The sequence below is a fragment of the Mustela putorius genome, unplaced genomic scaffold, assembly GCF_011764305.1.
Source record: "Mustela putorius furo isolate JIRA1106 unplaced genomic scaffold, ASM1176430v1.1 tig00537248_pilon_pilon_pilon, whole genome shotgun sequence".
In the NCBI taxonomy this organism is placed as follows: Eukaryota; Metazoa; Chordata; class Mammalia; order Carnivora; family Mustelidae; genus Mustela; species Mustela putorius.
The window spans coordinates 9,238,896-9,380,591 of record NW_025422387.1 but is presented as its reverse complement, the minus strand read 5'-3'; the positions used below and the strand labels follow the sequence as shown (position 1 = coordinate 9,380,591).

Sequence of the window (141,696 nt, the reverse complement as noted above, 5' to 3'; positions counted from 1 at the left end):
TGCAGAAACAGGGAGGGAGCCAGGAAGACAGCTGGCCTTTCACCAAATGCTACCAAGTGAAATATCGTTGTCACGGACAGGGTCTTCCCAAGCGCTATCCAGGAAGGAAAGAGCATGCATTTTTCTCTTTCTCTTATGTTTCCCTATTCGACACCCATCCCCACCTCCTCTTAAGCCTCGGATACGTCCTTCTCCCCCTCCAAGAAAATTTGCCATCGTGCATCTATAGCATAAATGTTTGCTTCTCAACGAGACTTCATTTAAACACTCTCTCTGTGGGAAAGGAATCTTGGCACTTCTATAGAAACATGGTTCTGGGTGATCCCGGCACCCCACCCACCAGCCTCTAAGAGGTAGTCACATCGTCAAGCCACGGATAAGGTCAGAAACGTCCAAAAGGCTCTCAAAAGTGAAATCCTTCCTCAGCCAGAAGCAGAAACAGAGAGGACGTGATGCCACTCACTCCTTACACACGTGTCTGCTAAGAGTCTTGTTGGTGCCAAGCCCTGACCTGCGTGGGTCCTGGAGCCGCAGAAGGCAAATGAGAGCCTCCTGGTTCACTGGGAGTCCGTGTTCCAGCTGGTACCTACACACGCAAGACCTTGCTTTGATGGCATTTTCAAAGCACAAGGGAATCACAGACACAATGACTTGCCATCATGACGTTGCCCCAGCTTGGGAGTGGGAGTGCAGCATACACAAAAGAAAGGCTGCCCAGGCAGTGGGAACAGCAAGTATAAATGTACAGAGAGGGGAGGGCCAAGCATGCCTGACAACTACCACAAGAGAAATATCGTTGCCACAGACCGGGTCTTCCCAAGCGCGATCCAGGGAGGAAAGCGGCACACCCATGTTTTTCTCTTTACATGGCTGGTAGACCAGCGCTCCAGAGCCAGGGGCCATGTATGCTCCCATACTATGAGACCAGAAAATCCCTGAGGCTAAGGTTCCTCTGGTTTTGTTCATGACTGTAGGGTCTGACCCATAGCAGCAACTCAATAAATATTTGTTAAGTGAATGTATCCAAATATCTCCGGAGAACTTTCCAGATCAGATGTGCAGCTAGGGAATTAGCTCAGCTCTTCAGGTGCTCACAGATGGGAAGGAGTTATAGGTCAGAAAATGGATAACCATGATGCACCGCGATCAGCATTAAGTTATGGGAGCTGCTAGTGTGGATGTCTTGGTGAGTCGAGTGAGAACCCTGGAGACAGTTGCATCTCAGCTGAGACCCGAACGGCCAAGCAGAGTTAACCAAGAGGAAGTGGGGGTTGGGAATAGACATTCAAGGTGATGGGAACAGCATGTGCAAAGGCTCAGAGGCAAGAAGCAGCATGATAGGATGAGCTCACAGGAGACAGACAGCCAACGACGTGTCACAGAGGAAGGTTGCCTGTCAAGCTAGAACACAGAAAATAAATACAGTAGACTCCCCCACCCATGGTGGAAATGTTCCAAGACTCCCCAGGGGATGCTTCAAACCAAGGGGAGAGAGTACCAAACCCTCTAGACACTATTATTTTCCTATCCTAGATATGGATACATTTTCATTTAGAAATTAGGCACATTAAAAAATTAGCAACAACTAGTGCTAATAAAATGGAACGATTATAACAACACACTATAATTCAAGTTGGGTGAATATGGTCTCTTTCTCCCTCTCTCTCTCTCTCTCTCTCTCTCTCAGAGTATCTTCTTGTGCTGTACTCTACTCATCCTTCTTCTTCTGGTGATGACGCGAGATGATAAAATACCCACGTGATGAGAGAAAGTGAGGTGGACAATGTCGCATGAGACAGAGCATCCGGCTGCTGTTGACCTTCTAAGAACGGTCAGAAGGAGGGTCATCTGCTTCCAGACTATGGTTGACAACAGCTACTGAACTGCAGAAAGTAACACTTTGGATCGGGGTGGTGGGGGAGGCTTGGTATTAGTAGAGAGACCGAGATGACAGACAGTCCGAGAACAGTGCAAGTTCAATCACTCTTGAGCGGCCAACCCCAATCACCAAGTCTACGGCGTTCTCCTTCAATAAAGATGCATCGCCTTTATGAGCTACTTATAGGCCAGGCACTGTGCTTTGAAGGTGTTTGGTTTTCAGTCCTAAGAGAACCCAGGCTGATAGGAGCAATGGAGGCACCTTGTCGCCAGGGAGGGCTGGTAGATAACGAAACTGACGTCATTGATGAGCATATCTTCCTGGCTCACCTAGGCAAACGGAAGCCTGGGACAGAACCAGACCGAATGGGCACAGGTAATTAAGGTGGAATGAAGGTGGGGAGGCTGGGACAATGGGGAGCATTCTCCACCGCGTGGGGCATGGCGGTTGCCATGGAGACCAATCAAAGGGATGGCCCCAGAGATCAAAGGCTTCCCCGTGAATTTCTCCTGTTCTCCTCTGTTGGAGTTGGAGGACCAACTGTTGTAGATCCTGGTGAGCCCAAGGACACAGCCGGCTGCCCCAGTTGGAGAAGAAACAGTCCTTAGCATCTGCTTCTGATGCTGGGACATAAGACACAGAGGAAGGAAAGTCTCTATGGCCTTTAATCATTTTTTTTATTGCCTATCGCCTTTAATTTTCTTAACACCAAGCTTGCTGTCAAAAACTCAGACAATAGGTCAAACAAGGTACCCATCCGAAGGAAAATTCTGCCCATCCTAACTGAAGCCCCTGATATTTGACTCTCTGAAAAGACACGCAAGAAGTTGAAAGCCTTGGTTGTTCCCTGGGAGAAGTGGGTGCCATGCACAGGGCAAGAAGGGAATCTTTACTGCATATCCTTTTATATGTCCTGATTTATCTTTTAGTTTAAAGAAATATGAACCTTAGGGGCACCTGGGTGGCTCAGTGGGTTAAGCTTCTGCCTTCAGCTCAGGTCATGATCTCAGGGTACTGGGATGGAGCCCTGCATTGGGCTCTCTGCTCAGCAGGAAGCCTGCTTCCCCCTCTCTCTCTACCTGCCTCTCTGCCTACTTGTGATCTCTGTCGAATAAATAAAAAAAATTGTTTTAAAATAAAAATAAAAAATAAATAAAAATATGAACTTTATATAAACTTTAAATGAAAGTAACAAGTAGAGTTACAAACTAAAATGACAGTCCTAAAATTTAACTATCTCTTAAATATGTGGCTGTGTCTCTTGTAGACTTTTTCTCTTTGTATTTAGAAATACAGAGCTGGGATGAATGTAATTGTTCAACGATGATGAAATCACTGGAGGATATTGCAAAGGTCTACCTTTCCTTTGAAAAGGTGTCGAGGAATTCCTTATGAGCTTGGTCTATGGAATCTGTTGAAGGACATAGTCTACGTATGTAATGCATTGTCTTTCTTTAAAGGAGAAAGCTGTTCCCACTTCATGTACACACTCCCCACCCCCGCTCCCCGACCTGTATCATCCCAAACTGCAAGGGGGCAGGCTGGCTCCCTGGGGACTTATGAAGCCAACTCAAAGTGTGGATGTTTGAACAACTGAGTCAGGCAGGCCTACAACCTGGTGGGAAGGGGCAAGAACTCTTTCCATAGGTTCCCTGGGCCCAAGCCCAGGCTCTTCTCTTCACCAGCATGGTCTCGGGCTAAATCTCAGTATTCTTATCTCTCAAAAGGGCTTTGTAGTGTCTACCTCACAGAGTATTCTGGGAGGAGCAGATGGAAAAGTTCACAAGTTCTAGCCTGCTGCCTGGCATAGAGTTCTTAAACACTCAGAAAATAGTCAGTAGCAATGTCATTACCATTATCGTGTTATTGCATCCTCTAGGATGGTGACTCATTAAGTCCCATAGCTAGCCACTCAGTCAACACGTGTTAACTGAGTACCAACTATGTGCCCAGCTGAAGTCCACCCTGGGCCAAGAGGAAGGCACACGTCCAAGAAAAAACTTCAGCTAGCTTCGGCTCTAGAGCTGAAGACTTCACTTTAAACCCCTGATCTGAGTCTGCCCCTAATCAGCATGGGTCCTTGCAAAAAGAAAAGGAAAAAAAATTACCTAGAGTTCAAAGTCACTGGTGTGGCTCCCAAATATTAGGCCATAATGTTTGTTACCAGGGCTCGAGGAGATGTGCCCAATGGGGACATTTCAAGAGAAACTTTAAGGTGAGGCCAGGGAGGACTTCTGGAAGGCATTTTGTTCATACTTCTTTTTTTTTTTTTTAAGATTTTATTTATTCATTTGACAGAGATCACAAGTAGACAGAGAGACAGAGAGAGAGAGAAGGAAGCAGGCTCCGGGCTGAGCAGAGAGCCTGATGCGGAGCTCCATCCCAGGACCCTGGGATCATGACCTGAGCTGAAGGCAGAGGCTTTAACACACTGAGCCACCCAGATGCCCCCACACTTCTTTAAAAACCAACAGACCACCATGGGAAAATCAAAATCACCATGGGTCCAGATTTAGGTTAAATTATTATAACAGTAGTAGCATAACAGAAATGATACTAGCTACTATTTATCAAGGATTTCCTATCTGCCAGACTCTATGCTAACAGCTTTGCATGTAGCGTCTCATTTCAACTTCACAATAACCCAAGAGATATGAAGTATTAAGATCTACAGTATCTAGATGAGCCATCAGAGGCTCAGAGACATCAATGGGCTTGCCCAAGGTCACACAGCCTTGTCAATGGCCAGACCAGGATTCCGACTTTAAAGCTCATTGTTCCAGAGCTCTGCTATCACCCACGAGCAAAAAGCAAAGATTCTTCAAATGTGGAGATGATTTAGGCTTCCCCAAGAAAGACTCAAACCTGGGGCTCCTTTCTCGGTGCGCCTACAAAGGCCACTACAAAGAACATCTACAGAAACAGCAGAAGACCCAAAAGCCAACAGAGACAGCTGAGTGGTCACATTCCCTCTGCGCGTGCTCGGGGGTTGTGCACAAGGCTGGGGGCGGAGGGGGGTGGGTGGCGGGGAATGCAGAAACCTGAATCATTTAGCACACAGCCCAGAAGACAATGAATGACATTGTAGGCTGGGGCAGCTGAACCTGAGAAGCCTGGGGACCCAGGCACATCTCTCTAATCGGATCTGAAAACCACATTCCTTCAGCTCCTTCAGGTTGCTGTGAATTCCTCTGGCTTATTAAGCAGGTACGACCCATCTTTTTGATATAAAAACACTAGGCTCTGTGCCGGGCCAGGCGGAGAACGAGCAGAAAATTAAAAGTCAGCAGCACGAAGCCTAGCACCTCTATTGAACACACATCTGGAAAGCATTTTCTATTGATAGGGAAATGGACGTGTGGATAATACATTTATGAATTTATGAATCTGGTGGATTCATCACAAAGGCCACAGCGAGAAAGGGTCATTCTTATTCCCAAGCCAGCCCCCATGACGAGATTTTGGATGACTTTGGGGTTGACTGATCCCAAGCTGGGTTTCTTAAAAAACCACATTCTGGGAAGAGAACTGGTTGGTTTGTGTGGCTTCATTAAAACCATAATTAGCATGAGCTGAGAGTGACAAGACTCAAAGTTGCAGGTACAACATAATCATTGTGAGTCTCCTGCATATGGGATCCGGGGAAATGGTGATTAACGGAGGTTTGTAAAGTCAGGTCTCCCACCCCACCATTCTGTTTAAATAGTATTACATCCCATTCATTGGACAACTAGAGTTTCAGCTGAAAAATGGAGAGACGTCTGGGATGGTCTGAAACTACTGCATAATGCCTGAGAAATTCTGTTAGGGTCATGCAGGGTAGCCTGCGGAACTGCTTTAAGCTTTCAAATACAAGGATGCTGCCCGGCATATGTAAGTAGCAGGCTCTGGGGTTGAAAGCAAGACGGTTAATATGACAATCGTGAAGACACCTGAAATTGACTTTGGGGAGGTGGTGCGGGTAAAGGGATAGGCAGCCATTCTTCAGAGTGATAATACCAATCTACATGGAGGCCACGTGACCGGCCACACACATTAAGATACTATGAACAGGGGCATCAGGGTGGCTCTGCCGCTTTAAGCATCTGCCTTCAGCTCAGGTCATGATCTCCAGATCCTGGGATCCAGCCGCATCAGGATCCCTGCTCAGTGGGAAGCCTGCTTCTCCCTCTCCAAGCTTCCCCACAACCCTCAACTGTGTGCTCGTTCTCTTTTTCTCTGAAATAAATAATTAAAATCTTAGAGAGAAAAAAAAAAAGATACCACAGACAAAGCGAACTCACGCTCACAAAGACAAACGTGGATTTTTTTCATCAAACCACTTCTCCCACGTTCATGGGTGTGTTTTCGGGTGATGAGCAGAAAGGAGCTGATCATCTGGGGGAGGCTGATTACCGTATCAGTCAGGATGGGCCAGATTATATAACACCTGGTCCCCAAACCCCTGAGGAGGAAATCATCAATGGTTTGTTTCTTGCATTCTCTGTGTTTTCTCTGGGAATCTGGTTGGGATCATCCACATTCAGGGACCCGAGCTGAGACAGGAAGTAAGAAGAAAGAAATCACTTCCAAATACACTGCGGGTCACCCTGGCAGGGGGAATGGAGAGAGTCTTCACGCACGCCCGCTCGCCAAGCATCCACCCCCAGGTGACACACATCCCATCCACTTGCTTTTCAACGGCCAAGCCAAGTCCTGTGACTACTTGTAGAGACTGGGATTCCATCCCACCACATGCCCAACAAGGGAGAGAATGAGAAATGATGGGCAGAAAACACGAATTCCAAAAAGTATTTTCCAAGGAGATGAACTGGTAAGACCATATAGTACAAATAGAGCTTAGCCCTTAAGGAATGTTCCACAGTTCACAAACCACTTTCACTGACATTTCATTTTATACCTCAAAGCAATGTTTCCACGTGGCATGTTGCTCCTTTAAAGGAACAAAACTTCACTCAACTAGCTCAGTTAAGATAAGTTTCCTTTATTCATTCAAGAAATATATTTTAAGCACCTACTATGTATCTGTGACTGTCCCAGGTGCTGGGGCTACAGCCATGAATAAGACCGAATAAAGTTCCATATCCTGGAGGTTATGGTCTAGTAAGGGAGGCACTAGATAAATCAGCCAATAAAGAAATACAGAATGTAAGTGTGATGGACAGACTCTAAGCTACCCTCCCTGATTCTGGCCTCCCGCTGTTCACAGCTTCGTGCCATCCACCCCCCTACTTTAGTGTGAGTGGGACCCATGACTTGGTTGGTATTGGTTAGCCAATACAATATGGCAGCTGTGGTGGAATGTCATTTCTGTGGCCTTAGGAAGACTCCATCTTGCTGGCCAGCTCTCTCTAAAGACCCTCCTTGATGGACTGATGAAGTAAGCAGCCACATGGGGCAACCACAAGCAGCCTCTAAGAATCTAAGAACTGAGAGTGACCTCCAGTTGACACTGAGCAAGAAGCCAGGGCCCTCACTCCAATGACTACAAGGAAATGGATTATTCCAATGACCCTGGTGAGCTTGGAAGTGGATCCTTACCCAGTCGAGCCACCAGGTGAGAACACAGCCCAGTCAACACCCAAACTGCAACCATTTAGACTCTAAGCAGAGGACCCAGCTAAGTGATGCCCAGACTCATGACTCACTGACGCTATGAGACAATAAATGCGTGTTCTTTTAAGCCACTAAGTTAGTGGTACTATTTTACACAGCAATAGAAAAGTAATGGAATAACTATAGTTAGTAATAAATGCTATGAAGAAAATTAAGGTAGAGAAACAGAGGTAGGCGGAAGGTGATTTTATGGGGGTGTCCAAAGATCACCTCTCTGGGGAGGTGACAGCTAAGCAGAAACCATTAAGAAGCCACATGCAAATCCTTAAGGAAATGTTTTAGAAAGAACAAGAATGGTAAGCACATGGTTTCATTAAGGAAGAGAGTCTGGCATATTTGAGAAACAGGAAGGAGACAAGTGTGGCTGGAACCAGTGGTCAAGGAAAGAGTGGAAGGAGCCAAGGAGCCAGTGGTCAAATTACTCGGTGCCTTGAGGTTCATGGTAAGGACTTCAGACTTTATGTTAAGTCTATTGGAAAGCAATTGGATTTTATGTTAAGTCTATTGGAAACAAGAGCTGGATTGGATCTGTTTTTAAAGAGACTCCTCTGGCCACTGTGTGGAGAAAGGAACGGAGGGGAGGAAAGATGGAAGGGCATGCAGACCCGAGAGGAGGCTGTGGTCATTGTCTTTGTGAGATGCCAGTGACTTGGACTAGAGTTAGGGTCCAAGATGGAAATGGAGAGGAACAGCCAGATGCAGGATTTTTCTCAGGGATTCAATGCAGAGTGAAGCCTAAGGAGATGGGTTTTCTAGGACATCTCATGGAAACTGTGGGAAAAATATTTAGCAGGCCCTGGGGCATCCTGGGGACTCCATGACCAGTTAGTGATGTAATAAGGCTGCTATGAACACCTGCGTACAAGCCTTTGTCTGCACAGATGGCTTCCTCTCTCTTGGGTAAATACTTAGGAGCAGAATGACTGGATCATAATACAGGTGTATGTTTCACTCTTCCAGAAGCTGCCCACTTGTTTTGCAAAGAGGTTGTACTGCTTCCCATTCCTTACAGCAGTGTATGAGAGTTCCGGTTCCTCCCCACTTTCACCAACCTCTGACCTGGTCAGCATTTTTACTCACTCAAATGTAAAGAGTCAAAATACAGCTGATGAAGCCAGAGGGACAAGGGGGAGGCACTTGAACTGCCACTGCAGAGGCCCAGAGTCTCAGTGAGCAGGAAGGCTGAGCATCTGTTGAATTGAAGGGTACCCAACCTGGTAAATCAGGCCGACACCAGCTGCTGTAACGAAAAAAAACAAAACATTCTAGTAGATTAACACGATGGAAATTTATTTTTTATGTTTACATAAAGGTTCAGTAGGCAGTCCCGCTGCGTGATGACTCAGAGACCCCGACACGTTACATCCTGCAGGTCTACCTCCCCATCCCCCGAGGACCTCAGAGTCCTTTGCAGCCAGTCACCCCACAGGGAGAGAGAACACAACCAAGTCCCACAGCTTTTTAAAAATCTCTGGCCCAGGAGGGACACATCTATTCATATTGCATTGGCGGGACCTATTACCCGGTCTGGACCAGGGTGGGAAGAGGAACAACTGTCCCTCCTCGTGCAGTCCCCTCCACGTGACAATTCCCCACTGAGAGAATGTGAGAGGTCATGAATGTTTGCTAGACCATCTGTTTTCTGGCCATCTATGCCACACCCAGGCTTGTGTAACAGTTAGAAGCACAGAGGCAGACCCAGCCCCTAACGGGTCGAAGAACCATTCACCTTCACCTCCTGATTCCCCAGAAGCCCAGCCCACCAAGATCCAGCTGGGTGCTGGGTGCTGCAAATCGCTGGCCCAGCTTTCCTGTTGCTCCATTCTGAGGTCTGCCCGGCCACTCCCCAGTGGCTCTGCCCAAAGACCTCTCAGTCCTCCCAAACAATTCTAGGGGCTTGGCCACAACAATCTTACCACGCTTGACAGAACCAGCTCCCAGGGCCAGAACATTGTGTTAGCGTTTTCTGTTCACAGGAGAAGGGGTGGGTTTATATCAAGTCCCTGCAAGGCTGGGAATGGATGTAGGCTGTGGTAAGAGCACATGGGCGGTGGGGAGGCTTTCCAGAGGCAGGGATTCCCAGATCCCTGAACACGCAAAGTTGACTAATAATAAAAATATGGCCCCATGCTCTGCTAAGCACTCAGTGTGCATCTTTGCTATTTCTCACAATGGCACTGCCTTGTTAACCCAATTTCATGATGGGGAAAACTGGCAGCAGGATGCTGACTTACCAACTGTCACTTGGTCATGAGCAGAGCCAGGACCAGACCCAAAGCCACCTCCCGCTCATCTAGACTAGGATTTTTTCCTCTAAGGAACCCAAGCATCAGGGCATTATTTCCACCTTTTGCTCGAGGACACGACCAAACTCTTGGTTTGCCAACACATTTGCCAAAACCCTTGGGAAACTGTGACACCATGCTTCTGTCTCTTGGGTCAACATTCCACCCGTAAGGTGGAAAGTAAAATTGTGAATGGCCACAGCACAAGCAGTTGAAGTAGGCATGGTATAGACAGGGATAGGAATGAACTGAACCTGAAATTGGGTTATCTTGGGTGATAACCCAATGGGTTTCAGGCGGGAAGCATCCTTCTAGATCCCGGAAGAGCCACTAGGGCATTCTGGATGAAAGAAGCTTGGAACACGTGTGGCTACTGCTGGCCTGATCCAACATGTCCCCAGGGGAGGATATCTGAAACTCACTGGAGGAAAATGCAGTTCCTGAGAATGTCTCTCCCCAGGATGTGCCACTGACTCTTTAGAAACTCCAGATGTCAAAGGAAAACATTCTCTGATGCCTCATCCAATCATTCTCAAAGCCTATTCGATGGTAAAAACTACGCATCAAGACCCGTATCTGTTTTGTGGTCCTGACCACCTGACGCATTTCCTTCAACAAAGTAGGAGCTTAACAATTGTTGATGAAGTGAGGGGAAAAAAATGTTCCTTGTATCAGTCCACAGCTGGGGACTCATAGCCCCTGTGTAGAAAATAGGAGTAGTAGCTACTGGTTTTAAGGACCTACAGTGTTTCAGAAACTATTGTTCTATGCTTTCCAATCATTCATTTGTTCAAAACTCCAACAACAGTGTGAATTAAGCACTGTTATTGAACCTACTTTACAGCTGAAGAAACCTAGGCTCTTGGAGGTAACGGGACAGCCTCAAGGTCACACAGCCAGTAAGTAACAGAATTTACTAGGATACGAATTGAAAGGGGTCTATAACCCAGACTTCTGCTTCTTGGGTTTACAACTGAGTAGCTGGAATCTTATTTAAATCTCTGTATTCAAGGCGCCTGGGTGGCTAGTCAATTAAGCATCTGCCTTCAGCTCAGGTCATGGTCCCTGGGTCCTGGGATCAAACCCCGCATCAGGCTCCCTGCTCAGCCAGGAGTCTGCTTCTCCGTTTCCCTCTCCCTGCTGCCCTGCCTACCTGTGCTCTCTCTCTCTCTCTATCTCCATGTCAGATAAATAAATAAAATCTTCAAAAAAATGACTATGAATGAATGAATGGATAAATAAATAAATAAATAAATAAAATCTCTGTATTCCTCCCAATACCAGAAAAGTGATTTGTAACGAGCAGGCACTCTGTGATCACCCAGGGGAAAGAATTCTCAACAGACACCCAAGCCAAAGCCAGCAGGTGGCAAGGGTACAGCCACTCCTCCCTTTCAAGCACACAGGAGACATCACTAATCTATCAGCACGCGCTTTTTGGACGAGCTCAGTCTGAGCCTGGCATCTTTGGCAATGCATCGATGAGAATCCCCACTAAAATATGATCAGGACCAGCTTTGGTGTCCTTGAAAGGTCAGCCGTGAGCCACACTGCTGCTCCTTCCAAGGTAATATGTCTTTTATTTCCTGCCTCTTTTTTTTTTTTTTTTTTTTTTAACTATGGTATATCTAATGTGGTTTCTTGTATTTAATGAGCTCTGGCTTTTCAGTTTTGGAAAACGCAGTATTCTTTCAAATGTCTGCCCCATCCCGTCTCTTTTCTGGGATTCCAAATGCACATATCTTAGATCTGTTCACTGTGTCCCTAGGTGTCTCATGCATTTTTTGTTGTTGTTGTTCTTCATCGCTATTTCTCTTGGCTCTGATCGTGCATATTCTTTTCCACTGAGCTTCTGCTCAGTTCACTAATCTTCTCTCCTGCTGCATCTAATCAGCTGTGAGAACCATTTATGCAATTATTACTTCAGGGATTCTTTTTTCAGGTCTGTGATTTCCCTTTGATTGTCTTTAAATTGGGCATATTCTATTATTTTATCAAATATATTAACTACATTAAGTCCCTGCTGCATGATTTCCCCAGGTTAAGTATCCGCCTTTGTTTGTCGGTCTGATCACTACTGCTGGGTTTGTGTGTATCATGGGGGTGTCTTTTCCTCTTGGTTAGGATCATTTCATCCTTTTTTTTTTTAGCATACATCTCAATTTGGGATCATATGTCGGACACAGTCTGTGAAATATGATTGAGGCTCTGGCTGGTATTTACCCCCTTCAGAGAGGGTTGAAGGCAGAGGGACCACAAGTGTAAGACCTTGAATCTGGGGAGAGCCGGTCTTGGGTCTCATCGGGTTGTCTCATGCAGCCTTCTGCTCTCACTTCATTTTTTTTTTTAAGATTTTATTTATTTATTTGACAGACAGAGATCACAAGTTGGCAGAGAGGCAGGCAGAGAGAGAGCGGAGGAAGCAGGGTCCCTGCCGAGCAGAGAGCCTGATGCGGGACTCAATCCCAGGACTCTGAGATCATGACCAGAGCCAAAGGCAGAGGCTTAACCCACTGAGCCACCCAGGCACCCCTGCTCTCACTCTTAAGATGTGGTACTCACTCTGATGTCACGAAGGTCCCTTTCAATGGCAGACACTGAACTCCAAACCACTGCAGCCCCAAAACCCAACACCTGATGCTCCTCAATGCTCAGTCCTTCAGCCTCCCATGTGCTTCTGCCTTCTGAGTTTCTGGAAGTCTTGCTCCACACTCAGCAACCATCTCAAGGCGGAACTGCACCCTGTATTTCTGGGCTCCCATCTCTGCGGTTCCCTCCTTTCCACAACATGCCTCTTAAATCCCAGCCACTTTGGAAGCCCCAAAGCCCAAACTCTTACCACCCCGGACAAGACATTTTGCACTCATCTTCTGTTCCCTGGCACCACGGATCAGGCTAAGTCCTTAGAGAAAAGGCTACAAAAAAGGTGAGGGTCTCAGGGTGCTTCCCTTCTTTGTATCATATGCCCCCCAAATTCTGTGTTGGTGCATTCTGATTCCTATAAATAGCTGTTTTGTGGTTTTCTATCCAGATTTTATCACTGTTTCTGGAGAAAGGGTTATTTCTAATACAAATGACACTGGAATCTACTTTTGCACTGAAGTCTGTTCCCACACCTGCTTCAAGACAATCCCTCCCCTCCAGCGGTTATGAGCCCAGACTCTGGAGCCAAACTGCCTCGATTCTGACACCTCTGTCCCTGCCAGCTCTGGGTCTCAGACCAATCACTTAATATCTCTGTGCTCAGTTTCCCACCTATAAAATTGGAAGAAAAATAGTTCCTGCCTCACAAAAGCGTGAGGTTCAAAGAAGACCATAGAGTTATAGCACGTAGAGCACTGTCTGATTCCTGGTAAGTATTAATAAGTGCTGTTGTTATTATTTTTAGTCAACAAATAGGAAAACCAAAGACCCAAATTGGTACATGGCCAGTGAGTAGCAGAACTTAAGACTCAGTCTTCTGACTTTCAGGGCAAAGCCTATAAAGAAATACTGGCATGAAGCTAATTAGCTGGTAAGAATGTTAATTCTTTGGAGCAACCCTCAATATCATTAATATAAAGTAGTTATCCTCTCTGCTGGCCTTTCTCCAAGGGAGTAGAGCACTGACAGTACGGGAGATCAGATAAAGGAGTTTTGCTGGAGAAGGAATAAAGGAACAGCGTGGAGAGCAGAGAGTGAGGACCAAGGCAGAACTCCGATTAGCCAGGCATAACGCAAGCCAGTCCGTTACTTAGTTCCTATTTTGCCATGGCCTGCATTGGGTTGTGTTAAGTTTACACCTAAGTCTCAGCTTAGACCTGAGACATTAGAAAGAAAGAACGCCCAAGAGCGTTTCCATGTTTTTGTAGCGCCCTGAGTGCCCAGTCCCCAAAGTCCTCCGAAAATGGAAGAATGCCATCTGCCAAGATGGCTGCACCACCACTTCCTGACTGCCCCCACTCGCTCCCCTGCCCACTGGCTGGGAAGGAGGAGGCCTCCGGGCCAGAAACTCAAAGCATGCCAACGCAATTCTGGCACCACTCACGGCTCACTCCACGGGCCTGGGAAAATGATGGAACTTCTCAGCACACTAATTTCCCCACTGCCAGAACCGAGACAATAAAATCCACTTCCCAGAGAGCCAGGGGAATTAATTACTTGAGCATTTATTAAGTGCTTTGAAGATGAAATGTGTGAAGTGTTCATTTTTTCCCTCCCCTGCCCTCGGGTTTTCCTAAGCAGGACAAGAAGTCACCGAGAGCCAAGTCCAAGGCTTGTATGGAAAGTTCAGGATGTTTCCTAAAGGCATGTACAGCATATTAACTCTTACACGGGAGTTCCAGCCTGGGCAACACTAGGGATGAAATAAGTGTGCACAAATTCTCACAGCTGGGCTGAATTCCCCTCCCAGGGCAGGTTGAAAACTCTCAAGTTGCTGCTTCCACAATTTCATGTATCAATTAAACAAATATGTAACTGACACCTTCTATGTGCCAGGGGTTCTTTGGAGCACTAAGAACACACAAGTAAACAAAAGAGCAAAAATCCCTACATTCTGGAATTGTGGATGTGAGAGAGTGAAAAGTACCACTGAGGAAAATAAGGGGCAGTGGTAGACAAGTTGCCATTTGATGAACAGTGGACAGAGAAGAAGACATTTGAGTAAAAACTTGGAGGGAGGGAGCCAAGTGGATATGCAAGTGTTCCAAGGAGAGGGAACATCACACATAAAGGTCCTGAGGCAGGAGTTTATCTAGAGTGGAGCATGGAGGCCAATGTGGCTGGAGTGGAGAAAACTAAGAGAAGAGAAGGGGAGATAAAGACAGGTGGGTAATGTTGGTGGGGATGCAAGTCATGAAAGGCCTGGTAGGTCAGGAATAATGTGGCTTTTAGTTGAGTGTAGTATAAATCCACTGGAGATGGATGGATGTTTGGATGGATGGGTGGATGTTTGAATGGGTAGATGGGATGGATGGATGGACGATGGGTGGATGGGTGGGTGGATGGATGGGTGGGTGGGTGGATGGATGGATGGATGGGTGGATGGATGGATGGATGGGTGGGTGGGTGGGTGGGTGGATGGGTGGATGGGTGGGTGGATGGGTGGATGGATGGATGGATGGGTGGGTGGGTGGATGGATGGATGGATGGATGGATGGGTGGGTGGGTGGATGGATGGATGGTTGAGTGTATGGAATGGATGGATGGATGGATGGATGGACAGATGGATGAATGGAAAGATGATGGATGCATGAATGGATGGGATGGATGGGTATGGATGGATGTTTGAATGGGTACACAGATGGATGGATGTGTTTGCCAGAGCAGTCAAGATTCTTAGTTGCAAACACTGACCCTAGCAGAGGCAGAACATAAATGTTGGGGATACTGGGTAACTCATAGACTCCACAAGAAAGATTTCAACAGAGAAGTGATATGACCCTTCTCTTCACCCTTCTCCATCTTGCTCTAAGACTGGGAGGCTGGCCTATATAAGCTAACTTAATATTTTCTCTTGCACTGGCAGGAGATCAGAGGGAGGGAGGAGTGTGCTGACAAGGTATTCATCCTCCTGTCCCCTCCCTGCCAGGTCACCACAGGTTGACTGTGTCCCTCTACCTAAGCCCGCAGCTGCTAGCAGGAGGCCTCACCACCCAGTCTCTAGATTCTGACAACTGCTCCCTCCCCTCTTCCCTCGAGCCTCATGGTGGTAATATCTCCAGTCCTGGCGTTCTGTACCATTCCTCTTCCTCAACAGCGACCATACTTCTATTCACTGTTCCTTTCTGAAACTCCCCTCAGATTCCCCAATTTGAATATGACATCTGGTTTTGCTGTTCCCTGCTGCTTTGCATATGCCTTGTGCCTAACTCAGTGCTGTATCAGAGGGATGGACGGATGGGTAAGTGATGGATAGACAGAGGTGCTTAATGGATGGGTGGATATGTAGATGGATACAAGGGTTTGACAGAGCGGTCAGTATTCTTGCTTCCAAACAACTGACTCCAACTGGAGCAGAAAACGTATGTCTGGAAATGCTGGATCGCTCAGAATATCCACAAAGACAGTGGGTAAAATGCAAGGGAGGCTGGGAAGCTAAAACCCTGAGCAGTGCTTCCCTGGAGCAAGAGCTAAGCCAGAATGTTGCAACACTCACCATCGCCACCACTGCCTTCTGCACCTAGAATAAGTACTCAGTAGTGTCAGTATTGTTCCAAAACTCCTGTCCTGGGCAGGAATGGCTAGTGTGCACAATAGTAATCACTTCACCGAATCCTAGCTTCTCAGGAATGGGGAGAAGGAATCTGCCCCACTCCCTTGACTTGTGTAGAGGTTGATGGGGACCGTGTCCCTCCTATTCTGGAATTTCTCCCAAATAAGAAAGGTATTTATTTTTTTATAAAGATTTTTATTTATTTATTAGAGAGATGGAGAGAGAGCACAAGTAGGCAGAGCAGCAGGCAGAGGGGGAGGGAGAAGCAGGCTTCCTGCTGAACAGGCAGCCAGATACGGGGCTTGATCCCAGGACTTCAGGATCGTGACCAGAGCTGAAGGCTGGCACTTAACCCACTGAGCCAGCCAGGTGTCCCAAGAAAGATATTTAGATGTGGAAGATAAAAGAAAAGAAAAGAAAAAAAAGAAATGTACAACGTAGTGAAGAAATAGTCGTGAACATGGCCCACCGAAAGCACCCTTAATAAGGGGCTTTGTGAACAAACATAACAGGATTATAAAGCTAATCTTTACTCTCAACAGATTTTCTTACTGGTGGATGAGGATGTGTAAAGACACAAAAAGAAGGCATTAGAGACCTAAATAATCCTGGAAAGGCAGAGTTTCCAAGAAGGGACATCCAGTTAACTAGCACCTTCTGATACTTTGTTAAGGAGGAAAATGCTACATGATTAACTATGCATTCTTACACCCCCCTTTGTAGAGATTCATATTAAACATTAGTACATCAAAGGCTCTGAAAAGGTCTGCAGGGAGGAAAAAAAAAACTGTTGGATTTTCTTTAATTCCAAAGTTGATCACTGCAAAATCATTTTTCAAATAACAGCCCCCATTCTTAGTGATTTGTGAAAGTAAAGTAATCATCAGATGTTGGGAGAATATGGGAAAAATACGGACAGGGCAAAGCCCTATTGGAGATAACTTCATATTGGAACACAATCTTTCATTTTTATCCTGAAAAGATCTGGGTTGATAAGAACACTCATTGTTGAGATAGCAAGAAAGATACCAAGAGATTCTGGAATGGCGATATATGAAGTAACCTCACTTTCCTCCTTGGCCCTAGATGTTCATCGAATAAGCCTAGTGACTAGCTCAGTGTTATGTTAGAGGAATGGGTGGGGAAGTGATGGATAGATAGATGTTGTAAATGGACAGATGGATATGTGGATGGTTGGTGGTAAATTTGGGGGGCTTGGGGAGAGATAGATCCTCAAGGCCAGTCTGTTCCCTACAGAAAACTCAGGCAAAAGAGAACCCAGAGGAGTTCTGTCCACCTTCTCATGGAATCCCAGCTTGTTCAAACTGAAAGAGCATTCTAGATACAACCAGAGCCTCTCAAAACCAGAGCCCGGTAGGATTTCAGAGTTCTGTCCTCGCCGAGGTCTGTCCCACTGCCAGGGAAACAGTGACTTAAACAAAAATTTAACAGGGTTCCTTGACTATAGGATCTCTGGGAGCCTCTAATATACCAATGATCTTTGACAATCTTCAGTGGGAAAACAGAGATGCACTTTGTCCCCAACACAGACCAACAACCCTCTTCCTTTCTTTTTAATGGAGTAGCTATCAGAATAATCATTCCACAGAATATACTTTAGAGAATGAGTGATGGCCCATTAGAAATAGAGAAACTGAGACCCAGGGAGGGGATGCGAACCTGCGAGCATCAGGCAGAGGCAAAGCCAGAATTCTGGAATCCCGTTTCTTTCCAGCCCATGGTGAGAATACTACTGTCCTATGGCCTTGGAGCTCAACTCTGAAAAAAGAAAGATAAAGAAGGAATCTTCTTTTTCACTCAATGCTAATAGATGCAGTGCCTGACAAGAACACACACACACAAAAGATCTTTTTTTAAAAGGCAATGGAGGGCGCCTGGGTGGCTCAGTGGGTTAAGCCGCTGCCTTCGGCTCAGGTCATGATCTCAGGGTCCTGGGATAGAGTCCCGCATCGGGCTCTCTGCTCAGCAGGGGGCCTGCTTCCTCCTCTCTCTCTCTCTCTGCCTGCCTCCCTCCCTACTTGTGATCTCTCTCTGTCAAATAAATAAATAAAATATTTAAATAAATAAAGGCAATGGAATGTGGAAAAGCCACCCACCATGGTTTCCAATCCCATACAGCAGGGAAACGAGACGGTTACAAGCAGGTCGATTCTGAGATCACACCACGGTGGGTCCCTGCTTGCATGAACCCATTAGGGTTTTGCAAAGGTTGGAGAAAACTAGTGGGTACTGTCATAGATCCACCTCTATCCCCAGCCCACCAACCCCCTTCCCAAGGCACCACAGTGCCTTTGGCTCAGATCCCCAGCATCTCTCTCCTGGGCCACTGCTGGGGGCCCCAAGGCACCAACACCAGCCAAACCCAGGAGGTGTTGCCGAAATGAAGGGGATGCCCTTCCAGGTCACCGCCAAAGCAAATACCAAGCTCCCACTAAAGAATCAGGGCCTTACAGAGATTGCCAGCCACATCCCCATCCTGTCCAATGCTCAGAACCTCTCATATCTGCTAAACTCCACCTGCTTTCGGCTCTTCCTCCATGTCTGTGGATTTGTCCTCTGCTCCACCCAGGACGCATGCTTCGGGCTGAGAATCCCTCATCCTTCCAACCCCATCTCTGATGCTTTCTGCACCTTTAAGGCTCCCCATGGTCAATGGCTTGGCCCCTACTAAGGTGTATATTGCTTTTATTCCTTCCTGAATCCAGGGACTCATTAATACCTGCTGTGTGCTGGTCCAGTTCCAGGGGTGAGTGAGACGAGGTCCCCAATCCCACAGAAATTAAATCTACAGGAGGAAAGAGGACGCATCACCAGGTAAGCAATCAAATCAACTATTTCAATCTCAAAAAAAAAAAAAAAAAATCCAACAAAAACACTCAGGAATCATGCATACGTGTAAAATCGTGTTATGTATACAAGCATGAGCCATCACCCCTTCTCCACCTTCTAGGGGGCACCCATGAAACCAAAAAGCAGGCAGGGTATCTGAAGGAGTTGATTAGGGGGGCTAGACTCTGGCTCTGGCCTGTGGCAGAGTCTAGGACAGGTCCCTGGGCTCCGCTGGTGCCCTCGGTCATCCTGTAGCATTGGAAACATCAAGGTTAATAATGCGGCCACTAAACCTTAAGCAGGGGTGTGGCCAGGGGCAGAGATCATGATTATTAAGCTCTGCCTGATGCCGGGATGAAAGGTAGCCTATAAAAGAAGGAGCACTATTAGGGCACAGGTGGGTCAGGTCCCGGCCTTAGCCAGTGGCTGAAGAAGGCCTGGGGATCCCTCTACATGAAAGCAGGGCTGGAAAGCCAAGCTGTGATTCATCAGCACTATCATTATTCTCGGATTACCAACTCGCTAGGCCTTCACCGGGAGGACTACTCATAAAAGTGCCCTCCACCGCACTCGGAGGAAAATCTCATGGTCATAACCCCAAATGGCCCCAGCTCCTGGCCAGCATTCAGACCCCTCTGAACCAGCAGGACGTGTACACCTCCTATGTGCCAGGCACTTCTCTGGTATGCGATGAAGGTTTGATGCTATTGTCTCAGTCTTGACCAGGAGGGCAAGGAAGGAAGGCCTGGGGAATTAGGAGCTGGTGGGATGTGCAGTGATGGGGATTTTCTTCTAGCTCTGCCCACCCTCTGCCCCACATGCATCTGTCCCTTGTCTCAAGGCTGTGCCGAGTCTACTGGGAGCATCCCACGTCAAGAGTTGTGTTACCTCGGATTTTTGTGTAAACCACCCAGCGATGGAGACCCGTAACTCAGTTTCCCCATCTGTAGGATGGGCACAGCTAACTTCCTTAAGATTCAGAGCATGAAAAAAGCGCTTTCTTTCTCTTTATCTTCTAATTACCCTTGTTAAAATCACATCGAGCTAGAGTTCTTTTGCCACGGCTTTAGCAATTCATTCGCTCATTCATTCATTCATTCATTCATTATTTTCTGAGCATCTACAGCATGCCCCATGCTGCTTTTGGCCCCAGAGATAAAGTCAAGGGCAAGATGTATCTGGCTGCCGAGAAACCCCGGCTTCCTTCAGTTTCTCCCAGACTCCTGTAGAAAGCAAAGCTGCAGGACTATGATATTATGTTACAAGGTAGAAAAATGCTTCTACATCTTGAAGTATGTTTTAAGAGCAATGTTTTTGTTGCTCTTTCCTTTTTAAGATTTTATTTATTTATTTATTTGACAGAGAGAGATCACAAGTAGGCAGAGAGGCAGGCAGAGAGAGAGCAGGCTCCCTGCTGAGCAGAGAGCCAGACATAGGGCTCGATCCCAGGACCCTGAGATCATGACCTGAGCCCAAGGCAGAGGCTTAACCCACTGAGCCACCCAGGCACCCCTTTTGTTGTTCTTTTCACCTGACTGAATGCAGCTAATAGTTCCTGTGTCCCATGCACTCAGCGGTGTGTTTAAGCATGGCCACAAAATTTCCTTTTGACACACACAGGTATTTTGGGTCCCCGAGCCACGCTCCTCCTGGCTCTATTTCTCCATCTATAAAATGGGATAATGAAAACTGCCCCTCCCCAAGGAGAGCATCAGACTAATGAGATGAAGAGATGAAGGGGCTCTGAGCTTCCTGAATAAGGTGAGGCCACGAGCTGCAGGGCTGGGATGTGGCTGCTGCCCGCCAGCATGTGGCTTTCCTTCCTGATTCCTGAATCCCAGGAAGCCTAAAAGGACACTGGGGTCCCCTGGGGTGAAGCCTGAATGGGCGTTGGAAAAGGGGCAAGGTCCCAGGGTTACAGACCGAAGGGGAGAAGGGGCGATGCACACACGTTTGCCTCCGGGTCACTGGTTCCAACGCAGCCTGGCAGATCTCAACTGAAAGTTCGGGCCATCTGCTCCATGACCTCAATGCACTTGCTACCGTGCACATTGCAACTGGCAGCCCCAGCGGGCAGCCTGGCAGTGACCGAGGCTGAAAATGGGTCATTCCCAAGAGCCTCGAGGGCTGGCCTGGGCCCTGGGCTGGGGCAGGGGGCGAACAGGGAGGGGCCTGGAAGTTTCCTTCTAAAGGACTAGCTGTGAGAGTAGTGTGGGTGGCGAACGTCCCATTTCATTCATCAGGAAATCCTGCAGACTCCCCGCCATCCCTCCACCCTGGATCCCAGCAAGCCATACTATGGGACACCCCCATTCATAGGAGCTGGGCGTCAGATAAATCCGAGCAGAGCATAAAAAGCCACATGGTCAATTTCCCATGATAATAAAGGCTGCTATTAAGAATCTACGCGGGCTCATTACCTGTGTCATCTCATGCACTCCTCAGCCCAAATCCAGGAGCTATGTATTTTTACTTTCAATTTACAGATGAAGAAATGGAGGCTCAAGGCTCAGAGATGAATAGGTATTACCCCAAGCCACACAGCAAATTAGGGAATGGGCCAGGATTTGAACTCAAGAAGTTGCTGCTTGGGATGCCTGGGTGCCTCAGTCAGTTAAGGATCTGCCTTCGGCTCAGGTCATGATCCCAGGGTCCTGGAATCGAGTCCTGTATTGGGCTCCCTGCTTAGCAGGGAGTCTGCTTCTCCCTCTGCCTCTTCCCTCTGCTCTTGTGCTCTCTCTAATAAACAATTAAACACATGAAGTTTAAAAAAAAAAAAAAGTTGACACTGGATGGGTAGAGAGTTTCAGAACACGTTCTGGAGATGGAGAACTGTAAAACAGCATGAAGACACTTAATGCCACACTGAGCTGTATCCTTAGAATGTAGTTAAAATGGTCGATTTTGTTAGTACATTTTTACCAGAATATATTTAACTAATGAAAGACAGCATTCTCAAACGGGAAAAAAAAAAAATCTACCAAGTGTCCAGTCCCTGGGGACCCAGCAGATCTGCTTACAGAGATGATAATGAACAAGTAGAAACAATGTCCATGACCCTCCAGAGGGGAAGAACCAGGAGGAGTGTGTTCCTGCTCTGGAGCTCTATATGGCAAAGGCAACTGGGGCTGGGTGGGGGGTGTCTGCAGCACCAACATGGAAAAGTCTCTTAGGAATATTGTTAAATGGAAAAAAAAAATAGCAGCAGACTTCTGCACACGGTACTATGCATCTACTTATGCAAAAATACTAACAGGCACCCTCAACAAGTATCATTTTTTTTCAAGTATCCTTTTTTGTTTGTTTGTTTGTGTGTGTATGTGTATAGTCAGTTCTGTTTGTTTTGAAAACATAAATTTGTTCCAAGGCGATTGATATATTTGGGAACAATCTGAGCATAACCAAATCTTGTGTTTGCTCATGCATGATTTCATCCACAAAAAACACTGGGTCATTGCAGAAAATTGCACCCAGCTGACCTGCCCACACAGGAACAGGCAAAACAAACACCCCTCCAAGGAGAGCGGCTGCCTTGGCGGCAGGGTGTGCTGCGAGCCAAGCCGCACCCCTCCACACCTGCTGGACGATTTTCCCATTTCAGACAAATCTCTCCCCAACACTTCGTGAGACGTCACAAGATGCAAAGCTTCCGATGCCACTTCCACAAGAAAGGCTCAAGACTTTTCCAAAGTCAAATGCTCTATTGATTGCGCTATTTGTATATTTCTTAGGCATACAATGTATCCAACGGTGCTACTGTTCTTACTAGGTTCCTACTTTTTATGTGTCACTGGAGTTTTTTGAATGTTGTCCTCAGCCTTGTTTTTCTTGTGCCATTTTCCACCGTGCAATGCTTTGCAGAATGCAAAAGTCACATTAGTGCAGAATCACCCGTGCACACGTAATTTTTTCTAAAGACATACATACATCCACATATACATGCATGGATTTGTGGGTATGTGGAGTCAAAACTGATCAACGAATGGCAGTTACTTTGTCACTGGCGTGGGCGTTGGCTGAAGAAGATAGCTAACAGGATTTCAGTCTTCTCTGTATAGATTCAACATTCTGCAAGAAGGGTAATCACATTTCACCAATGTACAAATACCAAATTATCATGTTGTACACCTAAACTAATCTAATGTATGTCAATTATACCTCAACAAAAATTCATTTAATCAATTCACTTAAAAGAAGTGTTACTAATTTTATTAATTATATAGCTATGTTTTTCACTTTAAAAAAAAAAAAAAAAGATCCAGGGTGCCTGGGTGGATCAGTCGGTTGAGGCCTTTGGCTCAGGTCATGATCCCAGGGTCCTGGGATTGAGTCCCACATCAGGCTCCTTGCTCAGCAGGGAAAAACTGCTTCCCCCTCTCCCTCTGCCCCTGCTCATGGCTCTCTCTCTCTCTCCCTCTGTCAAATAAATAAGTAAAATCTTAAAAAAAAAAAAGATCCACTATTTCCATACCCACATTCACAGCCACATTACCCACAAGAGCCAAGAGGTGGAAGGAACCCAGACATCCATCGATGGATAAAATGGAACAAAAGGTGGTGTATCTGTATACTAGAATAGTATTCAGCCTTTAAAAATAAGGAAATCCTAAAAAAAATAAAATAAAATAATAAGGAAATCCTGTCACATAGCATGATGTGGGTGAAACTTAAGGGCATCATGCTAAGTGAAATCAGCCAGTCACAAAATGAGAAATATTATTCGATTCTACTCACCAAAGTAGAATCGAATAATATTTCTCATTTTGTGACTGGCTGAGTAGGCAGGTTCATAGGGACAGAAGGCAGAATGCTGGTTGCCAGGGGCTGTGGGGAGGTTGGAGGAGACAGGAGCCGGGGTCATTGTTATTTAATGGTACCATTTCAATTACGCAGGTTTTGGAGATCTGTCCCACCAATTCGTTACACGACAGGGTGAATATACTTACCACTACTGAACCTTCCACTTAAAAATGGGTAAGATGGTAAATTTCATGTTACACATTTTTTTTACTGAAACTTGAGCATCAAAAAAAAAAAAATCCATGGTAAAATCAACTATATCACATGAAAAGTGACTAATAAAACACACAGACCATAATAAAAAAAGAGACCAGCCCGTTTCCCACAGCTTCTCCAACAGTGCTTGGCCCTCTTGTAAGAGAACGTAGAAGTAGCTGGTAAACCCTGGTTCATCAACCCGTAGGGCTGGTTGGTTGATTGATCGGTCAAGGCACAACGCCCCACCCAGAGGCTTAATATAAGACTGGAGTCAGGAGGGCACCATAAATAACATGGTAACCACACGAGTCTCTAGGCCCAGCCATCCAACAAAGCGCTGCGTGACTGTCCCTCCAAATTCTCCGCGAAACCAGAGCCTGCCTGTCATGTCCTAAGAAAGTGCCCAAAACAGCGACACCCCAGGGGACACACAGGCAGGAGAAGCCAGGGGCCCAAGGCCTGTGGTCAGCCAGGGCCCACAGACCCCACTGCCCTCACAACCCCCGCAGACCCCCAGCGGCCGTTCCAGCTGCTCTGGGACGGGGGAGACAGAGGACAACACGGCATGTCTGCGTGCGTGTGTGCCTGCCACATAGCGTGAGGACAATTTTGGCAGGCCTGTGTGGGAAGCTTGCAGAACACCTGCCTCTGGGGTGTGTGGGGGCAGACCCTCTGCAGGGGCCCCGCTTCCCTGTGGGGGTGGAGGGCGGGGGGTGATGTGGGCCTGAGTAATCCGCAGACGTGCCCTGGGCCCCGGCCACTGCTTTCAGCGGCAATCAGAGTAATGGCCCGCATCTGTCACGCTGATGAGCCCTTGTGCTTCCAAAACCTCTGAGCTACCACGGGAAGGAAAGGCGGCTCCCGTGGGCTCCATCCCTGCCAAGAGGACTGGGAAGCGCTGTCTCCTCACTCAGCCCTTCCCACCCCTTGGCCCGCCTGGCTGTCACTAGATTCAGCTGGTGCCGCCTCCTCCAGGAAGCCGCCCTGACTCCAGGGGCTTCCACCTCTGCTCCCAAAAGAAGCACATTCCATTTGACTGTTGGGGCCCAGTGCACTGTCTGGCATAGGGTAGGCTGGTCAAAGCCCGCTGGACAAGACAGGAAGGAAAGTGAGGCCGTCTCCATGTGTGGAGCCACGGAGCTGAGGGTCAAGAGGGCTGTTTCCTCCACCGCTTACCCTTCCTGGGGAATCTGATTTAAAAAAAGAAAACAAAAGCGAAAGCAAAACTCAGACCCATCTCCTTAAATGCACACGCTCAAACACATACATAAAAAATCCCGGAATGCCCCAACAATGTTAAGAATAGAGTTACTATAGACCCCAAGCCATTCCATTATTCCTCCTAGCTACATACCCAGGAGAGATGAAAACATGTTCACACAAAAACTCCCACACGGACTTTCATGGCAGCCTTGATCGCCAAGAGTTGAAAAGTGGGAACAGCCCCCTGTTATCAGATGCACGGATAAACAAAACGTGGTCTATCCATACAACAGAATATGATTCAGCCATAAAAAGAAATAGAGTCCTGGGGCTCCGGGGTAGCTCAGTGGGTTAGGCGTCTGCCTTCAGCTCAGGTCATGATCGGAGTCCCGGAGTCGGGGTGGAGCGGGGCTCCCTGCAAAGTGGGGAGTCTGCTTCTCCCTCAAAGGCCACACAGTGTATATGATCCCATTCCTATGAAATAGCCAGAGCAGGCAAATCCATTCAGATGGAGAGCAGATCGCTGGCTGCCAGGGGCTGGGGAGGAACATGGTGGGGGGTACTAACTGTTCCATGGGTATGAGGTTTCCCTCTGGGGTGCTGAGAATGCTCTGGAAGCAGAAGTGGGGGTCACACACCATTGTGAAGGTACTAAATGCCACCGAATGGTTTGCTTGAAAATAGTTACTTTTCCATGATGTGAATCTTACCCGGATTAAAAAAAAAAAAAAAATTCCAAGAACTTCAAATTTATCCTTAGGCCCCTCCCCTTCCTAGGCCTCCCAAATTAAGGGCCGCGACTAACATAACATCGTTCTTTTCTTTCATAGTCAGGGAACTCGAGGCCCAGAGGGGAAACAGAAAGTGCTTTCGCTCTCAGATCTGGAGCTCAAGCCAGGCTTCCTGACTCCCTGTCCAGTGCTCGTCAGACGTCTTTCCAGAATGTTCCTTAGGCCTCGCCCTGCCTCCAGCCAGCTGTGAGCCCTGTACAAGTTTTCTATCTTAAAGCCTCAGTTTCTCCAAACCTAGAATGGGAGTTGGGGGCAAGATATGATACCATCATATGATATGATTTACGGTAGTATCTGAATGAGAGCTAACTAATTTTTATTCTAATAATTGTTATGTTAACTTGTAGCAGAAAAAAAAAACAATTTGGAAATCAAACTGTAAGTGATACAGACTCAAGGATGTATACACAGATGTCTTCCTTTTTTAAAATGCTTCGTGAATGCGGGTCTTCCTCTTAAAAAAAAAAAAAAAATCCTTCCATTTGCTGCACAAAAGCTAGAGAGGGCTTGGATTCATCCGTATCCTTTATTGGTGAGGAAACTCATGCGTGCTAGCCTTAAAATAGATGTTTATTTCTCTTTCAAGTGAGTCATTTCAGAGGGAAATATTAAGAGAATAATCCTACAGGTGGTGCAATCATGGGAAAAAAGGCCAAGAAAGAACATGACTAACCACGAGTTCAAGACTTGGTGAGCAGCAGCTGTGACATTATGCGACCCTATGACAAAGTCCGGGCTTTCCCCTGCGCTACCATGGTTATTTAGGGTTCCAGCCTAAAACCCACCAGTCGGGATTGGCAGTGGGACAGGTGGAGGCAGCGGAGGCCCTCTCTCTGGGAAACACACAGACCTTTGTCTGCGCACAGCCCCCACACTCCGCTCAGTGGTCGCTCACGGGCCTTGGGGTCCATCGCCAGTCGGCCCACCTCCCTGCCGACTTCCCCACTCCCGGTTTCCTCCTGTCTCCCAGGACACCTCTACCATGAAGCCACCCAACAAGGCCCCTGCCAAGAGGGCAGAAGAGGAGGCAAAGTGGAGGGTGAAGGGTGTACTCACCCTTAAACCATGCCCGAAAACGCCTTTAATTAAAGCCCAGGGGCATACCTCTCTGATGGTGGAATTTGAGGCCGTGTGACAGGTGGCAGGGGGAGACATTTCTGAGCCACGGGGGACTTGCCAACATCTTCCAAGCACACCCCCGAGGCAGCTGCTGGCTTGTCCCACATTTGGAAAAGCACGTGGTTCTTTTCCTAAGCAAGTGCATTTCGGGGGTGGACAAGTTCAGCCTGGCTGAGTTGGCTGACAGCTCCCAGCACCGCCAAACCACCCCCTCCCCACCACCACCATCACCACGGCCAGCACCCCTGCCCACTACCTTGCCACACACCCCCTCGAGTTTAACCAAATACTTGATATAGCTGAAAAAACAAACAAACAAACAACAACAAAAAAAAAAAAAAAAAAAAAAACGATTTTGGAGCCAGCCAGATACCTGAGTCTGAGTTGCGGCTTTTGCGCTCACCAGCTGTGTGGCCATGGGTGTGACCCTTCACCTCTCTGAGCCCCAGCAGCTTCACCTCCCACCCGGGGTAAGTAACTCCCAGCTTGCAGGGTTACGTCGGGAATGGCCATGACCTAAGCCCATCGTGGTTGGCACACAGTAGGTGCTCAGTAAGTAGTAAGCATTCTTTTAAGGACAACGCAATTATTCTTTTAGACTCCCATCAATCCATGGCTTGGGAACTAAACAGAGTGCAACAAAATGTATTGTGCGCGTGTGTGTGTGTGTGTTTAGAGGTGGTAAGAGATGCAAAAACGGGTGGAAAAACGGGAAAGAGACTCAAACATCTCTCCAAACACATTTTTCGTACTTTGGGTTACGGAACTGGCAATGGTATTACTTACCCCCAAACCAAATCACAAGCCACTCATGATGTGGGAACGCAGACTGATGCCCACGTCACCCCTCCTCCCACGCACTTTGACACCCCCCACCCCTACCCAGGAACCAGCGTATTCCCTTATGCCTGAGGGACAACCTTCAAACCCGCTGTTAGATTCAGCCAAGCAACTGGTGGCCGCCTCGCTAATTAAGTTAATCCGGAGGGTTTGTCTTTTCTTTCCTTGCCTGATTTCCTCTTGCGGAATCAGCAGGGACACCAGAAAGAAGAGGGCATCCTATGGGACCAGGCGGGCCTTCCCTTCAGCTGACGAAATGCCTTAATGCCGGCCAAGGAGGGTGACTTTCCTCCCCATGCAGCCGAAGTCATAAAAAACCCATTTTGCTTTCAGCTGACCGTGCAGAGCATGGAGCATGGGCCTGGGTACACAGATCTACTTCCTGCGGCGCTGCCTCCCCTCCTTCTCCTCCGGCCACCGCCCCCTCCGCCCCCCGCCACCGCTTCCCACGTTTGGGCCATTTTGATATGTCATAACATCGTGTCTGTTTATCTGAACTATTTCCACTCAAAACGCTTGTTTCTTTAACGTGACGGACATGTCGAGGCAGCTCTGGACAGCCGAGTGCCTAGGACTGAAGGAAAATGTAAAGTAAACACATTTGCATACAGTTTATATACAGCGTGGGTCTGGGGAAGCCGAGGAAATGAGGAGATGGAAGTGGTGATCTCTTATCTCCCATCACCCCACCTTCAGGGGCCCTCCCTTCTGTTTTTCCAGCTCTCTGCTCCTGGAATGCTTTAGGAGTTCAAGGACCGGCCCGGCCGGCGTGCCCGATGGGGCTGGAGAAAACTTCCTTCACGGTCTCTGCCTGATCAACTCCCTTCCTCGGCGGGTGCCCTTGAAGGCCTGCCGACTTTTCCCAGCAAATGTCTTCTCCAATGTGTTTTCGAGATAGGAGAGCTTTGCCCACATGAGTCCCAACAGAGGAGGGGTGTGTGTGTGTGTGTGTGTGTGTGTGTGTGTGTGTACAGCCCGTCCCTTTCTGGGATGCTGTTTCTCTGAAATGAAGGCATTTCACTAAAATAGATCTCCCCAGGGACCCTTCGGAACTGAATTTTCCGTGCCCACTTTCTCAGATATTCCCGAGCACTGCTCAGGAAGTTAAGAAAGCCTGTCGCACACCGAGCTGTCCTTCTCAACTGCCCTGTGTCCTCCGGAGACGCAACTCTCATCCATCCTCCCATCGGAGCACTAACCAGGCCCGACCCTGCTTAGCTTCTGAGATCAGACGAGATGGGGCACGTTCAGGGTGGTATGGCCGTAGACCAGAACTCCATCCAGCCTACACTCCTTCCTCCTATTTTCTATGAAGGAACCATAAAGCAGCACTCAGAGATCCAGGCAATGCCTCTACCCTGTGCCCATGGCCGGCGTGACTAACGGATCATGGCGCTTTTTCTCACGAGGCCTGACACAGCCTCAGGATCCTACTCAACACTGCCCTCCAAGCAGCTACAAATTGATTAGCGTTGGCTCTCAAGGGTCCGTGCTTCCAAACGCTCATCTAACCCAGTGGTTCTCAAAGCAGGGTCTCTGGTTCTCTGGTCTCTGGTTCTCCAGGGGTCCCTGGAGCTGTAGCCTGGACCTGGCCGAGGCACTGGTGACAAATGCAAATTCTCAGGTCGGTCCCCAGACCCACCCACAGAACCAGAAACCTGTGGATGTGGCCCATGGAGCCAGCTTGCCCTGGATCATGAAGAGCCACCGTGGGAATAAGTACACCACGGACACCAGCTTCAGGTCAGGTCTCCTCGTCCTGGCCCTGTGCCCACTCCAGAGAGCCTGTGGTCAGCAACATTTACCAGCCTGCCGCTGGGAGGGGCCCAACAGTTTGTGTTTTAAGCTTTCTTCCAAGTGACTCTGAAGCCTGCAAAGATTTCAGAACCACTGCTGTAAGTAAAATCAGTGATTCTCAATCAGAATTATCTGGGGAGTTTGGGGAGCATGTTGATGTGAAGGCCGCATCTCAGACCAATGAAGTCAGAATCTCCGGGATGGAACCTGTGAGCACTTTTCAAAGGTCCTGGGGGATTTCTAATGAGCAGTGACGTGTGAGATCCACCAGCCAAATCAGTGCCTCGGGACCTTTTATACGAGCCCACAACTTCTAGGCATCTTGTTAAAGTGCAGATTCAGTTCCCGGGGGTGCTGAGACCCACACTTTGAGTAGCCAGGGCACATACAGGTCATTCACACTGTCCCTTTCCCAAACACAGTCATCCTCCAGGATGCCCACCCGCCGAGCCTCCTTCATCCTTTGCCCTCAACAACCGGTCCTGACTCATCAGCCCCACCGCTGGAGCATATCTCAAAAGAGTATTTGCATAACCTGCAAAGAAAAGAAGGATCAAGGCACAGTATTTGCCTACAGAAACCCAAAGGCGGCAAAAGGGCTGAAAGATGTGCTCAGGCAAATATGTTTGCATACAGTTGGCAGGCCTGTGATGGGACCCAAACTGCCCCCTATGTGGGCAGGGTCACAGTTGTAACTTGCCTGGAGACTGGCGGAGCCGGGCATGGGGCAGGTGACCAACCTATGAAAGAAGAGCCTGGGGGTGCCTGGGTGGCTCAGTGGGTTAAAGCCTCTGCCTTCAGCTCTCTGCTCAGCGGGGAGCCTGCTTCCCTTCCTCTCTCTCTGCCTGCCTCTGCCTACTTGTGATCTCTGTCTGTCAAATAATTAAATAAAATCTTAAAAAAAGAAAGAAGAGCCTGTTTGACTACCTCTGCTTCTGGCTTCCAAGGCCCTCCACTCACGGGCGGGCCAGCCTGCAAGGAATCACTCCCCTACTCTCACCCATGCTCTAGGGATTGGCTCCAAGCAAGATGGGCAGCCAGGAGCTGGTCTTCCAATCACACCACTGGTCAGAAACCTCTTTCCCGGGACAGGTGCACAAGGGCAGTGGCCTCAGACCCCACAGGCAACACCCAATGGGAAGGCAGAGAAGAAAGATCTACAGAAGCCTCATAAATTTATGGGATCACGGAATAATGGTGCGTCAGGTCATCAGGACAGTGTCTGACCTCCTGGCCTTTTCCCAAGCTGTTCCTCGCAACCAAGAAGCCTTCCCTATTCTCCATGCTTGTCATCATCGTTTCAAACATGAACTGAGCACCTAAAAGGTGGCACAGACCGGGCAGAGGATTTTATAAGATTTGCTCACAACGCCACCAGGTATTACTGTTAACCTTTCCAACAGATCAGGAAGCAGATCTGAAAAAAGAAACTCGCCTGCTCAAAGCCACATCACTTGTAAGTGGCAGAGTCAGGATCGGAACCCAGGTCAATGGGACTCAAGGACCAGTGTTCTCAAGAACCAGCCTTTGCGGGTTTAGTCCAAGCAGGCTCTCCCCTCCAGCAATTCCTCCATGGTTACCCATTCTCAAATGCGCTGGCCGTCCGGTGTGTTCCCACAGTGTGCCAGACACTATCGCTATCACAGCACTTGCTGCACTACCTTACTTTTGTGCCTCAGGGCCTTTGCACTTGCTATTCCTTCTACCCAGAATGCTCTTCTCCAGAGTCTTGGGTCTTTACCTCATTGAAGCCTATATTAGTTTTCTACGGCTGCCAAAGCAAGTCACTATAAACTTAGGGGCTTAAAACAGCAGTTTCAGGGGCACCTGGGTGACTCAGGTGGTTAAGCATCCGACTATTGGTTTCAGCTCAGGTCATGATCTCATGGAGCCTGCTTAAGATTCTCTTCTCTCTCACAGGGTGCCTGAGTGGCTCAGTTGGTTAAGCATCTCCCTGATCCCAGGACCCTAGAATCCAGCCCCACGTCAGGTTCCCTGCTTAGCAGGGGGGTCTGCTTCTCCCTCTCCCTCTCGTATTCTCCCTCCCCATGCTCGTGTTCTCTCAAACTCACAATGCTCTCTCTCTCTCTTTCAAATAAATAAAATCTTAAAAATAAAAAAAAAGATTCTTCTCTCTCTGTCCCTCTGCCCCTCCCCCCTCAGCTCCCCACTCCTGCGCACACTGTCACTCTAAAAGTAAAAAAAATAAAATATTTTTTAAAGATTTTATTTATTTATTTGACAGGCAGAGAGGCAGACAGAGAGGGGGGAAGCAGGCTCCCTGCGGAGCAGAGAGTCCGATGTGGGGTTTGATCCCAGGACTCTGGGATCATGACCTGAGCTGAAGGCAGAGGCTTTAACCCACTGAGCCACCCAGGCACCCCCCAAAATAAAATATTTTAAAACACACACAACTTTATTGTCACACAGTCCTCGAGATCAGAAGTCTAAAATGGGTTGTCCTGGCTGCATTTCTCCTACCGGCTCTAGGGTACAGTCTGTTTCCTGGCCTTTTCCAGCCTCTGGAGGTTGCCTGTGCTCCTCACCTCCTGGCCCCCAATCACTGGGACTTCTGTTTCTGTCATCACATTCCCTTCCTCGATTCTGACACTCCTGTCCCCTTTAGGACAGGAGTTCCCTTAAGTTCCCCACAAGGAACTTATGATGACATCATTCCCCCCATAATCCAGGATAATCCCCCCATTTAAGGTCCTTCACTTAATCACACGTGTGAAGTCCTCTGTGCCCTGGAAGGTAACACCATCACAGGTTTCAGTGATTAGGACGGGGACCTATTTGCAGGACACTTGCACCTGATCCAAACCAGCATCCTCCCTCTGTCTATCAACCTTTGCCCTTCACATCCCCCAGCACCTCTGGCATCCTGTAGCTCTGTCTGCCTGCTTCCCATCAGTCTGTCTCACAGAAGAGATGCCGAGAGCCAGAGACTTTGCTCCTCCTTCACTGTTGACTCCCAAATGCTTAGAACAAGGCAGGCCCACAGTAGGTACTCAATAAAAGTTTGCAAGTGACTCATGGTTGACGTCACCATGGAGAGTCTAACCTGTTCTTCCTGACAGATGGCTCTGTCCTGCGGAGGAAAGAGGGAACGGGGTATGTCCATGAAGTGGATGAACATACCCTGAACCCCACCGTCGTGCACGTAGGGGGAAAGAGTTAGACTCCAAGCTCCCACGTGTCCCTGTTACCCACATCTGTGCACACATCCACACACTGAACTCCACATAGCTGAGGAATGTCCTGACACCCTGGGGGCTCTTGGGGGTGAAACTATAAACAGGCAGAAGAAAATGGGGTGCTGGTGATGTCACTGCTTCCCTGAGTGCGCTCGTCCCAACCAGGCTGCTCTGACCCAGCTGTCCCAGCCCCAGGTTCTTTCCCAGCCTTGTCAAACAGTCTGGTGATGTAGTAAGAAAGCAAGTTCTCGCCATGTTTATCTCCACACCTCCTGGGTGTCCATCTCCCAGCACATGAGAGGAAATGAAACTCTCCCAGGAGTAGTGACATGATTTTTTTTCCTGCCATCAAACTCCTACCAAACCAGTTCCACCATCTCCCGCCCCAGAGTTGGTCCTCGAAAATGCTGCAGGAGAAAGTGAGAGGAAAATGAAGAACTAAATCTGATCAGTTTCTCTGATCAAAACCCTTCCATGGGTCCCATTTTCCTGCCTCTGTCTCTCTTAGTGGCTGTGTGGCTTTGGGCAAATTGCTTAACCTCTCTCTGCCCCAGTTTCCTTAACTAGAATATGGGATGTTAACAGTAACCAACTTCACGGAGTTGTTGCCAGGATGGAGTAACTTGATCTAAAGCACTGAACACGGTGCCTAGCAGAGAATGAGCTCAAAAACTGGGGGAAATAATTTGACAGTTCCTCAAAATGTTCAACATAAAATTATCATATGGCCCAACAAGTCTACTCTTAGGTAAGTATCAGGAGTAATGAAAACATATCCTCACTCATTGCACATGAATGTTCATGATAGCACTCTTCACAGTAAACAAAAGGTGGGAACAGCCCAGTGTCAATGATTTAGATACACAAAATGTGGTCCAGCCACACAATGGAATACTACATATCCATAAAAAGGAATGAGATGGTAAACACGCCCCAACATGGACGAAACTCGAAAACATTTTTCTAAGTGAAATAAGCCAGGTATAGGTCACGTCTTGTATAATTCCATTTACATGAAATGTTGGAGATGGGAAAGTCTAAAGAGAAAGAAAGTAGATTAGCAGTTTCCTAGGACTGGGACGGGGGAATCAGAGTGAGTACTCAATGGGCATAGGGTGTTCCGGAATAATGAAGAAGTTTTGACACTAGACAGAGGTGGCGGGTTTACCAAATGCCACTGAATTGTGTACTTAAAATGGTGTACACTTAGGGGCACCTGGATGGCTCAGTGGGTTGAGCCTCTGCCTTCAGCTCAGGTCATGATCTTAGAGTCCTGGGATTGAGCCCCGCATCGGGCTCTCTGCTTGCCGGGAAGCCTGCTTCCCCCCTCCCCTGCCTGTCTCTCTGCCTATTTGTGATCTCTCTCTCTTCGTCAAATAAATAAAATCTTTTTTAAAAAATGGTGTACACTTAAAATGCATGTTATGTGAATTTCACTTGAATTTCACAAAGTTAGCTCACATACATCATGTTCAAGAGCTGGCCCCATCTCTGGCTCAACTTCTGGGGGTTCCCAGTCTTCCCAGTCACACCTCCCATGGCTTTGCATGTTAGACACTCTATGGTGGCCATCTCCATTTCTAGTAACACCTGTTCTACGAAGTCTGTTACGTGTATGCTCAATAAAGTTAAGCCAGATTGATTTTGTTTATATTCACCACATATATTTTTATATGCCATTCTGCATACTTTTAATTTAGATGTACCTCTTGTGCACACATTTAGTTGGATCTGAACCCCCCTCCAAAAAAAGGTGTAATTGTCATAACGCAGCTGCCATTGCTGAGACTTTCCAAATGTCAGGCAATGGGACTAAAGGGATTCTACTAAGGCGGGAAGCAGCTCACCAGAGGTCATACAGCTGGTAAGCAGAGGAGGCTGGATTTGAACCCATGACTGACAGATTCCAGAAGCCCAATTTCTAACTACTCTGCCATGTCACTTCTCCCAAGCCACCATGTGTTCTCCTAACTGTCCCTTTGTTTAAGGTGTTCGTTTGATCCAAGACTTCTCAACCTCAGCACTACTGACATTTTGGTCAGAGGGACCATTGATAATGATATTCGATCATTGGTAATTATTGATAATTGATCATTCTAATGACTATTGTTGATTCTTTGTTGGGAGGCTTGTTCTGTTCATTATAGGATATTTAAGAGCATCCCTGGCTTCTACCCACTAGACGCCAAGAGTACCCCCAATTGTAACAACCAAAACTGTCTCCAGACATTGCAAATGTTAGGTAGAGGGGTAAAGCCTCCCCTGGTTGAGAACCATTGTCTTGACTGAAAATGATCTCCCTGCTTATCCAGGGAAGCAGACAGAGTCATGTCCCCCAAACACTCCATTCGCTCCTCTACATTTCCTACTCCCTTGCAGATGGCTGAGGCCATGGGACAAGTTCTAGGCAACAAACTGCAGGTAGAAGCTACGTTCCAGGTTGAGGCAATGAAAAGTCCACCAGAGATCACCCAGCCTCTCTTTTCTCCTGTCACAGGGACCTACAAGGCCAGATCTTTATATGGCAAGGTTACAAGATGGCAGCACTTTAATCAGGCTGAGTTCTTGAGTAATGGTGTAGAGCAGAGTCCTCACCAATCAGTGATAGACACACAGGGCTAGCAAAAAGCCAACTTTTGTTGTGTCAAGCTGCTAAGATTCTGAGGTCTGTCTGTTACTCCATCATAACCTCACCGGCCCTGACTAACACACATACCTGAGAAAAACTCTTCTTCATCCTTCAAAACTTAACCCAGAAGTTGACTCTCATTGGACAAAGGGCTTTTTTAAATCCTCCTGAAAAAGCTACTTCCTCCTCCTTCCATGTTCTAAATTTTTGGATACTTCAATTACTATTCTTTTTCCAGAGGTTTTTTTTTTTTTTATAGATTTTATTTTTATTTATTTATTTGACACAGAAAGAGAGAGATAACAGGTAGGCAGAGAGGCAGACAGAGAGAAGGAGAAGCAGGCTCCCTGCTGAGCAGAGAGCCCTATGCGGGGCTCGATCCCAGGACCCTGATATCATGACCTGAGCTGAAGGCAGAGGCTTTAACCCACTGAGTCACCCAGGTGGCCCCTCTTTTTCCAAAGATTTTTATTTATTTATTTGAGGAAGAGAGAGAGCATGAGCAGAGGGAGGGGGAGAAGCAGACTCCCCACTGAGCAAGGAGGCTGATGTGGGTCTCAATCCCAGAACCCTAGGATCATGACCTGAGGCTAAGGTAGATTCTTAACCAAATGAGCCACCCAGGTGCCCACTATTTCTATCCTAAGAATGTACACCTTCTAGGAGTCCCACTGTGTCCACACGATCATTACTAACAATGTTGTGGGAGAGGTGTACTTATTATTAGTTAGTGAGTAGTGCCATGTAACCCTATCTCATCAGCCCGTTGCTATTCAGAATGGAAGTAGATCTTCGACCCTCGCTGGATCAATCCACTCTTTCTCCCAGAAAACCAGAAACATGGAGACCCTGGTCAGTGTGTACCAGATGCTGGAACTGAAAGCAGCCATGTACGGTTGGGGCTGGAGTGGCCACTACCATCAGAGAAAACTATTCTTCAACAAAAGGACAAGAAGGAAGGAACAGACACACAGAGAGGAACAAAGGTCAGGTACCATATGATCTTAGGAAGACAGAGAAAGTAACATCTAATCTTGGTCTTCGGGTTCCCCATTCTCATCCCTTCTGATGACAGTTTTTAGGGGTTGTTTTTTATGAACAAGAAATCTTGATCACAACATTAATGATGATTTCTGGAACAGACTGTGATAGCTTTATGTCTGCTCAGGGATCACTTTCATCCCATTTTTTGTGCGCCTCTGACCACGGAATGGGCACATTTCCTATGCCTGGTCTATCACAGAACTCCAGGCTATGACAACGAGGGGACAACCAAGGGCACATGACCAAAATGGGCCAATCAGAGCCCTTCCCTGGGCTTCATCTGTGGACCAAGATGCTGTTTGAAGAGGCATAAGGACATCTCTCCCACCACCTGGGAGGTGTCTATGGTGGGAGCCTAAGATAATAATTCAGGTATGGGCACATGGAAGACAGAGAGGAAGAGGGGAACAGAGAACAAGGAGAAGGCAATGAATCCTTATTTTAGTCTCTGGCCCTGATTCCTGTCTTCCTTCTTTCCATTAGGTAAGGTATTCTACTCCCCTTTCAAGGTGTGTAAGCAGTTTTCAGGCTCAAGCTAGTGGAATCTGCTTTTATATTGATTGCTTGCAGCTAAAATAACTTGATCTTGTGCATCTTGGTCTCCCTAATAGACTTTAAGTGCCTTGAAGACAAGAACCAAGTCCCATTCATCACTACAGCCCAAGGTTAAGTATGTAGAAGTTGCCAATGAATGTTATTGAATGAAATTGTGGGACTCGTGGTGATGCTCAACATTCAACATATCAGGTCAACTCACAGTTTCATGAAAGCACCCCTGACATCATAATGGAAGCTACAAATTTCAGCATTTCAAAGACGGTGCCCTTGAATCAGACTGATTTGAGTTTCAATCCCAACTCCTAGCTCCTAGGTCTTGGGTAAGTCATGTAGCCTCAGTTTACTCATCTGTAAAATGGAGGGTTTTTTAAAGATTTTATTTATTTATTTGACAGACAGAGACCACAAGTCGATGGAGTGGCAGGCGGTGTGGGGAGGGAGGAAGCAGGCTCCCTACCAAGCAGAGAGCCCAATGCGGGGCTCCATACCAGGACCCTGGGATCATGACCTGAGCCGAAGGCAGATACTTTAATGCACTGAGCCACCCAGATGCCCCTAAGATGGAGGTATTAACAGTACTTACACCATAAGATCATTGTAGAGATAAAATTATATGGTAAATGCAAAGTACTTTGGACAGTGCCTTAACCATAATGTGCTCAATGCATATTACATTTTATTATTGTTGTTGTTATTATTATTACTATACTATATGACTATTTTTTTAAATCACTTAAAAAATATTCTGGCTCTTTCAACTCATGAGATTTTCAGCCTGAGCTTCAGGAAGACTTTGGGGGACCAATATTATATTAAATTTGGAGAGCATGTGCATATGGCATCATTGAGAGAAAAGGGGAGCTCATAGAACTATTGTCCAATTCTCAAAGGGCATCCAAGATCTTTAGTTCTCCTAGGCACTCTCAAAATATCCATCTGTACCTGTTCCAGCCATTCCACTTCTGGGTATATGCCCCAAAGAACTGAAAGCAGGAACTCAAAACTGGTGTTTGTACATCAATGTTCATGGTAGCATTACTCACAATGGCCCAATAGTGGAAAACATCCCAAAAGTTCATGGATAGATGAATGTATAGACAAAACATGGTCTTTACATACAGTGGTATCTTCATGGAGGAAGGGAATTCGGATATCTGCTACAACGTGGATAAACCTTGAAGACATTAAACTGCGTGAAATTAGCCAGTCACGAAAGAACAAACATGGTATGATTCCACTGATACGGGGGGCACTAGAGCTGTGAGAGTCATCGAGATGCCATAGAAGAGTCATGGTCGTCAGGGGCTGGGAGTCTCAGTTTGAGAAGATGAAAAGGTGTTAGAGATGGACAGTGGAGATGATTGCCAACAATATGAATGCATATAATGGGCGCCAACTGTATGCTTAAAAATAATGAAAATGATCAATTTTAGGTTATACATATAGTTTACTATATTCTTTAATGATGTTCAATGATTCATTAACTACATTTTTTTTAAGTTAAAAAAAAAAAAAACCACCCATACACACGTTTAATATCAAAGGCCCTCACGCCAGCCCCATGTGTCTGGATCACCCAGAGATAAGGTGGAGGGAAAGGAACCAAACAAAGCTCCCTCTTTGGTTGGGGCCGCAGACCCAGGTCTTCCAAGAGCACTCTGGGTTCAGCCAAGCCCCAAACACGTTTGGCCTGCAGCATTTCATTCCGGCTGTAATGAAATTATGTGTGTGTGCTTACAGGGAAAGGGAGTGGGTATGGTTTTAATTTCTCTCCGCTCAGCCCCTCAGAATGCAGCAGGGTACTTGCTGTTTGATGTCAGAGGCACTCCGCACAGCCTTTGCATGAGCCTTGGTTCTCGTGGGTAACAAGAAACCAAGGTTAGCTCAGACTAAATTGTCTTGCAAGTCTGAGCAGAGAAGGGACTCCAAATGAGGGAACTTGCCAAGGCTACGCATTCCCTCCCCCAAGTAGGCATGAAATAAGGGTCTGGTTCCTGGGACCCAGGCGCTTCCCACAGAGTTCAGAAACTCAGATCCGTTCCACAAATTCTCAGGAGCATTGCGGTGGACAGGGATTGAGGAAAAGAGACTGGTGAGAAAAGACCTTTATGGAAAACCTACTAGGGGTGTCAGTGTCCATGCAGAGATCCCTGCAGCCAAAAAAAAATCTCCCATTTTTCTGATGAGGAGACTAGGCTCAGAGAAGGCGGCAGAACAGAGGAAGGTGTGGGTTGGAGCACCTTTTGATGCACGCTTTTCATCAAACACTTTTCGCACTCACAAAATCGCCCCAAAACTCGCCATGATAAAAAAACCCGCATTTCGTTATGCTCACAGATCCTGTGAGTCAGAAACCTGAAATTTGGAAAAGTTATAGTGGGTATTATGAGCTGGCTGGTGTCCCGATGAAAAAAAAAAAAAAAAAAAAAAAAAAACTAGGCTGTGGCCTTCCTTATTCCCCAGTATCTCTGAATGTGACCTGATTGGGAACTAGTCTTCACAGAGCTCATCAGGGTAAAAGGAGGTCCATAGGGCCAGTGTCCTTTTTATAAGAAAAGGAAATCTGGACACACACCCTCATACTCACACAGGAAAGATGATGTGAAGACAAGAAGACCATGGAAAGATGGGGAAGACTGAATGACACATCTACATCTCCAAGCCAAGGATGGCCAAAGAATTGTGACGAACCATCAGAAGCTAAGAGAAGGTATGGAAGGATTCTTCCCCTCTGGGTCCCAAAAGAAGCACGGCCTTGCCAGCATCTGTATTTCAGACTTTTGGCCTCCAGGACCGAGAGACAATAAAACTCCATTGTTTTGAGCAGCCCACATTGTGGTACATCTTTGCAGGAACCCTAGGAATCTAGGACGCCAAACAGAACAGAGGTCAAGGGCAAAGCCAAGCATTTGGGTTCCAGGTCACCATTTCCCCTCCAGTTCCACTCATTAATCTGCTTTACGTATGGGATTTCTGTAGGTAATTTTATCTGAAGAGAGATTTCTGTACTTAGAAAAGTGCTTGCCTTTTATGAGCTGGGAGGTGGAATCCGAGGTCCAGATAGAAATCAGACCTGCCTAGGGTCGCCAGTGACTCAGCCACAGCCTTAAGACAAGAAAGCGAGTTCTCTGGGGGGCTTTCCTCTTTTCTTTCCATCCACCAGAGGCGTCAGGCCGCCCCAGCAAGGGAAGGCAAGCCCAGGAAGGTCCCTGGGCTCTCAGTGGGGGGGGGGGGGCATGTCACACGTCTCCCCTTCCAAAGTGGATTTTCCCCAGTCAGGTGCCCGTGTCGTCGCTGCAGGAGAATCAAAGACCGTGCCCTCATGGCACCCAGCGCCAGGGCTCCAAGGCCAGCCAGGCACAAGGGCTGGGCCGGGCCCCGCCCCCCTGGCAGTGACCTTATGGAATGCCCTTTCCAGAGGTGAGGGCGGGCGGAGCTGGCAGAGCAGGCCCGGGGCACAGGGTTAGACCCTGATAGCCCGAGATCAAAGCAGCCCGTCAGCAGTGTCAGCTGAGAGGCAGCCAAGACAAGCGATGCGGGCGGCTTTATCTCCCCGCTGGCCGAGAGCTGGGAAAACACCACCGTTCCCGGAAACTATTTCTGGCCGGGCAGGAGGTCTGCTGCTGGTGCCCTGGCTCACTCCAGGGCGGCTCAGGCTCTGTCCCCTGCCCGCGTGGGCGCCACGCGCCGGCTCCTTCCATGGCCTCACGTTTGCATTTGGTCCCGCTCCTGGTTCCTGAACATTCCATTGTCAGAGATACATGTGCACACACAGTACAGAGTGCCCCTGCCGCCCTCCCCCCCACCCCCAGACGTTCGCTGGCCTTCCCGCTCTGCACCGGTCCCTCGGTCCCTGACCGCGGCCCAAAGACGGCCACTGCCCTTCCCACTCTCCGCCAACACAGCCATAGCTGCCCCCGGGGGCCCCAACTCTGCCACTCCCCCAGACTCCCTCACGCGCTCCTTCTGCCTTCCCTGACACACACGTGCACTCAGGCACACGCACACACCCTCGCACTCTCACACTCACACCTCCCCAGGTTATCGTAAACAAAAATCCAGACACAGCTGCCAATTAAAATAATACCCACCCCCCGCCTTCCTTTCAGTGATGATGAACTCCAGGACCATGTCCACCAGCTGATGCCTGGGCCTCTTTTTTGGCAGGGTTGAAGGGGTGGGGGGCATGGGGGTTCGCTCAAGGTGTTGACCCCTTCGTTTGCAGCTGGAAGAAACCCAGCCATGCTCTTGCTCCAGCTGTGGCCTCTGTCAGCTGGGCAGCCCGCAGCTGGCCGGTTTCAAACACACTGACCGTAGGACTTTTGAAAAGGAAAGGGAGGGATCTGCCTTCTCCATAGATTATCTGAAAGATTCCAGAACCTTCCACACACCAAAAGTCTGAATTTCCCTCTCTACCCTTGGACTCACACCTGATCTCCTGTCCAGACTGGCTGCAGGGGAGAGGGACAGGGAGAGGGACATCGATAGACCTGTCACTTTCTGCCTCCAGCACCTGTAATCTTCAGCTCGCATCCAAACAGCTGGGCTGGCAGAGACCAGGAAGGTATGGGTGGTGGACAGGGCAGGGCAGGGAAAATGGCTCTCAGGGAGCCACAGCACTGCCCAAAAGCAAAGGAAAGGGAAAATCATTTATATTAAGCCCTGCTGGATGCTGGGTGCCTATTTCCTATCCGCCATTGGAAGATGTCAAGAGCTCTCAGCACAGACCCCGACATAAGCACTCCACACCGTTGCAACTATGTTTCTCTTTTAACCACACCGTACAAGTCTGCAGTGGATATCCCCATTTTGTAAATGAGAAGAAATGAATCTTGGAGGGGTCTGGTGACAGCTACCTGACCCCAGCCCTTAGATGCCAGAGCCTCCCCATCTTCTGGTCTGCCTGGTAGCAAGGGGGTTGAGCAGGAAAAATCGTGTTGTATCCTTTTGCTTTTCCCACACAGAATACTGCAAAATCTTGGTTTCAGAAAAGTGTTTTTCTTCTAGTTTCACTTGGGCCCCACTCAAAATTTCTGAGTATGATGTCTGAGCAGGCTCCTACAGATCTGATAACCCAATCCCTTGTGTTATGAATCTAGAACAATCTTAAAGCAAACTTCACCAATGCAAATGACAGAGAAGCGGTGATTCAGATCTCCCGGCATCCCTGCGTCAATATTCCTTATCAGGGGCCAGCTGCTCAGTGTGGCTTTGGGAAAACAAATGTCCTTTCATGGGACACACTCCTGGTCGAGCTGTCGATCATGATGTCACCACCAAAGGGCAGGCTTACAGCCTGAGCTCAGCCCATCAGACACTCCCTCCCGGGAATCTGCACCCCAGGCCAGGCGTGAAGGTTTGCAGCTCATTCTGGTCTGCTGCTGAGTGCCTGCGAACCCACCACCCACCTCCGCCAGCTCTTGTTCCCCCTTTTTTCAGAAACCTTATTCTTGTACTCTACAGGCTCCCTCATATCCTTCTAGTATATTCTTTCTTTGCTTAAGTTTTTGAAAGTCACTTTCTGTCGCATGCGGTCAGAGAATTGCAAACTTGATAGGTGAAAAATGGGCCAATCTATTGGCAATACCATACGACATGTGTCCAGGTCCCAAACCCAATTCATGGGAGGGTGCCCCATACTTACCAGCAACTCTCCAGACACCAGGCGGGTACCCTGCAATCTAACTCAATTCAGATACTGTCTACCTGGAGATCGTGTCAGATCCCACAGGTGGAGGGCACAGAACCACAACTCTGCCCCCCAACACAAACACACATGCATACTCAGATGCCAGCCGCGAGTCCAGCGGACTAAAATTTCCAACCCTCTAATCCCAAACTGGGCTCTCCTGGCCACCAGCCCCCATCCTTAGAACTTCCAAAGGTCACCGCATTCACATTACAAAAGACACCTTTATCGCTGTCATCAGTTAGGAAATTCCAAGGGTTTGGGGTGCCTGGGTGGCTCCGTTAAGCTTCTGCTATCTGCCATTGGCCCCATGTCATGATCTTGGGGGTCCTGGGATTGAGTCCAGCCCAGCCCAGTTGGGCTCCCTGCTTAGCAGCGAGCCCACCTCTCCCTCTGCCCCTTCCCCCCTCGCTTGTGCGCACTCCTGCTCTCTCTCTTTCAAATAAATAAAATAAAATGTCTTTAAAAAAAAAAAAAGAGGAAATTCCAAGGGTTTTAGTAGCTCTGTGCCAGAAACAGGGACAAAGACCAAATGCCCATTTCCTCTTCTGAATTACAATTATCACAGTCACCAACGGCTCACTTTGCCTCACCGGGGGGCCCTCCTTCTCATGGGTGACAGGTAGCCCTCCTGTCTGAGAGCTCAGAAGTCTGGAGGGGGATTCTAGCCTCCGGAAGAGCTGGATGCATACAGACTACCCCATGCAGAATCTCCCTTCCTGTCTCTCATCTGGTTCACTGTCTTCCATGCAGGCTTCTCCCTCTTTTTGGCCAAGACCTCCCGGAGCTTGAAGCTAATATGCTCCTTTAGCAACCCCAGCCTGAAAGGTGCTCCAGTTCCTTAACCGTCCCATTTAAGAATTTCAGAAATGAACCTCCTCGTCCTTGCTTCCTTACACAGCCATCCAGGACCCCATCACTTTGGCCGGGAGTCAGAATGCTCGGATTGGTCAGGCCTTGGTCAATGTGCCTACCCGGGCGCCTTTGGGATGGGGGCGGGGGGAGCCTCACCTTAATCATAGACACACAGCAGCGGAGCAGCATCCAGAGGGGAAATTGGGGTGAGTTACATAGAAGGGGGACTCTGAGCAGGCCAAATTGCCCGCTCTCTGTGCCCCGCGGACCCACAGCGACACAGCAGCAGTTAAACGGACAGACTTGAGTCATAAGGACGGGTCTAGAACCTGCCCCCACCCCCTTTCCAGACCTTGGGCCAACAGTGATCTCGCTGAATATCAGTTTTCTCATCTGCAAAGTGGAGAAAAAATGAGTATCAGCCCAGATTTTAAAGATTAAAAAGAAGACAATTATAAAAGGGCATGGGCCATATAGAAGGTGGTAAGAACAGCAGATAATGGTTAAACCCACAGCTCTCAGGGCCTGTAAATCTCCTCATTCCCGGCTTCCAGAGGGGGATCTCTTGTCTTTCGCTGTCCTATTTTTTCCCCATTTATATGTTGCTTTGCCTTTCTTTCCCTTGCATAGATTTGATCCACGCGTACACACCCAGCGCAGCCCAAATAACAGCACACGCATGAAAGAGAGGAGGAAAATTCATTTATATCTAACTGTGAGCAACCAGAGGCTAGTGTAGTGGAAAATACGTAAAAGGCTGGAAGGAGGAAAGGGGATGTTAAAATTGTAATTTTCCCAATCATCTGGAGACACTGCTTTAGCCCTAATGACAGGATGCATAGCACGTCTGTCAAGAACTGCTATGTCTCCGAGCAAAAACCAATGAAATTGACTTTGCTCAGTGACAGCGGAGGCTGAGGCTACTGTCGGCCTTGTTCCAATTTTTTTTTTCCCCTGTCTCTTTCTCTCCAAGGCATTTTTGTTGTTCTTGCTGTTGCCGTCTTTGTTGGATCTGCTCCTGCGTTCCCTTCCTGCCCGTCTTCCCACAAGAGTTGGCTAAGACGTCAGTCTGCATGTACCAGGAAGAGTGAGCACTGAAGCCACTCGGGGCCCCCACCCGGGGTCCCAGAGTGCAGTAGGAGGTCTGGGGATCAGGCCCTGAGGGTCTGACCTAGACGCTGACTTCCCTAAGCAGAGCCCAGGTCTACTGCCTTTTCAAGTGGCCGCTGCTGGAGGCCACGATTGGTGACGCAGGGGGAAGGCTGTGATTTGGCATCCTAAGTGGTATGTGGTTGAATGGACACCGGCCCGTGGTGGGCAAAGGGCTGATGCTATCTCTGGCCAATGGTTGAGAGCATAGCACAATTTCAGGGACTTCCCTGAACCTCCAAAGCCTAGCTCAGAAGTCTAATCTATGACGATCTTTAGGGGTGAGCTGGTTTTTAAAGCCCCGCTGGCAGAAGACTGGCATCATCCAGAGGTTCTTTGGCTGAAGGTATGGGTGGAACTCTACCATGCCTGGTCCCCAGGTCACCTTACCCGCATGCCTCAAGGTAGGACTCTCCCTCCTGCCTTGCAGGGCAACACCACAGTACCAGCTTCAGGGACAGGGGACAGCAAAGCCCGGAGTCCGTAGTTAATGCACCAGAAGCTCATATCCTTGAAAGGATGGGGCTGATGGGGCCTTCAAGGATGGAAAATCCGAAATGGAATCAGAGGAGCTTAGATCAATTAGACTCAAGGAAGAGGGAGGACTGGGGAACTTAAAATATCTCCCAAGCCAGTGGCAACAAGAGATGAGCCTGGGTAAGGAAACATGGGTCAGATCTGGAAAGATTTGGACACTAACACACACACACACACACACATGCACACGCACACGCACATATGGGAGCCACTGCAGACCTTAGACCCAGTCAGATTTGCATTTCGGGAGAACAGTCAGGCAGGGAGGAAGAAGGAATGGGGGGAGGGGGCAGAAAGCAAGAAAAGAGGCGACCAATCAGAAGGCTCCTTGGAAATCCAGGTTAACAGAGGGAGGTGGCCTGAGTGGAGACTTTTGGAGAAGAATGGAGACCAGTTCACAGCTCCGAGAAGGGTTCTAGAGATAGGATTAGAAAGGTAGGCAGTTTCCTGCTGAGGAGACAAGGGCTGAGCCCCTAAAAAGGCTCCTCCCTGGGAAGAGCTAGTCTAAACCATCCCCTCCCTTTAGCTCATCACACGCTGGGGTCTGTTCACATCTTTTTCTTCTTAAGTTCTCCTGTGCCTGTTGTTGTCGCTGCCCTGGGTGTAGCTCCAGCTGTAAGACTCTGAAATCTGGCTGACTGGGTGCGGTTGTATTATTTAAGGTCTTCATTAGAAGCTGGAGGAGATTGGATGCATTTAATACTTCTTGTTGATGAAGTATTACTTCCCACCTATTTAGGAGGTGGGAAGAATGAAAGGGACGATGTTTTGAAGGTTCTAGAGCAGTTAGCAACTCAGCCTTCTGGTCCAAGTAAGAAAGGAAATGATCTGGATGCTACCAATGGCCGTGAAGTCAGGAAGACCCAAGCCACAACAGAGAGACAGTAATCTACATTGAGGAGAGAACAAATCACTTGCAGGATTCCAAAGGGTCCAGGTGATATTGAAGAGCCCCTTAGTGGTCCTCTGCCTTCTAGCAAAAGGCACATGTATTTGCCAGATCTGGGATTTGCCTCAGATCCCAGCTGATGGACAGTACAAGTTGCTAGGTTTGTTCCTCCTGGGGAACTCATCCAAACAGATTGTTCTAAGGCTGGACAGGGCAGAAACTCAAAGAGTACCATGGTGGGTCATCCTGGAGTCAGTTAAGAACTCACCACTCAATCCAGATCACAAACGGAAATCTTCCACTACGCACACTGACTGTCTTCCCTGAGCAAGAGGCCTGCCCATCACAGTGTGTCAGGGATTTCCAATGTTAACACAGGGAAAGTTCCAGGCAAGCCAGGATGAGAGGTTTCCCCCCCACCCCAACCCCTGAGCTCCCCTTTGAGCTCCCATCACCATTTTGAATGGTATCCTTTTCTGTGGTGATTTCAGAAAACATCATTGACCAATTTGGGCTCAACCTTGTTGGGAAGGAAAGGAAATCAACTTGTTCTATTACATCTATTTGATCACCCATCTTTTCCAATGGAAAGGGCACTGGTGGGTATAGTTACAGGGGGAATGCCGGCTCTGAAGCAGGGGCGGAGGGTTTACATCCTTGCTCCCCTCTATAAAATGGGAGCGTTCATAATTCATGCCTCATATGTAAGAAACTGTATGGAAAGTGCTGAACACAGTGTCTGGCTTGTAGCAAGTATTCAAAACCATAAGCTGTTATTATTAGTATTTTCCATCTCACCCCATCCCAAACCCCAGTCCTCCAGATCGAAAGCTACTTAGGCTTTTAATCTCCCTCTGGACAGTTCCCATTTAACATAACGCTTTGAGGAGCTTCTGTTACTCATCCTCCCCCACGAGGTGCCTTAACTGATAGAATCCGTTTACAAAGTTCCTCTTTGCAAATTTGTAACCAGCAGGATTGGGAAAACCTTTAACCAAGCAACTAACATAACTGAAAAAGAAAGAAAAGCCTATCAATCATGTCTTTTCTTAAAGAGGAACCGGTTATCTCCAGGGGAAGGGAGTTTTCAAAGAACCAGAAGATGTTTGTTAACTGAGATACTGTATATAAAAAGCTTGAGCTGTAGTCAAAACAACGCTACCACCATGTTATCTCTTGTCTAAACAATTGCAGTAGCCCTACAAAATGGTCTACTGCCTCAGTCTTTGCACCCGGGAGTCTGCCCACCACCGCCATCCGCCTTGCCCTGCAGCTGGGCTCGGGGTAGGGGGATCCTTTTATAAAGGTAAGACAGACAAAAGCTAGAATCTGCCCTGGTGTCCAGCAGCAGCAGAAAGGATAAACTGTGGTATGTCCATACAAAACAATACCATCCCTCGGGAAAAAAAAAAAAATTTAAAATGTGATACAAGTAATAGCATGTATAAATCCCAAATGCTGAGTGAAAGAAGCCTTACACAAGAGGACACACTGAACAACTCCATTATATAAAGTTCTGGAAAAGGCAACACTAACATACTGGGGTGGGGGGGAGTGGATCTGAACCGTGGTTGCCTTGGGGGAGGGCAAAAGGAGAAGAAAGTGAAGATAAAGTTCTCTCCTTGATGGGAATTTGGGGGACACAGGTTTGTCAAAAATCCATCAAAATTCAAAGAACAAGAGGGGGCGCCTAGCTGCCTCAGTGGGTTAAGCCTCTGCCTTCGGCTCAGGTCGTGATCTCAGGGTCCTGGGATCGAGCCCCTGGGCTCTCTGCTCAGTGGGGAGCCTGCTTCCCTCCCACCCCGCCCCCCACCTGCCTCTCTGCCTACTTGTGATCTCTCTTTGTCGAATAAATAAAAAATCTTTTTTTAAAAAGTTCAAAGAATGAGACACTGAACGATTTGTGCATTTTACACTGTGTGTAAATTTTCTCTTTTAAAAAAAATCTGTAAACAAATATTGAGCTCAGGGTTAGTAATATGCCTGCCGGAGTGTTTGGGCAATGAGGTAACTGATTCTTGCAACTTACTTTGAAATGCAACAAAACAATAAGATGAGTTGATTGATGGGTAGAGGGGCGAATAAAGGAGCAGATGTCAGTAAAGCAATTAGAACAAAGTGTTGAGTGTAGAATGCACTGGGTGTATAGGCTGTTTCATATTCATTTTTTCCCCCACCTCTTCTATATGCTTGAAATTTTCCATAACACAATTCTGGGGGGAAAGCAGGGCAGAAAAGGGAGATAGGTCCCTCCTTTTTTATTTATTTAATTTATTTATTTTTAAAGATTTTATTTATTTATTTGACAGCCAGAGATCACAAGTAGGCAGAGAGGCAGGCAGAGAGAGAGGAAGGGAAGCAGGCTCCCCACTGAGCGGAGAGCCCGATGCAGGGCTTGATCCCAGGACCCTGGGATCATGACCAGAGCTGACCGCAGAGGCTTTAACCGACTGAGCCACCCAGGCACCCAGTTCCTGCTTTTTAAAATAGCGTCCCCCTTCAGGCAGGTGCAAAGCCAAGCTCTAATAAGGTCTATGGGACCTGAGCCATCCCCAGTCCCACTTCTCCAGCCTCATGTCCCACCATCTTTTGAATAGTGTCCTTTCCGGTGGCAGTCAGCCCCTCTTGCCACAGTACTTCCAGCCACCAAAGCCTCCTTGTTCTTCCTCAAACGTACCAACCGTGTTCCTGCCTCAGCCTTGGCACTTGCTGTTGCCTCTGGCTGCAACACTGTTCCCCCAAATCTCCCAAGTTGGATTCCCTGATTTCTTCAGGTCTCTGGCCCCAGGCTGTCTCTTGACTACTCTATATAAAACAGCACTTCCTGGAGCGCCTGGGTGGCTCAGTGGGTTGAGCCTCTGCCTCTGCCCACAGCTCAGGCCATGATCCTGGGGTCCTGGGATCAAGCCCTGTGTCAGGCTCTCTGCTCGGTGGGGAGCCTGCTTCCCTTCCTCTCTCTCTGCCTGCCTCTCTGCCTACTTGTGATCTTTGCCTATCAAATAAATAAATAAAATCTTTAAAAAACACAAAAACAAAACAAAAAAAAAAACAAAAAAACAAAAAAATAGCACTTCCAGATTCCTGCCATCTGGAAGGTTGCAGGTGGCCTGGCTGCAGGTAGCCTGGTTTCCTAGTACCCACCGATGTCAATATTCATTTCTTCCTTATCTATTCCTCCGCACAGCAATGCAAGCACTTCACCTGGTTCCTTGTGGTACGCCAGTGCCTGGAATGGTCCCTGGAAGGAGACAGCACTCATAGGAGCACTTGGTAAGTGCCTGGCCCTGTGCTAACCCATTTATTTCCATCCTCTGCTTACATCCTCCCAAGAAGACTACTATTGTTAACGAATGAGGAAAATCATAGCCTAGGAAGATTAAGTGATTTATGCAATGACACGAGAGCCCAAACCAGTTATTTTGGTGCCAAAATTCAGAACGTTTCCACCTTGCCAGAGGGCACAGAGGGTCTAGAAGAGGGAGGCTGATGGGGAAGAATGTGTCAGACTCTCAAGCATAAAACATCCAACGACACCTGGTATCCCCTGTCCCCCATCTGTAGGGATCAAAGGGACTGACCAATGCAACTGGGCTTCCAGTCTCATTAATACTTCTGTGCCATGGTCTGTGTCTATCAGTTGCCTCTCAGTTGCAAAAATTTTATTAAACCCCTCATGAAACATCTTTCTTGTGCATTTCTTGAGCGTTTTCCTAGATACACAGGCTGTTTATCTAGGGACCTTAACAGAGAGCTTCCTAGCGAACAGATCACAGTTCTCCTCCAGGAACATGACTGTCCAGTATGCAATATTCTTCTAAGTGCTCAAAAATGTTATTTTTCTCCGTGAATAAGTCGTTCATATCTGACAATCAGATTCAGTATATGAGGGGGTGGAGGGAAGATGTCAAAATGTTTGCAATGATTCACAGATGACCTGTCAGTGAACGGGCATTCGAGGAGAAAAGGACATCTCAATTGTCACCACACGTATGTACTGAGCCCCTCCTATGGGCATAGTACCAGGCACCAGGGGACCGGGAGGGAGGTGCGAGTGTAGTTAAGTTCCTGCAGAGTTCGAGCCCTACTATGTGACCCTGGCCAAGTTTTTGGAACTTGCTGAAACTCACTTGCCTCATCTGAAAAGTGGTGACAATTACACCTTCTTGAAAATGTTACAATCGTGAGGAATGCAAGAGACCATCTATAGAAAGGGATTTAACACAGTGACCAGCACACAAGCGCTCAAGAAAAAGATGTGACTCCCACACCTCCTTCCTTCTACCCTGCGCCTCTACATTTCAAGGGGACCCTCAGACGTGCCTAAGTAACTCTGACTTCTAGGCAGACTGGGTTAAGGGCTCTGAGCAAGACAAACTATTTATTCCTATGTTTACGGATACTTGCAAAGGAGCTATTTTTATCTCCCTATTACAGATGGAAAAACCAAAGGTCAGAGAGAATAAGTAACTTGGCCAAGCATTTAATAGCATTTTGAAGTTTCCCAAGTCACCTAGTTCTTGTCTCCTGGTAGAGAGAGCTGGAGTCCAAGCGAGGAAATCCAGGAAGGCTACTTGGAGGAGATGGTCATCTTAAGAGCTGATCTGCACAGCACGAACATCTGTTTCCTCTCATACCAAACTTGGCATCCCACGAGGAATCTGCATCCTGGATTCCATAACCCACAGTTTCGTGACTTTCTTCCCAGCTTTGGCTTTTGCCAAAGTGGGTATCAATCAGCAAAGATTCCCTCTTCTAAACACAAATAAACCATTCAGATTCACGAGGACGTCCATTTAACACCACCCATCCCCTTCCTGGAATGTCCCCACATCTAAAGAGATTGAGAAAGACAGACCCCCCGCTCAAAGACTCTTTGAGAACCCCTCCCACGGACTGGTCATGTCAGACCTACTTTTTGTCGCTTGGTGACAGTTACAAAAGGGGGGGAAGGGGAAGGGAGAAGAATTCTGGAAATACTAGGACATCATCCTCAGGATGGGCGACCCACCATGCTAGCATGAAAAATACGCGTGTTCTGGTTCTTACAATTACCTGTTTGTTTGGGAAAGATTTCTTCTCTTCCCTCCACGTCTCCTCACTGTGTATACGGTGAAAAGGATGGGGCTGGGTGTGTAAGACTCCCCCCCCCTCCGCAGTGTTTATCCACCCAAGAAAGTATTTTAAGTACTTTGTTTCCATTATGCTATTCTGAGCCCATTACTTGGTGGGGTGATTAAAGATTGCTTTTGGCAAGAGAAGAGAAGACAAAGTGTTTGTTACTTCCATGACTGTTAGCCTTTTCCAGGCAATCTTCAAAGGGAAAAACATAAACACATGGCATACAAAATACATATTGGCTTCGTAATGGGAGCCCTGGAGAATGTCTGGCCCTTCACCTTTGCCTGGAATCTGAGTTGCTGGGACAGAAGGCATGAGAAGACTCTTTCCAAGGCATCGTGGAGGCTCCTGACCTCTGGGTTCTTCTTTCTTCCTCTTCATCTGTGTGTGAACTGATCCCTTCGCTTGGCTGGGGTCTTCCTGCAAACTTCTGTACCCTCCCACCAGTATTTGGGCGTAGACATGGACAAGACAGGTGAGCTGTCCACTTGGGTCTGGTGTGGCGCTTGGGTCCAGTGAGGAACACAGATGTTAATCAAGGATGCCAACAAGCGTGTTTCTGAGCAGTGGTCGAGTTTCATGGTGGAGAAGTACAGGACGTACCATGGGCATGGGAATAGAAATCTGGAATTTTCTGGGGGTCAGGGAGAATGTGGAAGACTGGGAGAGTTGGCGAGGACTTCCCCGGATGTGCAAATCTTAACGATAAGCAGGCCCTGGGGAGGAAGGGGTCTTTTAAGCAAAAGCTGCCAGGAGAGGAGAGGACAGGGTTTATCCAAAGAAGGGAAAGAGGGGGTGGTGGCTAGGACCCAGAGGACAAGGTCAAGAGTAGCTAGAGATGTAAACAGGAGGTCAGGGAGGTTGGGACCTCCCCCCTCCCCATCCCCAGTAGGTGTTAAATGCAACTCAGTGGGAGTTAAAAGTGAAAGCTGTAAGTGTCACCACTTACAGGGGCCAATCCCCACCTTCTTAACAGCTGGGTGGCCCTTGAACAAGGTCTCTCACTGCTGTAGGCCTCCATTTCTTCATCTGTCAAATGGGTATCATTAGACCTCTCTCATAGGGCCTGTGCTGCAGAACTGGAACTCAATAAACCTTAGCTTCCTTCTTCCTTCCCAATTATCTTTAATGAGTTCAACTTCCCTTGTTTCACTTAACATCTTGGCAGACTTGCAAGAGGCCAAAAAACCCCATCGTCTCTGATCCATTGGTCCTCTGAGCCAATGCCCCAGACCTGTCAGTCCCCTTGACCAGGGGTCCCTCGGGCTCTGCAAGCTTGCTGCAACCCTTCCTCCCCCATCCCACCAGTCCCCTAGAGTCCCTTTGAAGTCAGCAGCTATCTCTCCCTGGGATCTCGGGGACATTAGCATCTCCCTGGGCTATCTCCCAGACTATTGTGACAAGCAGATGTGATAAAGGGTGGGTGAGGTCTCTGAGGCTCGTAAAAAGCCCAGGATTCCTGTTCCCCTCATTCAGCCAGGGAGGAAACCTGCGTTGGTCTAGATAGGGTTGCCCAGATGCATTTTCCCTGAACTCCTGTAACTCAACAGCCTGTCGGATTCAACATGGCACCTGCAAGTTCGGGCATGTCCGGGGCGCTTAAATTGTCTGGGAATCTCTCTCTTCTGGAGCCAAGTGGGCAGCTCTAGAAACTTCTCACTGCTCAGGCAGAGAGAGAAGGCACTGGCTGGTGCAGCCTCTGTGCGGCCTCTGTTCCAAGACCTCTGGAGTGCCAGCACCCGGCCTGGTGCTTTTCAACACCCCTCTCCATCTGTGCGTCCCCATAATTCTGTGAGAGAGGGAGTAATCTTCCCATGTTTACAGATTCCATCAACTGAGAAACTCAGTAATTTGCCCCAAGTGTCGGGAAGTAGAAGAACAGAAATCTTGACTCTGAACACACCCAGGTATTTATTCTTCCATCGATGTAAGTCCCTTCCCTCCACTCCAAGAATGAGTTTACCTGGCACCCGAGGAAGCATCCTAGGGAGGCTCAGGGCCCATGGGGGCCTCCAGGTTGGGGGTCTTTGCTCTGAATGCTGAATTTGGATTTCTGGGGACTCCCAGGCTACTGGGACAGTTAACTGAAGCTTCCAACTTCTAGTCCTCTTCTGGTCCTGATCACGCTAACCTCACCAGGGTTCTAGAAGGTATGATCACAACCATAATCACCGTAACGGACACCATTGATTGAGCTCTTGCTAAGCACTAGACACCAAGGCAAGCAATACGGATTTCCTCCCGTAATGAGTTTAAGGCCATCCGTATCGCCAACCCCACTTCACAGAGCAGGAAACTGAGGCTCATAGAGGGAAAACCGTCCCCCAGGATCACAAGCTAGCCAATGGCAGAGTCAAAGCTGAAATTCTGTCTGGCTGGCCCCAAGCTCTCAGACGTCCACACATGGACTGGTTCTGTGTCTCCACACTTGGACCAAGGTCTTTCCAGTAAAATCCTGCCCTGCCAAACCCTCAGGCCCAACCCAGGCTTGCAATGCCCTCTTCACCTCCACACCCAAGCCTCAGTGTCCCCACCTGTGGAACAGGGAACCAGACTAGGTGAGCACCTAGATCCGTCTCAAACGCTGACAATCACAATCCAACACAGAAACAGCAGTCTCCTTCCCCGGGTCCCATTCCAGGCCTCTGTCCTCATTGGGGCATTTCTCTCTTCATGTGGGAACAGGGGAGGATTTCAACAAATTCACCCCATTTCTCTTGCTGACTTCCAAGGGGCAAGAGAAAATGACTGCGGTCACACCTGGGCCCCTTCTAGGCCCTCACCCACACACCTCTGCGCCCCCTTCAGGCCACTCCCATTCTGGGGGCCCTACCTTGGCCTTTTCTGGACTAGCATCACAGTCTAGAGCTTGATGTTGGAATCAGAGTCATGCCCTCCAGGAACTTAGCCTCATCAGGTGACTCTGAGCTTGGAGAAGGAGTACACCCAAGCCTTTAGAGCCAGAGAGAGCTGAGTTCGAAACCAGTACTGTCATGAACTAGCTGCATTTCCCTTGTCCCCATGGAAGACACTTCGGGATTTGACACTTAGGAAGGTCCTCATGGGTAACGGGAGCTGTGTGATGGGGCACAGTGTAGAACAGAGAAGCAAGGTCCCTACCACATGCCATCTTGGAACTTTCTTTCTGGCTGGCAGAATGGGAAGAGGGGAGGGGAAGAGAGAGCAAATACATAGGAGATTTTTCAGAGTACATAAAAGAAGGTACAAGGCTGGGCCATGGTGGGCAGGGGCCACCTCTTTTGATGGGATGGCCAGCCAAGGTCTTTCTGAGGACATTTGCGGAAAGACGTGGTCATGGGAATCACCATACAAAGGACTGGAAGAGCACCCAGGCAGAGGGAACAGCAAAGGAGCACCCTGTGCTTCAAGATCAGAAGAAAGGTCAGCGTGGCTGAAAGGGACTGAACCCAGGAGAGAAGACCTCAAGCCAAGGTGGGAAGATTGCAAGGAGCAGATCACAGACAGCATGTCGGTCGCAGGACACCTGGATGTTCTTTCAGAGCCACAGAAAGCCACTGCGGGGGTTGGGGGTGATTAAGAACATTTTCTCACTTTTTTACAAGAGCAAGTTGTTCTAAGAAAGCGGCATTCTGGGGTGTCTGGGTGGCTCAGAGGGTTAAAGCCTCTGCCTTTGGCTCGGGTCATGATCCCAGGGTCCTAGGATGGAGCCCCACGTCGGGCTCTCTGCTCAGCAGGGAGCCTGCTTCCTCCTCTCTCTCTGCCTGCCTCTCTGCCTACTTGTGATCTCTGATGAATAAATAAAATCTTTAAAAAAAAAAAAAAAGAAAGAAAGAAAGGAAGGAAGGAACAAAGAAATCTGCATTCTTCCAAAGTGGCCACACCATTCTGTGTGCCCACCAGCAGAGTCTGGGCATGCCAGCTGCTTCACATCCTTGACCACCCTTGGACTGGTGATGCATGTTGATTTTAGCCACTGGAGCGGGTGAACAGCGGCATCTTGCATCGTTTTCATCTTCATCTCCCCATGACTATTTGTGTTGAGTGCTTTCTAAGGAAGTTTTGACAGCTCACATACCTTCCTCTATGAAGTGTTTGTTAAACTCTTTTGTCCATTTTTAAGTGTGGTCATTCGCTGTCTTATTCATGAGTTTTAAGGCTCCTTTCAGTGTTCTGGCTATTTGCCCTTTGTCACATCAACGATTTATATTTTGTCCCACACTATGGCTTGCCTTCTCATTTTCTCAACAAGGTCTATTTTTCTTTTCTTTTTCCTTTTCTTTTTTTTTTCTTTTCTTTTTCTTTCCTTTTCCTTTTCCCCTTCCTTCCTTCTCTCCTTCCTTCCTTCATTTTTTTTCCCCAAGCTCCTATTTTTATTATTTTTTTAAGTTTTCATTTTAATTCCAGTTAGTTAACATACAGTGTCATATTAGTTTCAGGTGTACAATATAGTCATTCAACTCTTCCATGAATCACCTTTCTCAACAAGGTCATTCACAGCGAGGCCATACTAAAGACTTAACAAAGTCCCCTTTATCATTTATTTGCATCTTACGCTTTATATGCTTTCTGTGCCTTAAGAAATCTCTGTCTAGTCCAATGTCACAAATATTTCCTAGGGTGCTCGCTTCTAGAAATGACATAGTTGTAACTCAGATCTTACATTGTTTACATTAGGTTAAAACATTACATATACATTTGCCATCTGTCCCAGCAATTCCGCTCTTAGATAACTACCCAAGGGGGAAAAAATGTATGTCCACAAACTCTTACGCTTGAATGTTCCTATCTATATTAGTCACCATAGGCAAAGACTGGGGATAATCCAGATGACCATCCACAGGTGAATGGATATACTGTTGTGCTCCCATATAATGAAATGCTGCTCACCAATAAAGAGGAACCCACCATTGATCCATGTAACAATGTAGATGGATCTCAAAAATGTGACGCTAAGCAAAGAAGCCGGACATAGAGGAGTTCACACTGGATGATGCCATTAATTGAAATTCTAGAAATGACCAAGCTCGTCTACATTGACGGAAAGCATATCAGCGTTGCCCAGGGCCAGACTGTAGAGATGGAGGCGGGCAGGTGATGGGAAGAGCAGGAGGAAACTCTGTAGTGAGCAATGTTCTATGTCTTGACTGTGTTCGTGATTACACAGATGCACACATTTATCAAAACTCATTGAACTGTACACTTGGAATGGGTGCATTTGATTTTATATAAATTATACCTCAACAAAATGGACTTGAAAAATTTTTTTAAAAGAGCCAAACAGAGGCCAGTGAAGAATGTATCCAGAATGGAGATAGGAAGGAGAGGCAGGCCACTGAGTCATCTAGATGAGAGATGAAGGTAACTCAGTCCAAGGCAGAGGAAGCCAGCAGTCATATTTGCTGTTGTGATTATTATTTTTATGTCATTGTTGTTGCTTTCCTGCCTCGTCCTTCCACAAGCCGGGGCATCCTCTCATCTGTAGATGAGTGGACCATTTCCCCTCTCCACCGCCCACATTTTTCTCTGCTGGGTCATCCCTCAAGGTTATCACAGGCTGGACATTGCTGACGGTTGACGCACACACTCAGGAAACCATGTCATGGTCAAGGTAACTCTAAGAACACCCTTGCTGCCACCCCCAGGCTCCCAGGCCCCCGCCCTCCTTTCCAAATGTCCTCCTAGAGTTCAGGTCCAATATGTTGACAGCAGCTGGTGCTATCCCTAGAGTGAGACACCCCTCTCAGGGAACTATGTTAGTGACCTCGGGCTTCTGTAGCAAGAGACCACCAACTGGAGGGCCCAGAACAGCAGAAATGTGTTCTTCTTACACAGTCCTGGACACAAGGAGTCAGAAATCAAGGTATTGACCACGTTGGCTCCTTTTTGGAAGCTGCAAAGGAGACTCTGTTCCATGCCTCTTTCTTCACTTCTGGTGGTTGCTGGCGATCCTTGGAACCCCTTGAATTTGAAGCTGCATCACTGTCTCTCTGCCTCTACTTCACCCACAGGGTGACACCAATCATTGGATTAAGACCCATCCCAATCCAGTATGACTTCACCTTAACTCTATGACATCTGCAAAGACCCTCCTTCCAAATAAGGTCACATTCACAGGTACCTGGCCTTGCATTCTAACATTATCTTTTTGAGGGACATGATTCAACCCAACACAGAGATCTTATTTTTTCTAACATCAAATAATGCAGTTCAGAAGGAAGCTCGGAGAGGAAGAGAATAGAATTAGGACCTTAGATTAGGAATTGTGGAGAAGCTGGGTTCAAAGCTCAAGTATGCCTCTGACTTGCTCCGCATTCCTCTCAATCCCTTCCTCTGGGCCCCGATTTCACCATGTCCATCCCCAGCTGAATCACCGAACTCTTGGGAAGTAATGGATATGGTCACCATTTATCAAGCACCTACAGAGTACAGCACTAAACACTGTACCTATTTCATCTCATCGAAGCCTCACAATGACTGTAGGAACAGAAGACTTCATACAAATGGTGAAATGGAGGCCCGGCGACCTCTGTAACTGGAGTCCCCCATATCCAGTCAATCCCCAAATACCTCTCAATGGTCCTCCAACCTGCTCATTTTCTACTACAAGCTGTCATCATTCCTTACTTAGATTCAGAAATGCCCTCCAGTCTCACCCTCATCCTAAATCTAGCTTTAAAGCCAAAAAGACACTTTTTTGCTAATCAAACTCCTTGTAGAAAACTCTTCAATGGCTCCCCATTACCCTCAGAAAAAAGCCTAAGTTCTCCCAAGAAGACCAATCAGGCCCTACATGATCTGAGCCTGGCCAAGTTCCATCCTCATCTCTCCCCGTTCCCTTCCCCCTGGCTGATATCTGCTCATCTTTCAGAATCCAGCTTAGATACTACTTCCTCCAGGAAGTCTTCTTTGCCTGTCCCTTAGGTGTGAGGCAGGTCACCCAACTCAGTACTCCAAAAACACTCTATGTCATCATAGCACAGACGGTTTTTGTTGCCTGTTAACTCATCTGTCTCCCCCAGATAGCAGGGGATAGGCACAGGGCTTGTGTGGTTCATCTTGTCAGATATCAAGTGCCACATTTGCCAAATTTGACATGTCAAATGTCAAAGGTCATATTTCTCAAAAACCACCCGTGCATGGAGGAAAGACAGAACTGGAAGCTACTGCTGGCTGACTCCAGGGTCTGTGTTCTCTCTACTATCCCACATAGATATTGGTGAAGACACAAGAGTCTATTTGGATTAGCAGGTCCTGGAGAGTCCAGGCCCAAGACAAGGACCTAGATGACAATCCTGCCTAATTTTCTCCTGCCCACATCCATGGCAGACATTACTAATGGATCATAGCACTGCTTCTCACCGATCTCAGGCTCCGGAGGCCCCCTGCCAGTCTCTACCAGTTGATCCAAAGTAGCATCTGACATGAAGTCTATTTGCCCGTGTGATCTGTCGCCCAACATCCCCATTTGGCAGGCAAGGAAGATAGGCTAGAGAGAGAACTGGCTTTCCCCATATAACACACAAATCCATGTGAAGACAAGGACAGGCTCTTCCCTCTCCCAGCTCAGTACTGTTCTCCTACCCTTCCCAGCCTCTGCAGACAAGCTCCTCCTGCTGTGTAGTCTACCTACCCTCTGGACATCCTGGGAAAAAAAAAACATTCCCATGAAACTGGGGCTAGGTATCCCATGGAAAGCTCTGAGGACAAGAACAACTGGAGATGGCCCAAGAGACTCTCTCTCCTTCTCTTCGCTTAAGTGGCCCAGAGGTAACTCCAGGGTCTACCTCTTCCCTGTGTCTCTAACCAGCCACCTGGCTGCCATGTGTTCATCACCACCACAGGAATCCAGCGTGGGGCTACCTGGCTGCAACCCCTTAGGGATGAGCAGAATTTCCAGATGGAGAAATGGAAGCCCTACCAGGACATACACGATGCCATGCCGCACCCCCCCTTTTTTTCAAAAAAATAAATGTTTTACTTCAGAGACAAAGTTGCAAAGATGATGAAAGAACTCTCTATACCCTTCACCCAGTTTCCCCTGATGTTCTCATCTTGCATGACCACAGGACACAGCTCAAAGCTAACCAGGCACCCAGGGGGTGCCTGGGTGGCTCAGTGGGTTAAAGCCTCTCTGCCTTCAGCTCAGGTCATGATCCCACCAGGGTCCTGGGATTGAGCCCCACACCAGGCTCTCTGCTCAGCAGGGAGCCTGCTTCCTCCTCTCTCTCTGCCTGCCTCTCTGTCTGCTTGTGATCTCTGTCAGTCAAATAAATAAATAAAATCTTAAAAAAAAAAAAAGAAAGAAAGAAAAGAAATCAACACTGGGACGTTACTAAACTCCAGGTTTGATTCTGATTTCACCCATTTTTCTGTTCCAGGATCCGTCCAGGATACCCTGTTGCCCGGAGTGCTTTCTCCCTCTGATAAATACCTTTCCTGGGTTTCTCCTTTTTCCTGGTCGTCAACCACCGTCCCCGTCACTCAGACACGGATGTTTGCCTCTTGTTTTCCTCTACTCGGATTTACAGGGCAGATTCTAGTTGGGGGGAACCTGTGCCCAGTGATTTCTAATACTGTAAACAACCCTTCTTCAACACATTCATTTTTCCTCTTTTCTTTGTTAAAGTCTAGTTCGCATCATCAAAATGGCCACCGGCGCTTCCTGGAATATTTGGCAGAACATTTTACTGTATTTCTTTTAAAAAAAAAAAAAAAGAAGAAGAAGAAGAAGAAGAAGTTTTTTTTTTTTTTTTTTTCCCAGCATCGCCCCCCTCCCACCCCAAACTTCGTTTGTTCTTTTATGACTAAGGATATTTATCTCCTGCCTGCTTTAGAAGTTTATGGGCCGCTTTTCCTTTGAATTCCAGGCCAAGGTCAGTAGCCTTTAGGTTGTGATGTCACAGTATGTTACCCTGGTTAAGACTATGACATCATCCGGCGAACCTGGGGGCCTGGTGGGGGTGGGGGTGGGCAGAAGAAGGTCTTTGAAACAATCTCTTTCATCTGCAGCCCCTGAGGAAACTGCCACCGGTTTTGGAAAAAGTTTTGAGAAGTGAGAAGCTAAAGAGAAGAATGACTAAGATTTACTGCCCGCCCCCTCCTCAAACGCCACAGACCCCTAAAAGTCAGGCCACAATCAAAGGCTGCAGACTTCTGAAGGGAAGATGCTGGAGGAAGAAATGCATTCCTCGAAACCAGAACACCATGTTCGCAGAAGGAGCATCAGCAAAGCCGCAAGAAGAAACGCGCTCGCCCGCCCGCGCGTGCGCACACGCTGACCCTAGCAACGACGCTGTTTCTCAATGGAATGTATTTCACGAGGTGTCCCTCGGTCTTTAATCTAATCTAATCTGTCTCTCCCTCGGCATTAAAGCAAAAAAGTAAAGAGGAATTACGGGCCAGGAATGTTCGCGTTTAAAAGGGTTTTTTAATAAAAGGAGAAAAGGGGAAAAAAATACAAAAGCAGAGTGAACAGACAGTTTTCAAGACATTAAAACGTCTTGAAAAATGTTAATCTTTTTTTCACCCCCGCCTAGGGTCAGGGGAAGGGGAAAAAAAGAATGGGTTTTTATTGTGAACATGTGTCAAGAAGGCTCCGCCACATAAACTCGGTACCCACGGTAAGTGTGTTTGCGTCGTCATGAATGTGAGATCGCAGAGGCAAGTTCTGCCAAAAGGCCATCCGTCCACGGGGGATATGTGCTGTGGGTCCAGAATCCAGTTTTCCAAACGCGGTGTCCACAACACTCGTCATCCTCGAACGGCGTCTTGTCATCCGACGGCGGAGCCAGCGAGAGTGACTCCCAGACGGGATTATACCTAAAACACGGTTTCCAAATGTTCCTTCTTGGCAAATCTTTTAAGGAAACTCTATGCAGAAGGAATGTCAAGACATCTGTAATTAGATCTTAGAGGAAAGGATGGAAGACCGGGCCAGTTTTTATTCGGTCTCTCCAAGACCCCATGTCATTGCCGGTCCTGGCTGTCGAGAGCCTTCTCCCATCACGTGGCCTTGGGTCATCAATCTCCGTGTCCCTTTCTCCACCAGGGTCCCCCGGAACCCTCTGGCGGTGCCAGGTCCCCCTTGGAAAGTTCGCTGCAGCCGCTGGCCAGGCAGGAACAGCGGCCTCCAAGCGGTCTCGGGCCAGGTCCCTGCTTAGGGCTCGGTGAGATGCCGTTTCTGGAGCTTTTGGCTTTGTTAGGGGCCTGGAGGTCTCATTAAGAAAGCAGAATGGAGCGTGGTTTGGGGGCCCCACGACTGCATTTTGGAAGATGTCTGTGTTGTGAGGAAAACTGAAGCCAAAGAGGAAGCAAAACAGGTCCCTCCAAGACCATTCCTGTAAACTTTTCAGAAGGGAGGGGCCTGGGTCTGGGGTGCGTGCGGCCATCCTGCTCTGATGTCGGAAGTGGGTCGGGGTCTGTCTCCCTGTGCTATATTGATGTGGGTCTGCTCATGTATGAACACGCTTCTGCACGCCTGTGGGTCTTCTGCATGTGTTTGCAGACACCTCATGCCTCTCTGTGCATGTGATGGGAGGGGTGGGGAGTGCCGCCCCTGAGCCTGTGGCTGTGGGCTTTGCACACGCGTGGCGGGTGGGGGGGGGCATTTATAATTTGATGTACGTGCATGGAAGAGACATTGCAAAATATCCCGTGTTCATTACACACGGCACTCTCTTTTTCAACCAACAGGCTATCTGCCGACCTCTCAGCTCTTTGTCACCCAAATACGATCTCAGCATGTTTGCAAAGCCAAACACTTCATAAATCTCAAGACGGGCTCGAACCTGGAGACTTTTAAAAAAGAGAGAAAGCAGAAAGGGGGCGGGGAAGGGAGGCATTGTGCGGAAGTCTCTGCCCTGTAATGAAGCCTCCCCACGATTCCAACTTAGAAGCAATTTTCTCTTGGCACTAGGTGAGATGGATCCCAGTGTTTGGGCTTTCTCTGCTCCCTCCATCCCTCCCCTTCGCCACGCTAACAGTGAGGAACAGATGTGCCCCACTTTATAAATGCTGACCAGCTGGGGAGGCAAGCATCTACACGGCTTTTCCCAAATGCTGATGCCTGAGGAGGCCTCTGGGAGGGAGACTGGGGGTCTCTCAGACACATCTTGTGGCCTGCTTGCTTCCAGAAACTTCTCTGGGGTTCCCTGAAAGGGGAGTGCTAAAAAAAACAAAAACAAAACAAAACAAAAAATACGGAATACCCAGAGCCTTTGCTTCGGGCACCCACGTGACTGTGCTGCTGTCCATTAAGACCTAACACGCCAGACGGGTAACAATCCAGGGCTCTCCGGACTGAGATGGGGCTGATGCGGGTGATAAGGATTCAGGACAGAGGGCTCAGGCTGAGCCTTGCCTTGCTACAAGTGTAAAGAGGCAAGCTGGTATGGTTGCCGGTGATGATTATTTTTTTTTTCCCCTTCCAGAAGATTAAAAGGACCATTTGTTTGCCTAAACCTCAACCTGGCTTATGGGTCCATTTGGTGGGTCCGTTTGTGGTGTGCTCCCCTCCGAAGGGCTGCCTGGAGAACACAATGGCAGGAAACTTGATTCAACACAGGCCTGGTGACATCTCTGTCTGGTGGGGTGTGTGGGTGCGTGCGTGTGTGTGTGAGTGAGTGTGTGTTTGCACAGAGGCTGACAACGTGTTCTCCACAATCAGATCACTGCTGGGCAGGCTTATTGTTCCTGCAGCTTTAGAAACAGCTGGAGGGATTGTATAAGAATCGTTTAAATAAAGCTGCTCATACACCGTCCGCTCCAGGGTTTGGGACGGAGATCAAACCCACACTACTGGGTTTTTTTGTGGGTTTTTTTGCTTTTTGTTTTTTTAAGACCGTCTTCTCTGACTCCCCAAATGTGTTCATTTAATAGGTGTCTCCCCTACTTTCCCCCTCCCCACAACACATACACAGCTTTCAGTACAGTGTCAAATACATACAGAGACACACATAGATCGTACATGTACCCAGCATCTAGATTTAAAACAAAACAAAAACAAAAACAAAAAAGGAAAAAAGGCAATGTCCCAAAGGTCTCTTCGTGGGGCTGTCCAGTTCCTGTGTATCCTCATTCCCCAAAGGGCAGCCACCATCTCGCTCAGTTCTGCCTCTTTTGTACTTTATATAAATGGAATCACACAGTATCATACCTTAGTAGCTGACTGCTTCTGTTCAAAAATATGTGTGTGGGATTCTCCCGTGTAGCTTTGTGCATTGGGAGGTCACTGGTCTCCAGCCATCGGTGGGATTTCATGCCCCCAGGGGACTCTGGGCAACGTCTGGGGGCATTTTTGGTTGTCACAACTAGGGTGCGTCTGGTGGGTCCAAGTCAGGGATGTGGCTTCACACCCTACAGTCCGCAGGACCGCCCTTCCCAGCAGAGGATCGAGTGGTCCAGGATGTCCATGTTGCCGAGGTGGGAAACGCTTGTCGGTCAATTGTTCTCATGGGTATGATTTGACTCCTCTGAAACGCCATTTTTCGAGCTTCCTGGACACTCATGCAGGTACAGCTAAGTTAGCCTCAACCAAACTTCAAGTTCAAAGCTTTGATTCAGAAGCAAGTTTCTTGACCTCTCGTTTGATCATGGAGGTGGGGACAGGGGGGGTCGTGAAGGGAGGTGGGGAGAGACGAGGAGGAAGACGGACCCAGGCAGAGAAGGGTGGTCCCCACCCCTAACGATTTCTTCATCTTGTCTGGTGACGAAGCCAACCCCAGAAGGTCCTAGCAAGCCACCCATGCTTCTTTGGCAAGCGGAGGAAGGAAATGACGGGGGGTGGGGAGGGGGGACCCTCTCTTATGAACAGAGCCACACCAATGCGCACAGACATAAACAGACAACCACACAAGTCCAAACATATACCCCCCACAGCTCTGAACACATACACACGCACACACAGTCACCCCCAGGCCACCTCTTGGACAGAGGACAAAAGAAAAGACCAATGTTATTCTTAAAGAGACTTCTGTCCAAGTCCGGCTACTTAAAGGAACAGTTAAGATGACTTCAATCGTGAAAATCCAGCCGAGAGGCAGGAACCACATCTGTCTCGGTCACCTCTCTATCCATAACCATACAGCCCTCGGGCCTCAGCTAGGAGCTCATCCTCAGCACAACTGCCATTTGGAACCACATTCTTAATGGCAGGGACTGTCCTGTGCATTATGGGACGTGGGCCAGCATCTCTGGCCTGAACAGACTAAATGCAACCCAGAGTCATGACAACTGAAATCATCTCTAGACATTGCCCAGAGTCCCTTGAAGACATTGCCTGCAGTCAAGAATGTTGGTCTAGGGGCACCTGGGTGGCTCAGTGGGTTAAAGCCTCTGCCTTCAGCTCAGGTCATGATCCCAGGGTCCTGCGATCAAGCCCCACACCGGGCTCTCTGCTCAGCAGGGAGCCTGCTTCCTCCTCTTTCTCTGCCTGCCTCTCTGCCTACTTGTGATCTCTGTCTGTCAAATAAATAAAATTAAAAAAAAAAAAAAAAGAATGTTGATCTAGCCCAGCGCTGGGCTCACAGAAGCAGTCCCCCAACTGAAATCCTAGTGGATTAAACGAGCGAACCACTCACATGCTTTCCCGAAAATCAGCGGACCCTCAGGGAGACTCACCTGATTTCTTCTCTTTGGCATCTACACAGACCAACAGTTTTAAACACAGACAGAGCAGGTCCTGGGCTCCCTCCCTATATCAGGGACCCCAGAGTCCAGGGCTTGGGTCTGGGTAAGGTCAGGTTCGACGGGGGCTGGTTGCTACCTTCATGACAAGCCTTAAAGAAATGGCCCCCAGAGGCATGCCCGCACCACATGTGCCCTGCCGCTTGATGGAGGGACATTAATGCACTTTTCCGGACCCTGATTGGCTTTTAATTGTGTTTGGAACATTGCACTCCCCACACACCAGCTGACTTTACTGCCATGTTGAAGGCTGTGTTTGCCTCCCCTCTTCTCTTTTCTCTGCCCAGGAGGTGGTGGGCGGGGGTGATGCGGTCTGGACCTAGAAAGTACCTCTACTAAGTTTTCCATGCCACAAGCGGGGGGCCACCTTTATGACCTGCACCTCCCGGGGACACGTAGGTCCGTGGACAGGCCGAGAAGTGGGATTTCAGATCTACTTAGGCTGACACTTGGTGTCTACTGTTGGCACAAGGAAGACATGGCTTAAAGGTCATACATGCATTCAACAAACACTCTCTGAATGTCAGTGCGCATGCATACCAGGCACTGAATGTGGAAAAATCAAAGATCCCCCATTTCTTGCCTTCCAGCAGCAACAGAAGGGGCCAGAGTGAGTGATAGCGGTCACTCTTACTCAGCCCCAAGCACTGTTTTGTTCCCCTTTGCAAGTATTCACCCAATGAGTCCTCAAAATAATCCTCCAAGATGGATCCTTTTATGACGATCAACTTACAAGCAAGGAAATTGAAGCTTACTTACCTAGGGGGAGTAATTAAGTGACAGAGGCAGGACTTGAACTGGAGGAGTGGCTAAGCCACTTCTCCACCAGGGGCAGTCTGAGCCCCTAGATGACGCAGGGTGGTGTCTGGAGACATTGTTTCCTGTTACCACCTGGTGATGCGGAGCTAGGGGCATCGCAACATGGTCATCGTGAACCGAGATCCGATTCCAAGCTGCAGAGCCATGGCCAGCCTGACCACAGAAGCTCCCCTGTGGCTCCAGATGTCACCCAGCTCGTGATCTGTGGGGCCACAGGGCAAAAAGGCCCTCCCCCGAAGCGACGGACTGTCGATCAATTCAGAAGTATCCTATGACATGGAGTCAAAAGCAGAATCTTCAAGGAGGCAGGACCTTGATGTCACAGAGGGCGTCTTCTCTAGGGAAAAGGATTCTAAGTCAAGATGTAGTAGCCACAGGCCACCAAAGAAATGCCTCTCCCCGCCCCCGACCCCGGGCCAATCTTTGCCAGCCCTGCGTCTATCAGACCTGTGGAATAACCAGGTTTTAAGAAGATGCACCTCTGCCCCCCACCCCCACAACCAGGTTTCATGGGCAGCTTACTGGGGGCTGGGAATTCTGCCCTGCAGAGCCCAGCACTGAATCCATTGTCACAGCAGCAAAAGAACTTTCTATGACCCAGCATATTACAGACTAGAAAGCACCTGAACAGCAAGGGCAAAAGTTTGAGTAAAAAGCCCAGCCCAGGGCAGAGTCTAAATATGGTTCCCAAACCAAGAGCCCAGACCAAAATGGGAAGAGTTAAGGGCAGGGTTTGGAGACAGGTGAGACCCAGGAAGTCAGAGCAAATGGGGCTGGGGGTGGGGCAGTGGACACAATGCCCCGAAACAGTTCTGGCTGTCGGTGAAAATGGTTTACCGTGGGTTTAACTGATCCAAATACCCATTCATTCCTAACATCCTTCTCCCCTCCTGCCTCCTAAAAAGAAAAAAAGATTCACTTTCCCAGCCTCGTAGCAGTTAGAGTAAGCTGTACAGCACAATTTGGGCCAACAAAACGTATGCAGAGGTCTGTTGGTAGGATTTGGAGGGGAGTTTTGATTTATTTTCAAAGAGAAAGCCCCAGGAGAAAGCCTCCTGGTGCCAGTCTTTTCTCCTTCCTGTCTTAATGCAGACATGATGCCTGGAGCAGAAGCAGCCATCTTTGAACATGAGGAAGACAAGCCCAAGAATAAAATGTCAAAATGCTAAGGTAGAGTGACAACAAAAAATGCTGGGATCCTGATGACCTCACAGGGCAGCGGCAGCCTGCCTCCGACTACTGGTTGTGTGAGAGAAAGGAACCCTCCCTTGTTGAAACTACTGTCCGTTCAGGCTCGCGGCTCACACAGTTCTCGGCAGATTCGTTTCTGTCTTGCTCTGCAGAGTTGTTGACAGGCGTGGATCGCCTTTGTCTGAGGAGCCAGCCGTGGGCGAGACACAAATCCCACCTGATAAAGTGCTGGCAATGCATTGACTGAGCCACGAGATGAGGACTTTATGCACAACAGTCAGGGGAACAACCGAACTGTCCAACTGGAGGGGATGTATTAGCTAAATCGTAGTGTCTCCTGATAATGGAATCCCCAGCTCTGCTCCCGAGAAATAATGATGTAGAGACAACTTTGCTGACATGGAGAAACCCATGCTGTGTCCTTAAGGTTTTTTGTTTTTTGTTTTTTATTTTAAAGCAGGTTATCTAACAATATGGGAAGACCTCTCCAGCAAGATGTTCACTGTAAGTAAATGAGGGTTGCAATTTGGGTTTTCTTTGTAATTGTTCTTGTTGGTCATTACTTAAATATTTTACAATGAGTATATGTAATTTTTGCTAATGGAAACAATCATATGCACTATGCAAGGCGATCTTATTTTCATTTAAAGTGCATTTACTATACACTGAAGACAGGGAAGATATACAGTAAAATATGAATACTTAGCCCCATGTGGTGGGATTACAGGTGATTTTCATTTTCTTCTTTTCCCTTATCTGCCTTTTTTTACGTTTTTGATAATGAATATATATGACTTGTTTAATTTTTCAAGTTCTGTTTTTGAAGAGCTGCTCATCTCATTCCATTTGCCAAAGCCTCAAAACCTCCACTGGGAAATATTTTAATCCAATCAAGCTCGTCTTGTCCTGGCAACAAACTCAGGGGCTGTGTGCTGTGATGTTAAGTATCTCGGAGGATGTGAAATTAGGAGACGGTTGAGTCCCCCATTTCTGGTCATTGTCAACTTTACTCCCTAAACTTCTTAATCCAACCGTTGGTGTTGCCTTTAAACCCCAAAGCAAAAGAGAGGGTGATAAGAGGGAAATCCCACCTTCTGATACCAGAGATAAGAAATTCTCCTTCCCTTCTCCTTGCAGATAAATCACGCTGACCCACCCTCCGTGGAACCTTTTGGAAGAAGAGCTATTAAAAATATGGCCAGCCAAAGCATTTGCAGAAGGATGATGGAATGACGTAAGGACAGAAAAATATACGATCAATTTAGCGGAGGTGACTGTCAGTTTGGGGGCCCTCCAGAGTTCAAGCATGCCCATAAAAGACCTCAACAACCCAATGACTCCCCTGGGAGAAAGAGATCTCCCTCCAAATCCAGGCTGTCACCTAACATCGGTGAACAGGAATGTCCCAGGGGGAGCAGCAGTTGGTTTATCTGCAGCTGAAGGAGCCTGCGATGGAAGGAGAGGACAGAGGGCCCTTCTCTCATGATTTAGGGCTCCGGATCTTCCAAAACAAAGTCTCTCGGGTGCCCCAGGGGTCCTGGAAAAGTCAGCCCAGAGAGGGACAACCATGGAAAACAAAACTCCCCCGGGGCTTGGGGTGGGGGCCCAGGGCAGGGGGTAGGGGGGTATTGTCGGGGGTCCAGTTGCTGCTGTCTAGTAGAACTAACACACGGGCCCCGAACTTGCATGACCTCTGGTTCACATCAGCGCTGCTGATCAAAAGGAAGCATCCTACCCCGCCCGGCCCAGGCCTCCCCATCCGGGGAGGATTCAAAGCTACTGGCTTCGTGGCTGGTGTGGCTTCCATTAACCCAGAGGCTGGTGCTGCGGACTTCTTGAAAAGTTGAATATCAAACATAATGAATCACAAGAAACCAATAGCTCAGGCCAGCCCGGTGACCTTTAAAGCAAGATAATATTACTCAAAACGAACATAGTTGTGGAACCGTGAAGACAAACAGTATTGGTTCAAGGGCCCTCCCATCTCGACTGCAGAAAACAGTCTAGAGTCTTGGGAGGCTGGCTCTCCTCACCCCTTCCCCTGCTTCCCCCAGCCTCAACCTGCTGTGCCAAGCACAGGTCTTTCATTCTCCCCTAGAAAAACAACAAGGACGATGCCACACTGGGGTTGGGGACCACAACTGCTTAGAACACTGTCTGTAATGAATTCTGCAAATGCCCAAGTATTTACATCATCCAGACCAAAGAAATGTTCGCCTCAGTTTCCCGGGCACTGCTGCAGGCCCAAGTAACTATCGATACCCCCTTCCCCAGCACCCACCTTGGTTCTGAAATATAACAGACTGAGCTGATTTGGGGACCCTTTGTGTACCCTGCAACCGAGCAGCCGCTGGGGATTCCAAAAGAGTGTGTGGCGTGTGTGTGCACTCACAGGCACACGCATTACCCCTTCTTTTTTTTTTTTTTTTTTTTTTGAATATCCGGCTCGTGCATTGCCCAAAGTTTTGCATGGAAATAGATACAGGGTATTTTGAGATCTAGATGGAATCCTCACTTCAAGAGATCAGATCGGTTTCAGGCAGTGCCTGGGTTCAGCGAGAGGCCAGTCTAGCCAGAAACGTAAACCAATTCCAGCCAGGGCTAGGTGAATATTTACCAGACAGACGTATCGGCCCCTCGAAGACTCAGCTCGAATGCACACACCAGAGCAAGCACCTCCCATATGTGCACGCACACCCACACACATACACACACGCACGTACCCGCACACACGCACTCATTCTGTGCTTAGCTGTCATAAAACTTAAGACACTTATATGGGGGTGAAAGGTCAGGAGGGGGAGAGACATTATTTTCTGTTATTAATTACACCTTATCCATTCGACATGTGCTGCGCTCGTCTTAGATAAAGTTACAGTTCTATTTTATTAGGAAGCCTCCGGGATCGTGTAAAGGGGGATTTTGGATGGAGACAAAGGAAATGGCAGGAGGGGGAGGGGGCTCATTTGTTCTCCTGCTCAGAAGCCGAGCCAGTCTCCTTCTAGGGCCACTTCCAGGACTAAATCTGCACATTCTTGGAATAGCTTACTCCGCAAATGCTAAATGAACCTGGTCCCCAAATCAGCTCACAGCCCTGATCCCAGGCGTGGGTTTCCTGAAGGAAAAGGAGAAGGAGGGTGGGGTGAACGTGCCAGCCAGGCTGCCGGCTGCGTGCAAAGGCAGAGGTGAGACCAGCCACGGTGGTGGTTGGGGGCGGGGGATACCCGGAAGTTCAAGTCCACATCCGGGTCACCCTTGCCTGGCCGGCAACTGAGCCGGGGCTGCGGGGAGTTCTTCCTTCCCGTGGGCACAGGGGCGGGGGGGTAGTGCGGGGTGGTTAGGCACATGGAGGACCTCGGGCCGGACAGGAGGGACCCTCGAGGTCCTTCACCCTTAGACAAAACGGGAGTCATCTGCATGGGAAGGAAGGAAGCAGGACTCCGTACAAGTGACAAAATGACAAGATAAGAAGGAGACTGTCTCGCTCCCAGGATAAGATGAGGGGGACACCCGGGGAAAGACCCAGCAGGACAAAGGCTGGATTTAAATCTCAGCTCCAGCTGTTTTCCTGGGACAAGCTTCAGTTTCTCCTGTGTGGAAACTAGGAGAATCCCAGCAACAGGGCCCCAGACAACACCACGGCCACCGAGAGCAGCGATTACGTGAAAACGGCTGGGACAGTCATCAGGAGAGCCCGTCCTTCCGTGATGCTGGAAGATAACATAATGGGAAGCGCATCAGAGCCATAAATCATGTGCAGATATAATTTATTGATATTAATATGATCTGCCCTGTCCTTCCCCAGCCCCCTGGGCTGCCAGGGGAGTCTGTGCTCTGTCATCGTGCACTTGAAGACAGGTTGTTTTGTCCCTTCTCTCTTCTCGTTTCTAATCACGATGTTCTAATTCTCCAGCTGAGGTTGAATTCAATTCTCGGCCAGAGCTAGATGCCATATATTAGCCCCTGTCTGGGACAGCGATCTGGCTTCTGTCTTTTAGACACCGGAGAGCCTCCATGTGCCCGGGGTTACTATGCTCCAGGCGCTGGGCTCTCAGAGCTCTGACACTGGGGATCACACTTAGGGCCCTCGGAGGTATTCCCATCATCCCCATTTTGCACACGAGAAGACTAAATGTCCAGGACTATGCGGCCTGATTTCATCCCAAGGGTGCCTCCCTCCAAACATGCACCTTCTGCCTCCCTAGTGCTTAGCATCATGGCATGGGGGTCTCTGGACAGCTCCGGTAGGCAGCCCTCCCCCCAGCTGTTGTCCTAAGGTTCAAGAGGAGCATGCCTGCCGTCTGGAGTTCAGTTCAGCACGGGCCAACCCTCGAGATGATGCTGATTTCAACCCACAAGAGAAAGGAAGAGGAGGAGGAGGAGGGAGAGAGGGAGGAGGGGGCCTGTGGTTGGAGCGTCTCTATCTGCTCATCAGAATGTTTCCTGGGGGTTTGGCCAGGAATTCAGGCCCGCAGGCCCCACCGGGAGTCCTGCCAATGAAGCCAGGACCCTGGTTCCCTTTGATCCTCTCCAGGGACCATCCCTCCCCTGACGCAATCCAGCCCGGCAGCCCCGATGTCTCATTTGTGATAGCCCAGCGTCCCTGAGGTCCCTCAGGGTACCTGGCTAGCGGGGGACTTTGAAGGCCCGGTGACGCTGGTAGGGAGTTGTAGGTGCTGGGGGAGAACAAAAGCCCGCATCCTTACGTCTCAAGCATGGGATCTGCCCGCTCACTCATTTCTTGCTCTGGTCCTCTTTCTCCGCCTGCGACCCTGTCTTTGTGTTTCTGTTTCTCTGTACAGGCCTGGTGTGGTGTGCCTGACCCTCTCCTGCTCCCGCCTTCTCTGTTGCTGACTCTTTCCCTCCTTTCCCTGTCCCTTTCTGCTGTCCCTTCCGTGCTGTCCTAGACTCTCAATCTCTGGTTTCTTTCCCTCGTCTCTGTCCAGCTCCCTGTAGCTCTCTGTCCCTCTTTCTCTTTCTCCTTCTATCTCTTTTGGGGCTCCTCTCACCCCACCTATGCCTCTCTTTCTGCCCCCATGCGCTGCTGGGCCCCTCCTCTGTCCCCTGAGGGCACCCGGAGAGCCCAGTCCCTCCACAGATCAGCTCAGCAGGGGCGGCGGGAGCAGCCACGGATATACGGCTTGGGGTGCTGAGGTGGACCCCAACCCAGAGCCCACCTGAGGCACTCAGGTTTTGGGTGACCTGGTCCAAAGCCTCAGCCACGTTCTCTCCATCACTAAGAACCTCTGGGCTTGCAGAGAACCAAGGTCATTTCCAGTATCTGAACGCACTGCTGGGAGAGAACACGCCGCTTGACGGAGAGTCTGGGGAGGTTTGTTGTGCGGGCGTGAACAGCCTCCACTGTCCCGGAGAACCTTCCAGACGTGCTAATCAACTTCCAACTCACTATTCCAACACTGCCGGGGGAGGGGGGTGCTGCCGAGCCCTCGCTTGCAAACTGGCTCTAAACGATCCTTATTCCACCATTCATCGCAGCCCAAAATGTTTCCTTGGCTAACTCTTGGAGCTCATCTACATTATGAAACTTTATGAACCAAATGTATCCACAGATGTATCCACACATCTCCCCATCACAGCAGCACCAACACCCCCAGCACACACATTTATCTACCTACCCAGAATCCATTAAGCCATTCTCCTAACCTTTCTTTGAGTCATTTCTCCATAGGCCAGTGAATTGTATTTATCCTGTGATTATAAACCAGAAAACTGAGATTCAGATCACCACAGTGACTTGTCCAAGGTCACACAGCTGGTACCAAGAACACCCTGTTGAGCAGCCTTTTCGCTTGCAGGAAAGACAGAGTAGGAAACTTGCCTGGATTTTGATTTTTTTTTCTTCCTTTTTTTTTTTTTTTTTGTGATCAGCTCCCCATTTTCACTGATTTGCATTAAAACTGGGTTTGTTTCCATGCCAAGCATATTCAGTCATTTCCGCTTCCAGAACCCATACCAAGGCAGAAACTGAATTTCTCTTCTCTAGAAAATTGCTTTTTTTTTTTCTTTTTTTTTTGGCTTGGAAGTACTGTTTTCTCCTCCATTTAGGGGAAAGGAGGCATTCCGGAGATTTAACTTTTGGAAGGCAAATTTGGCATCCGGGATTGTTTTCTGCCTTGTTAAACTTTTCAGAAACTGTATCACTTTTAAACAGCCTAGGGGGCTCTCCCCCTGCCCCCCAAACCCCTCTCCAAAGGACCCTCTCCATGAGCCCACATGTTCCCTCATCCTATCTGTCAGGGGCTGCAGCCAAAACACGTCCCAGGAAAAGCCAGAGAGGAAGAGGCGAGGCAGGGAGAGAGATGTCTAATCATCACAAAACCTTTGAAAAGTATCTTGAGCAAATCGAGTTTGTCTAAAATGCATCTAGCATTTAACATTTAATAGGAGCTCATCAACTCCGTGTACCACATGCGCTGGGGAAATGGATCCTTTCCCTTTAAGGGCCTGTTGACGTGAGGTGAAGGAGAAAAACAGTTGTTATGATTCAGAATCTCAGGATGAACCCAATTAATCAATGCTGAGATGATTTGAATCATGTGGCAAATGCTTGGTCACCTCTCTGATATCCTATCCCCAACCCTCGGAAGACGCAGACATGATTGATGTCACCTGTGACCACCGCGTCTCCAGGCGAGACCCCCCCCAAGCCCCGCAGACAGAGAAACAAATTAGATCCAAAGGCCGGGGATCAGTTTCAGAGGGGACAGGCCCCCCGGCGGGGGAGGGGTGCCTGGCCTGGGCTGTCTGTCACAGGCTGGCAGAAGACATAGGCCAGACCATATGGAGGCTGGGAGAGAAGGGGCGCCCGAGGTTGGGGTGGTGAGGGCCTCCGCCCGGCTCTCAAGGAGCTCGGCTCGCAGGGCCCGGAGCACGCTCGTGTCTTGGAGGGCTTTTTTCTTTTTTTTAATTTTTCTTTTTTTAGTGTAAAAATAATTGCTCAAGTTTCCCCTGCCTCTTAGGGTTACAGTCAGGCGTGTCTGCCCTGGGCCTTGACTGAGAGGAAATGCACTGGGGAGGGAGAAGGTGGGAGAGAGTGTTAATCAGAGTTATTTGGATTGTTTTCAGTGTCTCTGCCTGTCACACACACACACACACACACACACACACTGACTTTTCTCCGCAGCCTCTGTGACTGCCCATCATCATACCCACTTCCTGTCCCCCAGCTCTGTATACCACAGTCGCCAACACCTTTTTCTATCAGCCTTCCTTGCCTTATTCCCTGCCTTCCCAGGAGAGAATGGAAGGTAGGGTAGGTAGGAGTCTCTCCTGTGGTCCCCAAGATGCTTTGGCTTCCCAGAACAGACCCTCGGCCTCCACCTGTCCATGCACACATGGGCACACACAATTTTTTTACCCAACTCCAAATAGCTTCAGTGCGTATCAACCACACAGTGGGCCCGGCTGTCTCCTTCCTACTTCCTCCTTCCCCTATCTCCTTATTCATTCTTTTTCCTTCCCTCTCTTCTGTGTCTTTTATCTCCCCCTTCCTCTTCCCTTCTTTCATTCATTCATTCAGTCCACACTTCCCGAGTGCTGTAGACACCTCCTTCCCGGGGCTTCCAGGAAAGACCAGATAACGTCCATCCACCGCCCGCCCCTCCGACACACACACACACTCAAGAGTTTCCAGGAAAGAGAAGCCGAATGAGAAAGCGAGCATTTCCCATTTCCTCACATTTCTCTCCCACATCCAAGTCTGCGATGCCACTCAATTACCCGTGCCTTTCATCCTGTCTCACAACCGCCTCCGTCAGAGCCTTTGCTAACACCAGCCTTCCTCCCAGACCAGGGACCAGAATCCTGGAGGCTAATCTACTTTTCCATCTCACGAGGCCCTGGGATGCCTCCCCAGGTTGTCTTCCTGAACCACCCGGACAACCCCAAGCTCCCGTGAAGTCACTGGAAATAAAGGATCTCCAGAACCGTGCCGACTTTGGGCGTGCTGTCTCCCCCGCTGCCCTGCGCCCAGCACACAGTAGGTGCCCTCAGCAGCTGTTGGAGACCCCAATGACGAGCCCTGTACTGACAAACCCTCATCACGCTACACTGTGCTCATCCGAAAAGACAGTAACACCTCACCTCTTGCCAGAAAGGTTTTCAAATTGTCTACCATGCAGATGGCCAGGCCTGAAAGCAGCAAATGGGGTGTGGCCCTGAAATCTGCCTTTTAACCACACTCCCAGGGGACTCTGATGCACGCCCTCCACGGGCTCCTCTTTAAGAAGTTCCACCGTGGACAGTAGGGAGCCACGGAAGGTGTGTGAGCAAGAACAGCATGACTCTATCAGTGCGGGATTTAAATAGGGCTGCGGTCTGGAAGGTGAAGTGGTGGACCCCGGGCTGGGGTTGGCGGGAGGAGGGGGGGGCGGTGGTGGGAGACAGCGTGACGGTAGAAGTTCCAGAACTCTGTCGCGAGCTTAGAGGCAGAATCTGCTAAGAAGGGGCTCTAGGGGACTTAGAGTGTGTTCATTTGGGGTATTTCGGGGAGGTGTTCTGGGCTTTACCGCTTCGTGGGAGAAGGGGCCATGAACATGAAGAAATGGGCAGATCACAAGGTTGGGATGTCTGTGGGGACAGAAAAAAAGGAAAGACATCCCCCCTTTCCTTCTTTTATTCCCTCCCCCTCCACTTCCGAATCCCCCTTAGCCAGCCTCTGAACCTCTAATTCCAGCAGCACTCCCCACCCCAACCTGCAGGGTCCGGAGGGACCAGACTCCCAGCTTCTACCCCGCCAGGTTGCTCTCAACAGCATCCGGCCCCGGAACCTGGGCTCCGGCCGGCGGCATCTGTTTGCAATGTTTGACTCAGTAGTTTTATTTCTGCTCAGCGGTATAATATAAACTATCTTGTTACACGGCAGGCAGGCTGGGCACTGAGCCGGGCCTCTCTGCAATCCTGCAGCAGGACCAAAGCACAGCGTAAATGAGCTGGTGGGCTCGGGCAAGGCCCTTTCTGTAGTCAGGAAATGGCTGCTTTTCTAGAACGTTTTCCCCTGGCCTGGGCCTCTGCCGTGTGAGTCCCCGAGGCAGCTCCTGGCTGACCTCTGGAAACTACGCCGCCCACAACAACATCCATGCGTGTGCTCACAGCGTGCACGCACACACAGGCACGCATATCCCACACCCCACGTCTTGTCCATTTCGGAGTCTGTACGGATAGATGAGAACTACTTGCTGTTAAGGATGGATGTTGGGTAAAAGCTCAACTCCTGGAGGCGGTCTGCCTGGGCATCAATCCTTGGCGTATGATTTTGGGTCAAGGCCTTCACCTCCCCTGGCCTCAGTTTCTCCATCGGTGCAGTGGGATCCACTGTCCTTCCCTGCCCCCATGTTCCAGGGCTGTTCGGAGACCCGATCTCTGCAAAGCGCTGAGCCCGGCCCCCCGTGTGTGGTGTGCGCTTTCCGTAAACACTAGCTGTTATTACAATCACTGGGATGTTTGAAACAAAATGAAAAGAAAGGCCAGCTGGTACTGGGAGCAGCAACTGGAATCGTCATTACGCACAGCCCAGATCGAAGGAAATGTTCATCCCCCCACCTGACGTGGGGGCAAACTCGAGAGGAAACCAAACCTCTCTCCCTGCTCCCCGCAGATGCCCTTTGTGGTAGATGATGGGGTCCCCACCTTGGGATAGAAGACAGGCAGGCCCCTATGTCTGACTCCCCAAAGATATGCTGACACCTGATGGAGGGACAGGACCCCCCGAGCCCTCTGATTTCTCGTATCAGTGGTCAAGGTCGAAGAAAGTGAAGAAAGAACAGTGTGGACAAGGACAGCCCCGACCAGCCCCAAGCTCGCGGGCACTAAGGTGGGGGCTCTTGACTCTGACCACAGCGAGGTGCTGGGCATCTCTACCACGCCACAGACCCTGCATTTAGATATTCCCCAAGTCAGAGAGGTTGTCTGTGTGCCCTTGTGCCCTGGACCCTGAGGGATGGTCCCACCACCCCTTCCAGGGCAGCCTCCCTCTGGTTCACCCCGACTGCAGGGCGCCCGGGCAGCCCCGCCTCTAGGGGGAGCCCTAGAGAAGCACCTTCACTTCCTTTTTCTTTCCCTATTGAATACCCAGCCCAGTACTCAGAGTCCAGTAGTTGCTCCGGGAATGTGGAATGCCTGTGTATCCACACATGTGTGCTACAGTGAGTGAAACATGTATGTGTGTCTGGTGGACTTTCGAGTGGTGTGTGTGCACACATGCGGGGAGGCTGTGTGACGGCGCGTGCACACACACACACACATCCCTACAACAAGACATCAAGCTCTGCCCAGCCGCAGAGATCCTGGCCCGACACACCCAGGCTCCCACCCAGGGCAGACGGAGAGAAACTGGAAAGTTGAAGATGGGGAGGTCATTAAAAAACACTTATAAAAGCCACTTTCTCCAGAAAGGACACTGAGCCCACTACAAATTGTAGCCAAAGACCTTTACTGTGACAGCCAGGGACCCACGTCTCAGATAATCTCAAATCCCTGCCCTGAAATGAATGATTTTATATCGATTTGGTTTTTTGTCCGCTGTTGGCTACAGATTCCACCCTCTGGTTCTGTCTTAAGCACCGGTGCTCTTCCTCTGTGTCCCTCACTCTCTGTCTCTCTCTCTCTCTCCTGTGCTTATGCTTCCACCTCTGTCTCTCTGGGTCTGCCTGTTTCCCTGTCTCTCCCTCTCTGCAGCCTTCCTGTCCCTACTCTCTGTCTCCCCATGTGCCTCCCTCCCCTTCTCTCTCTCTGTTTCTCCCTTCAACTGCCAACCTCAAAACCTGCCTCCGTCTCTCCGGTGTGTTTTTCTCTCTCTCACTATCTATTTCCGACCTCTGTCTGGGTCTCCTCCATGTGCCTCGGTCTCAGGGAATCTCCCTCCCCGCCCCCTGTGCATCCTGGCAGCCCGCCCCAACCTCAGGGCCTGGGGATCATCACTCAGCGGCCCTGCCCGATCCAGCGCCGGCCCCTTTGTTCACTGCTCCCTCCCCTCGCTGCCCACCCTCCGGGCCTTGCTTTCTCTTCCTCCTTCCCAGGCCCCAAAGCTAGGCAGCCCAAAATGTGGGAGAACGTGGCCCCGTCTCTGGGGCTCAGGCACCAGGAGGCCCAGGATGGGTGTCAGAGCTGGAACACCCCCACACAACCCCTGGGGCCATTGGGGAGACAACCCCCACCACCACTTTCACCACCCCACAGTCCCTGACCCCTGCTGCTCACAGCTCCACTGGGCAGCCTGCAGCACGGGTAAGGTCAAGTTCAAGGCCAGGGTAGGCCTGACGCCAGTGGCCTTGGCCAAGTGAGTGCCCTTCTCAGGCTCTGTAAAATAATTCTCAGGGCCCATCCAGCTGTAAGTGAAGAGACAATGGTTTATCCACGCTGTCCGCCCCCTGTCTCCAGTCAATACCCAGCCTCCAGGTAGGTGATGCGCCGACTGATATCCACAGTAGGTCTTCCAAGAGGCTTCTCCTGGCTCGGCCTTCAGGCTGCCTCCATCTGTTGCCTTGGGCACCAGTGCCCCTTACCCACCCTCTCCCATTTCCTGGAGCAGATAAGGAAGACCTGACATTTCTGTAGCGAAAAGTTCTGTCCCCCTCCGCGGAGTCACTAGGAATAGAATTAGCTCAATAAATCAGCCCCAGAACATTCATCGGCACATTTCTGGAGCTATCGGCTGGAGCGCAGATGAGACCAGTTGTTGCAGGAACAATCCACCGCCCAGGACTCTGGCTTTGGGTATCTGTGATCACCGCAAGGATGGTCCAGCTCGGGGCCAGATTCAGGTCAGGGAGATGCAGTACTGTAACCTGCTTACATAGCAGGGGCCAGAGGAGGTGCAGTCCTTAAGCTGCAACGGTAATAACAATGAAGAAGGGGGGGTTAAGTAGGGGTGCACCATGTCTATAGGGGTCTCAAATTAGTACTCGCATGGGCTGTGAATGAATCCTTATGCAGGCATAAGCAGGCAATCTCCCAGGCCGAGCCTAATTCCTCCAGCCAAGCCCTTTTGCCCTTCAAAATACTCTAACCCCGAACCACAATGATTTTGCAGTTGGAGAAACTGAGGCCCAGAGAGGTGACTGACTGGCACAAAGTCACACAGTAATTTGAGCACAGAAGAAAAAGCCAAAGTCTGACTCAGGGCACTGCCTCGCTTCCTCCCTCAGCGCTGCAGCAAGGACCCTTGCCCAGGAGGGAGACGGTGAGGGGCAGAGCATTTGGGTTCCACTTTTGTTTCCCCTCCCGACTTGATAGGGAACATCAAGCCCTGCTCAGTCCCTCACCAGGCCTCAGTCTCCCCATCTGCAGGGTAGCGGGAGATCCCAAGATCCACTCATTCCATTTTGCAGCTGGTGTCAGAGGCAGTCAGAAGTGACCACCATCAGAATGTGCCAGATTTACAGAAAATGAGCTCCCACTGAGAACCTCCTCCCTCCCAGAGTTCTGGACCCACGACTTTACTAGCTCTGTGACTGAACAGATGACTTAATCTTTCTGTGTTCTTTAAAGATACGAACTTTTGAATGTCCCTGCCTACAGGGTTATTAACATGCAAAAAGAACTATGCATCAGACGTAGCATAGTAGGTGCTCAATAAAATGCTGGCAACTATTATTTTTTTTATTCTTAGTAGTAATACCTGTAATACCTGTAATCCGTTTCTCACATCTGCAGTTTCAAGAATTCCCTCCCAGATCTGCTCCACCATCAGCTCAGCCCTTGGACTAAGAGGAGATAGGGTCCATCCCCCATCGGGAGATGGAGGGTGAACAGCCCTTCGCTTGCAGGGGCTGGTGCCCAGAGCCAAGGCTATGTACCTCCATGGTGGCCCCCTTGGAAAACACGACCTTACTTAACTCTTGGCATCCCCCCTCCATCTTCCTGTTTGTTCCCAGGGTGACCTTGGGGAAGAAAACAAAGCTCAGGGTTAGTAAGCCTGGGATTTCTTTCACATGACTTGGGATAATGTTGGGAAAAGTTCTCCAAAGGCATGAATAGTGGTGGTGAGGAGTGCCTGTGCCTGAGTTCAAATCCTGACTCCAGGAGCACCAGGGTGGCTTGGTCCGTTAACCACAGACTCTTGATCTCAGCTCTGGTCTCCATCTCAGGGTTGTGAGTTCAAGCTCCGTGTTGGGCTCCGTGCTGGGCGTGGAGCCTACTTTAAAAAAATAAAATAATAAAAATCCTGACTTCAGCTCTTCCTTGCTGTGTGACTTTGGGCGGGAGACAACTTCTCTGTGCCTCCATTTTCCTATCTGCCATGTGAAAAGTATGTAATTCATAAAGGCATTATGAAAAATATTTGTGAAAGATGCATGAGTAGAAGGCTTAGAACAGTGGCTAGCCTATAACAGCTGCTTTATCAAAGGGCCATTGTGATACATATTTAATAATCTTACATTAAGTCATCACTAATAATTATTGTTGGAGGGGGAAAAAGGTTTGCTCAAAATTGAAACTGAATTCCAAAGGGGAAGCTGTGAAACTGACCTCAGTTTGCAAAATGACCATAACACCTCCTAGCCCAGGAAACCCTGAAAAATGAATGAGGACTTCCATGCAGAGAGCAGTACTGGACACTCAGTAAGCTTATTTCAGCGGAGCCCCAATCCACTACCTCCCTCAGGAGACTTCCAACCGGTTAGGGAATGCGCGCTCTCCAAGGAACACACACCCAAGGAACACACACACACACACTATTCCTTTTAAAAAGGGTCGCGGAGGGAGGCAGTTATTCGGACGTTTCACCTCCCCTCCCCCAATTCGCTCTCCAAAAGGGTCTGAGGGCGCCTGCTGAAAAGCTCTGATCCACCAGAACAGCCTCCGCCTCCCCTCGCGGGTGTAGACCGAGATTCGCGGGGACAGGAGGGAGGAAGAATGTTTGCGCGGCCTTCAAACGACTTGGCAGGCCACAAGAGGGAAAAGGCCGCTCCGGGGAGAGTTCAAATTGAAATTACACGGAGTGGAGAACGTGCAGATCAGCTCTGAAGCTCATAAAAAAAAGCGAGGTGACTGAGAAGAACAAACACGCCTCCAGAAGGAAAATGGAAAAGTTCGTAAAACGCGCTCTTCAAAGCCTGGCCGGGGTGCGGGGGAGGGGCTGGGCAGTGGCCTCGGGACAAGGCCACGGCCCCCTGGGCTGTTCCCATCCCGGATCTGAAAGGGAGAAACTGGCCAGGCCTCCCTCTCCTCTGCCCCCTCCTCCGTTGTGCTTCCACGCGGGGAACGGGAGGGGTTGCGGAGAGTGGTGCGAGCTCCAACAGAAGCAGAGCCTGAGGTCTGGGTGGACCCGACCCCAGCGAAAGTGGGGGTGGGGCGTGTACTAGTTAAATCTGAGTCCTGAACCGTAGGCAGCGGCTAGATCATTGGGTCCTTCATTCTTCGCTGGAGGTCTGGCATTGTTTGCGTTTTACTCAAAGAACACTTGGAAAACCTACGGAACCTTCCAGAGGAATAGCATGCTCTCCTGCCGCTGATCCTCCCCACCTCAGATTGCTTCCACTTGGGAGAAGGCCACGGTTGCCCTAGCCTCACGCGGCGGGCGGTGCGCCGTGCGCTCTGCGCTCTGCGTTCGGGCGCTTGGCACAACCCGCGCCCGGCGAGGTCCACGCGGACCCGCCCTGCTCCCCGGTTTGCCCCGACGCTCAGCCCCCTGTGCAGTTCATTAGCATTACAGACCCTCGATCACTCTCGCACACTTTGCAGAAAAGCCTGGACGTGAACCTCACGCCCCGCTCGCACTACCCCATGTCACCCCAAGCGGAGTATTCTCATAAAAGATGCGCGGCGCCAGCTCCCGAATCCCCAGCAGTCGCGAGCCGGCGTGCGCCCCCGCCTACGTCTCTCGCCTCTCGCTCGGGCTTCATCTTCCGCGCGCCGGAGAAACTTTCCACGGGCTACTGACCTGAGCTGCGCTGGAAACTGGTCCTGAGACGGGACTCCGTAACTTCCACGGAGCTTCTACAAGCCTCTAGCCTCATTCGAACCGCAGTGATCCCGCCAGGTCGGGGAAGTTGAGGCTCGCGAAAGTCGTGCTGCCCCCAAAGCAGGCCGCCCGGGAGAGACGAAGTGGGCCTGAACTCAGGGTTTACAGGTTTCGGATCGGAGTGGGCACGTCCTGAGGCACCTCTCTGACCTGCTCGAATTGGGTCGTGCGCGGTCGTCCACCCTGCAGAGAACGGAGGCTCTGACCCAGGAGGCTCTAGGGCGAGAGGGCTGCTCTGCCCTTCATCCTCATCCTCTCCGGGCTGGAGCCGATTTCTCCCACCCACACTCCACTCCCTCCCCATCCCCTCCATGCCCTCCAACCCCCGCTGAGCTTCTTAGAATTTCTTGACCCAAACCTCGAAACTAACCAGAAACTTCAAACCTCCCTGGCAAAGCCCGCGCTTACGTCCGTTATATCGCAGGTTCTCAGCCTCAGTGAGCACGGCAGTCACCTGAGGGGCCTGCTAGAACCAGACTGCCGGCCCGGTCCCCAAGACGCGGGATTCAGTAGGTCTGCGGTGCGGCGGGAGAATTTGCATTTCTAACAGGTTCCCGGGGCGGGCCATGCAGGTGCGGCCGCTCTCGAATACGCTTTCAGAACCCGCGCTCGACCTGTGTGGGTTTGATGCTCGGTTCCTCCGTTCCTAAGTCTGCGGAGTTTGCCTACTCCCCTTCAATGCGAGGACGTCAGGCTTCTTAGTACCTACCACAAGGCTCTGCACGCAGTAGGTGCCTCATGAATACTTGGGCTTCATCAGGAATGTCCCCATAAAGTCACCTATTACAGAGGTTGAGTGTGCCAGGCGGCACTCTTCTGGGTGCATTAGAAGTAGCGATTTAATACCAACCACGGGCAAATCCCAAAACAGAGCCTTAGGATGGAGATGCACCCAGAAAGTCCCCACGTGGAAGCCAAGCGCTGCCAAGTGATTAGCAACTGCTGTCTTCTCCACAAACCGGGGGGGCTAAGCATCTTAAACGCACAGTCCGGGAAGGCTGGGCTCTCCAGGCAGGCAAGAGTAGAATAGGGAAGTCCTGAACCTATCAAAGTTCCCCACACCCTAGAATATGCACCCCTGGCACCCACCTTGTACCTGCTTGGACCAGCCTATCTGTGCATCCCGAGGCTGGAAGGCACCCAGCACGCCTGGAGCCACACCTTCTGTGCCAGTTACCCATAACCTTTCTAAAAGTTCCAGAACCCTCTACCAAGCACTGTAGGGGTTTCGACACCAGAGGATTCAACAGTTTAGGTGAAGAGGCTTAACTATCCAGTCAGTGATGCTATGCCTCAATAGGAAACCATCACCCAGGTAATACAAGGGTGAGCGCGAGAGGGTCCCCTGGAGAACTGAGGGCACCCCCTCTTACAACCTCCAGGTGGAGGCCCCCTCCCCTTCTAGTGCTGGGGCCAAGCTTCTGTATTCAAACTGTATTTTGTCCCTGAGTTCTGCACACAGCTCAGCGTTCCTGGGCCACATCATAAAAAAATTTACAAGACTATGTTAAACTGGCAGTAAAAACAATTAACTTTAATGGTACCTTGGGTGGGTGGCTGGGTGGGTCAGAGGGAGGGCCCAAGCTTCCTCCTCTCCTGATTGAGAAGCCAGGTAAGGGAGGGGACTTGTTGTCAGGCAGGCCTTTGGGTTCAGAGGTACAAAGTTAAATCTAGAAGAGGGCAGAGCACAGGGACCACAGGGGAAGAGTTCAAGTTCCGCCTTGATGGTAGCCAGCTGAGTGATCCTGAAGAAGCCTCTTAACCACTCTGGGACTCACTATTCTTATCTATGAAATGGGAAAGTATTTTTTAAAAATCTATTAAAATGGGAATTTGTAAAAAAAAAAAAAAAAACAAACTCCTTCTCATGATTGTAAGGTTTGCAAATAACAGTAATTTTGTTAAGCACCTCCCACTGGGCCTGGTTGGAAAGTGGGTTGGTAGGCAGATAGTAGATAGATAGACAGATTTATTAAGCATGTTTGTTTAATAAATGAAAAATGTTAGTTTCTGGAGGACTCAGGCTCCCCAGGTGTAAAGAGAAAGGGAAAGGGTAGGCTGTTGCAGAGGCTGGAGCCTCCCCCCTTCAGAGCCCTGATGTGGCCCCCATCACTTACAGGTAGGTTTCCTGCTGAAATTGACCTCCTTGTTCAGTCAATGACCCTGGCAACCACCCTCTCCTCAGGTAGCCTGGAGCCCCAGGCTTTGAAACTGACCTGGATTTCTGGAGAACTGGTAAGGAAAGGAGAGCGGCCAGGGGGTGGGGACAGGGCCTCTGCTCCCGTGTGACCTGGTTCAGACCTGGAAGCTCTAATTCTGCAGGCTCCCTTGACCGGGAGACAATCAACCATCCATTTCCGGGAAACCTCTGTTGTCTGTGTGTGGCCCTCTCAGCCAACCAGGACTGGGGAGAGATGCCCACAGGAGGAAAGCACCCACTGACCTGTTTACCCACATTAGAACATGCACCTGCCACTCCTTTCTGGGTAACAAAATCAATTCAGAGCCCATTTCCGTTTTTTCTCAACCTCACCCCCCAGCAGAGATTTGTCCCCATTCATTTAAGGCCCTTAAAAAAAGTTAAAAGACCGGCATGATGATCTGGGTGAAGGTAGAATGATGCCTAATTTTTCGACTGGGCTAAAGGATGCCCAGATAGTTGGTAAAATATTATTCCTCCATGTATCTGTGAGGCTGTTTCCAAAAGAGGTTGTCATTTGAATGGTGGATTGGTTTAATAAGACAGTCCTCACCAATGTGGGCGGTCACCATGCAATCCACTGAGGACCCCCCATAACACAAAGAGGAGGAGGAAGGGCCAATCTGCTCTTGGCTTGAGCTGGGACATTCGTGATCTCCTGCCCTCAGGCCTCACTGCTTCTCAGTCTCAGGCCTTAGACTTCCATCTTCATTGGTCCCCAGTGCGAAGACCTTCAGACTTGGACTGAACCACACCAACAGCTCCCCTGGGTCTCCCCAGCTTGCAGAGGGCAGGTCACGGGACTTCGCAGCCTCCATAACCACAGGCATCAATTCCTGTAATAAATCCCGTTGCCGTGATGCAAGAAATCCCAAGCTGCCCGAACAGGCCACAGGGAGTTGTTGCAATCAACTGTCCCAGCTCAGCCCAGCCTTTGAGTCAGCCAGCTCCAGGTCCAGACACATGAACGAGCCAGCCTTCAGGTGTCTGAACTATCCCCGAACTGCTCAAGTCACTCCTAGCCCTTCAGACACCATGAAGCAGGGACAGGCTATCCCTGATTCCTGATGCACAGAATTTGTGAGCATAATATAAATGAAACGTCTTTAGGCCACCAAGTCCACAGTGGTTTGTTACATAATGATAGATAACCAGTAACCAATAACCAGTACAGTGACCTTCCCCAATTTGAGCCCCACTTTCCCCCTCTGCAACAGGTGATCTGGAAGTAAACGTGTTCATACAAATAGCCAATAACCAGGCATGTAGACCCACTGGATTTATGAGGTTAGAACATGCTGTACAGCCCATAGAGAGCTGGGGACCCTGAGATTCTAGACACCTGGACCACCTCCTCCATGTCACGACACCCAGAGAAACTCGCCCAAAACTTCCCCTAGATCTCATGCCCAAAAGGAGCCCCCCACACTGCAGATACCCCAGTGCTATCAACCTCCCTTTGCATTCCCACCAAGGATTTCATGTCCAGACGGCAAGCCTGCCAACAGCAGAAATAAATCACGACTGGAAAGCACAGGAACATTATCCAAAGTGAAACAATTTAGCCAACATCTCCCCCCCTTCCTCACCCCTTCCAAACCAATAACAATTCAATTATTTGGCCTTCAGTATAAATGATGGGGCACCACGTGGCGTCCCTGGGTGGGAAGAGGGAAAACTTTGGGAAAGGAGATGAAAACCAGCCAGGAGGACACACAGAGGATCACAAAAAGGGGGAAAAGAGGGGATGTCCCTCTCTGAAATTGGGGGAAGGATTAACACGGGTCAGTCTCACAGCCAGTGGCATAACCCTTTGTTAGACGATGCCCCTACATCCATTACTGTGTTGTTGACCCTGGAGAAAGCCGGCAATGTAGCCTGGGATGATGTAATCCATCCCCATGGATCAGAGACAGGAAGTGGTGCTCAGAAAAGCAGTCAGGTGTGACCGAAGGAGCACCCAGGCCAGAGGGAGAAAAAGCTGATTGGTTCACATAGTCCATGACTATTTTAAAAACCGTCTACGTACTGGTCACAAGACTGGGTTCTGGGGACACATCAATGAACAGACCGCACAAAAATGCCCACGGAATTTCCATTCTAATTTGAAGAGAAAGATAATTTTTAAAATAAGCATAGTAAAAAAAAAATTGTTTTAAATAAGCATAGTAAAGAAAGGTATGAAATGGCTCCCTACAAAGCAAGAGGGGCCACGATGAAGACAAAAGCAAGGCAGGAGAGATGGGAGGGACAGGATTGCACTTTTGGATGAGGTGCACAGCGAAGACCCCAGGATACGAGCAAAGGCTAGAAAGAGACTAAGGAACCCGTCCCACTGCAGTGGGGGAGAAGGGCACCACTGGCAGGTGCTCAGTAAAGGGACGCAGAAGGAATCAAGTGGGCTGTTGGAGAAAGTCTTTTCAATGAGATGCGCTCAAAAGCTGAGGTTTAAAGGCTGGGTAAGAGACAAAGGGATTAGGACATCCAACAGAGGGTGGCCCCAATGATTCTGCCTCCTGGTAGTCACAGCCCGGGTAGCCCCCTCCCCCATCCGATAGGACCAACTTGCGTTACTAATAGGATACTGCAAAAATCATGAAGGGTGGCTCCCAAAACTAGGACAGAAAAGACATTGCAGCTTCTACCGTCTTCATCTTGAATCTTACTCAGGGGGTGTTTTCATGAAGTCACTCAAGCAGCCCGTGGACAGACCCATATTGGGGGGGGGGGTACTGAGGCTTCCAGCTGATACATATGCAGGAGAAACTGAGGCTTCTATCTGATAGCCGGCACCTATGTAAATTCATCCCCGGTGTGAATCCATCCTGCAATTGGATCCCACAGCCCCAGCGGAGCCTTCTGATGACAGCAGCCCCTGTTCACTTTCACTTACACCTTCACAAGACCTTGAGCCAGATCTGTCCAGCCAGGCTATGCCAATGCCTGACCCACGGAATCATGTGAGATCATAAAACCTTACTGTTGTTGTGAGCCTGAAGTTAAGAGTAATTTGTTACACAGCAGTAGCTAACTGATACAATGCACAGAGTTAAGGGAGAAAAATAAAAGATTAAGTGGCTTAAACTTACACATGCAGGACAGAAAAACAGGAGGTAAGGCCTAAGAGAGAGCCAAAAGCCAACCCACGGAAAGCATCACAAGCCCCAGGAAGGAGATTGGATTTCATTTTAAGTTCACTGGGAAGTTATCAAAGGTTTTTTTTTTTTTTTTTTTGTAGGAGAATAACATCACCCACATTTATAGTCTCAAGATCTTCTGAAAAGGGATATGACAGGAGCAGGAAATCACAAGGAGGCTTGCAGTCTCCAAGCAGGCAGCGAGGATGATTGTCAAGTTGGAAAGAAACCGACTTACCGAAGGCAGAGTTCGAAGGCCAGCTCGACTGAAACAGGTGAGAGTTTGGATTATAGCGAACAGAGCAGAAGAGAAGAAGTCAGTGTTTGGGGCCTCTGTTCTCCATGGGAAGCAAGTCCTTCTCAGGAAATTGTCATACTTGAGAAAGAAGTTTCCGAAGGAGAGTGCTGAGAGTTTTGCTTTGGACATCTGAAATATCAGCTCCGTTGGAGAGGCCAGTGGGCTGCTGAATGAAGTTCTAAGCCCAGAATAGGAGATGAGACGGGAACTCACAATTTAGCATAGAGTCGTCACCAAAAGTCATAGAACCTGTGGGGCATCTAGTAGGGACACACTACTGAGAAGAGAACTGGAAAATATTGCCAGATCTCCCAATGTTGGGAGATTGAGGAGAGCAAGAAACATCCAAAGGAAACAGAAAGAGGTGGAAGAATACAGGGACACGGAGGGGTGTCCCCAAGGCTGACTTGAAAGGAGCACAAGGGAACTTGGGGGGCTGATAGAACTAGAAATCTCTAGGTCCTGATCCCAGTGGCAGTGATTTGACTGTAGGCATTTATCAAACTCCTAGAACCTTACACCAAAACCTGAATTTTGCTGCATATAAATGACCCTCCAATTAAAAAAAAAAAAGTTCTAGAACTGTAAAGACATGCCTGCATGCTGCGAGAAGGGACACTGTAGAGAAGGAGAAATGAGTGATGCTTCAGAGAAAAGGTTAAGCGAAGGAAGTCATCAGAAGCCCAGATGCACCACTTACCAGCTGAGTGACTTTGAACAAGCCCATCTCCAGACCTCAGTCTCTGCACCTGTAGAATGGGTATCTTTCCTTAGAGCTGTTTTCGAAGATTATGAGATGATGTATGTCAAGGGCTTCCCAGGGTGCCTGGCTTAGGGAAGGACCCTGCAAATCTCAGTTCTTCTTTCCCTTCCCCTCCTGAAAAAGCAAGCTCTCTCAGGGATGCCCAGACCATCCGATCTGAATTCCAGGCTTAGGAATTATCAGACTATGGAACAATGGACGAGGCCCAGCCTGACGGCCCCACGGACTGCCTTCTGAGTGCCCGGCACTGTGCCAGCCTCTTTCCATGCACTATCTCATTCATCCTCCCCGTCATGCTCAGAAGCCCGTAATTACTATCACTGCGCCAACCTCAAAGCCTCCGGGCTCTCAAATTCCCATGACGTGATGTCACAAAGCAAGTCCCGGCTGTCATTTCCAGTCCCCAGGGAGAGAGACCACAGATATGCAGGTTGCCCAAGAGACAGCAAGAACCGAAGGATATCCTATTGGAAGCCACGGAGTCCTGTCCCTTGGATGGACCCTGGAAAAGGAAACTCTGACTGCTGTGCCCTGTGACCTTCTGAATCAGAGCTCAGCAGGTTCTCTCTCTGATGTCCCTCGCTGGACTCATCAGTCCTGCAAAAGGCAGGAGAGTATAGTGGTCTGTCAAGAACGTAGCATCTAGAACCTATCTGCCTGGGTTCAAAAAGCCCAGCTTTGTCATTTACTAGCATGTAGGACACTAGAGAAGTTACATAACTTCTCTGTGCCTCACTTTTCCCATCTTTAAAATGGGGATAATCCACACCACGCCACAGGGCTGACCTAAGGATCAAGTTATTTGTACATGTAAGATGCTTAGGCCCTGATGGCCAAGGCTATGGGGTGAGCTGACCTGCTTTTCCCATAATGAGATGCTCTCTGGAACGCAGATTATCCAGGGGAGAGGAGAAGGAAGGAGGAAGAAAGGGAATTTCCATAGGGCAAGAAGCACAGGCTGGATCCACAGTGTGCACGGCCTGCATGTGTCAGTGAAGAACGGGGAGATCTGTAGCCTGAAGAACGGGCCTGTGGGACAGCAAGCGAGACCCTGTTCAAGATGTGAGCTACTGCCCACATGCCATTTTTCTTGAACGTTCGTCCGTAGTGTTCACACAGCAAGAGCCAGGAGGTATGTCCACTGTTGTCCCTTGCGGGCAGCACAGGACAGACTTCCAAGGGAACTGTTCTTGCTGTAGATTGAACATAACTGACTATCAGCAATCGTGTAAGGTTCAACCTCATATAATTTTGGAACTAAAAAAAAAAAATTCTAAGTATGTTTATGGTCTGAAATGTGTCCCCCCCACCCCAATTCCTATGTTGAAGCCCTAATCCCCAGGACCTCAGAATGTGACTGTATCTGGAGTTAAGGTCTTTATTATTTTTTTTAAGATTTTATTTATTTGACAGAGAGCGAGACAGAGAGAGAGAGAGCACAACCTGGGGTGCGGTGGTCAGGCAGAGGGAGAGGGGAAAGCAGGCTTCCAGCTGAGCTGGGAGCCTGATGCAGGACTCGATCTCAGCACCCCAGGGTCATGACCTGAGCTGAAGTCAGATGCTTAACCGACTGAGCCACCCAGGGACTCCTGCAGGTGGGGTCTTTAAAGAGGTGATTACGGGAGAGGAGGTCTTTAGGGTGGCCCTAAACCAATCTGACGGGTGTCCTTAGAAGAGATGAGGAACACAGAGAGATGCAGGACATGGGTGCCCAGCAGGACGACCTTGTGAAGAGAAACAAGAAGACGACCACCTGCAAGCCGAAGAGAAAGGCTTCAGAGGAAACTGACCCTGCCAGCACCTTGACCTTGGACTTCCAGCCTCCAGAGCTGTGAGAAAATCCCTTTCTGTTATTCAAGCCACTCCATCTGTCACATTTTGTTATGGCAGCCCGAGCAAATGAATACAATTCTTTTTAAAGTAAAAATGTCCTAAAAAGATGGCTGCACAAATCATAATCCGAGTGACCACCTCCTCTCCCTGCACGCCAGCCTGGCCTTCTCTGCTACACACTGTCTGGCCTCCATAACGGGGGGAGGAGGAAGGAGGGTAGGAAGGATATGAAAGAGAATGGAAAAAAAATCGGGGCGCCTGGGTGGCTCAGTGGATTAAAGCCTATGCCTTCAGCTCAGGTCATGATCCCAGGGTCCTGGGATCGAGCCCCACATTGGGCTCTCTGCTCAGTGGGGAGCCTGCTTCCTCCTCTCTCTCTCTGCCTGCCTCTCTGCCTATTTGTGATCTCTGTCTGTCAAATAAATAAATAAAATCTTTAAAAAAAAAAAAAGAATGGAAAAAAATGATCAATCCCTGTGTGCTCAATAGGTGTCTGACACCAACGGTTCTAAGTGCTGCACGTGGACATTCTTACTCGATTCCCACTAGAATCCATTTTACAGATGAGAAGACAGAGTCCCAGGGAGGTGACACAACATCCCGAAAGCCACACAGCCGGGAAATAATAAAAACAATGGATTGAGCAAATGCACACTACCTTTAAAATGAGACTCCCGATAAAAAGGGGCTGGAGAATGCTCCGGAGACACACACGCTCCAAATTCCTCTCCAAGTGCGACAGCCACACACTTGAGCCCTATCTGGGCGCTGACAGGTGGAGAGAGTGTTTCGCGCAAGATTCAGTGAGCATGCCGCAGTTCCAGGAAATTCCCAGCGCACCTACTGAAACGCACCCAAGAGTCCCCTTTCTCTGCAGAAAATAGTCTCAAGGTCACGGAATTTGTTCCTAATGGGAGGCTTATAAAGGGCAGGGGATGGGGCCTAGTCTGTGCTATTTATTCTGCACCTCCCAACCCCCCTTCCCAAAACCACACACACACACACACACACCTGGGCTTCACTTTCTTTGTTCAGGAGGTTCACCTCTTGAACCTGACCAGACCCCTTGCTCGCTAGCTCCTGAATGGGCGTAGCTCATGGAAGGCATTGGCTGCAGATAGGAGGGAGCGTGAATTGAGAGATCATCTCAGAATATGTATTCTCACCCCTCTCTGAACATGACCCTCATGCTGGATTCTCTCTGTGGTTCACTCCCTCATGCTGGACTCACTCGTCTCTGTGGTTCCAGCCCTCATGGGCTAAGTTTACCCCACACCTCGCCCCTGCAACCCAAGGGGCGGTATTGGCTCCCACTGTTGCTGGCCCCAGAGATCTCCAGCCTCTCTTGCTGGCTTCCCTAACCCCACTCACCCCCTCTGTAAGTAGCTCTTATAGGAAAGTAAACGTTTCCTGCTTGAATAGGGTGAGATGAAGCTGTTTCCTGCCAAGGCCCTCCCTGATCTAAAGCCCATGGTGGACAGGGTGCCTGGGTGGCTCAGTGGGTTAAGCCTCTGCCTTCAGCTCAGGTCATGATCTCAGGGTCCTGGGATCGAGCCCCACTTCGGGGCTCTCTGCTCAGCAGGGAGCCTACTTCCCTCTCTCTCTCTGCCTGCCTCTCTACCTACTTGTGATCTCTCTCTGTCAAATAAATAAATAAATAACACTTTTTTAAAAGACACACACAAACAAAACAAAAACAATAAATAAATAAATAAAGCCTGTGGTGGAACTAGAAAAAAAAAAAGATCCTAGATTTTAACTGTCTCTCTAAAACCAGTTTCAGGCCAAAGTGAAGTCAAGGAAGAAGAAGAAAGATCAAAGATCTCACTCGGCCTCAGACACCATCTCTCTTCATACAAGCTCAGAGCAATGGATAAAGGCTGGCCATTGTATCCAGACAGACCTTGATTCAAATCCTGACTCTGTCACAGAGGTCTAGGTCTAGGAGGCCTTAGCCCCACTGCTTACCTCCCCTGAGACTCAGTCTGCTCATATGCACAATGGGCTCCCTACTGCCCAGGACTGTTGAGTGGGCAGGACAATGGATGGAACGCCGTCCCGTGGTACCTGGAGCCATAATGGATGCTCAGTAAATTCTTGGTCCCTTCCTCTCCCCACACTTCCCTCTTCCTTTACCTAAATTCTGTCCTTAATAAGTAAGAAGGCAAGAAAATAATAACCATCACGCCAATACATTAGGATTGCTTCATGACTCACAGAGAACGTCCATGGCTCTTATTTCGTTCCTTTAGGCAAGTTGGAACTCTTACAGGTGAAAGGACCTAGCTTTCAAATGTCTGCAGCCAACTGGATCAAGAGAAGAAGCCGTCAACATTTGGATCAAAAGCAAGAAAGATCAGGGTTTCTGGAAATAAGAAAACCTCAGTTATTCACCGTATCGATTACCGATTGCTCTGAAACGAACCGCCTCAAAAGTGATAGCTTCAGTGAACAATAAGTTTAGGGGTGCACGGGTGGCACAGTCGGTGGAGCGTCCGACTCTTGGTATCGGCTCAGGTCACGATCTCAGCGTCGTGAGATCGAGCCCCACATTGGGCTCCACACTGGGCGGGGCATCTGCTTAAGATCCTCTCCCCGACACACACTCGTGCTCTCTCTCTTGCTCTTTCTAAAAACAAAATTACAAATAAAATAAAATAAAAGAAAGATACTGTTAAAAAAAGAACAAACCTGTAAGCTTGTTCTGAGACTTACCTTCCTCCGAAGGTCTGGAGGTCTTCATCTTAGTGTCTCACGTGGACAGCGTGACGACGTTCAACTCACAGGCTAACCCAAATCCACTCATCGTCTTACAACAAACTTGGTATCTCTCCATAAGTCGGTGGGACGTGAACCTTCCAAACACGCTCTTGAGTCAGGAACCAGCGAGTCCACTGTACCCAGCTCTCTTAATCTGTAGATCAGGAAACCATGGTCCAGAGAGACTGAGTGACTTTCCTCGGATCACACAGGAGAGCCCAGGAAGAAGAGACTAAACCTGGGCCCCATGCTTGATCTCTTTCTCTCCTCCCTTTAGACGTCCATATCCAGGAAGTCACAGTTCTGACCCTGTGCCTCCCACCAGAGCTGCCTCGGTTTCCCTTCCTCATGATTCTCTCCCCTCCCCCGGGGATGCTGCGAGCACTAATGAGTTAATGTGTCTAAAAGCCTGCAGAACCTCGAATGAGATATAATTACAGAGAATTACCATCCACAGCCTTCTGGGAAGGATTTTGTCAGGGAGTAGGTAAATAAATTATGTCCTGTGGTTCTCTCTTCCCCACGGGCTCCTTAACTCTCCCAGAAAATGTTCCCCAGCGACTGAGGTGTTGGAGACCCTTGGCCGGCCCAGCCTCCCGCAATCCGGGGCTCCCTTCTTGTCTCTAGACACTTTCCAGGCTGCGCCCAGTCTGGACATACATCTCTGGGATCTTGTTCTTCTCAGGATGGATCCAAAGCCCTGGTTTCCAGGCCACAGGGGACCCCCACCCCCTACCCTGGCCACGTTCAGCCCCAGCCCCAGGTGAGTGGTTTCCAAGAGTTAACCATCCTCCACAGAATTCCTGGGCGAATACCATCCAGGCTGCCAGATTTATTGCCTTTTAATGTCTCCCGTGTGGTTCCATTAGCTTTCCCTCCTGATCCGTCTATCTTTTCCATCTGACTTCTCCTCGCCCATGTTCCATAACCCTGGGTTACATATCTTCCCATTAGCTTCTGCATTGAGATCTGGGCATAAAAAGTCACCGGGCTCCCCAACCACCTCCGCCACCCCCGCATCGAAATATTTACTTAGATGTTCCTTATCTCTTCCTGAGCATCTCTCTGCGTCTCTCATTTTCTCTGGCAGCTGCAGGTCCCCTCTCCTGCTTCGGAGAACTTCTCGATAGAGCTGTGGTTGCTTGTTAAATTGACCTCTAACTTGGTTGACTCATCAACCCCACTCTGCCAGGAACCCCTTTCTTTTGTTTCTGTTTTAGTCAATGCCCCCACCCTGAGCTACTGTCCCTAACCTGGCTCCAACAGCCGGTGGCTGCACTGTCCCCAAGGTCTTTCCCTATCTGCCCTCCCTGAAGGACAACATCCCAATGGCTGAGCCTGGCCGTCCACAGGCTGGGAGCATAACTGACTGACGTCTCAGACACAAGAGTCTGCAGCCAGGCGGGCTGAGTTCAAATCCTGCCCCTGGCACTTCTTCATCTCCTTGTGACTTGGGGTTAAGTTATTCAACTTCTCTGTGCTTTGCTTTCCTGATCTGTAAACTAGGGAGACGACAGCACCAACTTCCTTCGTGGTAGGGGTGGGTGAGGCCAGGATTAGACTCATAATATGTGTCAAGTGTTTAACACAACACAGGGTAAGTGCTAGATAAATATTAACCCTCGGTATTTGCCAGCTAGCCAGGCGCTTAGGCCTTGACCCTCCCTGGCTTGCACCATCAACCAATTTGCCATCCCCTAAATACTTTCATGCTCCTGTCCACGTCTCTGGGTGTCTCTTTGTGCCCTCTGCTCTGTCCTGAATATCTCCCCTCCCCACGACATACCACTTGGGGGATTTGACTCCTCTCTATGGCCCAGCTCGAATGTCCCCTCCTCCAGCTCGAATGTCCCCTCCTCCATGACGCCTCCCTCCGTGCCCTGCAGCTAGCCATTGATTCCCCTTCAATGCTACGCAGCTCTAACAGGCTACACCCCTTTCCATGCCCTTAAGACTCAGCCCAAGAGGAGCACCTGGGTGGCGCAGTGAGTTGGGCAGCGATCTTGGGATCCTGGGGGCTGTGGGGTCAAGCCCGTCGGGGGGCTTCAGACTCAGGGCAGAGTCTGCTTGGGATTTTCTCTCCCTCTCCCTCTGCCCCCTCCCTCCCTTCTCTCTCTCTCTCTAATAAATAAATGAAACTTTAAGAAAAAGATTCAGCCCAAGGATTACCCACTCTAGAAGTCTCTCCTGGCATCGTGTGGAGACTCTAAGGGCTGGCGTGTACGTGAATAGATCAGTGATGATGGCAGCCAGCCCAGACTTACTTTGTTCTCAACCTGAATCCGGTCACCTTTGAGGACCTGCTGCTGTGTACCCGTGTTTCCCCACCTGTTTCATGTTTTTATTCCATACTGGTCTTTCAGACCCTAAGAGCTATTCATCTTAGACTCAAAATACCTTTGACCCTGAGAAATTGCTGTGGACCCCTTCATTTGTTGATCCATTCCACAAACTACCTCGAGTGTCTACTACGTTCCTGGAGAGGTAGTGTTCTAGGCACTGGGGATACAAATTTGAACCACCCAGAAAGCTCCTGACCTGACAAGAGTCTAGGGAGGAAGACAGATTAACAATTGGCCCATCACCTAAAGGTACAACTCTGATAAGGGCCATGAAGGAGAGACAAGGTGCTGTAGCGGGTGTGGAATGGGGGTTCACGCCTATTCTGAAGGGCCAGGAAAGGCTTCTCAAGGGAAGTAAGCTTTGAGCTGAGCTTTGAAGCATGAACAGGAGTCACACGAGTGACGAGGAGGCAGCATCCTGGGCCCTGTTAGAGGAAGCGTGGCGAGAATGAATACTTCCCCCCCGCCCAAACCAGGGTGTCTTGTATCAGTCAGCTACCACTGCGAAACAAGCAAGTATCTTGCCTCAGGGGCTATAAGAAGAAGCATTTGTTTCTTACATGCTCCCAGGTTGGTTGAACTTGGCTGGGCTCAGCTAGGCTTTTGTGCTGCAAGCTGTGGGTCTGTCGGGGCTTAGCTCCCAGAGGCGAATCGGAATCCAGCCTGCTCCTTGTGCCCTCCTTCCAAGTGGGACCCAGGCTTCAGGGGCAATGGCTCTTCAGGGAAACCTCCTCAGTGGGTAGCAGCAGAGGCACAAGAGAACCAGGAGAAAATGGGAGGAGCCCTGGGGTTGGAACTGGCCGCTTTTTCATTTCTGCCCACTTTTGTTCATCTGACCTAGCCCAAAGCCACAGGTCAGGGAAGTGACCTCGGTCTCAAGTGAGAGGGACTTCCAAGGCCCAAGGCCAAGCAGACACACCAGAGTGAAGGTGTGGGTTCCGCCATTCCATCTGCCACAAGGCGAGAGGAGAGAAAAACGTCTACGAGCTTGAGGCAGATCGAATCAGAGAGCAGAACCAGACCCCGCAGAACTTCGAAACTCCAATTAAAATGTGGTCTTTCCCTGAAGAGCGATGGAAGCTACGGAAGGTGCATAGCGAGGTGGCGAATGATGATTCGACCTGGGTTCTAAAATCCTCCTCTGGGTGCTTGTAGGGGAGCACCCTGAAATACTAAGTAAGAAATCACAAAAATAATATTGAAAATCCCACATGCCCTACAGCTCCAGTTCTGCACGGATTTTCAGTGTATGTGTGTGCGCGCGTGTGAGTGTTTATGCTTGCACATTTGTACACCCAGTCCTCCCTTGGAGCATGTAGCTCCCCAGGATTTATCTTTCCACACATCTGAAGAGCAGCTTATCTGCATATCGACTGAACCAACCCTTCTATTGCTCCATCTGTGGAACTCCCAGAATTTCACACTTTTCCAACATGGAGCACAGGAAGATTTCTGCGTGCTGGACAGATGTCAGTGGACTTCACTCCCAGCTGCTTCCCTTATCGCCATGACGTCCAGCATAACAATCCAACTTCCAACCATTCTGTACTTTCAAGTTCACCGAGGATTTTATCCATGGGGCCCCAGGAGATGGAGCAAGAAGCTTTAGCCCCTGGATAGGGTACTAAGGGATCAAGAAGTTGTCCGACTGGCTTTGTTCGTGATGTCGGGAATCAATGAGTCTAAAACCCATCATCTGCACTCAAAACCCAAGCAAGCTGGCTTTTCCACCAGCTTGTCTGTCCTGAAACTCTGAAACTTACATCGGTAAATCCAGCTGATGATGCTCTGTTTTCTAAAATTGTTTGACCAGTGGGGACAGTGACTACCCAGGAGGTATGTTCAGAAACGCATCCCAGAACTCCTGCAAACACCTTTGGACCTCCTTCCCCTGCAAACATTCCTGAAAGTCCCTGGCTTCCCCCAGTCAAGAGAAACATCTGTCTTAAGGGTAGTCAGCCAGAAAAACCTGTTTGCCAGCAAAATTTCACTAGTTTTCACAAAGACACAGAAAGAGAGGGGCCATGTGATGAGAAAAGCCATCAGCCAGAGGAGCAAGGACTAGAGACTGACCTTCTTTCTTCCCCAGCCGTGAAACCACAGATCAGCTCTACGTCTCAGTTCTGCACCAGGCCATCAAGGTGGGGGTGGCGGAGATAAAGAAGCAGGCTTAGTTGCTTTAGTGCAACACAAGAAACAAGGTCAACACAGCAGGGCTGCAAGTTTGCAAAGCTGGGGCGAAAATTCAAGCAGCTTCTCTCCTGTCAGCCTTTCAGGACAGGAGGGAAAGATTTACCGCCAGCCTCGCCTGACAGCCTTTTTAGAGCCATTGCAAATGGATTTGAGACAGCAGAGTAGTGGGCTGAACTGACCACGGAGGGACCGTGGCAGGCTCATTTTAAGACCCATCCAGCAGCACGGGCACCATAAAGGGGTGCTCCTTGCCAGAAAAGAGCACAAAAGATTCCGCTGGAACCTTCGAAGGCCAATGCTCTTAAAACACATGGCCAAGTTGCTGAGGGTTTCAAGACGTAAATGTTTTCAGCACGCTTGCTCAGCCTGGCATTTTCTGTCCATTTAGCAAGATCTGCCTGCAGTGTAGGCAAAAGTCTTGAGGTCCCGTTGATGGGGTAGCGCATTTATTATTGATAAAGGCCAAGGAAGAATGGCTTTTGTGTCTGGGTAACACCTGGCCCGACAGACTTACTGTTTATGTAGTGGATATTCATGATTTACCCCTAGATGCCATGTGCTACCATCTCTCGGCAGAGTACCCACTTTGTCTGACCTGGTCTCTCTTTTTTCTAGAGGGATGATTCCTTAAATGTCAAATTCAATATGAATTATTAAAAATATATTCCCTGTATATCAATTCACAATAAAAAGTCATCCTTCATATAAAATATAATACATTCTGGCATGAATAATATATTCCAGGAAATAAAAGAAAGTAATGTATCAGTGAAACTGTATATGTATGTTTAGAAATATACATACACACACACACACATATCTATAAATATTTTATATACACTGTATATAATATAAACAGATAGTATGTATGTTATATACTATATATTAATATAACCAGAAGGATACATATATATTAATGTATATGTTAACATAACTATAAAGAAACACATTGAGATCAGAAATTGCTTACAAGGAATGGAAGTGGGAAAGAAATGAGGGAGAATTACTTTTCTTTTTTTTTTTTCCAAGATTTTATTTATTTGACAGAGAGAAATCACAAGTAGATGGAGAGGCAGGCAGAGAGAGAGAGAGAGAGGAGGAAGCAGGCTCCCTGCCAAGCAGAGAGCCCGATGCGGGACTCGATCCCAGGACCCTGAGATCATGACCTGAGCCGAAGGCAGCGGCTTAACCCACTGAGCCACCCAGGCGCCCCAGAGAATTACTTTTCATTTATGGTTTAGTACCTCTTAGATTTGAGACCTTGTACACATTATAACCTACTGAAGAGGAAAAGTTTTTTTTTTTTTTTTTTTTTAACTATATGCCTGGTGGGGGAGGAAGAAGGGAAGTGATTATTATTAGAATTGTGACTAAGGTTTTCTGTACATTTCACATTTACACTATGAATCTATTGACTTTTTCAATTTATTTATTTTTTTGCTTTTGCTTTTGCTTTTGTTGATGTTTTTGTTGTTGTTGACTTTTTTAATCAGAAAAAAAATGCCTGCTTATTTGCTTCTTTATCGATGGCAAATGCACACGTATGCCGTGTAATTCCAAATTGTTTATAGTGGAAAAGAGGTTCACCTCCAGCCCAGGTTTCCAAGTTCAGCTCCCCATTGGAAACCAGGATCTCCAGATAAATATTTATGTGAAAATAACAGTTTGGGGTGTTTGTTTGTCTTTTTCCCCATAGCATGGGTACAGAGTGTGATCTTGGGAAATACAGGGATTAAACAGAGGGAAAAGGGTGTGCATGTGAGGTGGGGAGGAAGTAAAGAGAATGGGGCACATTACACTGTAATATATATTTTAAATACTCAAGGGAGCCCAGACAGGGGGTGGGGGCAGCCCCGCCGTCATCACCCAGAGCCCTTGCCCAGCTCTGTGGGGATCACCCTGGGCACCCCTCCCCCCCCCCCCGTACCCTCCGCACTCCCCACCTCCCCAAGCATTGCACCCCCCCCACCCCACGTTGCTCTGGAACCCAGGACAAAGAAAGGCAAGTCGACCTGGTCCCAGGCGGTGGGTATGGGTGGGGGAAGGAATGGGGAGGTACCTGAGAAGGGGACCTCAGATGGAGAAGCCCACACTGTCCTCCTCCTGTTGTGTTTTTTTTTTCCCTTTCCCCCTCTATAAACACGTGATTAATGCCTCCAAAAGAGGCACAAACCCACCTCCCCTGAGGCAAGGGAGCCTGCCAGATTCCCCAGCCTTAATTCTGCTGTTAACACTCCTAACACTCCTCAGGCAGAGGGATGAAGAGTAAATCCCCTCCTTTACAAAGCGGACCTGCCGGCAATGTGGTTTGTTTAAAGTCCCTCTCCTGGGCTATTGACCTGCCTGCCTCCCGTTTGCTCAGAGGGAGTGAAGGTTTTAAAATTAAAAATTAAACACGCACACCTTCCTCTAATGCACGTTCTAGTTTGTAAAGCCCAATCGCCAAGGACCCCCCTCCCCAAATGGACCCAGGTTTGGCAGAATCTTCCTTTCATTCTCCCAACCGGCATCGGGGAACAGTGGGGAGAGCGAAAGGATGCGCGGTGACAGTTTCCACAGGCTCCTTTCTCATTTGGTTTGCAAGAGACATACTGACTTATTTAAGGGGGAAAAAAAAAAAAGTAAAGCTGTACACGCCCCAGGATTGTGCAAATAAACCACAACCACCGAGCCTGGGAAGAATGTCCATACGCATCTATTTTTCTTTTTAAGCTATCCTCTTTGATTTCCATTTCAGAGCAGTTCAACAATATATAGTCCATAGTCAACTCAGCAGAAGAGCTACATGAATTAGAAATGTGAGAATATATAGATATCAGACGTTCTACTCAAATCTAAGTGTTTCTGTTTGTTGGGTTTCTTTTCAAGAGCACAGAGCCTAACATAGGACCCAAACTCACGATCTTGAAATCAAGACCTGAGCTGAGGTCAAGAGTCCGATGCTTAACCGACTGAGCCACCCAAGCACCCCTTCAATCTTGGTTTTTAATGATTTGGTATCTTCCAAAGAAACTTGGGAATAGTCCATCAATAAACAGAGAAGAAATGAAAGAAGAAAATCTCACCGTCTTGCAAACCCCTAACGACACGTTGGATCCATCCAGAAAATGGTCATCAGAAGCTACTCATAAATCAAGAAGAACGAGAAGTAACATTATACCCCTCCTGATGGACGTATACAGCGCCATCTCTAAAGAGGGTTTGCCCAAAGAATCAAGTCTGAGCCCTCACACTTCTCTGTCTAAACTGAGACTGTAGGAAATCCAGGGGATAGAGAAACACAACCAATGGACACCACAGAGATGCAAATGGTAAGAGCCATACAGATCCATGATTTCAATTTAAAACTTTTTGAAGGGAAAATAATAAGTGGAAGGAGGGTATAAGAGATTCATCCCCAAACACAGTGGAGACACCTTGTCCTCATTGTGACTAGAACAAGCCAGCTGTAATGAAATCGTAAGAAGAGTAGAAACAATCAGAGAACACTGAGACCAACTGAGTATTTCATAACACTGTGCAATCATTGTCTTTTGGAGTGTGTGTTATAACAGTATTATGGTTAGTGGGGTTTTCCTTTTTTTCTTTTTTTAAAGATTTTACTTATTTATTTGACAGAGAGAGAGATCACAAGTAGACAGAGAGGCAGGCAGAGAGAGGGGGGAAGCACGCTCCCCGCTGAGCAGAGAGCCTGATACGGGGCTCAATCCCAGGACCCTGAGACCATGACCCAAGCCGAAGGCAGAGGCTTTAACCCACTGAGCCACCTAGGTGCCTCTAATCTTATCTTTCTTGTTCAGCAATTGTGGAAGATTAATATGATTGGTTTGACCACTATATGACCATTTTATAGATAAGGAAACTGAGGCTCAGGGAACCAAAGTGACTTGCCGTACGGTGCCAAGACAAGAAGAAGAGCCGCTGATGAGCTAGGACATCTAGCTATTAAGTCTTTCTTTGTGACCTTGAAAAAGTACTTGTCCTCTTAGGTCTCCTTTTACCTAGCTATAAGGCTGGGCTAATGATTCACAAAAGCAAATTTTACTCGTAGGGTTTTTTCTGCCATACTTCTATCCCCTTTTTATTTTTTTCTGTCTTCCCAGGAATGTGCCATAGCCTGGTATGGAAGAAAGGGCAACTGGGTCCTGGGTTCCAATTATTGTTCTGCTATCTGCTATTAGAATGACCTTGAGCAAGTCATTTAATCTCTCCGAGCCTCACCTTTCCCAACCATAAACTAGGGAAGGAAACAGTATCTCTCTCTGGGCACGCCTGGAATGATCAAGACAGCGGAGAGAGAATGGCCACCTCAGAGTCCAGTTGGGGCAGGTGTTTCCAGTAAGGATGGGTCTCTTGTACCTGCCTCCTCTCTTAACACTTCCCCAGTCATTCCCAGGCTTGTTCCTTGGGAACAAGGCTTGTTCCTCTCTCCCCTAGGTCATGGCTGAAATGTCATCTTCTCAGTGAGGGCTTCTCTGACCTCCCCCTAAAATTAACACCTCCCCAGCCCCCATTCATTACTCCCTGATTGTTTTCCCAACGACTCATCACCATCAAACATTTATTTTACCTGTTGGTGATCATTCTGCCCCCTACTCAAAGGTCTTTGCAGACAATCATTTTTGTGTTTGGTATCTCATTGGTATCTTCTTAGCCTGAGACACGCCGTGGGCCCCTGGAACATCTGTTGAATAATGAGTGAATGAATGAGTTCATGAATGCATGAGTATGAGATCTGGTACCTTGGAATGCAAGCAAAGAATAGGGCATAGGTCTTCCACAAAGTAGCTGGTCAGTAAATGCTTCTGTACTTGTTTTGTTGGGACCTTAGAATCCGCTGAGGTTACTCTGTTCACTTTTATTTTTACTTTGTTCACTTTTAAGCAACACCCAATCCACCTGAGGGAGTTCTAACAGCTTCCAGCTTTCTTAATTCTGGCTCTCCCTTAAATCATCCTTCCAGTACCTGTCCCAGTAGCCCAGAGGTCTAGAAGCTGTATTTCACCAAGGACAGTGAGCGCCACTATCCTGAGGCCATTTGCAAAGATGCTTGACTAAGAGCTTTGTTTCAAGGCAGATTAAGTGGCTCAGCAACCCCGACTTAATCTTTACAAAGGGATTACCCAATGCTGAGGTGGGTCTTGTCCACAGATTCTTTGGGGCAACAGAGCCGCAAATGTGTCTGGTATGATCAGAGAAAAGGAAGCAGCCCAGGATCCTTTATCCAGGGGGCCAGGCAAAGGTTCTAGAAGGGCCAGAGTTGCTCACAACATCCCCCCCCAGAGGAGGAGTGAGGATGTGTTGGGACGGGGGTATTGATGGCCACTTTCTGGGAAGCCTCCCTACCCAGGCACAGCTCTCTAAGCCAAAGCTGCCCCACGGCAGACCTCCCTCCCTCCTGGGCCCATTGAGAAATAGCCCTGAAAATGTTGATCATGGCTTTCCTCTCCTCCTTGCTCAGAGTACCAGCAAGTCCTGCCAGCTTTCAAAGCTTGTTTCTCATGGGAACCTTCCTCTGTCCCCACAAAAGACTGAGAGCCTAATTCATTCCTTCTACATCTCGGGGTTTCTTGCCCTGGTGTCCTCCAACAGACTCTTACAGGAGCGCGGGAGCCCATGGGTTGAAAATTCAGGCGTCTGTGAACTTGGGATTTCACTCCATTTTCATGGTTCCTCAACTCAAAATGAAATGAGGGTTTTCTTCCATGATAAACGCAGGTGACCGCACCCAGAAGGCTTTGCAGTGACGGCGACTTGGTCACCAGTGAAGCCACAAGTACTTCTTTTCATGTGACATTAGAGGTGTGATGAGAAATGCCAGTTTCCTCATCCCGACTTCAACAGTACCATGCCAGAGCCCCTGCCCGATGGCGTTCCTGAATGCTCCAATAAGGAGCCTATGTGTTACTATACTTTGGTGCTTAATACTGCTTCTATTTGAAAATTGTAATTCTACACCTTCTAAAAATCTCAGGCTGAGGAGGCATCTACAGGCTTCACCAGATAGCCCCAGGGGTCCATGGCCCCACAAGGTCACGGTGAAAGCCTTCTTGGCGATGGGATAAATGAAGCAAAGGCTTGACTGTGATGGCGAGGAAGATGGTAGCAGAGCCCAGAAACACGAAATGACCATTAATGCTTCTGTGTTTTTAAAAAGCTCTAGGAGGGGCACCTGGGTGGCTCAGTGGGTTAAGCCTCTGCCTTCGGCTCAGGTCATGATCTCAGGGTCCTGGGATCCAGCCCAGGGAGCCTGTTTCCTCTGCCTGCTTATGATCTCTCTCTCTCTCTCTCTCTCTGTCAAATAAATGAATAAAATCTTAAAAAAAAAAAAAAAAAAAAAAAGCTCTAAGAAAGCCCACTGAGAGGTGTTCCCCAAAATGTCACGCTCCACGTGTAGGAGCAGAATGTGGTTTTGTTTGGCTCTGAATCATGGGGAAGAAAACAAGTACCCTCTCCGTCTCTTCCCAGACCCTCCTTTAAGCTCAGTCTTAGAGGGGTGCTAACCCGGCTTGTACGCCCTTCCGGCGGGAGCCCTGCTTTATCATGGAGGAGACAGAGAGCCTCTAGCAGCCGAGCCCCCGGAACATTGCTTTCTTCTTACTGCTTATCATGGTCCGGTTCCCTTCTACTTCTGGAAAGTGAGGCAGGAGGACTTTATTTACACTACCTAAAGATTTCATTTTCAACAAATAGGCTATTTTGAAAAAGTGAGCCCCCCGGGGCACCTGCGTGGCTCAGTCGGTGAAGATTCTCCCTTGGGCTCAGGTCATGATCCCAGGGTGCTGGCACAGAGCTGCTTGCTCAGTGGGGAGCCTGCTTCTCCCTTTTTCTCTCCCTCTGTGCGCACTCTCTCTCTCAAATAAATAAATAAAATCTTTTTAAAAAGAAAAAGAAAAAAAGAGTCAATTATAAAAATACAAATTAAGGAAATCGTTATGAAGATGGTAACAGGTCTGTAAAATATGAGTGTGCTATGTCACAACGACCCCTCCCACCCCCAGTCTTACCAGCAAGGGAACTGAGGCCAGAGGCTTGCCCAGTGCCTGTTAATTCCCCCAGCAAAGTGCAAGGCCTTTCCCTGTGGCATTCTCTGGCAGCTGGTGGCCTGCCATCTGCCCCTTCTCATCCTCTTAGATCTCTGCGGGGCCAGGGCTAGAGAAGCCAGGGACTCGAAGTTCCCAGCACGGGTGTCAAACATGCCTTCTGAGTGTCCTGGCTCCAGGGTCCCCCGTCCTGAAGGGCCCAGCTGAGTGGGGCTTTCATCAGCCTCTGAGAGGTGGCAACGAGTTTCAGGGCAGGACGTCTGCTGCCCACTGCTCCCCACTTGGGCAGACCAGGCAGAGTGCTGGAAAGACTGGGAGCAAGATTCCAGAGGCATCTGGACAGTATCAGTCACTCAACTGTCGGGCCAGTGCGGTGGGGTGGGGCTGGTGGCAGGGGGCAGAAACTGGCTGGAGGGTGGAGTCAGAAATCCCACACAGATTCCTGGGGCCAGACCCGACTGACTCCCAGGGAGGACGGCCACGATGCACTAGGGCTGCAAATCCCGCACGCTGCCCAGCCCTCATTAGGCGGCAGGACCAAAGGCAGCTGAAAGTCAATGATGTATTTGTCTGACAGAGGAAATGGGAGGGAGGGGCTGGTGGGCAGAGAGGGATGAGAGAGGCAGCCAGACTACTCCACTGGGCAGCACTTGAGGACAGCAAGGGGGTGGGGGGGGGCAAGGCTCGCCCTCTGGTCCACTTGAAGATTCCTGCTTCAAAACTAACCCTGATGGCTTCCAGACAAGTCGGCACCAAGGGTCACTTCTGGAGGCTGTAAGTGTTGTTGATGGCAGCTGTAGGGACAGGTGTAAATCTGTCCATGCATTCCTTCCCGATACCCCTCCCATCTTTCTGCACCTGAAGCAGGTCCCATTTATTACTGCAAGCCGGCCCAAGAGGCCTACACACACACACACACACAAACACACATGCACACATATGCACGATTATGCGTGTTCACAGTTAAGGCTCGGCCTGCCCTGGGGGTACTTTTTTTTTTTTTTTTTTTTAGCTCCCTTAAAGCAAACCCTATCAGCTGTTTGTTAAAGCAAAGCAAACACAAGCCTTTGCAACAACAACAACAAAAAAACAAAGAACAAAAAAAAAAAAAAAAAAGAAAAGAAAAAGAAAGAAAGAAAGAAAAAAAGAAAAGAAAAGATGCAGGGGAAAGGAAAAGAAATTTTTTGAATTTGCTACCATGAAAATGTTCTTTTAATATACCTTTCTGGGCAGACTGGGAGGCCAGTTAGGGAGGAGGCGTGGTTACAGGGAGGAAGAGCTGTGCTGTGTGGGCAGCCCACAGAGTGATGAGTCCCGGAGAGGGCACTTCACCTGAACCGGCCTTCTGGCTAGTGAACCCTCCTCCTCCTCCTCTCTCCCTGGGCCTCCCACCCCATGAGCAAAGAGCTGCCTTCCCAGGACTCGTGGGGGCCCCTGGCTCCCACCCCCACCCCACCCTCTCCACAGGAAGCCTCTAGGAAATGGCGATACCCTTCTCCATCTCTACAAATGCGCTCTGGGAATCTGGAGGCCTCCGGAGGAGGAATGCTTCCTCCGCTTGGCCGGCTAGACCCCACCAACCCAACCCTCTTTGTGGGTTTGAGCAGCTGGGGAGCCGAGGGGCTTGGAGGCCAAGCTAGCGAGCAAAAGAGGGAACCGCAGCCCCAGCAGGCTCTCGGCCACCAGCTTCCCACCCTCCACTGCCAAGCCCTTGTAGGGGGCCCCTGGAAGCCCCCTAATGAATGATAACTTATCTGCTATGTTGCTGGTATCTGATGCTTTATATGGTTTTGAAAACCATATTCCCTGAGGGCTGGAGGCTACTTCGGGAACTGGTCAGTTGGAGCAGCTCAATCGCGATTTAATGGAGGCATTTATATGGTGCTAGATGATCTCCGCATGTTAAGTAATACAGCAGGAGGGCGGCCTGGGCGGGGTGGGCTGTGCGGCTTCTGTCTCCCTGTGGCCCTGCCTTCCTTGGCTCCCACATCCCCCCTGTCCCCCCCCAACTGTCCTCGCCCTGTGCCTCCCCCCCCTCCCTTCCCTGGCTCTCCTCCAGGTCCCTCCCCGCTCCCCCAGCCCCTCCCTCCTTCTCTCCCCCACGTCTCCCTGGCATTGTCCTCCATTCGTCCCTCTCCCCATTTTTCTTTCTCCTCTCTCTCCTCCCCCTCCCCACCCATCCACCCCCAGGTCTCAGGCAGGTTTGCTGCCCCTGCCATGGTTTGCAGAGCCCCAGAGCACTGGGGACAGGTACGGTGGGCTCCTGCTGCTGATCATAAGCCTGGGCCTGGGAGTGGGGACCTCAGTCACAGCACCACACTGACAGCCCAGAGGCCTTGGGGCCTCACCTGGAGCCTGAAATGCCTTCACATGCAGCCCTGCCTCACTGATGGGGAGGCAAAGCCTCCCATAACGTTGTTCCTTTACCCTGCACAAACTCTTTCTGCTCAATAGATCTGAGAAAACTTCTCTCACCTGGGGTGTGGGGGGGCAGGTGGAAAAGGCCTGGATTTGAATTCAGGACACCTGGGATCCCAACTCCCAGGCAAGAGGAGGAAGGGGGCACTCTACCTTTGGGATCGCTTACAGTTTTGGGATCCCAGGATTTGGGAAAGGGGCATTAAGCTTTGAATGGGAAGCTTGAGAAAGCATCTCTCCGCAGTGTCTTCTTGGGAGGAGACCAAGAAATGGACCTACAGGCAGATCTGGGAACAGAACTGGGCACGAATGATACTAATAGAGATGGGGCTTAATATATGCCACTTAGTTGTCTAAGAATATACAGAGAAATACTTCTAAGTACTCTAAATATATATAGTGTATGCTTTGAGTATGTGTATATGGTTGATACTAAGTATATACCAAGAGTAGATGAGATAAATAGACCGAGCAGAGGGAGCTTAGGCGTCCAAACAGCTCATGTTTAATGAGGACGTACTAGGTGCCAAGCTGTGGCTGAGCACTGTACACACCCGATGACATTTACCCGGTGCCATGTGCTCTGTGGCAGGACCTGTTTCCCTGGTTTTCAGAGGAGGTAACCGAGGCTCAGGCTCGGAAGGGCTAATGGACTCATGGGAAGTTCTAAGGCTCTGACAGGGCACTTCTCAAATCTCAGTGGGAGGTGTGTCAACACAACCCCGTGAACCAGCGCTGGGTCTGCAAATGCCCCAAAGCCAGGAGCAGCAGCAGTCCCAGCGGAGCAGATAGGCACACAGGAACCTGCTCCGCGCACCCCCGTGCACCTGCTGGCTAAGACAGGCTTGTCCTCGCCTACAGGCACACAGGCACACAGGCACACAGGCTGTGGGTGGCCCTTACAGAAGACTGGGGTCCTGGCGTTGGCGGGCTCCATTCCGAGGATGGCAAGCGAGGCAGCACCAGCGTTTCCTCTCCTCTTCTGTGCATGCAAGTGGGTAAAAGTCCGCGGTGAAAGGGAGCGCAAAAGGAAGCGGGGTTCCTCTGCACCCCTCCCTTCACACGCAGCAACTGCGCTCCCACCACCAACCAATCCATCCCCTGTTCCTTCTCCTCCAGCCGTGTGGCCGTCACTTCTCCAACCCGAAAGCAGCGGGGAAACTGAGGCCCAGAGCGGCTGGCGCCGAGCGCGAGCGGAAAGCTCGCCAAGCTGCTGCGCCCGCGCCAGGCAGGGATGTGGCGAGCGGAAACCACAGTGCCGGGCCTCCTGCGAGAGACGGGAGCCGAGCCAAGCACGGCGCAGGCGCCTCGGCGCCTCGCGTGAAGCCAAAGTCGGCCAAGTTGGCAAAAGAAGGTAGAAAAAACGCGAGTCCGGGCCGCCGCTGGGAACGCATGCGTTCGCCGAAATCCTCCGCGCGAGTCTAGGACCTCCCGGAGGCGGCTTGGGAAGGGCCTGGGCGGTGGGCGAGGCAGGGAGGGCGCGGGGTCCACGTGGGCTTGTTGAGCCGCTCGGATCCTGGCGGGAGGCGGCAGGTGGACGTTCTGACCTCCGCTTCGGAGTCCGATTCCATGTGCAACTCGGGGAGTGAAAGACTAAAGCAGAGACAGAGCAAGAAAAACAAAAAGACGAGAGAGAAATACAGAGACCGAGAGGTTACGGGCCTTGGAGCCAAGAGGGGTAGGCGAGATGATTCTGGCGACCCTCGGCCTGTCCATAAACATTCGGACGCCCGCCAGTGCCTCCCTAGAAGGTGGCACCCTCAGCCTTGCCTCCCCTTGGCGGAGTGCCCCCAGGAAATACACTCGCGACTCCGAGCCCTGAGTACCATACCTCCACACCTTAAGTGCAAGGAAGTTGGCACGCGGCGCAAAAAGACCTTGAAATAACTGGGTTTAAGATTTGTGCCTCCCTTCCCTTCCCTCCAACAGAACTGCTTTTGATGAAAACACCCTGGTCTTCCTCGCCCAGGGGTTGACAGGGAATGACTGGAGATGCTGGACCAGGAACGTACACAGCAGGCGCTCAATTATTGCTCAGGTATTGCAGGTCTGCCTTAATCCCCTATCATATGCGGACAAAGATGACCGGTTACCATGCCCTTTCAAAACCACCTAGAGGGCCCTCCTAACCACCAGTAAGAGCCCCCATCCAAGGTGACTCAAGGATGAAGAGTTGTGTCTCCAGGAACCCACAGCAGGCCTCAGGGATCCAAAACAGGCGCTCATTTCCACCGGGTCTCCCTAAGTCAAGGATTCTCAACATCCCCAGCGCTGTCCCCAAACCACCCAGCTCCAGATCCTGCTAGGCTGAGGCTGGGACCTTTTTAATTTTTTTTTTAAGATTTTATTTATTTATGAGAGAGTGAGAGCAGGAGAGGCAGGGAAGAGGGAGAAACAAGCTCCTGGCTGAGCAGGGAGCCCTACACGGGGCTCGACGCAGAACCCCCGGGATCATGACCTAAGCTGAAGGCAGACCCTAAACAAACTGAGCCACCCCAAATGCCCCAAAACCGAGACTTTAGAGAGAGGACGGGTGTCCGACGGAGAACCTGGGAAGCAGCGCGGCCGAAGAAGAGGAAGCGAGAGCCGGCGTAGGGAACCCGAGTAAAATTCAGGGAGCAGGGGAGAACCGGAGAAGGCTCTGGCCCAGTCAAAAAGACGGGGTGGGGAGGAGAGAGCAGTGAGAGAGGAGACACAGAACCAGGGAAGCAGACAACGGACGCGAGAGCCTGAGGGAGGGAGCGAACCCGCTCGAGAGCAAGGCGCCTGGCGCTGGACGGCCAGAGGCGCCCCAGCTCTGCTCCCCACCGCGCCCTACCGAGCCCAAGGGGAGCGCCCCGCCGACCAATTTGCCTTGCACAAAACCCGCGCCCCAGGGGCCTTTGCCTGGCCGCTGGGGCTTGAGTCGTTTCTTGACTAATTAACTGGAAGCTACGTCGCCCCTTCTTTCAGGGCCCAATTAATTCGCCGCGGGCGGTTGGGCGGGGGCCTTGAGGCTGAGGCGCCCGCCTGGAGCCCCTTTGTAAAGGGCTGTCTGGACCATATTGATTCCACACACACACACACACACACACTCCTTCCTTCGTACAAAAAAAAAAAAAAAAAAAAAAAAAAAAAGTCTTGAAAGCGCTGGATTGCCAGAGTTTAAGGATTGTCAGACTCACAATCCCTCCTCCCACCCAACCGATTGCGTTAGCTTCCAGAAGGAAGGGACCCACCGGCCAAGGCAGTTTCCAGATAAGCCTCAGAAAGGGTTACATGGAATTTCTCCCCGCAGAGGGCAAAGAAGTAAAGGAGACAGGTGGCCACTGTGTGCCTACTCTGTGTGTGCGCCAGGCACCTTCTGCCTCGCAGTTAAAATCCAGACGACAACACAGACAATCCCCAGGGGGAATCCCAGCTCCAGAAGAGACTAACTCGCTGCGGAACTATCTATCTCTCTGCATGACTCAGTTTCCTCATCTGGAGAATGGAGCTCACTGAAAAGACTCTTGCCTCCTCCAATTGCTGTATTTGATGAGCTGATGGGTGGGGCAAGTCTTAGAACATTATCATCCACCGGAACATTTCACAAATGCCATTTTCAATAAATAGCATTTCAGAAAAAAAAAAAAAAACCATTTTGTTGATGAGGAAGCCGGGGCTACGGAGCGCAGACCTGCTGCATAACGATCCTGGTGCTTGATTCCAAGGCCAAGACGCTCCAGAACGAAATCTACCAGGGGGTTTCTCCAGCACTCTGCGGGCTGGGTGCGAGTGGGGAGTGCTCTCCCGGTCTGATGGACCCAGAGGCTTACTCGGAGGGGGCTGGAGGGTTACCCCCTCTTTCCCCTCCCCCCATCCTTCCTTCAGTTCAATACTGACTGCAAGGATCCAGAAACTCCAAATCCCGAAAGCTTCCGGTTGGAACCCAGAGCGCGGCTCCGGCGGTGATTTCCCAGCGGTTGTGGGGGCCTCAGCGATTGTACTGACCTCACGGTAGGTCAGCTTGTCTCCTTCATCGATCAACCAAACGAAGTCTAGGACTAAAATATAGACGCAAGGGAATCACAGCTGTCTTTGCAAAGCTAGTGGGAAGTGGCCTCGCTGTGCCAAAGCGCGCGGGGGACCCAAGCCGGCCCCACCCTCCGTCACCGCGTCAGGAAACGGAGCTTCTCACCTCACTCCCCTTTATTCGATCATTGTTTCATTTTTTTAGTTCTGTGTTATACTAAAAACAAAACAAAACAAAAAGGATTAGTTTATTCAATCAACAAACACTTGATAAACACACCGACTAAGCCACACTGCACTGGTCACTGGGGTACTAATGAGGGAGGAGGGTCTGCCCAAAAGCATAAAATCCTAGCTAGGAAGGGGTTGTAAAGGCTTTTCTGCTGTCACTTTTTAGCAAATGCGACCTTGGGCACGACTCCCTAGCTATCTGTCCCACAGTTTTTTGCCCATGAAGAGCGACAACACCGTCTAGTCCTAAACAAGGTGTAGGCGCTGCGTGGTAGAAACGGATAAGGGAGTGTAGAAGTTAGATCCTTCCGCACAGCCCGGGGCTCAGAGCTGCTGTGAGCAGATCTGGGTAAGTCCTTTACGAAGCCTGGAGTGGGTGTAGGCTCCTTACTCCTGAAAATTGATGGGAGCCCAAGATCGCAGCTTCCTCTTCTAGGGAACAGAAAACCACGGCTGTACCAACCCCAGCAGGCAGAAAAGCTGAGGCTGGACAGAATTTGGCCTTCCTGTCAGAGACCTTGAACGGAATCCCTCTCCCACCGCACCTTTCCTGGGCCTCAACTTTCCTCATCTTTAAAATGGAAATGTATAGGCAGGTACAATCATCACAGTGAATAAGGCTCAGGACAATGGGCATCAAACCAGCCAGGACCCAGGGTCTCCAGCGCTTAGCAGGGTACCTGGACCAAGAAGCCCCTTAGTCAATATCTGTGGGATGATCTGGTGGATGTTTCTGTCCATGACCCCAAACTTCCCAAACTCCCCTTCCCACGACCATCCTTACACTGTTGCGCTTTACATATCAGAATGTTTGCATTGTAGCCACTCAGTTTGATGCTGATTTTCTAAAAATGCACTTCTGGAGTGATCATTTGTTTCCAAATGCACGAAGAAACCCCTTTAGTCCTTCTCCCCTTCTTCATTGACTTTTATGCCTCTACTGAAAGATATTCACTGAGCACCTATCAATTGCCAAGCACTGTAATCTGTGATTGAAGTTGGAGATAGGATGAGTCAGTCACTCCTCTGCTTCCAGGAGCTTACAAAATAGAGACCTAATGTTAGACACTCCTGGCTGGACCATGTGGCCAGCGAACCTCTTTGGTTATGGTGGATTTTTTTTTTCCCCCTTTCCTTTCTACGTCACTTTGACCAGATCATAAAGTCTAACACCGTGCCTGGAACACAGTAAGGGCTCAGCAAGCGCCACATGAATTTATTCTTCGCAATACTGTAGCCACACTCCTCCTTTGGCTGGTGCGAGAGGTCTTCTCTCTTTGGTGCCTTCAGAGACACTTCCAAATGAGGGCTCCATTAGATCGGGGCGCAACTCGAACCCTAACATTTCCAATTCCGGGTAATTCAGGCCGGTAAGGCCAGCCCCTCCGACTTCAACTGAGCATGTCTGGGCCCGGTTTGCAAAAGAGGGTGTACCCGTTTTGCATCTCCACACCTATCTGGCCGTCCTCCTTTCCAGATACGACCCCCCCCCCGCACACACGTACACACACACTTTTCCCGGTAAACAAGAGCTAGTACAGGTGGCGCCTAAGAAACGAGGCGCCAGTTTGCGCTGAGAACCCTCGTCCCCTGCATCCCGGTTCTACCCTAGCCTCTCGGGATCCAACTTCCAAGTTCGGCAGACTGTGAGCGACCCTCTCCCGCCCCAACCTGCAGGAACAGGCTTGACCTCCCGGCGCATCCGGAATTGGCACTGCGGAAGCTCAAAACTGAGGTCCCAACCCCGCGCGCGTCGGTGGAGATCCGCTCAGGCCCTGCGGGGTCCTCCGAGGACCGAGGTCCGCCGCCGCATCTCCCCCCGAGCGCCATCCAGCGGCGAGAAGGCAGGGGCACCTTCCGCCGAGTTTCCGGGCGAACTTCTCCAGGAGCGAGGAGCGCAGGTTTCCAAGTGGGAAGCAGCCCCTTCCTCCACCCACTACCTCCCCTCACCTCCGAGATAGGGGCACGTCTCTCTCCTCTGCCTCCCCACGTACTTCCCGCGCTGCTTGAGGCTGATTCGGGTTCACCCGGCGTTCAACACCACCTTCCCCCTTTTATTTATGCCCAACATATGCACTGGACAGGGAATTTTTTCAAGGCGAGCAGAAAGAAAAGAAGGAAGGAGGAAAAATTAAAAAGGTGTTTGCACCGCCATTGTCTGGGAACTTTCCTGTGGCGGCTCAGGGGGTTTCATCCCAGACCTGGTGACTCTTGTTCTCCCTTCGCTGAGAACGGACGTGTTAAGTCCTGCCTTCCTAATTCTACACCTATGACCTTATCCTGGTTGGAGTCAGGCGCTCTGACTCCCTGCCCTTGCATGCAACCCAGCCTGGAAACCTCCCCCGCGACCCCCATGGGCATCTGCCCCCCCCCCAAAATGGGTGTCCCAGAGTGGCAATGCAGCACGCACGGAATCTTAAATGCAGAGGGAGAAAAACACCATTCTTCATACACCCGGAATGTTATCGCTAATTTTTTGGAAAAGTGCCTGTGTACACACATATTACATATATTATGAGCGGGTTAGTGCAAGACTAAGAATACCGAACGACAATGGGGGGGGGGATATTCTCCAATTCTCTGGTAATTTGTAACAGGCAGACTTGATTGCTCAGAGAGAAAAGGAGTAGCTGTGTAGCTGGAAAACAAATTTAATTCTGTCTATATTGATCAAATGGGAGTCTGCCCGTGGGGTGTGATTGCAATGCATTTTTTAATCTGATATTTAATTTCATATTTCGGGCTACTTGGAATGTCCATATGTACACACTTGTACCCACATAGGACAATTTGGAACCACACCTGCATATTCTATTACATTTAAATAATGCAGTGGAATATGGCCTTTAAGTCGGGCCCATACATGGTTCAGCAAGCTCCCCAGACATTAGGAAGATCTAAAATGAAGCCCTGGAAAGCCGGGAAAGCGGGGCCCTCCTCTCTTCCAGATTCAGTTTGGGGCAATCTTCTGATACCCCAACTACACAACATTTCTTTGGCCTCTTACCTCTCCTTCACCTAATCTCTCCAACTGAAAAAGTTTATAATAACTCAACTCCAATATCCCTGATATTGAAATCCGTCTCATTCCCTAAAAATAAAAAAATAAATCACAAACCCACACTCAAAAGGCCTTTCTGTGACTCCAACAATTCTCCAATTCTAGACGGAGAAATGAAACAGAGGAGTTGTCCTGGGTATTCACGGCATTAATACACGGACATAAAAGTGAGTGCAACATCGTATTTTAACTTGTCTAATAGAAAAATCCTGACTGCCTCACTGGTCTTCCTCCTCCCCACTTTCCTCTAAAGGAGCAGAGTCTTGGAGTTGGGGGAGCGGGAAGAGGGGGGAGCAGTGAAATGAAGTCGCTTGGAAAGGGTAAAAAAAAAAAAAAAAAAGCAAGAGCATTATTTACACCTGCAAACTTGGATTGCTGTGTTCGGCCCCAATTGGCTTAATTGTAAATCTTTTCCTCATGGCCCCGATTCCTGGACGGAGCGTCTGGGTTTAATAATGTGCCCCGGCACCCCAGCAGGGCCGGGCTGAAAAGAGAGAATCCCCCCCGCCCCACCCCCACTCAGCGCAGAGGTAATTAGAGCAGCCCCCCTCCCGCTCCCCACTACCCAAACCCTGCTTGAGGTACCAGAAGACCAGAGTCAGACATGTGGGGAACTCATATTTTACCGTCTGAAGACAAGAGGAGCTATTTCAGAAGCAACTATACCCTCCAAGTCAGAAGTGGAAAGTAGCTCCCTCCCCCCCCCCCCCCCCCCCCCCCCGCCTTGTCCCCCCCCCCCCCCCCCCCCCCCCCGTTCGCTTGTAGGGAAAGAGAGGCGTCTGCACCCGTAACCAGACACAGCCTCAAACTCCCTCGGCTGGCAGTGTAGGGCTGACCTGTTTATAGAACTTGCTGTTAAGAAAACATGTAAAAACACACCCCAGCGGTGGGAGAGGAGAACGCTCCCTCGCACCCCACCCTCTCTTTGTACGCGAAGATTCTCCCAGGACTCGACTCCGTGGCCTTGTTTTTCTCCCCAGGAGGCTATCTCCTTGCAATTGTTTTTTCATCAGTTAGAGAGCCTGAGAGAGCTATACTAGTCCTTTATTTTTGGTAACCCCCGCACCCCCTGCGCTGGAGGTCTTTACTAACCACCCCGGCTTTGTCCTTTGCAAGCGGACTGGAGGGGGGGAGGTGGGAATCACCCCTGTAAAAAGACGCTGGGTGCTGGGGCGGGGGTGCTCCTCACCGAACCCCGGTAACCCTAGTTTGAGCTCTCGAGGAGCAAGGCCTGCGCTCCGGCGGAGGGGCGGGCGCGCCTTCTGCACCCGCACCCGGAGCCTGCTCGCCCCGCCCCGGGAGCTGCTGAGGGAGAGCAGGTAACCCGAGCGCAGGGAGCCGGGGCGCTTGGTTCGGGGACTCCCGGGCCTGGCAGCACCTCCTCGCGACCGAGGGCCGGGGCAGGCCAGCCAGTGCGGGGACCCTTTTTGCTCCCCCGCTGGCCGGGCCCGGCCGGACCTGAGCCTCGACCCCGCCACCCCCGGGTGCGGATGTAATCCGAGGCAGCGAGCCTCTCCTCGGGTTCCGCGCTGGGCGAGGCCTGCAGCCGCACGGAACACGTCCAGCTTCCGTATTTGGAACCGGGGTAAGGCGGGTGCGGCGGTAGGGGAAGCACCCCGGGGCGGAATCCATCGCCACGAGGACCTGATGGGGCGCTCTGAGCGGTCTCTGCCTCACACCCCTCATGGGGGTGGGCAGTGGGGCGGGGGCGCAAGTTTTCCTTTTCCAGGGAAAAGTTGGAAAGGACATTGCCAGGAAAGGTTCCTAGATCTGGAAAGGCCGCTCCTCTCTGCCCTCCCGCCCGCCTGCCAGAAGGATTTTTAATATTTGGCTTGGAGATGAAATGAACTGAGGTTTGCGAGCCAGCAAAAGCAGCGCTTAGGAAAAGCGCTTTGACAATTCCAAACATTCCCTCTTTCTATGTATGTGTGTGTCTGCCTCTCTCTCCTTCCTCTTAAAAATAAATCAAATTTTAAAAAGAAAAGAGAGAGAGAGAGACTTCTCTAGTCCTCAAGTAGTCAGATCCCAAGCTGGAGACCTTTAAAGGCTTCTGGGGTCGCCAAGGTCAGCCTGTCTCCCAAACCTGGAGCTCAGGTTGGGAGACAGAGGACAAACGGTCCCTCCAGCTTACCCCCCATAGCTCCCTGATAATCCAGTCTAAAAGATTTTCGTGTACCCTTTGCGGGGGGGGGGGGGGGGGATGATCTGTTTGGGAGCAAGGCACCTCTGACTTAAAGACACATTGTTGAGGCCTCAAGTTTCTTTTACCCCCATGGAGGAGGCGGCAGCTACCCAGATTGTCAGGTAATGAAGACTGACACTGGGGTTCAGCGATGCCTCCCCCAAACACCCGTTTTCTGAGCGGCCCTGGTCCAGGGTCAGTGATCACAGAAGATCGAACACTGAAGGAGCTGTTGCTTGGTCCCAGATTGTGAGGAGCCTGTATGGTCAAAGAGTTTCCCTGCGTGGGGGGGGGGGGGCAGCTGCTCAGGGACAGACCAGACCTGCAGTCAAGATCCCGAATCTAGGGCTCACCCCCTAGCCTAAGCAGCAGGTTTCAGAGTCTCCTACCTGCCCTGGGTATGCCCGAGAAGGAGGTGAAATCACTCCCTACCAGCCTGTGTCTTGGAATCACGATAAGTTGCATTTTCCTTAGAATTGTACAAGGGAGAAGGGGTTTTAGCAACTTTCACCGGGACAGTAAGGCTTGGAACCTTAAACGCTCACACCCCGCCAGTCCTCGAAAGCCCGCGCCCACAGAGGGAAGGCAGACCCCTGCCCAAAGCCGTAGCTCCCCCAGGGACAGCTACCTCTTGGGGGCTTTGCTGGATAGAAAAGACTCTCTTGAGTGTGTTATCTGCTACAGGGTTGCGGAGACATGAAAACATGACTTTGACTACAGGTGTGGCTGGCAAGGAGCAGCTACGCATGCATGTGCACACACACACACACACACACACACACACACACTCTTCTGTGTCCACTGTTCCTTTTCATTTATCTCCTGCCTTCCCTCTCTGCTCCCACCCTCTCTAATCGAAATCCAGTACGGGGAAACGGTAATGGATATTGTGTTCCAATTGAGAAAACGTGTCTGTGGCTAGGAGTGGACAGTTAGTTCAGCAGATCTGCAGGAGCCCAGCTTTTTTGGCCCTGTCAACCTTCCTGGCAGTAGCAGAATGTCATTAGCCATGCCCCACCTTGCTGACACACCTCCCTGTTCCCTGGGCCCCATCTGCTCTCGGAGGGCAAGACCCCACTTTCCCTATCACCACCCCCTCGTGCCACCGCCCCACGCACCCCTGGCACCAAGCAACACCACCCGTGTGTGTAAAACCGGGAAGGAGCGGGGAAAGATGACAGTCTGCTCTTCCAGGTCAGATGGGGGGGGTGCTGGAGAGTATCCTGTGGTGGTTTTCCTCCAGCTTTTTAAAGCATTCTGTCCCTTAGACCCCCCACAAGCCAGATTCCTGGACTGAGTCGCTGAGGGACCACTGACACCCTTACCTGTCTCGACTGAAAATCTGGAAAGAGGATGTTATGTTGGATAAACAAAGGTGTTGGGTGGTCAAAAGTGCCCCAGGGCCAAGCCAGCTCTGGCCTGCGTCTTGCTGATTCTGAGTCAGATAAGATGAGGAAAAACTCCCCCAGCCTCTTCCTCGCAAATTCATTTCTGCTGGACTAAGAAAAGTCCATGCGTTTTTTTTTTTTCTTTTCTTTTCTTTTTTTTTTTTTTTTTTTTAAGTAATCGGGTAAAACATACAAAGAGAACATTGAAGATGCAGATTGGTTTGAAATTAGGAAACCACAATTAGTTCCTTTTCCTGAGAGAAAGAGAGAGAGAGAAACCCTTCACAGATGTATAAAAGGCAACACACACACACACACACACACACACACTTCATCCCCCCACCCCCTTGTTTCCTTTCCAACTTATCTAAATCACTAGCCATGTACAAATTTGCCATTTTCCAGAGCGATCGGCTTTGATGAAAGGTAGGTGCTAATAAGAATGATGCAGAGGGTGAAATCCTTCCATTTTGTTTCTGCCAAAACCATATTTACATTAGAAGGAGGTACGATAAGCATGGATTAAGGGAATAACAGATGACGCTCTAGAAACAGCATAAACCAACTGGCGCCAAACTGAGTCTCCATACTAAAAATACTGCCTCCCCAAGCTAGACAACTTTGACAATCTTTTCTCACACACACACCCTTCAGATTCTTGCCCTGAATCGTCCTGATCAATAATTTAGAGGGCTGTCAGAGGACAGGGAAATGTGCCTTATAGGAAAGCCCCATGCTGCTGGGGCAAGGCAGGGACGAGGAGCCCGGGCTGGAGGGCAGACGTGCCTCCTCTCACCCCGGGCTCCCGCCTTCCAAAGGAGATCGAAAGGGAAGGGGGAGAGATCCTGGGGTTGGGGTGGCTGACTTTGGGGATCCCAAAAGGAGACGGTGATACTTCCAACCTACACCAGGCACCCCAACCAATTTCTAGTCTCAGGACACCTTATCTTCTTCTTAGCCAAGGGCGTGGAAGGGAGGTGTCAGCTTGAACCCCAAGAAGAGGTAGCTCCAGCCTGTCTTGGTTACTGGCACAGTTGGAGGGGGGGGATCCAGAAACACAGAAAAGCAAGAGAGAATTCAGAGAGGGCCAAGAAAGCCAGACAAACTAGAAAAGGGGAAAGAAGAAGCAGAAAAAGTGGGAAAGAGTCCATCAGAAACAGAAGGGACAAGAGAAGTGAAAGGCTGGGGGGGGGGTAGAGACAGACAAGAAGAGGAAACAGAACAAGACAGATGCAAGGGAGAGAAGAGAAAGTTCAAGGAAACAAGGCAAGAGGGATCATACCGATCTACAGTCCCAGAGTCCTGAAAGATGAACAGAGAGAGACAGGGACATTACCCAGGAAGGAAGGAAGGAAAAGAGAAGAGAAGAAGAAGGAAAGAAAATCGAAGAGAAGAAGAAACAAAAGATTGGGTCTTCAGTCTGGTCCAAGGAAGGGCTGGTACCTGCCCCCAGAGGGAGGAAAGATAGGAGGCTAATTCCATCAAACTTCATGATCGGGCAGCCTCCTGGCCAGGGAGGAACCCAGGTCTTTTTTTTTTTTTTTTAATCCTGCTGAATTTATTTATTTATTTTAAAAGATTTTATTTATTTATCTGACAGAGAGAGAGAGAGAGATCACAAGTAGGCATAGGCAGGCGGGGGGGGGGGGGGGGGGGAGCAGGCTCCCTGCTGAGCAGAGAGCCCGATGTGGGGCTCGATCCCAGAACCCTGAGATCATGACCGAAGCCAAAGGAAGGGGCTCAGCCCACTGAGCCACGCAGGCGCCCCAGGAACCCAGCTCTTAAAGCAAGCTAGAGGCGGGGGAGCGTGCAGTGAATGTAAAGCTCCAGGAGGAAAATCTAGCTTCCCTGGTCTGTCTAGAGGTCCTCCACTGGGTTCAGAACTGCATATAGCAGAGTCAAGGTTTGGGGTGCACCGTCGTGCTAATGTGAGAGGGGTGTGCTAGCAGCATTTCGCAGGACTCACAAACAGTAAGGGAGGCACGCGTTGGGCCGGGTGGGGTGGGTGGGGGGAGCAGATTCCTCGAGATCCGGGGTCCGAAAATCAAGTCTCAAGTTAGCAGAATGGAGAGCCAAGGCCGACCGGAGCCCTCCAGCAGAAACTTAGTTTCAAAGCTGATCAATTAAAAAACAAACAAACAAACAAAAAACCTAGATCCAAAAGGGGGGACCATTGAGCATAAACGGAGACTTCCCCACTCCGCCAGGTGACCAGAGAGCCCCTCCCCAGGAAAAGTTTATGTATTGACCGACCACCGTAGGAAACTTCTTAATTAGGCCTCAGACCCCTGGAGAAACACGGATGTCCTTATGTCAACAGAGTTTCCAATTTAGTGACACCTCGGACTGAAAAAAGCTCCGCAGCAAACGGGGCGAAAGTTGAAGAGGGAATAAGCGTGTAATAGTCCCTCGCCAGACCTCACACATGCTGAAGAGAATATTTACAGCAAACTTGCCAAAGTAAACCTCCCCGCCTACCCACCCCCCTTGCCCCCCTCCTCCCCCCCCCTTTTTGTAAACTGCAGATAAACACCATTCAGTCACCAAAGGGTCGGTTGGTCCCCTTTACAGTTGGAGTGCCATGGGGGAAAAGGAGAACGGAGCAGAGGCTTCCCTGGCAACTCTGGCAAGGCTCGCCTCTCTGCCGCATCTGTGGCCTGGGCAGTGGCTTGGTTTCGCATTTGTGTGTGTGTGTGTGTGTGTAGGAAATTTCCTCTGCCCCTTCCCCATTTTACCATCTGCGTACACACACACATACACACACACAGCTTGGCCTTAAACACTGCAGGCATTACAGATAGGGAGACGCGGGGCTTTTTTAATTAAAAAAAAAAAATCAGGCCTGCAAAAAGGCACGAGAATATCTGGAGGACATCAGACATTCTGTGGGTCCCCTGTGATCCAAATTTTAGCCCCCCCCCCCCCCCCCCCCCCCGCCTCCCTTCTCCCGCCCTTAAGGCAGGGCTCCTCGGACTCTGCCCAGGGGCAGACTCATGCAGTGTTTCCCCGAATGTCTTTTGTTGAGCACGAGGTGGGGAGAGAGTGACTACGGTCTGCAAACCGAGAGAGAAGGCTGTGTAGACCCTGCGCCTGGACCCTAAAGCTGCCGGCTGGGGCCCCAACTAGCCTGGTTCGCTGCCGCTGCTGCCAGGCCTGGCACAAGTCTCCAGAAGGCGCTGGCCAATGTTTCACCCGAATGCGATGGCCACCAGGCCGCTTTTGTTTGTTCGCAAATTAATCACCCAGCGCATGGCCGGCGCCAGAGAGGGTTTATCACCCACCGGGAGGGGGGGCGAGACGGCCCTGCAGAGACAAAGAGGAGTTCGCACCTTCCTGCTTTTGATCCCAAGTTACCGCGGCCTCCCCGCAGAATACGAGCCTCCTGGGGCCGAGTCTGGGAGGTCAGTCATAATTGGCGGAAGTTTGCAGACCATTAGCAAGACGTGGACATTTTCGAATCAGAACCCCGCAAACTTTCCTCTCCCCCCACCACTTTCGAGCAAGAATGGGAGTGGGGATATGGAGTGGCAACTGGGGTAACCCCGGGGTTAAGTTAGAACTACGGGCAAAAAATAGGCAATGGAGGGAGGGGGCGGTGTGAGGGTCAGAGATCCCGCTCGGTCCACTCTGGGGCCAAAGGCGAGTGGAGATATTTACAAGTGAAATTAGCAAGCTCCCTTCCCACGGCCAGGACCGAAGGGAGGCCTGGAAGCCGAGGACTTGGTGAAAACGTCTCTCCCTTGAGCATCTGGACGCTTGGGGCAATGAGAGAGGATGCGTCCAGTCACACTGTGCCTACAGAACTGCTTTCCCTCTACTCTGGGCGGCCGGGCAGAGACTGGCTGGCGAGCGCAGGCAAAACCAGATCGTGGGGATTTGGGGCCGCTCCTGAAAGCGCCGCGGGGCTGCCCCGGGCTCAGGCAGCGAGCAATGTGGGGGAGGGGGTGGGTTTGGGCCTCCAGAGACTCGCGAAACCCTGCGGTGACCTCGGTGGACGGCGTAATGAGGGGGAAGGCCTGGCCTCTGGCACCCTCCAGGATCCGGCCGCTAAGGGACGCGGGAGGGGGGGACGTTGTGAGCCAAGACCGTGGGCGCCTGCGGCCTTCCTTTTCTCTCTCTCGGCAGAGAGACCCCGAGAGGACGCCAGAAAAAAAACAGGCGGAAAGGAGGGAAAAAAGGGGGCGAGATGGCGAGCCAGACAAGAGTTCGAAAAACCACTCCATTCTCTCCGGTGACTTCAGGGAATTCTTAGCGCTGACGCCAAGCGCTCTTAACCATGTGCGTCAAAAATGCGAGGCTGAAAAAGCTTGTCGCCTCGAAAGTTCCGCCCCTATCTCGAGGCGGTTGGCTCACAAAAGAAGTGCATTTTCACCTCCCACTTGCTCCCACTTCGGAGTGTGGGGGCTGAGGGTTTGGGGGTCCGCAAGGCAAAATGAAAAAGGACGGATCTGGCTGTCTACGCACAGACACACACAGACACACACACACACACAGACACACACACACACACACACACACACACACCCCAAGCCTTGGTTTTCTTAACCCCCTAGGCCCCGAAACCAGCCCTCCTTTCCTTTCCACTCGAGGAAGCTCTCCACTCAGGAAGGGTAAAAGAACATTCTCCCCAAGAATGTTCCATCTAAGCAGGGAGGGCCCAACTCACTGCACCCCCCCCCCAAAGCGAGAAATGCGGGTTTGGGGACTCCTCTGACCCAGACAGGGACCTGCCTGCGGTAACAGGTCTGATTCGTGAGTGACCTCCCGCCACTCCACCCTCGCTGACGCCCCCACCCTACCTGAACTGGAACAGCCACCTCGCCTCTGGGGTGGGGGCGTATCACGGTTTGTTTTACAAATTCACCCCCGACTTCTCGTGAGATAAGTCCCCGGGTGCCCGGAGAGATAAGTGGGATGCCTGGAGAAGATACAAAGAGGACGTACCTCCCCCTACCAGCTTGCCCGCGGCCTGGGAGGTGAGGGCAGCGGCTCCGCGGGGGCAGGCCCAGAGCCCAGTAGCTTGCTGCGCTCCTTCTGTCCGGGTCTCCATTCTCTGCTCTATACTCAAGCACACATTCAGGTGGAACTCCCGGGGAGCCCGGATTCAGATAGAAGAGAGACCTAAAAGGGCTGGTAAATCCATTCCAAAAAACCCCCGAGTCCGCCTCCCCGGGGGAGGGGGGAGCGCAGCCAGGGCCAGCGGCGCAGGCTGTGTACGTGTTTGCGTGTACGTGTTTTCCCGCGGGTGGCTGGGTCCCAGGGTGCTGGCGCGAGTCCGCGTGCAGGAGTGCCGGGGTGTTCGGGTCTCCGCCCAGAGTTTCGGGTGGGGACGGGGGAAGAGAGAGCCCCCCCCCCAGCACGCCTGTGCCCCGGAACCCCACGAGCCCAGATGCCGGGAGCCCGGCGCCGAGAGCCACCCGAGCTCGGGAGCCCTTCAGCGGCGGCCGGGCGGAGCTTGGCTCCACGTGGGGCTGGGGAGCACGCAAGCCCGGAGTCTCGGCGCTCGCCTCTCCGCCGCTGCCGCCTTTTGTGGCGCCCGGCGGCGGAATGGCAGCTCGCGGGGGACTCAGCCGCCCGCCTGGCTCTCCCCGGGCCGCCGTGAGCGGGTGAGCCGCACGCAGAAACGGCGGTGCCGGCCCGGAGAGGAGAGGCGAGCCTTGCGCGCGAGAGGCGAGCGCCCCTGCCCGGCGCCCGGCGCGCTCTCCGCCTTCCTGGCCTGGCTCGCTCGCTCGCTCGCTCGCGCACTCACTCCCTCCTCCTCCCCCTTCCTCCGGGGCCCTGCCTCCTCCCTCGATCCCGGGCTGGATGACTGAGGCATTTCAGACGTGGGCTGAGCCAGCGCCGGCGAGCGAGCTCCGGGGCTGCAGCGATCTCTCGATAAGCCACCTAGAGGCGACTTTGCGCGCGCTCCCCTGTGGCTCCCCGCCCTCCCTCTGATCATGTTGACATATTCACAGGACAGGCAGTAGTACCGATGCGGCGCTGCGACGTTACAGTTTCCGACACCTTCTTTTTATAACTCGGCTCTATCCCCCAGCACTCGACCTGTGAAAACCACGCCTATGCAGCAACACAATTGGTCCGAAAGCGTCAAAGAGCCAATCAAGAGGCCTCCGGCTCCCCGCAGCCCACAGCAGAGCCCGACCTTCTAGAGCCGCCGAGCAGACGCCCGGGGAATTCTAGAGGCGGAGGAGGGTGGCGCGGAGCTCTCGCTCGCTCGCTCTCGCTCCCTCCCTCTGCTCGCGCTCCCTCTCCCACTCCGTCCCCCGCTCTCCACTCTGTTTCTCTCTCTCTCTCTCTCTCTCCCTCTCTCTCTCCCCCTCTCCCCCTTTCATTCCCCCCACTAAATCCTCCCTGCCCAGCGCGTCTGGACGCAGATTTAGGAAGCGATTTCGCTCACGTTTTAGGACAAGGAAGACAGGCGCGGGAGGAGAGCACGGCAGGACTCCGATTGCAACCCAGACACCCTCCGGAGGCTCCGGAGCAGAGGAAGGAGGAGGAGGGCGAACGGAAGCCAGTTTGCTGTTCAAGTTTTGATAGCGCTGGTAGAAGAGAGCTTAAATCAGAGAGTTGTTGTTGTTGGCTTTTTTTTTTTTTTTTTAAGGCGAGAGACTTTTCCGCTCTCTCGCTCGCTGGGGAAGCCGGGTGTAGCGCAACTGCGGGCGCCTCCAGCGAGAAGAGAGGGAAAGGAAGACAGACAGGGGGGCGGGGAAGAAGAAGGAGAAGACAAGGTAAAAAGTCTCCGAGCGGAGCGGTTCGCATTTGCAACAAAGAACTGGGGGCTGGGGAGCCATTCCCGGGACCTGGGGCTGCGGTGTCTCTTTCGGCGAAGCCGCGGGCTCGGGCGCGGGTGAGACCCTGCTCGCTCCCCTCGCCCCGTGAAACCGACTTCCAGGAGCGGCTTTTTAAAAAAACGCAAGGCACAAGGACAGTCACCCAAGCGACTATGTCTCCTGACTTCTCGCCTTGTCCTCTTTGAAAGCGGCATCCCTCTCCCCAAAAGACACTTTTCCTCCCTCTTCCCTAGAGTGCTAGAGTGGTGGTTCCCCCCGTTTCTTCTTTCTTTTTCTTTTCTTTTCTTTCTTTCTTTCTTTTTTTTTTTTTTTTTTTTCCAAACTATGTGCTGCTGTTAAAAACCAAAAACAAAACCAAACAACAGCTGAGGACTTGTCCCCGGCTGGAGCCCAGCGCCCCGCCTGGAGTGGATGAGCCTCTCCATGAGAGATCCGGTCATTCCTGGGACAAGCATGGCCTACCATCCGTTCCTACCTCACCGGGCGCCGGACTTCGCCATGAGCGCGGTGCTGGGTCACCAGCCGCCCTTCTTCCCCGCGCTGACGCTGCCTCCCAACGGCGCGGCGGCGCTCTCGCTGCCGGGCGCCCTGGCCAAGCCGATCATGGATCAATTGGTGGGGGCGGCTGAGACTGGCCTCCCTTTCTCGTCCCTGGGGCCCCAGGCGCATCTGAGGCCTCTGAAGACCATGGAGCCCGAAGAAGAAGTGGAGGATGACCCCAAGGTGCACCTCGAGGCCAAAGAACTTTGGGATCAGTTCCACAAGCGGGGCACGGAGATGGTCATTACCAAGTCGGGAAGGTAAGCAAGTGGCAGCCCCCCCCCCCAAAGTATTGCACTTCCCCCCCCCCTTCCCACCCCTTCCCTTTATCTGTTCCCAGCGCGATTGGTTTGCCGGTTAATTTGGGCTTAAAGAAAAACTTAGGTCCTCCGAACTGTGTGTAGACATTCTCCGGCCCTGTTTCTGTGGCAGGAAATTTCGGCTTACCTGGACGTCTGCAGGGGGGGTCGTTTCTCCTACCTAGCTCTGCATCCTGGATTTCCCAACAGGCTGGATAGACTCTCTTCAAGGGAGCACAGACGCAATTGCAGGAAGAAAGAAAACCACCCCACTCCAGGAAATTCACTGTGGCAAACCTTTCTATGCCTATATTTTTGTTATGTTCTGTTTGGTTTGTCTCATTTTGTTCTCAGAGAGAACAACTGGACACCCTTTAGTGTGGTCGTGGGAGACCTGACACTAGGCTCTCTACTTGCCCTTTCTGCCCTCCAGCCAGCCTCTGGGTCTGCAGGGGCACCTGAGTGTGCCTCTGGAAGGGTCACAGAGAAATTTGGGTTTGTGTGTCCACACCGATTCACGTGTCTGTAATCCGAGGGAGAGTTGAGGCAATTTTGGATCATTAAGATTATGTTCGCAGATTCAAGGAGCCAGTGGAGACACACATGCTGGTTTTTAACGTGTGAATCTTATCAACCATATTTCATATAACTTTCACAAGGCCCTTGCCTGACCGAAACCTGCCTGTCCCTTAAAATCACTGATTCTTTTTTTATGGCCTTGAAGCCCATATGAAGGCTCAATATTACGAGAATAAAAACAAAATTCCTCTCTTCGTGTCTTGAGCTTTCAGTGTCTATCCTAGCTAAAAAGGAGGCCAGCGTTTGGCAGAAAATTTCTCAAACCCAGGAGACATTTCCTCAGTTTCACATCGAAGTGCTTCCTTTTCAGCCGAGACTCTAGAAGGCCAACACTCCTGGGAAGTAAAAGTCAGTTTGGGGCCGATCTGAGCCATGGGAGAAACGCGGTTAGCCCGCGTGTTAGGCGAATTAGTTATCAGGCCCAGGAGTCCAGCCTGCGCTACAAAATTCGTTTTGAGAACTCACGAAGGCCGCTTTCATTTCGCCAGCGGCGGGATTCCTGTTCCGTAGGGGAGGGTGGCGGTATATTTCCTTGATAAGTTTAACATATTCTCATCAGTGGAGTGGTGGAAAATTCTAGCCTCGACTGACCTCAACTTTACTAAAATGCTACTCCAAGCTATTTAGAAGTAGACACTCAAAGGGGAGGAGCACAGGCAAGAATTTGTCTGCAAAGAGGGCCATCTGTGAAGTCCTACAAGAGGAAAAAATTGTGGAGAAAGTATTAGACACTGCAGAGAATTGTAGGGCAATATTCACTTGTTTTGAACCTTGGGGCATTCCCGGATAGAGAAACTGGGCATATGCAATGCTTGGGACATGGAAGGGATACGATTCTGCACTGAGTAGCCCTCCTCTGACACCAAAGCCTCATCAGTCAATCACAATAGAAAAGTTTTAAGTTTGATTTAAACATTTTAGGGTAAATAAGGAATCTGACCCCAGAGTCTGAGTGATTTCTTTTTCTTTTCTCTTGTTTTCTCTTCCCTCCAATTGTAGGCGAATGTTTCCTCCATTTAAAGTAAGATGTTCTGGGTTGGATAAAAAGGCCAAATATATCTTGTTGATGGACATTATAGCTGCTGATGACTGTCGATATAAATTTCATAATTCTCGGTGGATGGTGGCGGGTAAGGCTGACCCTGAAATGCCAAAGAGAATGTACATTCACCCAGACAGCCCTGCTACGGGGGAACAGTGGATGTCCAAAGTTGTCACTTTCCACAAACTGAAACTCACCAACAACATTTCGGACAAACACGGATTTGTAAGTTTTCACCGCTCCCGCTCTAGTCAGTAAAATTTCCTCTTTCTTCACCCTAGCAAAGGCAGTGCTTCCCCTCTCCTTGCAAAAATCACCAGTTTCTGCTCAGACCTCTCCCTTGCTCTCTGTTGCTAAGCATAGCAAAGTTGTTCGATCCGAAACAGCCAGAGAGAGGATTCCCCGAGTGTTTCTCTTCGGATAATGGAAGGCCTGGCGTTCCTTTAAAAAAAAAAAAAAAAAGAAAGAAAAGAAAGAAAGAATCGAGGGCCAGAACACTGACCGCTCACGTTCTGTGGCAGTCCCAGATCTTGGTAAATGGCTGACAGTGAAGTTAAAAACCAGTTAAGATAACAAAATCCATTTTAAAGTTCCGTGTTCTCCAGGGATTGGTGCTGAGCTCTCTGAAAACTTCTGTTTTGAACCCAGCCATATTATTTCTCGCGGGAGTTTTAAGGTTAAGGAGTTTTAACCAAGGGCTACAATTGTTAAAGGGGTGACTGCATTTTTTGAAAGATTTCTTTCTTTTGTGAAAATAGTATATGGGCCTGAGGTGGAAGTCAGGTTTACTAGAAATGAGGCTGGAGTTCTCCAGGATGAAAATTGCTGTGCGTGTCTGTGTGTATTGGGAGTGTATAGAAATCGATTCCGTGGGAAAGTCCTTAGAAACTTTTAGGAGACCAGAATTGCTTATAAAAATCAAAACACCTTTTGCCCCCAGCCCCCTACCTCTCCCCAACATTTCAGTAAAATAAAGCTGAGTGATAAGGGAGGAATCAGCAGAGAGATTAGGCCCCAGAAGAGTGAATGGCACGGAAGTATCTTCAGCGGGCCAGGATTGCCTTTGAAGCCCTTGATTTGATTAAGGCATAAATATTCCCTCTCTAGAGTTCAACCTTTCAGGGCTTTAAGTGGATTGGGCTCGTCAATTAGTGGGCGCTTAAAGGACTGAATCATTTTGTAAATTAAAATGCATGTTTTTCTCTATCTTTTAAGACTTTGGCCTTCCCAAGTGATCACGCAACGTGGCAGGGGAATTATAGTTTTGGTACTCAGGTAGGCTAGGGTTCAAGGTATGAACGGACCTTAGGTGGTGAGGGTGGGGGGTACCCTTTGGAAATTGAAGAGCAATTTGGATTCTCCAGAAGAGGATGTCTGTGGAGCGGAATGTGCCCAAAGAGGTGCTCCGAGGAGGTGGGCTTGGCCTAAGCCGTCGGTGGGGTAGACGTCAGCCTGGCAGGGGTCCTGAGGTCCCGTTGGTCCTACTAAACCACCCCCCCCTTTTTTTTTCTGATGTCTCCCTCATCCCTGCCTTCCCGCTTCCTCCCCGCAGACAATATTGAATTCCATGCACAAATACCAGCCTCGATTCCACATTGTCAGAGCCAATGACATCTTGAAACTTCCTTATAGTACATTTCGGACTTACTTGTTCCCCGAAACCGAATTCATCGCTGTGACGGCATACCAGAACGATAAGGTAACCAAAGGCGCTTTTCTTTTTCAGGGTGGTATTTTTCCCCTCCCGCCAAAGGCCGCTCCGGGGTGAGGTGGAGAAAGTTAGGAAAGATTAGGGATGGCAGTCCGAGGTTTTTCTTCCGTGATTTGGCTCTTCCATGGAGCTTTTGGGGAAAGGGGGTCTGGGCCATCCCGAGAGGCAGGGAAGAAACAGAACAAAGCAAAACAAAAAACTTGACCAGCTAGGAATCCCACACGGAGCGAAAAGAGGTCAGACTAACTTTGCTCCTCTGGGCTGATATCTGCTCCCCCAGGGGGGGCTTTCTCTTGTTTTGAGGCTCAGCCCCTTCTCCTCCAGGAGGAAGGATCAAATATCAGGTTCCAGGTTCTAAAGGAACCCCTCTAAAAATTGAAGGTAAAAGCCATTTGGGATCTTGGAAGGAGAATCCCATTGGAGAGCAGCTTTTCTCCCCTAGCCAGAAATCCCGAGTAGCTGGTCTGGTTTTTATTACCTTTTATGCTGCTGTGTTTTTTATGGTGTGTGTGTGTGTGTGTGTGTGTGTGTGTGTTTGGAAAAACCTTCTCTGATCACAGGGGTCATGCTAATCGAGTTGTCTGAGGCTTTTGAGATGAGATGACCAAAGTCAAAATCACTTCATTGGAAGGCTTTTCCTCCCTTGGGCCTCAGACCCGGGATTAGGAGTACCCCCAAATGGAACAGCAGGCAGCCCCTGGTATATAATGTTATGGTGATTTGAAGGTCATGGGCATGTGCACTGAGACACACAGAGAAAGTGACTCTTGGTTATCTGACAACACCTTGTATCTTGAACTCAGGGTCACCGTGGGTGGGTCCTCTGGCTGGCCCTGTGGGGATATTCAGGTATGTTTCCTTAATCCGGAGACTGAGACACCAGCAGTCTTAAATACAGGAGTTTATTCCAAGAAACAAGAATCCATCCAAGGGGCCTTTTTCCCACCTCTGGGGAAATCTGTGTATATCATGTTTTTTGACCCCCCTCAAAGGGAAGGGCTTTGAAAGATTACATACCATAGTATCCATTTTGCCCCAGCATGCAAACAAAATAACATGCTTCCTCTAGACCCAGAACCCTGTGAATGTAAGTTGTTAATGTAATAATAAAATGTACCATTTCTGATCAGACAGAGAAGCCAGAGGCCTTCTCCAACCTTCTCTGGTGGCAGAGTAGATAAATGAAAACAAATGTTTTCAGTGGTCATTCAGTCCTTCGACATCTGTAATTGTCAATATTGTAATTCCTCAACCCTCCCCCCTCCCCACAAAACCCAGCAAAAAAATCAAACCCATTCTGGCACAAGGGTAGTGAAAACCCCATAAATCATTTAATTAGATTTCATAGAAAAAGTTGGTGTGCGTGCTGTGGGATGCGTGGGGGGGGGGGTAGGAAATATGCCATAACCTACTTTATGATTAATTGTGCTATATTAAAAAAAAATGAAAGCACAATTTTAAGATCTACAGGTTGTCCTGTGGACAGCTTTTGACAATCTTTCCATTTCTCAGTGCATGCTCTCAAGGCTGCTACAGAACAGAATGAGGCATTTCCTAGACAGTCCCTCATTTCAGTCTGGAATCCCTGGTTTGGCTTCCTATGGGAGATGCAAGCCATTGGTACAGTTGCTTTGATTTTTCTCTTGGTCCCCTCTGACTGGCAGACTGTGATGTCCTCTTTCTTGTCTTCAGCCCGGCATAGCCGGGTGAGTTCTTCGGGCCGTCAGATCTCTAGTAGAAAGAGTTGGGGGGCAACACCACATTCTGGAAAATGAGGCCAATGTCTCTTGCTTGCTTGTGTCTCCTTCTCTAGATAACCCAGCTAAAAATAGACAACAACCCTTTTGCAAAAGGTTTCCGGGACACTGGAAATGGCAGGAGAGAAAAAAGGTGAGTGGAGACACTCTGTATTATTTTCTCAGATAATTTGGAGAATCACTTTTCTGGGGCCCAGATCTCATCCTTTAGAAGTGGGATGCAGGCACATCTGTAGTAGTTGGAGGGGTGGGGGCAGTGGGAAATAATTTACTCCCACCCTTCCCCCTGCCTGTGGACCTCAAGACACTGTACTTTTTCCTGCCTCCTACTGGTTACCTTAAAGGAGATGAACTAGGCCACGCCATTCTCGTCTCTGGAAAGAAAAGTGTCAGGGGTAACAAATGATATAGAGATGCCTGTTAACTCCTAATTAATTGAGGTTCATCCCAGGCAGGTCCCAGGAAAGGACTAAACCATTCACAAAATACTTTGGAATTTTTGCAGTCTTGTCTTGCAAATACCATCAGACAGAACTGAGGCCCCTTGAGAAGTCTATGGCTCCCTCCTTCATGGGTATATGTATCATTTTGCATGAAGCAGACAGCTGGAGAGTGTATGGAAGACGCTCTCCCCTCCCCCACCAGCTTTCAAAGAATTTCTAAAATCCAGTAAATCAGTCTAGATCTTTAACCTATCCCCTTGCGGGGTGGGGGTGAGCATGGCAAAAAGAATTTCTAACATCTAAATGGATTTTTTTTTTTTTTTACTCCGGTTATGATTAATTAATGCGCTGGTAAAACAATTAAAGTGCACCACGAAGGAAGCCACTTCCTCCCAGTCTTAGCAAGGAGTCGAGTCAGGAGTGTGTAGGCTGCTGGTGCTCACCAGTTTGGGCACCCAGGTCCCCTCCTTCTCTGTAAGGCCTGCCATTCACCTGTCTCTGGCCCATGGCTTTTCCCTAAAAAAAAGGCACCTTCCTCCAACCCCCACCCCTCCCCATCCTGTGCCATACTCTTCAGCCTAGTTACAGCGTCAAGAACCATGCTTGGGTCTCTGTGGCTGCCTTGGAGCAAGCAGGTGTCCGAGACCACTTGATGTGTTGTCCACAGGTGGTGGGCAGGGTGAGGTGAGCCCAGGCCGGGTCTTTGGAGGGGGTGAGGCAAACAAAGGGGAGGGGTCTAGATGTACCCTTGGTCTGTAATGACGGGTGTGGGTTTCTGCCACAGAAAACAGCTCACCCTACAGTCCATGAGAGTGTTCGATGACAGACACAAAAAGGAGAATGGCACCTCAGACGAGTCCTCCAGCGAACAGGCAGCCTTCAACTGCTTCGCTCAGTCCTCATCTCCCGCTGTCTCCACTGTAGGGACTTCGAACCTCAAAGGTAGGCCTGGTCACCTCTGGTTTCTCCACTCCAGGTCTGTGAGGGGAGGTGCTGGAGTGAGGGGTGGGTATCTGGGAGAGTTGGGGGCAGGGCGCTCACCAGGGAACCGGCCCTTCAAAAATGTCAGGTGCTTCTAGAAGCTTCTAAGCAAGAGCCAAAGTTCCAAAAATGTGGCCAGGTATGTCCCCCTCTGGAAATTGTATACAGGAGAGCTCAGAACCCCTTCCCCCAAACCTTGATTCGGCTGAGGGTGGAGTGTCTGCATGTTTCAACTCTGTGGAGCCAGCCTTGAAAACTTGTGTCAAGCACTTAGGTCTCTGTCCCTCCACTGTCTCCAACCAAGCAACTGCTGACGTCTTGACTATCTTTGAGCTCTAGATTTAAATGTGTTGGGGGGCACGTAGGGGGAGAGGCAAGGGATTCTTTGTGCCACCTGGAACAAGGAAGGTGGCTGAGAAAACATCCAGCCCCAGAGCAGCAGTGGGCACTGGGAGAGAAATCAGAGCCCTAGGGATCTGAGTGGGGGGAGGGGGGAGAGGGGGAGGGGACAAGAAGGTTCAAATCCCCAGTTAGTTCCTGTGTTTAAAGAGCAAGCACTATTTATTTCTCTCCCTCTCAAGGGGAGGAAACCTGTTTTTAAGTTAATCAAAATGAAAGCCCATTATGACTGCCATCCTTTTAAACTTTACACATAAAATTGGATCCCTTTTTCTTTCTTTCTTTTCTTTTTTTATTTTTTTTTTTTCTGGTAGGACACCCACAGAGGGTGTGGTGACAGCAAAAGAGAATCTGTGATTGTCTCTGGGCAGTGAGCAGCAGGCTGCTCCCATCTCTGTCTGCGGGGACAGGGGCACACAGAAGGCTCCGCAGAGTGTGTTGGGGGAGGGGAGGGTTTTCATTTCTGCCACTACCAATTCAGATGCCAGGGTTCAAACGAATCCTTCTGAAAGAATTCACAAATTTGTGAACAAAGACTCTGAAGAGTAACTAGGTGTTCCCAAAGTGCGTTTTAGGAGGAGTTTAATTTTTAAGAAAAGGAAATACAGTGGAGTCGGGGAAAGACGGGGGTGGGCGGGGAAGCTTTGACACAGGAGGAGCTCAATGGATGATTGTAAAAAATAGTAAAATCCACTAGCGGTTGGGAGAAGAGGTTCATTCGACCTAAATATTTTAAACTCATTCATTGCTAGTTTATTGATACATCCCACTAAAGTTGGGAGCTATCATCGCTCCCACTTTGCAGATGAGGAAACTGAGGCACAGAGAGCTTAAGGGGTGTGCGGAGGGACCACCCAGCTTGTAAATGGCCGGGCTGGAGTTCCACTGGCCCCGATTGGAGCTCACGTCCTTCCGCTTGGCTTTTGTTCCCGTGTCCTCTGGTAGATCTGTGTCCCAGCGAGGGTGAGAGCGACGCCGAGGCCGACAGCAAAGAGGAGCACGGCCCGGAGGCCTGCGACGCGGCCAAGATCTCCACGACCACGTCGGAGGAGCCTTGCCGCGACAAGGGCAGCCCCGCGGTCAAGGCGCACCTCTTCGCCGCCGAGCCCGGCGGCCGGCCTCGGGACGCCGGGCGGCTGGACAAGGCGTCGCCCGACTCGCGCCACAGCCCGGCCACCATCTCGTCCAGCACCCGCGGCCTGGGCGCGGAGGAGCGCCGGAGCCCCGGCCGCGAGGGCGCGGCCACGTCCAAGGCCGAGGAGGCGCGCGCGCTGCCGGGCAAAGAGGCCTTTGCGCCGCTCACGGTGCAGACGGACGCGGCCGCCGCACACCTGGGCCAGGGCCCCCTGCCGGGCCTCGGCTTCGCCCCGGGCCTGGCCGGCCAGCAGTTCTTCAACGGGCACCCGCTCTTCCTGCACCCCGGCCAGTTCGCCATGGGGGGCGCCTTCTCCAGCATGGCGGCGGGCATGGGGCCCCTGCTGGCCACCGTGTCCGGGGCCTCCACCGGCGTCTCGGGCCTGGATTCCACGGCCATGGCCTCCGCCGCGGCGCAGGGACTGTCGGGGGCGTCGGCGGCCACCCTGCCTTTCCACCTCCAGCCGCATGTCCTGGCCTCCCAGGTAATAATGAGGGCTCTACCCCCGCTCTCCATGGTTTCCCAGACCCTCACCCAGAGCCCCTCGGTGAGGAGCTTTGAAGAAGAACGATGATAGTAGTACTAGTAATAATTGTTAAGGCCAAGAGTTAACCTCATGGACTCGGCATAATCTCACACTTTCCCCAAAAGCTTAAAAAAATTCTTTCGAAAGTTCAGGACTGTTTACGGTAGAGTAGCTGGGTAGTAGTAATGATAGTGAAGCTGTGCCTAGCACTGAGGTCACATTTGGTCTATTCTGACTTCAGTGGCCCTACCGTCACCTCCAGTTAATAGAGGAGGTGGCGGAGGCCCAGAGATGTTGGGTAACTTATCCAAAGTCACACAGCTGGTAAGTGCTGGGGCAGAGACTCTACCCCAGGGCTTTTTTCAGGGTCTCTGATTCTAGCTTCAAAGTGGGAATGTCTCTTATCTCTTAAATGGCTCCTAGCCAACCAGCCACCAGGAATCAGACAAGGGGGGGACCATGGCCTGGGGAGGGGAGCTGACTCTCCTAGGGTGGGAGTTGAGTCCTGAACCTTTCCTGCCAGTGGGAACCTTGTCCCCTGTCCCCCAAAGGGTTAACAGTTTGTGCCTAGTGGGAAATGTCAGGATAGGGGCAGGCCTGGCAGCCTCTGTGTGGTTCAGACAGCTGTGCTGGGGTGCAGGGCAGCTGGGGAAAAGTCCTGGGCCTCTGGAAATGCTCTGAACCCAGCGACGAGGTTCTGTGGGGTTTTCTGCACGTCCTTTCTTTTGTTTTGTCTGAGTACATTCGTCTCCCTTCTCTGAGCCAAGAAGCAATGTTGTCCTCCCCTCTTGGGGGGATGAGGGAACTGAGAACAGGGTTGGCTGGCTTCTGGCCTTTTCCCATTGCTCTCCTGTCTGTGAGCCCCTCCTGGGTCACCTTGTCCTAAGTGGGCTGTGGACAGGTGGGCAAGAGGCTGCCTGGGCACACAAGTATTAATGGTACCCCAAGGCCAAGGTCAGAGAGAACTAGCCCAGCCCAGGCTGGGGTGCCTACATTTTAAATTCTGCTTCTGCCACCGAGGGAGGGACTTTCTGCTCCTCTGGGGCTCACCTCAGTTTCTCCATCTGAAACACCAATATCAGGCTGGGTGATTTCTTTGTCTTTAGAGCAAATGCCTTTTGCACCCTCGACCCCCAATTTCCTTTAGCTTAAGGATCATCTCTAGATTTTGTTTTTTCCCTCATTTGAGAAACTTCTGGAATTAGAGTGGGATGGCTGTGTTGGGGGTGGGGGAGGAAGAATGAAAGAAATGTATGTCCCATAATGTATGCCCTGTGGCAGTTTTCAGTCAGCTACCTTAGCTGTGGCTGGCCTAGACTGCTGCCCCATTTAACAGGTGCAACAGCTGACCCCCCAGTGGGAGAATTTCTAGCAGTTCTATTGGCCAGGTGCCCCGTGGAGCACATTGCAGGCCTCAGCTCATTTAATATCCAGAGTCCCAATCACTGCATGAACTATTTAGTATTGCTCTGGATTCCACCCCCCCCCCCCCAAGAACGCTGAGGCGGGCCTAGAGAAGGAAGTTTGAGTGTCCCCACCACCACCACCACCACCGCGCAAGAGATCAAGGATTTGCCAGAGGTCCCAGGGTGGAGGTGGTGGGCTTGGGGGTTGGGGGTGGGTAGATGGACGGAGGAGATTGGCTCCTCCCCGGCGCGCAACCCCTGCTCACCGCCTGCGTTTCTCTCCTCCTGCCTCCTCCCCACCCTTCCCCGCAGGGCCTGGCCATGTCGCCCTTCGGAAGCCTGTTCCCTTACCCCTACACGTACATGGCCGCCGCCGCGGCTGCGTCTTCGGCCGCGGCCTCCAGCTCCGTGCACCGTCACCCCTTCCTCAACCTGAACACCATGCGCCCGCGGCTGCGCTACAGCCCCTACTCCATCCCCATGCCGGTCCCGGACAGCAGCAGCCTGCTCGCCACCGCCCTGCCGTCCATGGCCGCGGCCGCGGGGCCCCTGGACGGCAAAGCCGCCGCGCTGGCCGCCAGCCCGGCCTCGGTGGCCGTGGACTCAGGCTCAGAACTCAACAGCCGCGCCTCCACGCTCTCCTCCAGCTCTGTGTCCTTGTCGCCCAAACTCTGCCCCGAGAAGGAGGCGGCCACCAGCGAACTGCAGAACATCCAGCGGTTGGTCAGCGGCTTGGAAGCCAAGCCGGACAGGTCCCGCAGCGGGTCCCCGTAAACCCCTCCCTAGAAAAATCTCTTCATTCCAGCCCAGTCCAGTCTGCCGTGCACTTTGTTGGATGTAAACTAAACCACGGGCGCTCAGGGGGCTTGGCCGCTTCTTTGTGCAGTCCTGCCTGGGAAGGGGTGCCGGACTCCCTCTAGAGAATGTGCTAGAAACAGGCCCTGTCGTCTTGGCGTGGTTTATATATCCGGGATCTGGTTCAGATTCTGGGGCTCAGAAATGTCTGTTTCGTGGAGCTGTTTGGGGTGGGAGCAAAAGCGTTTTATGACCAGAGCACCTCCAGCCAGGCTGGTCTGGGAGCTATGGGAAGGAAGCAAAAGGTAGCCAGGCCCACCAGGAGGGGAGGTGTTGAAAGGCTTCTCCCCCAGTGCAGATTTATATATTTTTTTCCTTCACCGTGTCAAGTAGAAACAAAAAGAAAATTTAAAAAATATATATATATATACTGGGGACAAATGAATACATAAACATGATTCTGTTTGTGAAGATTAAAAACTTTATAGTGACTTGCGTATCAGTTCTAAATAAATGACTGTGTGGGGAAGGAAGTCATTGCCACCTTGTTTGGTCTCTATTAAGGAAATCTGTGTCTTTTTAATATTCTTGTGATGTTTAAAGAGCCGCTATAGGTCTCTCCTTGCATGTTCCACAGTAATGTATTTGTGGGTTTTATTTTGAAATGCTTGCTTTTAGAGAGAAAACATGACCCCACACCTTTCTCCCCTCCCCCCCTTCTCTGCCCTCCCAACGGCAACCCCAAGGGGGAGGATTTAAAGGGAAGGGGTGGGGAAAACACAAAAAATGAATTTATTTTATCTAAGCTATGTAGCAGGATTTATGTCCTCTGTCAGTTCGTTCTCTTTCCTGTATATGCAATAACAAGGTTTTAAGAAAAATAATAAAGAAGAAGCGAGACTATTAGACAAAGTATTTATGTAATTATTTGATAACTCTTGTAAATAGGTAGAATATGAATGCTCGGAAAATTAAACCTTTAATTTATTGACGTTGTACATAGCTCTATGTAAATAGGGTCGCAGCTGTCAGGTTTTGTCGTCTTATTTTGCTTTCGTCAATTTTATTTCAAGGTAAAGGATCGCTTTTAAAACCAGAAAACACTTTCCTGCACCGACACCAACACACTTTCAAGAGTTGCCTGCAAAAAAAAAAAAAAAAAGAAAAAAAAGAAAAGGAAAAAAAAGCTGTTTTTTTTTTTTTTTAATGTCCAAGAGTGGTGGAAGGTGCCATTGCCTATGTCACCCCAAACTGGGGAGGTGATGCCACATCCCAGCTCACCTTAAAATTCCTTAAAACACCCCAAGTGTGGTTCTGAGATTGCTTAGGGGTGGGTTTGGGGGGGTGGGGAGTGCAGAGGCTGTGGTTTGACTTTCTAATTTTTCTTTTGTATTTGTATTTGCTAGTCTGATTTCTTCAAAACGGAGTGGGATTGACTACTGTCTTCAGTATTGGTGGTGTTTTGAATTGGTGCCTATAGAGAGTCACAGTTCACAAGTCAGGTGCTGAGAGATGGTTTAAAGACAAAAATTCATGAAGGTATATTTTGTGTTATAATTGTGGATGAGTTCTTTGGTTTTCTGTATTTCTTCTTCCCTCTTTAAAACATCATTGAAATTTCAATAAATTTTTATTGAAATGTCTCTGGGCCTCGTGTTAAGTGTTTTCTTGAGAAAACTTTGCTGCTACAGGAGTCTTTCCGTCGGTGCTCGCTTCCTCTCTCCCCCCTTGCTTTGCCTTTAAGTCATTAAGACCGCCCCCACGGAACCCAAATGAGCTGTCACTCAAGTGGCAAAGCTAAAAACAAAAGTCCCTTACTGGGGCGAAGGGAGCCGCTTCAATCTGAAATTACTTTTCCTTTAAATTAGGGAGCAAAACGAGAGACGGAAAGAGGGCTGATTAGAATTGGGTAGAACAGCAATTTCAGATACTTAAGTTCTAATGGAAAAAGAATGCTCTGCTCCCCTAAGTCCGTGGTTCCCACACGAATCCGACCAAGAATAAGTTTTGAGGACTCTGGACGATTTCGTTTTGGGCTCGCTCTCCCTTCGCACGTCGGTATGGGAAACGCAAGGCAAAGCTATCTTGAACCAGTGTGCAAAAAAAGAAAAAAAAAAAATCTTTTCGCTGCCAGACCTGGCTTGGCAAGGCAGGGACCCTCCGGGTTGTGGGAGAAACGGCCGGGCCCGAACGCCCCCCGAGGTCCCCGGTGTCGCGACTTGGACCCCGCTGACCCTAGGCGCTCCGGCGTGCCTGCGGAGTGCGGTCGGCTCCGCGCAGACTTAGCTGTGTCACGCGAGAGAGGAGGCAAGTTTTCCCCGCAAGGGAAAAGTATAGTTGACACCCCCTCCCAGGGACAAGGCACCCTCCTGCAGCCCTCCCCTCCAGCCAGCCTCCAGGCTGTTTGGGCAGTTGCCTTTTGAAGCTCAATTTATTTTTGAAACATTCAATAAAGAAGAGCGCGGCCGTGACCGTCTTTTGGTTTCCTAGCGTCCCCACCCCCGGCGGAGGTGTATTTGTGCGGGGGGAGGGGGCAAGGGAAGGTTCTCGCGGCCTTTTCTGGCCCTGGGGGCCATGACGTGAGGACCCAGCCGGAGCCTGCCTGGCGGCTGCCTCCCTCCCCCCCTCCCTGGAGCCCGCCAGCCCGGCCCCAAGTCCCTGTCACCTTCGGGCCTCTTGAATGGCCTGCGAGGAGGATCGCCCTCCCCTCCCTATTCCTGTACTTGGAAGGGGATCGAGGTCGGGACCTTTTGGAGAGGGGGGCCGAGCCCCTAGCTTCTGCATCCAGGCACATGGGGAGCCCCACACCCTCTCCAGGGCTGTCCCCCGGGGTGAGAGGGCAACCAACCAGGGTCGGAGCTGGAGGGTGGGGTTCTTGCAGGAACCGGGGACCTTTGGGACGCTAGGTCCCCCGAGAGCCGGCAGAATGGCCGGGCCCAGGGGTTCTGGGCGGAGCCTGCGCCCCAGAAAGGTGGTCGGGGGCAGGGTGGGCCCAGCGCGCTCTGCCTCTGGGGGAGGGGGGCAGAAGCAGAGAGCCTCGGCCTGGGAGAGGGAGGGAAGGCTTTTCTCTCAGCCCATATCTGCTCCCCCCCACCCCGAAATTCTCGGACAGTGCTCAGACGTGTGGCGAGCCTTGTCCCCCGCCCCTTAATCTCCTGTGTATCTTATTTGTATGTAGTGATGTTAATGAATAACTCTTGTGGCGCTGATGGACCGGGGGTGAACCGCTCGCAATCTCTCTGGATTTCGTTGCCTATTACTCACCTGGCGCCGGTCGCAATCTCGCCGCGGGCTTTATGGTGGCGGCGGCCGCCACGGAGGCCACTCGGGGCCGGCGCCTTCGGCTTTTTTCCGGGCTTCGAGTGCCACCTATCTGTCTGGCCCACGAATGCGCCCAGGCCGCCGCCGCCGCCGGCTCGGCATTCCAGCGCCTCCCGGGCTCCGGAACTTGGGCTTTTCACCTTCGCCCCTTCTCATCCTCCCCACCCCAGCCGGCGCGCTCCTCCTTCTCGGGACCCCTGCTCCCCGGGCCCCCGCATCGGAAGAAGCCGGGCTGTCTTTCCTGGGTATCACTTTCACTCTTCTTTGGGCCCCAGATGAGAAAAACAGTCCTTCCCGTCTTTGGGTTTCCAAACAGTCAGGAAATTCCGGGAGGGGGACCCTCTCATCATTTTCTGGCCAAGCACCCTGCTTCTTGGCGTAGAAATCCCCCGCAGTCCGCCCGGACCCAGCCGGGCGGGGGATAACCTGTGCGATCTCGGTGGGCAGATGGAGGGAGCAAGGACTCCCGCCTCCCCCAAATTACATAATTCACATTCTACCCTGGATGCGACTTCCCTTTGCCTGGATGCGCTTTCTTTCTTTCTTACTTTAGAACTCTGGAATGTTTCGGTTTTTACCCTGGCCGCGTCTACAGGGACAAAGGCCGCGGCTCGAGGGAGCAGCAGTCCGTAAGGGGCCCGCGCGGGGGTCAGCTGCGGCAGCCTGCAGGGCCGAGCGACTTCGTGATTTGTAGATTTAAGGTGACAAATGCGGGTGCTGGCCGGAGCCCTCCGGCCCCAGCCCCTGGGGGAGGTCGGCTCCAAGCCCGGCTGCGCCCTGGCGTCTGAGGCCGGCCGAGGGGCGGGGGTGGGGTCGCCTTTGCTGTGCTTTGAGCCGCGGGTTAAGGCGTCCGGGTTCCTGCTGACCTCCCGGCGCTAATTGCAAGGGCCGAAGGGCGCGCTCCGGCAGAGGCAGGGGTCACGACCCTGTGCGCTCCCTCCTCCCGGATCGGGCAAGCCTGAAGGAGCGAGGTGTGTGCAAGCGGGCGTGTGTGTCTGTGCACGCGCGCGCGCACACACACAGCCTCCCTCTGGGTCTCCGCGGTCCCGGAACCCACTCTTTCTTTGTGGGGTAAGTTCCCGCGCGTGGGCCCTCAAAAAAAAAAAAAACACAACAACAACAACAAAACCTCCATCCAAGAAGGAAAACCCTTGTTCTGACCTTTCCCCTAAGCCAGCAGACAGGCAGCCGCCTTCGGGCGCTGCAAGAGGCTTGACACGCTTGGCGTCCGCGCGCTTTCTGCCTCGCTGGTTTCCAAATTCGACCTCGCGGCAACCAGCCAAGAGAGAGGCCGCGGGGGTGTGGGTGCCCGGCCGCGTCGTGGGCTCTACTATACAGAGCCGTAGATGTGTGTCCCCAGGGGTAGCTCTTTGGGTGCTGGCGCTCCAGGGCGAGGACCTGCAGGTGTGTGTGTGCGTGTGTGCGTGCACTTGTGCGTGCTCCGTCTGCAGACGTCTCTTCCAATTTAGCCCTAGAAGTGCACGCGCCAGACAGTTCCGGATGTCGATGCATTTGGTTGTTTTACAATCAAGATGCGTATAATCAAGATGTATATGTTGCAGATGTCGGCGTTCAAAGTACACGTAACAACGATAATAAAAAGAGCTGGCGTGAAAGAGGCGCGTGCGCGTGCCAGGCACTCGGTTAAGCACCCCACAAAGGTGACCTCTTTTCATGCTCACAATTCACCGGACTTTTATCCCTGTTTGACAGAGGAGGAAACTGAGGCACCGGATTGTTAAGGCGCTTAACCGAGATCAGCCGGGGGAAACCCGGAGCCAGAATTCCAGCCGAGATGGGCGCCAAGAAGCCACTTGACCGTCGCCATACGTAATTCAGGTGGCGGCGTACGTACCTGTAGTAGGTATGTCCCGGATGTAGAGAAATCTAAGGGCGCGTTCCGGGTTTTTGTGTGTGTCTCGAGCGCTCTGCAAAAGAGAACACTGTACTTTCCCGGCCACCCCGGTGGTGCCGTAGAAGAGCGCCGCTCCTATTTTGGCGTTCCCGTTCTGGGGCCTTTTCTCCCCCGGAGGACCCGTCGGGGCGAGGACCCAAGGCTTGGGGCCTTTGTTCCGAAGCAGATGAAACTGAGAGGTGGCCTGGGGACAATATGCCAGCGGCGGGACGCTGAGGCCGAGACCGCGTTCTCCTTCGGGATCTGAGTCGGGAGGGAGCGGGAATGACAAAAGGGCTAGCGCGTGCCAGGGTGGGCAAGGCGACCCCAGCTAA

General features: G+C 50.1%; 3 protein-coding genes across 7 annotated transcripts; 1 reads left to right on the top strand and 2 right to left on the bottom strand.

Moving 5' to 3' along the window:
• Positions 1 to 77,347: 77,347 nt before the first annotated feature.
• Positions 77,348 to 124,221, bottom strand: LOC101687023. Of its 4 annotated transcripts, none has more exons than XR_006604790.1 (6): positions 92,535 to 92,695; positions 92,346 to 92,435; positions 92,097 to 92,195; positions 90,787 to 91,239; positions 81,817 to 89,324; positions 77,348 to 78,759 (listed from the first exon to the last, which is right to left on the bottom strand). XR_006604790.1 is itself a non-coding variant. In XM_045073693.1 (6 exons), exons 2-6 carry the CDS (start codon positions 92,869 to 92,871, stop codon positions 79,761 to 79,763), a joined length of 567 nt encoding a protein of 188 aa, XP_044929628.1. In that variant the 5' UTR covers positions 92,872 to 93,042; positions 124,140 to 124,221; the 3' UTR covers positions 78,766 to 79,760. The 4 variants fall into 4 exon arrangements, 2 of the variants coding, with proteins under 2 accessions (XP_044929628.1, XP_044929629.1); XM_045073693.1 differs by lacking the exons at positions 77,348 to 78,759; positions 90,787 to 91,239; positions 92,097 to 92,195; positions 92,346 to 92,435; positions 92,535 to 92,695 and adding exons at positions 78,766 to 79,813; positions 92,844 to 93,042; positions 124,140 to 124,221 and having other exon boundaries at positions 81,817 to 82,080; positions 88,233 to 88,281; positions 89,152 to 89,324; XR_006604789.1 differs by having other exon boundaries at positions 92,097 to 92,435.
• On the bottom strand, positions 106,556 to 122,892 carry LOC123386952. The gene is made up of 2 exons (XM_045073692.1): positions 122,684 to 122,892; positions 106,556 to 108,477 (listed from the first exon to the last, which is right to left on the bottom strand). Exons 1-2 carry the CDS (start codon positions 122,787 to 122,789, stop codon positions 107,495 to 107,497), a joined length of 1,089 nt encoding a protein of 362 aa, XP_044929627.1. The 5' UTR covers positions 122,790 to 122,892; the 3' UTR covers positions 106,556 to 107,494.
• On the top strand, positions 123,775 to 137,789 carry TBX3 (T-box transcription factor 3). 2 transcript variants are annotated; one of them, XM_045073690.1, is made up of 8 exons: positions 123,775 to 125,333; positions 126,951 to 127,218; positions 128,209 to 128,268; positions 128,546 to 128,692; positions 130,518 to 130,594; positions 131,689 to 131,846; positions 133,230 to 133,903; positions 135,664 to 137,789. In XM_045073690.1, exons 1-8 carry the CDS (start codon positions 124,945 to 124,947, stop codon positions 136,123 to 136,125), a joined length of 2,235 nt encoding a protein of 744 aa, XP_044929625.1. In that variant the 5' UTR covers positions 123,775 to 124,944; the 3' UTR covers positions 136,126 to 137,789. The 2 variants fall into 2 exon arrangements, with proteins under 2 accessions (XP_044929625.1, XP_044929626.1); XM_045073691.1 differs by lacking the exon at positions 128,209 to 128,268 and having other exon boundaries at positions 123,777 to 125,333.
• Positions 137,790 to 141,696: the final 3,907 nt, after the last annotated feature.

Bases quoted from the DNA above. Each gene is read 5' to 3' on its own strand.
- LOC101687023 (XM_045073693.1), bottom strand. From the start codon at position 92,871: ATGAAGACCTCCAGACCTTCGGAGGAAG. The intron at 89,325-92,843 runs GTAAGTCTCAGA...GCTGTCCCACAG, and splicing joins CTCCAGACCTTCGGAGGAAG to GCCCGTTCTTCAGGCTACAG. The intron at 79,814-81,816 runs GTCAGTAGCCCG...TTCTTCCCCAAG, and splicing joins CAGTTTCCAGCGCAGCTCAG to GTCACCCTGGGAACAAACAG.
- LOC123386952 (XM_045073692.1), bottom strand. From the start codon at position 122,789: ATGGAGACCCGGACAGAAGGAGCGCAGCAAGCTACTGGGCTCTGGGCC. The intron at 108,478-122,683 runs GTACGTCCTCTT...TCTCTGCTTTAG, and splicing joins GGGCAAGCTGGTAGGGGGAG to TCTTTCACTCCCCGAGTTGC.
- TBX3 (XM_045073690.1), top strand. From the start codon at position 124,945: ATGAGCCTCTCCATGAGAGATCCGGTCATTCCTGGGACAAGCATGGCC. The intron at 130,595-131,688 runs GTGAGTGGAGAC...TTTCTGCCACAG, and splicing joins AATGGCAGGAGAGAAAAAAG to AAAACAGCTCACCCTACAGT. The intron at 133,904-135,663 runs GTAATAATGAGG...CCTTCCCCGCAG, and splicing joins CGCATGTCCTGGCCTCCCAG to GGCCTGGCCATGTCGCCCTT.